At 42.7% G+C, this 112,458-nt stretch overlaps 2 protein-coding genes across 4 annotated transcripts; both read right to left on the bottom strand.

The window, feature by feature from the left end:
* Positions 1-3,330: 3,330 nt before the first annotated feature.
* Positions 3,331-9,271, bottom strand: POP4 (POP4 homolog, ribonuclease P/MRP subunit). 3 transcript variants are annotated; one of them, XM_084644683.1, is made up of 7 exons: positions 9,118-9,271; positions 8,704-8,756; positions 6,061-6,284; positions 5,302-5,379; positions 5,021-5,082; positions 4,426-4,527; positions 3,331-3,973 (listed from the first exon to the last, which is right to left on the bottom strand). In XM_084644683.1, exons 1-7 carry the CDS (start codon positions 9,221-9,223, stop codon positions 3,837-3,839), a joined length of 762 nt encoding a protein of 253 aa, XP_084500809.1. In that variant the 5' UTR covers positions 9,224-9,271; the 3' UTR covers positions 3,331-3,836. The 3 variants fall into 3 exon arrangements, with proteins under 3 accessions (XP_084500809.1, XP_084500811.1, XP_084500810.1); XM_084644685.1 differs by having other exon boundaries at positions 6,061-6,277; positions 9,118-9,194; XM_084644684.1 differs by lacking the exon at positions 9,118-9,271 and having other exon boundaries at positions 8,704-8,784.
* A 35,075-nt stretch (positions 9,272-44,346) lies between these two features.
* Positions 44,347-76,774, bottom strand: VSTM2B (V-set and transmembrane domain containing 2B). The gene is made up of 6 exons (XM_084644190.1): positions 76,513-76,774; positions 75,155-75,913; positions 74,160-74,344; positions 72,487-72,516; positions 69,339-69,735; positions 44,347-44,918 (listed from the first exon to the last, which is right to left on the bottom strand). Exons 2-6 carry the CDS (start codon positions 75,225-75,227, stop codon positions 44,830-44,832), a joined length of 774 nt encoding a protein of 257 aa, XP_084500316.1. The 5' UTR covers positions 75,228-75,913; positions 76,513-76,774; the 3' UTR covers positions 44,347-44,829.
* Between the last annotated feature and the right edge of the window lie 35,684 nt (positions 76,775-112,458).

Below are 112,458 nucleotides of genomic sequence, written 5' to 3'. Positions count from 1 at the left end.
AAGCCTTGGAAACAAGCAGGGAGAACTGGAGGTCCTGGTGATGTCAAGGAACTATGACGTGATTGGAATAACAGAGACTTGGTGGGATAACTCACATGACTGGAGTACTGTAATGGATGGTTATAAACTGTTCAGGAAGGACAGGCAGGGCAGAAAAGGTGGGGGAGTAGCACTGTATGTAAGGCAGCAGTATGACTGCTCAGAGCTCCGGTACGAAACTGTAGAAAAACCTGAGTATCTCTGGATTAAGTTTAGAAGTGTGTGCAACAAGAGTGATGTAGTGGTGGGAGTCTGCTATAGACCACCGGACCAGGGGGATGAGGTAGATGAGGCTTTCTTCTGGCAGCTCACGGAAGCTACTAGATCGCATGCCCTGATTCTCATGGGTGACTTTAATTTTCCTGATATCTGCTGGGAGAGCAATACAGCAGTGCATAGACAATCCAGGAAGTTTTTGGAAAGCGTAGGAGACAATTTCCTGGCGCAAGTGCTAGAGGAGCCAACTGGGGGGGCGCTTTTCTTGACCTGCTGCTCACAAACCGGGTAGAATTAGTGGGGGAAGCAAAAGTGGATGGGAATCTGGGAGGCAGTGACCGTGAGTTGGTTGAGTTCAGGATCCTGACGCAGGGAAGAAAGGTAAGCAGCAGGATACGGACACTGGACTTCAGGAAAGCAGACTTCGACTCCCTCAGGGAACGGATGGCCAGGATCCCCTGGGGGACTCACATGAAGGGGAAAGGAGTCCAGGAGAGCTGGCTGTATTTCAAGGAATCCCTGTTGAGGTTACAGGGACAAACCATCCCGCTGAGTCGAAAGAATAGTAAATATGGCAGGCGACCAGCTTGGCTTAATGGTGAAATCCTAGCGGATCTTAAACATAAAAAAGAAGCTTACAAGAAGTGGAAGGTTGGACATATGACCAGGGAAGAGTATAAAAATATTGCTCAGGCATGTAGGAATGATATCAGGAGGGCCAAATCGCACCTGGAGCTGCAGCTAGCGAGAGATGTCAAGAGTAACAAGAAGGGTTTCTTCAGGTATGTTGGCAACAAGAAGAAAGCCAAGGAAAGTGTGGGCCCCTTACTGAATGAGGGAGGCAACCTAGTGACAGAGGATGTGGAAAAAGCTAATGTACTCAATGCTTTTTTTGCCTCTGTCTTCACTAACGAGGTCAGCTCCCAGACTGCTGCGCTGGGCATCACAAAATGGGGAAGAGATGGCCAGCCCTCTGTGGAGATAGAGGTGGTTAGGGACTATTTAGAAAAGCTGGACATGCACAAGTCCATGGGGCCGGACGAGTTGCATCCGAGAGTGCTGAAGGAATTGGCGGCTGTGATTGCAGAGCCATTGGCCATTATCTTTGAAAACTCGTGGCGAACGGGGGAAGTCCCGGATGACTGGAAAGAGGCTAATGTAGTGCCAATCTTTAAAAAAGGGAAGGAGGAGGATCCTGGGAACTACAGGCCAGTCAGCCTCACCTCAGTCCCTGGAAAAATCATGGAGCAGGTCCTCAAGGACTCAATTCTGAAGCACTTGTATGAGAGGAAAGTGATCAGGAACAGCCAGCATGGATTCACCAAGGGAAGGTCATGCCTGACTAATCTAATCGCCTTTTATGATGAGATTACTGGTTCTGTGGATGAAGGGAAAGCAGTGGATGTATTGTTTCTTGACTTTAGCAAAGCTTTTGACACTGTCTCCCACAGTATTCTTGTCAGCAAGTTAAGGAAGTATGGGCTGGATGAATGCACTATAAGGTGGGTAGAAAGTTGGCTAGATTGTCGGGCTCAACGGGTAGTGATCAATGGCTCCATGTCTAGTTGGGAGCCAGTGTCAAGTGGAGTGCCCCAAGGGTCGGTCCTGGGGCCGGTTTTGTTCAATATCTTCATAAATGATCTGGAGGATGGTGTGGATTGCACTCTCAGCAAATTTGCGGATGATACTAAACTGGGAGGAGTGGTAGATACGCTGGAGGGGAGGGATAGGATACAGAAGGACCTAGACAAATTGGAGGATTGGGCCAAAAGAAATCTGACGAGGTTCAATAAGGATAAGTGCAGGGTCCTGCACTTAGGATGGAAGAATCCAATGCACCGCTACAGACTAGGGACTGAATGGCTAGGCAGCAGTTCTGCGGAAAAGGACCTAGGGGTGACAGTGGATGAGAAGCTGGATATGAGTTAGCAGTGTGCCCTTGTTGCCAAGAAGGCCAATGGCATTTTGGGATGTATAAGTAGGGGCATAGCGAGCAGATCGAGGGACGTGATCGTCCCCCTCTATTCGACATTGGTGAGGCCTCATCTGGAGTACTGTGTCCATTTTTGGGCCCCACACTACAAGGAGGATGTGGATAAATTGGAGAGAGTGCAGCGAAGGGCAACAAAAATGATTAGGGGTCTAGAACACATGACTTATGAGGAGAGGCTGAGGGAGCTGGGATTGTTTAGTCTGCAGAAGAGAAGAATGAGGGGGGATTTGATAGCTGCTTTCAACTACCTGAAAGGGGGTTCCAAAGAGGATGGCTCTAGACTGTTCTCAATGGTAGCAGATGACAGAACGAGGAGTAATGGTCTCAAGTTGCAGTGGGGGAGGTTTAGATTGGATATTAGGAAAAACTTTTTCACTAAGAGGGTGGTGAAACACTGGAATGCGTTACCTAGGGAGGTGGTAGAATCTCCTTCCTTAGAGGTTTTTAAGATCAGGCTTGACAAAGCCCTGGCTGGGATGATTTAACTGGGAATTGGTCTGGCTTCGAGCAGGGGGTTGGACTAGATGACCTTCTGGGGTCCCTTCCAACCCTGATATTCTGTGATTAAACCTCTCCCCTGTGAAAACACTATTTTCTATTCCACAGTGAAATCTACAAGTGTCCTATTATTTTAAAGGGATCATTGCAGAGTTAGCCCTTCCAATGCAAGACAGCCAGAATGGGTGATCTGGCAGAGTAGACAAGAAATTTAATGAAGTGACAAGTCATACCACAGTGAGAAGACACAGGCTATAGTGATATCCTTGGCAGCTAGAAAGACTGCGCTAAACTTATCTATGCATTTATACTTCCCTCATCTGTATATTGTTTGTAAGCACTGGTATGTGTCACAGATAGGTCAAAATAAAACTGAGCAGATGAAACAGTTGCTCCTGCTTCTAGGAGAAAATAGTTTACACAAAGCAAGTGTATAAAATTTAAGTCATAAAAAATTATTTTGTGTTTACACCACCAAGTGGTGATTATACTGTAAAAGCCTTAAGTCTTTTACAGTCTTCTTACAAGCACTGTAATATGTATGGAAGCCAAAACACAGAATTTAAAAACAAGTTGTAAACAAGATTTAATTCATTTTCAGTACGTAAATTCCTCCATATAAGCCTGTCTGTCCACGAAACACATCAGAGAGAGAACTTTTAACATCAGGAATTAGAATTCATACATGTTCCACCGTATGATTTACCTGAAAATATGTAAATTGAGACATCTATTATATACACTAAACCAACACAATTAAAGTTATATTAAGTCAAAAAATAATTGGGAAAAGGATTTTATTTTTAAAAACAAAGTGATGTGAATCACAAATGTTAGTTTACTATTTAAAAAAAAGACCAAAATGTGATACACTATATTTTCAGGAAATGAAATAATGACATTTACTGCAATCTGAGGATTCTGGGAGACCACCTAGTACATAAAAACAGATGTAACTTAAATGTGTCTTGTAACTCATACTTCTGTATAAAGAAACACTTTAGAGGACGTAGAATTCCATATGTTCTTGTTTTTTAACTTGATTTTCAGTTTATGAATGAATCCCCAATATCTTTGAATTTCCTTAAAATCACAGGTCAATAGTTCCTTTTGCTTTGAACTTCTTTGCAGAACGCTCACTTGCTCTAAGCTGGAACTTGCTACCATAGATGTGGGAAATAAAGCCATCAACCTCCAGGCTAAATACATTGTTAAGCTTGGGAATAACTGAAAGAGAAGTTGAAGAGGAAAAAACAAAACAAAACTATTAGTAATGTACTAATGTAATTCTCTGTCCTTCAAGGTTCTGGTACTTTGGCATGACTAAGTCTTAGAAGGCCTGTCTTCTTCAAGAATTCTAATGTTTGAAAGCATCCAATGTTTTGAAACATCCGATTAGTATGTCACAAAGAGCATCAAAACTGACAATCAGATCAACACAATCAATCTGATTCTGGCATATCTTTTGCTATTTTCCATGAAGCCAATCTGTCCATAGGTGTTCTGCTCTGGTGAGAATTCTGTTCAACAAGAACATGGCTGCATGATTTTTATTAATAAGTACTATGCGGCCTGCATTGCCACTTGGGCTTACAAAGAACGTATCAGATGAATAATGTGCAGAAGTAATATTTTGACTACTCAAAATGTGAAAGATAGAGAAAACTTGTAGTACATACCTTTTAATTTATCTTCTTTAGTGATAATTTTGAAAATATGCTTCATTTCCTGTAGAATAATTCCCGTGATCCCAACATAAGAGGGACATTTTGATTTAGTTACTAAAAAAACCAAAAACCAACAACAAACAGATGTATCAGTAGAAGAATTTGCAAATGATCTATATTGTAGCTTCATAATTTTAAAAAGGTAGCTTGTAGTAATTCAGAATAAATATATCTAATTCTACTAAGAAGTCATACTAATACTAGTAGCAATCACATAGCTATTGGTGGCTGTGCATATTAACAATGAATTCTAACAAAGGAGGGTTTCCACAAGTACTTAAATGAAGTACCGGGGTAAGTCTGATCAGGGGGGAGTAGGTCAAATAATAATTAGGTCTCAATATGTGACCCCAAAGTAGGTAACATTTGGAGAGTTTACACAAGTACTAAGACTACAGAAAGAACAGTTAAATGTGTTTGTGGCAGAAGTTAAGGGAAAGGAACATGTGGGTTTAGAAACAGGAAGTGTAGGGTGACTGCCACCCCTTTGGGAGGACTTTGAAAGAAGCCCTCAAAAAAAAAAAAAAAGGAAAGGAAAAAGTAATACCTGTAACAATAGCTCCATGGAGATCAGCTTTTAGCAATTTGGCCTGAATCATCTGTGGTTGTCTTAAAAAAAAACAAAGAAAAACATTAAAAAAAAAAATCTATATTTACAATAAATTTTGTCTGTGGTGTTAAAGTCAGTACACTTTTGTATTTACAAAAATATAGAAATACATGCTTGTTTAAAAACATTATGCAAAATGTTTATACTTATGGTAATAAGATGATAGTCTTTGAAAGATCAATCTAGACCCTACATATTTTTAAATAAACTGAACTTACGCATCTGGTCTGAGTCCATTACACAGATCCCTGATGTATTGTTTCCAGAGTTCATGTAATGGTAGAAACAACTCATATCTTCAATAGTCAGCAAGAGACAAAAAAGATTATACAGTATCTTTTCAGAAGTCTGTATGATACAAAACAACAGCTTAACTACTAACCAACCTATAATTTACATACAAAGTTAGAACTTGTTTCTTTGGAGTATCTCATGAAGTCATTAGCTATACAATACAACATTCCAAGCTGTAAGATTACTTACTCTAAAAAGAGGTTTCTAATGTACATCACATAAGATGTTGCATTTTGTGTGCTTAGAAACTCCTACTCTTGTATTCTCTCTGTCTACTTCATTTTCCAACTATGCAAAGAGGATGCATTTTAATAAAATCATTTAATGCACTGTGAGATACTAAGTCTGGTCACTGTCATTCTAACCTTTTAAACTAGGGACCTGTGGCTCCGTATAGTAATTTGATACTGACTTCTCACCATATTTAGATTTACAAGCACAAAAAGAAGGCAATGTCAGTGATATTCACAATATATACTTCTAAAATAAAAAAATAAAGAACTGTCCTTACATAGCCAAATGTTATGAGCAGCACAGAACTGACCTAACTCAGCAAAAGGTTAAGAGTACTAATTAATAACTGTTAGCACCAATACATACATGCTGCTGCACGTACGCTGCTTTCAACAAGCTTTCAACTTTTACTTGATAACTCACAAAAAGAAAGCCTTTTAAGTTCTTACTTTTGCTGTTCTGGTTTAATTTCAAAGAGACGCACTTCTCTCCTCTGCTTGGCAGAAAACCCTTTTGTTTTCTTCCTTTTGTCCTTTTTCCTTCTTTTAGGACAATGCTCAAGAACTACAGCTTTTCGGGTTAGCTTATCCTGGATGGCTTCATCTTTCAGTCGTGGCATACTACGCTTCAGAAAGGCATTTACAAAAGCTTCAGCCTCTTTTGATCCTTGAAGCTCCAAAATAAAAGTTGTTAAAAGTTAAGAATATCCACTGACTAGTAATCTCATCAGTGTTTGGTACCACTGATATTAAATACATGTTAATATACCATGAAAAACTGATAATATTCTAGATACTTAAGTTATTTATATTTCCATGAAACATTTCCACACTGACCCATCAAAGTGCCTCAAAATCCTTAAGTGAGGGGACTAACTTTAGAGATGTGATGGTAGTTTAGTTTCCATAGCCATTCCATCATCCTTTTATCTGTGAAGGCTGAACGGGTTCTATGATGTGGAAGTCTATTCATTAGACATTAGCTATGAGAAGAAACTGATTGCAGAGAGGCTTGTTTACAACAGATAACTTAAAGAAGTGAAGCCAGACTCATTGCAAATAAGTAGGGACCTACCAAATTCACGGTCATGAAAAACACGTCATGGACCGTGAAACCTAGTCTTTTGTGTGCTTTTTACCCTACACTATACAGATTTCACAGGGGAGACCAGCGTTTCTCAAATTGGGGGTCCTGACCCAGAAGGGAGTTAATGGGGGGGAGGGGGTCACAAGGTTATTTTGAAAGAGTGGGTAATGATATTGCCACCCTTACTACTGCAATGCCTTCAGCGCCCCGCCAGCAACAGCACAGAAGGGTGGCAATACCACATCATGCCACCCTTACTTCTGCACTGCTGCTTTCCGAGCTGGGTAGCCGAAGAGTGGGCAGCTGCTGACTAAAGGCCCAGCTTTGCAGGTAGCAGTGCAAAACTAAGGGTGGCAATACTGTACCAGGCCATCCTTACTTCTGTGCTGCGGCTGGCGATGGCTCTGCCTTCAGACCAGGGCTCCCGGCCAGTAACCACCTCTCTCCAGCTGTCAAGCTCTAAAGGCAGCACCGCCACCAGCAGCGGTGCAGAAGTAATGGCAGCAATACTGCAATACCCCCTACAATAACCTTGTGAACACCCCTACAATAACCTTGTGAACACCCCCCCCCAACCAACAACTCCTTTTTGGGTCAGGGCCCCTTCAGTTACAATACTGTGAAATTTCAGATTCAAATAGCTGAAATCATGAAATTTACAATTTTTAAAATCCTATGATCATGATATTGACCAAAATGGACTGTGAATTTGGTAGGGACCTACAGATAAGCCATCTATCAGTTATCAGACAAATCTGACTTTGTTACTGACTTTAAACAGGTGACAAAGCAAAAGAGTTCATATTCCACTAAGAATTCTGGGCTATCTAGTTCCAAACTCACTCTTAAGAGCCAACATTCCCATTTTCATACAAACATCCTAATAATTATAAAAAGAAAAATACAGATAAGACAGCAATTTGTGCAGGAAGAGTGTTGTCCAAGTTTCTCCACTGAAGTCACCACAGATTTTTAAGAATCTGTTTCAAACAGAAACTGTTATTTTCAGGGTTATGTAAAACAGCTGTTTCAAGCTATATCCCAGGGGTTCTCAAACTGGGGGTTGGGACCCCTCAGGGGGTTGCAAGGTTATTTACATGGGGGGTCACGAGCTGCCAGCCTCCACCCCAAATCCTGCCTTTCCTCCAGCATTTATAATGGTGTAAAATATATTAAAATATGTTTTTAATTTATAAGGGGGGGGGTCGCACTCAGAGGCTTACTGTGACAGGTGTCACCACTACAAAAGTTTGAAAACCACTGCTATATCCACTTGAAAGTTTCCATGTAAAACATAAAACACCAGCTATTGTTATGAAAAAAGGTAAGCCAGTTTAGCCAACATCGCTATGATACATTATTTGCTAAGACTTTATGAAGTTTAAGAGGCTCCAAATTTGAGTCTTAGAAAACAGGTAGGGGAAAAGACAGTAACAGTCAAAACATTCAGGCAAAATTATTCAGGACCCCACTACACACAGTGAGTATATGTATAAAAAAGAAAAACAGTTAGGGCCCTGCACCTGTGTTGAGAACCATTGTCTCTAATTGGGCTCCACATAGGTGCAGGGTCCTGCCTGCATAGATCAAGTTGGAGCACTGAGTCCTTGAGAATGAACAAGTTGCTAGAAAAACTTTATGGAAAAATAGTTAAAAAAATTCTAAATACCATCTTCAGCCACATGTAGTCAGGTTTCTGAACCTGTGTTTTTAAACTGGCTCATAACTCTAAAATGATCAAAATGACCTTTGCTAAGCCAAAGTGGAAACAATATTTAGTGCTTGCTGAATGACTCTGACCAAAATGCCAAGACTAGAATTCAATTCTAACATTATCTTGATTAACCTCCCTGTACCAGATGAAAATGATCATGACCAAGGTTTTAGATAAAATGGACAATCTGAATAAGAAACAAACAGCATTAACTCACGTTACCAGCTACAAAAGAGGTGAGTCCAACTCACACCATTTTCTTTATGAGAACAGCAATTAAAGTCGCTGATACCTGGAGATCCAATAGCTTTGCAGCCTGCGGCGGTAGCGTACTATAAATCACACCTGCAACACACATTAACACAATTCCCTGTGATCAGGGGCATCACCTTTCCCCACACGACTTTAGCGAGTCTGCTTCCCCGCCCGGGGGCCCACCGGGGCCACGCAGCGAGGAGCGCTGGAGAGCACGATGGGACATGCCGCTCGCCCCTCAGCGGGGCCGGGCTGCCGGCAAACGCGGGGGGTGACCCCACCCCAGCAGGGGGAGGCGCTGGTCGCTGGGCGAGCCCGCGGAGCCGCCGCTGTCTGCGACACGTACAACTAGGAGCCGGGGGGGGGGTGGGATGGGACCCCGGCCCACGATATGGGGGGCGAGAACGGGGCGATAGAAGCCTCTCAACGGCCCAGCCCCCCAAGCACTTACTCTCCATCTTGGTAACTAGGCAGCGCTTCCGGCTCCGACCAACGAAGTCAGCACGCTGCGACCTAGCCCGAGGCGCGTCACACCAGGCTCCCAAAGGAACGCGCATGCGTAGCAGCGAGGAGGCGGGGCCGTACCAACTGGCGCGCGCGCGCGCACAAATATCCACAAGGAGTTCGCCCCCTGCAGCGCAACAGCTTCCGGGGGCTTTGTCCCCTCAGCCAACCAAAGCCAAGCGCATGCGCCCGTGTACCTCGACCTATCCCCACCCCTAGGGGACGCACGCTCTGCAACCTGGGAGCGCTTGTTAGCAAACGCAAAAAGAAAAGGAGGACTTGTGGCATCTTAGAGACTAGCCAATTTATTTGAGCATGAGCTTTCGTGAGCTACAGCTCACTTCATCGGATGCATACTGGGGAAACTGCAGAAGACACTATATACACACAGAGACCATGAAACAATACCTCCTCCCACCCCACTGTCCTGCTGGTAATAGCTTATCTAAAGTGATCATCAAGTTGGGCCATTTCCAGCACAAATACAGGTTTTCTCACGCCCCCCCCCCCAACTCACTCTCCTGCTGGTAATAGCCCATCCAAAGTGACCACTCTCTTTAAAACGTGCATGGTAATCAAGGTGGGCCATTTCCAGCACAAATCCAGGTTTTCTCACCCCCACCCCCATACACACACAAACTCACTCTCCTGCTGGCAATAGCTCATCCAAACTGACCACTCTCCCTACAATGTGCATGGTAATCAAGGTGGGCCATTTCCAGCACAAATCCAAGTTTAACCAGAACGTCGGTGGGGGGGAGTTAGAAAAAAACAAGGGGAAATAGGCTACCTTGCATAATGACTTAGCCACTCCCAGTCTCTATTTAAGCCTAAATTAATAGTATCCAATTAGCAAACGATTACTGAAGGAGGACGCATGTGCATTGAGCTGCGCTGAACGGGCTTTCGGAGAAGAGCACATGTGCAACAGCCCCGCCCCGAAAAGGCCGAAGTAAAAGGAGATGAGGCGGGCTCTATAGCCTCGGCCGCCGTCACTCTGCGCCCAGCCGGCCCTGCCGTTGCTGCCCCAGGAGCCGGCCTGGCGGGCGGAACCCGCGAGATGTCCGTTACCAGGGAGGCTGCCCTGGCCGCGCCGAGCCCACTGGCTCGCAGGACTCCAGCCGCAGGAGGCTGGATTAATGCAAGGGCTTTAGGGGCTGCAGCCTCGGGCTGAGGGGCGGCCACAAAAATAAATCCGTAATTATATGCAATTCGGTGGTCACCAACCCATCAATCGTGATTGACTGGTCGCTCCTGGAGCCTCTGCCAGTCGATGGCGATCTCCAGGCTGCTAAAAGTCCAGCCGCGCAGCAAGGCTCAGGCAGGCTGCCTGCCATGGCCCCAGGCCGCTCCCGCTGCCGGCATGTCTCTGTGGCCCCTGGCGGGGGGGGGGGGGGCGGAGGTGGCTCTGCATGCTGCCCCGCCCCCAGCACCGTCCCCGCAGCTCCCATTGGCCAGTTCCCGGCCAATGGGAGCTGCGTGGGCGGTGTTTGTGGGTGTGGGCAGTGCACAGAGACATGCTGTCCCCCTCCCCACGGGGGTGTGCAGAGATGTGCCAGCAGCCAGCCACTTCCAGGAGCAGTGGGGGGCGATCCCTGAACCCTGCTACGCTACTGGCCCGGAGCCACCTGTGGTAAGCGCCTCCTGGCCGGAGCCTACACTGCACCTCAACCCCACCCCCAGGTCAGAATCCCCTCCTGCACCAAACTCCCTCCCTCCCAGAGCCTGCAGCCCTCACCCCCATCCTGCACCCAAATTCCCTCCCAGAAAGAAACTAATATAACAGCTCTTCTAAGGTAAGAAGTAGGCTATTTTGAATTAACTTAACTATAGTCTACATGTTTTGAGACTGAACTGTAACCACAGAATGGCTTTATGTTAATTAAAAGTCAAGTTTAGTATAGCGTTAATAGCCTCGATGCCATAATTGTGACAATTTTGTTTTAAATTAGGAAGAAGACTTATATACAGGGGCTTCACAAAACCTAATAGCCGTGGGCCCACAGGAGAATTAATCTGGCCCTGCTGCAGGGGCTTCGAGAACAACATCCAACAGCAACAGCGTGGCAATAAAGTCAGGACAGGAGGCAACCCCCAATCTCCTCCAAGACACCCAGTCTCACTCCCACCCCACCAACACACCACTGGTACCACCTGTACATCCACTATCACCCAGGCCCTCACCAATACACCCAGCGTCACCCAGCCCTCTGCCAACACGCCCACTTAGCCAGCTCCTCACCAGTACACCCAGTGTCACCAAACCCCACATCCACTCTCACTAACCCCCACCAGTATATCCAGTGTCACCCATCAACACACCTGTTAGGATATAGATATTCAGGCCTGCCTGCAAAGGCCTGTACTTTAAGAATTTAGGTGTATTCTTATCACTTGGCTAGTTAGAGGTATAAAAGAAAGAATCAAAATCACTGTAAGGTCCAATGTAAGGTCCTTCTCTTACTGTGACAGTCTGGGGCCCTGTTCTTAGGCTCAGGCCTTTGGCTAAGCGACAGAGGCAGCCATAAGCTGGGAAGCGACCGGTCACATCCTCACATTCCAAAGTAGTCACATGGAAAGAAGGTGCTATTGGGCTGTTAGGAATACAATCCTGTCCTGATAGTGCCTATCAGCTCCAGAGAAAGGGAAGTGCCTAGAAAATGTAAAAGAAAACTTAGTTTGATAGCATCCTATCTGGCAAGAACTCACTTATCAATACTGGGATGTGAAATCCTCACTTCTGTATTGTCTTGCCATTATAGTTCCCACTTTGCTATTGTTTGTCTGTATAATCTCTGTCTGGTTCTGTGATTGTTCCTGTCTGCTGTATAATTAATTTTGCTGGGTGTAAACTAATTAAGGTGGTGGGATATAATTGGTCACATAATCATGTTACAATATGTTAGGATTGGTTAGTTAAATTTTAGTAGAATGATTGGTTAAGGTATAGCTAAGAATATTACTATATAAATTAGGGGCAAACAGGAAGTAAGTTGGGATTCAGAAATAAGGAAAAGGAACTTGTATTTAAGCTTGCTGGAAGTTCACCCCAATAAACATCGAATTGTTTGCACCTTCGGACTTCGGGTATTGTTGCTCTCTGTTCATGTGAGAAGGACCAGGGAAGTGGGAGAGTGAAGGAATAAGCTCTCTAACAACACCCAGTGTCAGACCCACCACTCACTCATACATCCCGTGCCAGCCTAGCTTCTCACCAATACACCTAGTGCCAGCCCCTGCACTCACCAATACAGACACTGTTCACTCACCAGTACAGCAACTTTTAGCCCACGTACCAGTTCAGCTACTGATAGCCCCCCCCCCAATACCTCCCTCCTATCCCTACTCCAGACCTTAACCTCCCGGTGTTACCCTGTCCCAATAAGTTAACCTTTCTCATACCAACCCTCCCTGATACCACCTTTTACCCCGGTAGTACTCACTCCCTGATACTACCCCCTTGCCATATCCCCAGTACCCTTCCTGCCTGATACTTCTCTGATATCAACCCTTTGTCAATACCGCATACTTATCATTGCCTCCTTGATGCTTCCCAGTTCCAATCTCCTTGATTTCACTCACTCCTGATATTACTCCCTGCTTGATACTATCCCCTTCCCAATACCACCCTGAAAGCACTCCTCTCCGGTACTATCCCTTTGTCACTAGCACATGCTTATCGATACCTCCCTGATACATCCCAATCCCACCCCTTTCCTGATTTCAGTAACTCCCTGATTCTAACCTTCCCAATACTTTCATCCCTTTGTCTCTACAATACCATGATGTCCCTAATACCACCTTGCTGCTGCCATCCTCTCCCCGATATCTTCCCAATACTAACCGCTCACCAAATACTTCCTTGATTTCAGCCATTTGCTCATATGACCCTGATACCATCCTCTCCTCAGTACTTCACCAATACCATCCCTTCATTCATACCACTCACTCCCTAATACCATTCTCTTACTGATACCTCCCTCATACCACCCTCTGATAACCTCTTGATATCAGCCACCTACCAGTGCCACTGCAATAGCATCCATTCTCTATACTACCCGCTCTATGTTATGTTTTTAACACAGTTCTCTCCACCCTATCAACCCATTACCACTTCAGAAGTTATTTTTCCTCCTTTGGTATCCTGCTGTCAATTGAATTGTCTCATTAGACTAACCTCACACTTGGTAAGGCAATTCACATCTTTTCAAGTATTTATACCTGCTCCTGTATTTTCCACTCCCTGCATCTGATGAAGTGGGTTCTAGCCCACAAAAGCTTATGCCCAAATAAATTTTTTAGTCTTTAAGGTGCCACAAGGACTCCTCATTGTTTTTCCAGTGTCATCTGTGACTTGATACCACAGGAGATACTATTCCTATCCTGATATCTCCCTGATACCATTGAATCCCCAGTATCATTCCCTGGTATCACCACCCTGATACCATCCAAACCAGCCAGATACTAATAACTCCCCAGTATCCTCCCAATACCCCATACACCCTGATGCCACAGCTACCATCCTGGTACATATTCCCTAAACCCTAAAATTCTAAATCTACAGAGATTTACAAAAAGAAAAGGAGTACTTGTGGCACCTTAGAGACTAACAAATTTATTTGAGCATAAGCTTTCATGAGCTACAGCTCACTTCATCGGATGCATGCAGTGGACAATACAATTGGGAGATTTATATACACAGAGAACATGAAACAATGGGGGTTACTATACACACTGTAACGAGAGTGATCAGGTAAGGTGAGCTATTACCAGCAGGAGAGCGGGGGGGACGGGACCTTTTGTAGTGATAATCAAGGTGGGCCATTTCCAGCAGTTGACAAGAACATGTGAGGAACAGTAGGGGGGGAAAATAAACATGGGGAAATAGTTTTACTTTGTGTAATGACCCATCCACTCCCAGTCTTTATTCAAGCCTAAGTTAATTGTATCCAGTTTGCAAATTAATTCCAATTCAGCAGTCTCTCGTTGGAGTCTGTTTTTGAAGTTTTTTTGTTGAAGAATTGCCACTTTTAGGTCTGTAATCGAGTGACCAAAGAGATTGAAGTGTTCTTCAACTGGTTTTTGAATGCTATAATTCTTGACGATTTAGGTTCACTAAAGGAAGAGGATTTAGGTTCACTAAAGGAAGAAGAATGCTAAAGTCATGTCACAGGGATAGATATGGAGTTGGTGCATAATGAATTGCTCTTTGGTAGAGGAACAGATAGTTATGAGAGACAGTTACTTACTGAGGCAGTGTATAAAAAAGATGACTACTCTGTTGAGTGCTATTGTGGAGCTGTAAAGCACTGGCTCGGTACCTGATAGCAGTGAATGCAACTGCAAGTTTGAGTGAAAGCAAGAAATGGGCTGGTGGCGAATTCAAATCTCTATGGATGTAAATATGGGTATCCACTGAATCATCCTAAATATCTTCCCAGGATTCAGCACCACCACAACTGCAAGCAGATCTCTCTGTTTTAAAAAGATTTAACTCTTTGAATTGTCACCGCTATTAAGAAAAACTCAGTTTTCCTGAACGGGAATATCAGGATAAGCACTATAGGTCTTTAGAGCCATATGAGTGCTCCTTCACTGGATTTATGCTGCAGTTCCTGAGGCACTTAAGGGATTAATAGTCAAATCAGTGTTGGCTGTGCTGGTGTTGTAAATCCAATGATCCAGGCTAAACTAGTGCCTGGGGAAGCCAGTCTCTTCCAGCAGTTCCATGTCTTCATCCTCCAATTTACCTTTAAGTCTAATGTAGTGAGGGAGGAATGCATATATGAGTGTGCATGTCCCAACAAAAAAATTCTGAGAAGCAGGAGTTGAAAATTTAATCCAATAAATATGAGGAAGAATAAGAAAAGAAACAGAAAGTATAAAGTACAAGTGAGATTATGGAAATGAAAACCAATAAGTGAAATGTAGACAGAAAAAAATCGAAGTGAAACAATGTGGACATAATTACAATACATTTCCATCAATACCTAGAACCATCAAATGGGTTTCACAATGCATTTGAAGGGATGAAGTAATTTAGGGGTTGAGAAACAGATATAGTGATACAACCCCCCCTGTTATATGGTATAAAGGTGCTTATATTGGTTTAATTTATTCCCCTAAATGTAAATATATATTTATTATCCTCCCTAAATTTAGGGGAGTAAACTATACTGATAAAAGCACCTTTATACCAGTATAACTTTATACAGTAGGTGGTTGTATTACTTTAATAGTATCTGTTTCTAAACCAATATTCTTAAAGTAGTACAAAAACTATGTGTAGTCCAAGTTTAGGGAGTCTTTTGGGAAATTGCATATAGATGTGGAAGCAATGAAAGGATGACCTAACTGTGGAGAGTCATAAAAAGGGGAGAGAGTGGCTTCTTCTCTTTCCATTTCAAAGGGCTAAAATTAGAGGAGCAAAGTGAACATTTTGAAAAATAGGGGAAAATTATCAATTGAATTTGGAGATGGATGGGACACAAATTAAGTTGATGGCTATGTGTAAAACAAGCCTAGGTTATATCAAAGTGTACCCTACACTGGTGCTAATAGAAACTGTTACCAGCAATAAATATAAATAATACATAGAGGGAACATATCCAGCTATTTTAATCTCTCATGACTGACATATTTCTGTTCCTCTAGGCCAAATTATATTAGGGGTATTGTGTTTTAGGGTACTTTGGTTTGGTGAAAACAATTTTTTCTGAAATTCTCGTGATCTGATTTCCTCCATCTAAATGCCAGTCCTCCTGGCAAATCCTCCACCCAACCTTGTTCACTACCAAACCACCACCATCAGTAGCACTTCTTGGATAAATCAATGGCGTTCTTCTTACCTAGAAGAAATCATTTGGGGATGGATGTGTGGCCCAATCCCTTTCTTCATATCCCTTCCACTTCTCAACTCTATCAAGTATTTTCCTCCTAGGACCGTCTATCCCTTATTCCTTCTCCTGACATTTCCCCTCAGACTCTCCTCCCTGGAACAGGAAGTCATCTCTGAGTTTAGTGCACATGTTGGTTTTGTGCCTGTATTTCTGGAGCACTTAGGCTGATGATATTGAAATATGAACTCTGACTCTCAGCCTAGCACATGCATGGAGTACATTAATAGGAAGCCTGAAGATGTTCACCTATTTTGTGCAGGAGTCCACCACAATTACTGTAATGTTATTTTTTGTATAATTCACCTGTAGTGTGCCAGGCTCTGCCTTTGACCCTAATATCCTATTAGTATTTCTAACCAATTTGGTTTCAGATTGTCTCATTTTGCCTTTAAAGCACAGAATATTAAACAGGAATACACGTGGTTAAAAAAACAATGTTGTTATCTCCCCCCATTTTATTGTGACACTTACAGTTTGATTGGTTTCTTAAAACCCCAAGTCCTGGAATCCTGTGAATACATCAGAATCTAAACTTTCATTCAAAAGAAAAAGTAAGTTACTGGCCCTCATCGTTTTGGAGAAAAGTTTGTACACATGACTCAGGTGCAACCTAAAAGAAAAAAAGATAAGGCAAATACCCAAAGTGCATTTTTTAAAAAAATTGCTAGATTTTAAAGCCAATATGATTATTTGCAGGGTCTGACTCATGATTTTTGAAAGCTTGTGTTTGGAAATACTGAAAAAATAAAAACTTAGCATGAGCCAAATGCACAGTGTGACGAGTATCTTTTTCACTAGATGGCAGCCTAAGATAAGAATTAAAGTGAAAAAGTCTCAGATACCAGTTACTGTGGTTCTACTGAAGAGAGTCTTTTTATCATGTCTTGCAGGCACTTTGTTCAAGTGTGGCAGCAATACCTACCTGCTATTGAAACATATAGTGCACCTCATTAAAAGGATTTTGCGTATTGCACATTTGCAGCTTCTCTCAACACATAGGGGCCAGATTCTCATTTACACTCAGGCCCCTTTGCACCACTCCAGCTCTGTAAAAGGACAGTAATAAATAATTTACCCAGAACAGTGTAAAGAAGCCTTGGTATAGATGGGAATTGGGCCCATAAAAAGCATTTAATTAGTAACAGCTAAGAACCAATCAAATTCCCATCAAATACCTTAGAGTAGGTTTTAATAAAATATAGACAGCAAAAAAATCTGATGTTTACCACATTTACAGTATTGAAAATTGTTCGTGTGGAGAAGTGTGCTGGACATTCCTATTTGGGAAAAAGGGGTTTTGGAGGGAGATAAATTTGCCTGTTTTTCAAGGAAACCAATCATAAGAGCAGTGTTGCAATTGTGAACCCCGATATCCTGTCCCAATTCCAGTGTGAATAATTGGATTTTGCCATTTGAATTCTTCCTGCAGTTTCATTCAGAAAAGGTCATCTTTATTTTCTGTGCCAAACTGTTGTGTAGCATTTCTGTTTGCTGTTAAACAGTCATTCCTGTAGAAAGGATTAAGTTTTGAGATCCTCTTTACTATATACAGGAACATCACTGCCGCACTAGTTTGGTTTTTCACTCAGCTTTTGATGCTGTCAAATGGCAACTTCTCAGCTGTCTCCTTTGCTATCAGTGGTGATTTGTTCTGTACATGGCCAGTTCCCATCCTATTTGAATTTCCATTCATTCTCTTGATGAATAACCTGATATGCTGTGACTGCTATAGACTGGTAGATTAGGAACCAATAGTTATGGTGGTTGTTACCTGCAGGTACATGAAGAATCAGAATTGTGGTCACATCTGTGTCTTTTGGGGTATTCTCTGTTGATATTTCAGGTACACAGAGACGGTGTACAATCAGTGCTTCTCTGTAGAATCTAATTCTACACAGCCCACTTCCAACCAGGAGTTAATATTATTTGGCCACCTTTTGTTCTAGCATTACAGGTTTCCTATAGATCTTGATAGTGATAATTAACCTAACAGCAGTACAGTACCTTTCACGTGTATAGCAGAAATTGGGACAAGAAAAGGAGAATTAAAAGCAGTACTGTGTTACTAGGATGACCATAATTCCCAAAGTGAGAAATAGGGCCATGTGTTGTAGATGATGGTGGTAGGGGTGAAGTTCATGGAATAGTTTTGGTCAGGGTTGGGATGTGTGCACAGAAGGGCCCGGATAGGTGAGGGAAGAAGGAAAAAGCATGTCCAGGTCTCCCTTTCCCACTCTTCAGTTAAGATAACACCCTTCCCCTTTTGGAATAAAACCCTAGACATGCTATAGTAAAGGGCAGAATAGGGGAAAATAGTATTGACACTTGTGTTCCCTTTCATCTAAGGTCCAGCTCCTTTACTCTATTTTTATCTCGTGTCTGCAGGCACAATCCTTCCCCAATTTCTCCTTCTCTTGTTGTTTCTCTGTCTTCTGCTCCTCCTGGCTTTTTCCCCTCTGTTCATTCCTTTTTTCTTCCTCCCTGTTTTAATCTACTCCTTTATTCTTTCCTCCCTATCTCACTGCTGCACTCCTCCTGTTTCCCTCTCTCTTTTTCTACCAGATTTGGTTTGTCAGTTTTTTGCCTTCTTTCTATTACTCCCTAGAAACAGATACCTTTTTCACTTCATACCTTGCATACCCATACAATCCAGGAAAGGGCTGATGAATAGGAGGGCAGATATCAACCAGGCTCTAACAGTAGCCACTTGCAATTGGTGGTTACATGGCAGAGCTCCCTGGAGCCTTGTTACTTCCAAGGTTGCCCAATCACAGTGAGTCTTACTCTCAAGGACTCATGAAGAGTGAAGACTTACCAAGAGATCTGTTGTGGGGGGTGTCAGGGCAGCAACAAAAAACAAGCCTGGTGGGTACTGTTGGTCCTTGAGCACACATGCTGTCAACGAGCATGCTGTCAGTTTAATCAGCTCAGCTGGCCCCTTGCTTCTCAGGTGGAACCAGGTGCCAGTTTTATAAAACTCATAGATACTAGGAGAGTCCCTGAAAATAGGGACAGTCCCATTTGCCAGGCACACATGATCACCTGTATGTCAGTGCATTTAGATAAGTGAGCATAAATAGTCCCTTTGTAGGAAGTGTTTCTCTCCTCTGTAGGCACCCCTGCACAGTCATTGTAACAAGATTGATTTGTTCCCATACAGAAAGGTTACAGAGGGATTTTATGTTTGGGGTGGATGCATCTTTTTCCTGCTAGACAATGTAAACTGCTTTCAGAGACCAAGGGCCAGAATTTTAAAGGACTTGAGGCATATAAATACCTTTCAAAATCTGGCCCCTAGTCTCTAAGCACTGTGCCTCTAACAAACATAAACCTACTTGCAGCCTTCCAACTTAGCAAGACATAGCATTTGGCACAGATCCTCAAAAGGTATTCAGGTTCCTATCTTCCACTAATTTCAATGAAAGGTAGGGACCTAAATACCTTTGAGGATTTGGGCCTTGGTGCTTGGGTTAAGCAGAGAGTAGGGCTGAGGCACATCCATTTACCTTCTGCTGAGTTTCCCTGAAACTGCCTTCCACTTAGCAGAATCCAATGAGGAAAACCTCCAGCCTAGAGCTGATCACCACAAGCTCCAACACCTTCCTCTTGAGACCAAGTGCAGTGTACGTGGATAGAGGTAGTCTCAGTCATTCTCATACCTCACAGGTCTTCTGGAAAGGGAAATGGGAGAGGTGAGGAGCTATCTCGCTTTTGGAGATGAGAGGAATGGAAGATTTGTGGGTTTTTGTGTTTTTTTTTTTTTTTTTTTTTTAACATGGATGCTCATTACGTACCTCAAAAAAGTCTGCATTGGCTCCATCCATAATGTTCAGAATGACTATGAAATACATTTTTATTTTAATGGATCAATGTGTGTTACCAACATCATTTAAAGGGAATTCATGAGTTTACATATAATGTTGCTAAACAGATTTCATCATGATTATTATTGTTCAGTGATCAAATGATACGTGACAAGGCACATTTTGTACAAAGATTATTACAATAGTGTGTAGTGTGTGAATACAGGGGTGTATTCAGTCACAAACACCTTTACAGTTTTGTTCAACAATAGTATGTACAACATCCCTCGTATTCTCACAGCATTTTTCCAGGGCCCAAAAGAAGAAGAGGTTTCCCATCCCGGAGACCTTTCTGACTCTGGGCTCAGCTAGCCCTGCTCCTCAATCTTGCACGTCCTCTTTCTGTGCCTTTCTTATAATTCTGGAGCGGATGGGCTAATTTGCTCTTTAGCTCACCCAGCCCACACCTAACTCATTACCGCAATCAGCCTTGGCTGGGGAACCAATTGGTGTGAGAGTGATCAGAGTGCAGGCTCATCTGTTAACTTCCTGCACTCTGTCACAGTCACACTTAATTGTTATAGATCTCTAGAGAGTTCAATAGATTGCTTATAACCATCTGCAATACTTTCTACTGATGTGAGTATAACTATGTTACACTTATACTCATATCTGCAACATGTTTGTAGCAGCAATTAATCATGTATTAACCCTTTATCAATGGACCCTTAATAATATGAAGTGTGACATAAAACTTTAAGAGAAGTCCAGGTAGACTCCAGTAATAGAAATAAAAACGAGCCCACTTGTCCATGCACAGAAGGACTCTATTGCACTGAGATTTTACCATGAGACTGTCTTACACAAGGAAAGGAAAACAACTGAGAAGATCTAAGTTTTGATTCCTGCAAGAAGCTGGGCTCTCAATTCCCACTGTAGTCAATGGGAGTTGAGAGTGCTCATCATTTTATCAGAGGTGCTCAGGTAAAGATATGTAACTGATTAAAGGCATTTGATCAGACTATATATAATATAGTTTCTCATGAGCTGCAGATGTCTGGCTGGGGTCAGTGCTATTGTATTGCATTTTAAATAAAAACTCTGGGGTCAACACCATTGTAATACATTAAAAAAACCCTGCCCTGTTCACGACAAGATATTCCTTCAATCTCTGCAACAAAAAGGTGATAAAATATAAAGAGACTAGTGTCTAAAGAGGTCAAAAGTAATAAGTAGAGCTGCAGCTCTGGAGTGAGCTAGCTTGTCAGGTTGTTAATTAAATGAACCCTAATCTCAAGAAATGCTGGAAGCGGATAGATGAATGTGGCAATGCTAGTTCATGTGCCTCATCACTATGTTAATTTTATCATGAGATTAATTTATACATTTTGTAATGGAACAAGGAGAGAAAACCTTTTAGCCTGCCAAGGATTACTCCAGGAGAGAGTGACATTTCAGTTCTTTACACTTGTTAAAATAAGAGTAGCAGATTTTGGGCTCCTGTAATTGTGTACATCTTAAAATATTTAATTTGAACAATCCTGCGAACAGACTTAACCATTCACTGACTTGTGGCTGAAGCCGAACTGTGTTTGTAGACAGCTGCTTAGGGACCATGGTGCTCTTTTGGAGGGGAGTGAGCATAGAGCTCTATTTAACAAACATCTTGGGTCTGATTTGTTGCCTGATTTAGGAGGTTAATATAATTAATTTGGATAGTACGGGTTATAGGCTCGCCAGTTAATCTGATCAGAAGAGAAGGTTCTTGTCCCAGAATCAGGCTACACAGAATGTGCACAGGACCCTGGGGGGTATGCCAGGACTCTCACACTGAGACCAAAATAGTCTTAAAGACTTTTATTGAGATAAAAAGGAATTCTAATCAAATGGTAAAATAATCAGAGTTACAAATGCAATACTATTATTTTAAAGATGCATATATTATATTATGTACTATAAAGCTTTTGATTAATATACTGTACTCACACCCTTCCTTGATGACCTGGTTATAAGAGATCAGGGACCAGCCTTGCCTCGGGTTCCTCAATTCTTGAGTGAGAGGTGCAGAGCTTAGAAGAAGCTAGAGCTAAGAGCTATTGAAGCTGACTTAGAATTTCACGTAACTAACTGACTTAAAACTTAAAATTAAACTAACAGTAACAAACTAAGAAAGACGCTTGGAGCTTATGATCAGATTAGATTTCTTGGCATGGTGGGTCACTCCTCTTATAGGGCATGGGTGCTTGAGCCCTCCTTCTATGTCCAAACCTAGTTCCTCACTCAAAGTGTTGGGGTTCACTTACTCCATAGGCTGGTATGTTTGTACATATTGATGACATATACATACATATTAATGACCTCAGATCATTCACACATTTGTTATTTTTGTTCTTCTGGTTATTTTGGTTCTTTTCTTGTGGTGTACCTGTTTACAGAGGGCATGAACTTTGGAAAGCCTCTATGCCCCCCTGCTTCAATGCATCCTTTATCTATCTAAGTTAAAGGTCACTGCCATATGTGGTCCTTATGCTTTTAACTTATCACTATCTATCTAGGTAAAAGGTCCCAGACATATGTAACTTTGCCTTAGCTTAACATACAGAATATGGCCTGTAGGTCTCTTGCGTTACACCCAAACTATTTTAATATAAAATTATAAATCTTTTATAATAAAACAATCAAAACCATAAAAAAAAATAAGAAACCTATAAGAAAAATATATAGGCAAGCCAGAAGCTAGCCTTATAGGCTACAGATTCACCACTGTTACACTCCAGTGTTATGAGGTTTTATGAGTGTTACATCAGCATACAATTGGGAACACCCCACTGGGGAATCAGGGCCACCATTATTAGAAAGACAGCTATTATAACGGACATAATATCTGTGAGATTAATGATCCTCTGATCAATCTCTATCTGAACCATCTGTTCATAAGAGCTATCACAAAGAATTTACTTGTACTTCAAATGATACTTTTAAGAAATAATCAGGTAAATATACTTTCATGTGTGATACGTTCCCTCATGAGGACTGCTTGATGTTCATATTTTTAGAGCATGTCTGTTTTAGCAATTTGCCATTTATTTTATTGAGCTGTCCTGCTTTTGGTTTGGGAGTGTTCCATTTTGGAAAATAATTTGTTATTGAAAATTTTCAAAGACAAACTGGGGCCAAGATTTTTTTTTAAATGGGTGCCTATTGCTAGGATCCTAAGTCCATAGTTCATCCTCTAAACAGGGAGTCCAGTTTTCAACAGTGCAGAGAACCAAGCAGTTGCAGGGATGCCAAGGGATGCTGCTAGCTGCTCACCTCTCTTGAAAATTAGGCCTCTTATTTAGTTGTCTAAATATGAATATGCAAGCCTAATTATAGGTACTTAAAATAAAAACACTGGCAATTACACTTCAGTATGGCAGGCTCTTTCCAAAAAAAACCACACCACGGGTCTGTGAAAGGAGCGGTGGTCAGGCAGCAGAAGAAAAAGCAGTTGTTTCATCTCCCCCCCCCCCACCTTTGAGGTAGACTGTTCGCTTGTCCTTCAGCTTGATTACATCCATTTGCTAATACTTCTTTTTGAATTTCTGACCTAGATTTGCTACAGCCATGGCAAGAAGTGTTTTTCCTTAGTGCCTGGAGCAGTCAGTTCAAAAATAAAAACTTTATTTAATAAAACAATTAGTTCCAGCTGAATTCACTTTGTAGAATAACGATCCATTTGAAGTAAAATGGAAATGGTGGCAAGTTAAGGTCAAGAAAGAAGATAATGACGTCTGTTTCAAAGTGCATCCAACAAAACATCTTAAAAATTTAATGTTTCCACAAGGGCATTTTCCTCTTCTTAGTATAATTTCTCCCCACCATGTTACACACATGAATAAAGCCAAAACAATGTACAATAATAAAGCTAAGCTTGAGGCTTACTTAGGCATAGTACATATGTATATTCAAAGTAAATATACTACAGTATATATCCTAAAATGTAATTGGTTTCACAATTATTGCTGAATTTAGCTACCCACCGAGCTGAGGTCAAGGTCATGGGCCCCCATCCTTCTTTCAGAATTATTGTGGAATCTATTCTATGGTATGAGGAGGTTTACTTTTGTAACTCCCATTAGTGGTTCTGGCAGTTACCAGCATGAATCCTCATTGCATTGCTGGCCGAAGACTCCCTCCCCCATATGGTCCATCCTTTGCTCCCACACAGTACGCTGCACGATCAGGACTTTAGCCAGTAGAAATTATTTTAAACACATTTTCTGTCAACCTGTAAGTTAGCATAAGATGTAGGCCTTATAGTAAACAATGCTGCTCTTGGTTTCTCATCAATGCACCTTGAATACAATTTGCTATCTCAAATCTGGCTGAAGAGGCTTCTCTTCCCCCACCCCCAACTTCTGTCCCCACCACCTCTATGATTTTATTATCCATGCTACTAGAAGAAGCAAACCCAACTAATGTTCATGCTCATTGTTGCTGCTGCATAGTGTAATCCCAGCTAACAAGAGCTGGGGTATGGTGTAAGTACAGCCATAAGGGGGAAGTTTTCTAGGAACTCCTAAAAACTTTTCTTGGTTTTAACCAGTATTATTACACCAGTACAGCCATGAGTACTAAACAGCGATACTCAACCTTTTACTAAAAATGCCTTTCCCACAAACTAGAGAGCAAATTCTACTCCCAGTTACACCAGTGTCCATCTGGCATAACTCCACTGATGCAAGGTTATATCAGTGCAAATCAGGGCTAATTCCACTGATGCCAAGGGCAAGTGATTCTAGATGCGCACTGGTGCAAGGAGAACAGAATCTGACCTTACGTTTTCACGGAGGCTCTACACATGAATAAGCATTTTGACTATGGCTGCACTGACTTCCATAAACTACCCTCAAAAAAAGGAAATACAGCTCTAGTCCTAGCCCTTGTAGGTGCCAATATGTGAGCATTAAAAAAATATCTGAGCCTTTCACAGTGCAATATGATTTACTGAGACACTGGGCAAACCTTAAAAATCATTTTAATTATTTCACTTAAATAGACTGTGGTAATAGATCAATAGAAATTACAGCATTTAGTCTTATAATACTGTGCATTCACTATGGGGAAGAAATTATATTAACTGATTTAGGAGCTGCTAGTAAATGAAAAACAACAATTTAATGGAATCTTTCCAATTTTGAAGTTTGCTTTGCTAGAAAAGAAAGGATACTGGTATACAAAGCCAATTTTTGACCCTAAAAGAAAGTAACATCTAGGTAAGATACTTATGACTTAAAAACTTTCAGCATTCCATACATTACATTTTAAAAAACCCCAACAATCCATCCTTAAATAAATTATGGGTAAGGTCATCATCAGGGCCCCATTGTAAATCAGCTGATACTACTGAATTGAGCTACCCTGATACAAATTTTAATTTTAGTAAGAAAACACATAATAGCACTGTATGTAATAAATTCAGGTAAGAATAACATCTTCAAAAACAGCCTCTTAATTTGTGACTGCAGTTTTGCAAGTTTAAATGTATCTGTGTGACAGCTGTGTGTGAAAATGGGGCCACTATCTAATGGCCTATTTTGCATGAGCAATTTCCATGAGAAAATTCTGGGGTTTGTGCTGGCAAACTTGGAGGCTGTTCAGAACCCCATCAAAAAATTGGCCCTCTGGTCTCAAATTCATGTAATTAAAAAAAGAATCAATGTAAGTTAAACAGAGAAAATGAAAATCTGATCTCATTTAAACTGTAAGTGTAAACTGAGGGTGAGACCACTGAATGCATGAATTCAATATCGGTGGCCTGTGTCTTTTGCATGTGTTATGTTAATCCATATTATTAAAAGTATTTTCCCCTGAACTAAGCTGTTATGTTTTAAATACTTAATGTACTGATAAAATAATACTGTACATTTGACTACTGTGGGTTTCACAGGTGTAACTGGGCAGGAATTTGCCCGCAATAGCAAACCATCATGTATTACACCAATGCTGTACCTATCCAATGTGCTCTTTTAAGAGCCTGAAATTCTATTGATAGCTAGTATGACAACTGCCTGCTATCTCAGTTAAACCTCTCTTTAGGCCCTCAAGCTCCATGGCATTTGAATTACGCACTTCATTACACCCCAATTAGGTAGAGCTGCACAGTGAAAATGATCATCAGTGGGATTCATTTATGAAAACGCCACATTATTATATATGGTTCAGTGCATATGAAAATATAAATATTTGTAACATTTTTATTATTGAAGAGTCTGTTTCAGAGTAGCTGAGATGTTCAGACTCCTCAAACCTGCCAAGTTTCAGTCCGAATTTTTCAGATATCTCCTTGACCTTTCAGATACTGTACTTTGGAACTATTGTTCAAATTAAAAGAAATGGATTGAACTTAATCGCATAACTAATTTCAAGTGCAGAATTATATATATTATTGGTCTCTTCCAGTTTATAAAAACAACAGCTAGCACATTTCACACTGTATTTAGGTAAACACCATCCTGAAGCTTTCAAACTCCCCTTTCCATAAATTTATTGGACTTTCAGATATAGGCAACAAATCAGACTAATGTTTTCCTCCAATCCTTTGTATACCAGCCGCAATAGAGGAACACTAAATCAAGTGAAATACACAGCGTGAAACACATGGTGTTTTCATGGCAATGAACACGAGTAGTGTTTTTTCTGGCACTGCGCTCCTAGAAAAGACTGCAGTGGCAAGGTTTAAATTACCACTGGGTAATGATCCTAACCTTGGTTGACTTTTTCCATGTACATTTATGACTATGTTGACAGATACTTTCCTGTGACTATGAAAACTCTAGATATTCTCTTCACAGATGCTTTGCTTTAGTGAAATAGAGTAGTCTGGCTATAACACAAGTTGTCCTACCAAAATAGGTCTCATAAAAAAATTGTTAATTTCTTGCATGCATGAAATCACAGATAAATTTTAGTTCCCCACTCTTGTATTTTGTACTTGGAATTTTTTTCATTTATGCAGTCATACATTTTGTTTGTTATTATAATGTGGTAATAAATGCTGACTTTGACACATACTCATCATTCATTTTTATATTACTGTTTGTCTGGGCCTGATTTTGACAGGTGCTGAGCACCCAAAATTCCAGAAGCAAAAAAGATGGCACATTGTTCTCTGATTCCATATATTTCTGAGAAATATGACCAGGCAAAACCAGCGAAACTGAAAAACTCAGTTTTGAGTTATGCCTTATGCACCAAGGTATACCAGATTTTATTTTTCTGTCTTGTTTACCCCTACCCATTATCATGTAGATTGCAGTATTGCGTATTATTAATTATTGCTATAAGCCATTTAAGAGAGTCTACTATATAAGGAGTTTTGGCATTGACTTCAATGGCACTGGAATCTGGCTCTGAATGAAATTGTTTGTTCAACCAGCAACTTAACTGAGAGTCACTATAACCAGAGGTTTCAGAGTATAACCAGAGTTGCAGTTAGCACCTTGTAGTCCATTTAACCAGCTGAAGACTTTCATTCCACTACTATAAGTTTAAATTGTATCCAAGTCAATATAAATGGATTACACTGTATGCAGCATTATTTGTAGTCCCAAATTATTAATTTTTTACTATATTATATTGAACTAACAAATGCATTGCTGATGTGAAATTTGGTAAAGATTATAGAGTATTTGATGTTTCCCTCAATCAAATAAGTTTTCATAGTCTTATTTGATTTTGTTGTCTTTAACTTGCATTGCACATTTTCTTGAAAGCTGCAGTTCCAAGCTAGTGATCAATATCACCAACAGACATAGCTCAGTCTGAATCATCACTCAGTATAGTTATTCCTCTGCCTGACTCAGATTTAGACATGCACACTATGTCACAATCCTTATCCAATGATTTATCATCATTCCCAAGTGAACACAACTCCCATGCACACACACTGTTTGGCTCATCCACAGCATGACACACTACCTATATATTTCTAGCTTTCCAAATCTTGGAGCAATATATGTTGATGTGCAGTAAATGACAATTTGGAATGTTTCAGTTTACAGCCTCTTATGGATCAAGTCCTAATACTTGTCAGAGATACAAGATTAGTTACAATGTAATAGGAAAGCAGTATTTTAAGTTGTTCACAACTTATGGAACTCTTCAAAATCCCTGAAAGATGCAGCTTTTCTTCGAGTTCCCTAGAATCAGTCTGACTGGGCTTGCTCAGACAAAGCTCTTATTGAAGTCATTGACAGTTTTACCTGAATAAAGGTTGCAAGATTGGGTTCTGTATAGGGTATGCTATAGAATACTACTGATTTTCTGATCAATTTCATAAACTCATTTCTGTGGTGATTTCACACTCTCACTACGGAGTCTAATTTACTCTACAGCTGTGCACACACAATTAAGGAAGGTTCCAACTTGTCTGCTTCTGGCCTGTCACCATCAATGCAACTGCATATACTTGTGTGTTTAAGTCCCTTTCATAAGGCTGATCTGTAAGGCTGAGGCTGTGAATCCCTTGCAGTGGTGAGCAGTTACTTACAGAACTAACCTATGAGTAACCGATCACCATTGTGACTAAAGAGTTCATTATCTGGCCCTTCATGTGGCTCTAATTTTAGTGCCAAGGTATCAGAGACAGCAGAGGAGGAGAAAATAAACCCCTACTAGTCCATTCCCTGGAGGCCGTAATAGGATCGCTCCTCACAAAGTTTTTTCCTAATGCTTTAGCCAGTCTATTGTAGCCTTAAATATCTTGGGTGATAGGGCTTCCACCAATTGCTTTGGAAGGCTATTCCACACTCTACTGTGGTATCCACATGCGGATCTGTTCCCTGATAGCCTAAATTTACTTTTTTCATACTTGTATCTACTTCCTCTTTCTTCTACACCCTGAATAAAAAATGATCACTTTTGGGCGTGGTTTGGACTTTCAGCACAGCCCTGAAGAAAAGGTGGTGCAAAAGCTACATCACCCCAGAAGCCAGCCCAGGAGTCTCCATGACACCCGAGTCACAAAGCTCTCCCTTGCTCCCTCTTTGCTTAGGGCAATGGTAATTTGCTGTAGGTTTACAACAGGTATAAATTACAAGCCCAGTGCTGACAAGTGAGTAAGGGGTTAAGCTAGTTCCCCACTGCTCTCCACCCAGGGAAAGAGTAAGTATGCACATAGCTCTGCTTACACCTATACACCTGGAGAGCGGGGAAAGGGATTCATATTCCCCCTTTTACTTCGTTGTGTGGGCACACAATCCAAGTAATAATCTAGCCCAGGGAATTTCCATCATGTTGAGTGCCTCCCCTTAGCCTTTCGCCAAGATATTCACATCTGGTGCATCGTTTACCTGAGGAGGGAGGTCAAAGGGAGTAAATTTCAGAGTAACAAAACAATTACCTTCCAGAGACTACAACCAAATGGAAGTACAAATTACCTTTCTGTACAGCAGATGACACATATTTAAAGATGCAAAAGCTGCTTGGTTAATGACACACTGACAGATATCCATCACTCGGAACAATTCTGACAAGCCAGGAAGTACTGAAATGGAACTATGCAGTGCAAACTAAAAGTGAATGAATACATTACATAAATTAAGAAATTCAAAATGCAATGCTACATCCAGCACTTTATACACATTGTGTAAATATGTTTTTTGTGGCTTATAATATACTGTTTGAATAAGAACAACATTTACAAAAAGATATTGAGTGTATGGAACTCAGAAGTATAGTACTAGGATTTTGCCAAAGCAGTTGTGGATTTAGTTGAGACACCCAACATCAGCAGTCAGCTCCAGACACAATGCATATGGCCCCTGAAGACCCAGAAGTGGAAATTAGTGACCATACTCCCACTGACTGACTGTCAGAACTACTAATAACCCTTATGAAATTTAATAAGAAATAAACTTTGTTTTTTTTTAAAAACCATCATCTATAATTTCATTGGAAATGATATGGCTTCAAAGATTTTAAGGCCAGAAAGGAGCACATTCTGCAGTCATCTAGTCTGACTTCTTGTATAACCCAGGCCTTAAAATTTCACCAGTGATTCCTGCATCAAGCCCATGAACATGAAGTTGAACTAAAGCATCCTCCTTTAGAAAGACCTGGCTATAAAACCGAAGATAATAGTTAACAAAACCCACCCTCTATACATGCATCTATATATTATTATACATTTTGAGTAATTTCCATATAACCATATTAGTTTCACCCCTATTAAATTGTAGAGGACTTTTCCATTAGAGATGTGGGAAAATAATTTAAGGGAGGCACATCTACACAGAGATCCATTAATTAATCTGCTGCACGTTTGTCATAAATATAAAGGGAAGGGTAAACCCCTTTGAAATCCCTCCTGGCCAGGGGAAAGCTCCTCTCACCTGTAAAGGGTTAAGAAGCTAAAGGTAACCTCGCTGGCACCTGACCAAAATGACCAATGAGGAGACAAGATACTTTCAAAAGCTGGGAGGAGGGAGAGAAACAAAGGGTCTGTGTCTGTCTGTAGTCGTCTTGGCCGGGGACAGAACAGGAATGGAGTCTTAGAACTTTTAGTAAGTAATCTAGCTAGGTATGTGTTAGATTATGATTTCTTTAAATGGCTGAGAAAAGAATTGTGCTGAATAGAATAACTATTTCTGTCTGTGTATCTTTTTTGTAACTTAAGGTTTTGCCTAGAGGGGTTCTCTATGTTTTTGAATCTAATTACCCTGTAAGATATATACCATCCTGATTTTACAGGGGGGATTTCTTTATTTCTATTTACTTCTATTTTTTATTAAAAGTCTTCTTGTAAAACACTGAATGCTTTTTCATTGTTCTCAGATCCAAGGGTTTGGGTTTGTGGTCACCTATGCAAATTGGTGAGGCTTTTTATCCAACATTTCCCAGGAAAGGGGGGGTGCAAGTGTTGGGAGGATTGTTCATTGTTCTTAAGATCCAAGGGTCTGGGTCTGTAGTCACCTAGGCAAATTGGTGAGGCTTTTTACCAAACCTTGTCCAGGAAGTGGGGTGCAAGGTTTTGGGAAGTATTTTGGGGGGAAGGACGCGTCCAAACAGCTCTTCCCCAGTAACCAGTATTAGTTTGGTGGTGGTAGCGGCCTGTCCAAGGTGTAATATTTTGTACCTTGGGGAAGTTTTGACCTAAGCTGGTAAAGATAAGCTTAGGAGGTTTTTCATGCAGGTCCCCACATCTGTACCCTAGAGTTCAGAGTGGGGGAGGAACCTTGACATGGTGGCACAGTGGTGGGATTAACCTGAAATCATTTTGAGATCCAGTTGAGATTTTTTGAACTAGAAATACAGATTTTAAAAAGGAATTTTTAGGAAGTCCAGAAGGCAGCTTTGAAACTGAAAGCAGCTTGGTTTCTCTCTGCTTTGTGGCCAAGCAGAGACAAAAGGGGATTATCTTGTGAATTGCAGGTTTTCTTTGCCTGGAGGCAGGGTACTTAACTCCTGCAGGGAAATTCACAGTCTTCCAACCCAGAGGTTTTTTTTTTTTTTTTTCTTTTCTTCCTAAAAGTAAATAGGGGGTGTGTGCTCTACCCATTTGCCTGGAGACAAAAGTGGCAGGGTTTTTTTTAGGATTTTGATTTTTTTTTTTGTTTTACAAGGAGCACAGGTTTGAAAAGAATTTTTTTTTCTTCTTTGGGCTGGGTAAGCAGGTTTCCAAGTAGTTGGAGGTTTTTTGCTTTAATTTGGGCCCAGAGCAGAGACAAGGGAATTGTCTTTTTCTGTAGGCTGACAATCACTATCAGAGAATAGGTATTCTATTCCAGCACAGCAAAATTTTACAGCCAAGTTTTGTTTGTTTATTTCTAAACCTCGGGTGTAAAGTTAGTTAAAAACAGAGAGGTTAGAATGGCCAAATCCTCAGCTCGACTACAGCTGGAATTAGCCAAATTTCAGGCTGAGGAAAAACAAAGGGAACATGAAAGACAGATAGAACTCATGCGGCTGAAGGAGGAGGAGAAGGAAAAAGAGAGGAAGCATGTGGAGGAGATGGAGAGGATAAAGGCCCAGCAGAATATACCAACAAACCCTAGCAATCCTTCTCCAGGTACCACTTCCCATCCCAGAAAGTTCCCCACCTACAAGGCAGGTGATGATACTGAGGCCTTCTTAGAAAACTTCGAAAGGGCCTGCCTTGGGTACAACATCTCTACTGACCAATACATGGTAGAGCTGAGGCCGCAGCTCAGTGGACCCTTAGCTGAGGTGGCAGCTGAAATGCCTAAAGAACACATGAACAAGTATGAACTGTTTAAATCCAAGGCGAGAGTCAGAATGGGGATAACACCCGAGCAGTCTCGTCCGAGGTTCAGAGCCCTAAGGTGGAAACCAGACATGTCATTTACCCGACATGCGGGATTAGGAGAATATGCAGTCGCCTACCTTGACGATGTGGCCATATTTTCGGATTCCTGGGCAGACCACCTGGAACATCTACAAAAAGTCCTTGAGCGCATAAGGGAGGCAGGACTAACTGTTAAGGCTAAGAAGTGTCAAATAGGCCTAAACAGAGTGACTTACCTTGGACACCAGGTGGGTCAAGGAACTATCAGCCCCCTACAGGCCAAAGTGGATGCTATCCAAAAGTGGCCTGTCCCAAAGTGACCACAAGTGACTCACATCGTCAAGGTAGGCGACTGCATATTCTCCTAATCCCGCTAGGAGACCATCTACAAGTCTTTGGAAAGTGGCGGGTGCAGTTCGCAGCCCGAAAGGGAGTACATTAAATTCATACAGCCCGAGATGTGTGATGAAGGCTGACCTTTCCTTGGCAGATTCATCTAGCGGTACCTGCCAGTACCCCTTGGTTAAGTCCAAGGTAGAGATGAACTGGGCCCTTCCCAGTTTCTCTAATAGTTCATCTGTGCGTGGCATGGGATAGTTGTCTGGGCGAGTTACAGCATTTAGCTTACGGTAGTCCACGCAAAAACGTATTTCCCCATCTGGTTTGGGAACTAGAACCACTGGAGATGCCCATGCACTTTCAGAGGGGCGGATTACACCCATCTGTAACATATCCTGGATCTCCCGTTCTATAGCAGTTTTAGCTTGAGGAGACACCCGGTAAGGTTGGACCCTAATTGGGTGAGCATTACCTGTGTCAATGGAGTGGTATGCCCGTTCAGTCAGTCCTGGGGTGGCTGAGAACGTTGGCGCGTAGCTAGTGCACAGCTCCTGGATCTGCTGTCGCTGCATACGCCCAAGGGTCATGGAGAGGTTCACCTCTTCCACACCACCAGCACATTTCCCTTCGTAGTAGACACCTTCAGGCCACTCAGCGTCGTCTCCTCCCTGGGCTGTAAACTGACAAACCTTTAATTCTCTGGATCGATTAGAAGAGCTGAGAGGCGGTGGGTTGCTCCGTGCCGCCGTCCAAGCTCTCTGGAGGCTTTCATCTGCTTCCTGTTCGGTCTGGAACTGTTCCCTTGATGCTGGAGACATCAGTTCCTCATGGGATTGTGGACCTAGGCTTGGTCCCTCTGGAAGCGATATAGGGGATGGAGCTGTTTCTGTTGACTGTGAACCGCTCTCCGCTGGTGCACTATGTTGGGATTCAGGCTCCGGCTGAGCCTCTTGTGTAGGGTTATCGGCTGCTGCCAGTTCAGGTTCGGTGGGGCCCTCTGGTGTTGAGGTTGCAAGTACTGGATTCAGTGCTGACACGGGGTCTGGTGTTGGTTGTTTGGCTGGTTCCGGTTCTGGGACTGGTTCCGTCTGGGTCTCCAGGACTGGATCCACTACTGCTGTTGCAGACATTGGCCTGGGGTCCAGGTCCATCACCTCTGACTGGGTCCTGATAGAAGTTTCCGGAACAGAGCTAGGCCTCACGGCTTGTTTAGCCTGGTTGCGGGTGACCATTCCCACCCTCTTGGCCTGCTTCACATGATTGGCCAAGTCTTCCCCCAACAGCATGGGGATGGGATAATCATCATAGACTGCAAAAGTCCACATTCCTGACCAGCCCTTGTACTGGACAGGCAACTTGGCTGTAGGCAAATTGAAAGAGTTGGACTTGAAGGGTTGAATCGTCACTTGGATCTCTGGGTTGATTAAATTGGGGTCCACTAAGGAAGCATGGATAGCTGACACTTGTGCTCCGGTGTCCCTCCACGCGGTGACCTTCTTCCCACCCACACTCACAGTTTCCCTCCGCTCCAAGGGTATCTGGGAGGTATCTGGGCCTGTGGACCTCTGGTGTGATTCCGGTGCAATGAACTGTAATCTGTTGGGGTTCTTGGGGCAGTTGGCCTTTACATGCCCCAGCTCGTTACACTTAAAACATCGTCCAGCTGACGGGTCACTGGGGCGAGGAGGGTTGCTGGAGAACGGGGTGGTGGGACGATAAGGGGTCTGGAGGGTTCTTTGGGAGGTAGGTGGGGCTTTGGGCGGCCCCCGGTAATAGGGTGTGGTCTGGGGTGGTCCCTTCTGGTCTCCGCTCCAACTGCGACCAGTTTTCTTCTTCTCTGCCACCTCCACCCATCTGGCTCCAATCTCTCCTGCCTCAATTACAGTTTTGGGTTTCCCATCTAGGATGTATCTTTCTATTTCCTCAGGAACACCCTCTAAGAATTGTTCCATTTGCATTAGGAAGGGCAAATTTACTGGAGATTCAACACTTGCTCCTGATATCCAGGCATCCCAATGTTTTACAATGTGGTAGGCATGTCGGGTAAATGACATGTCTGGTTTCCACCTTAGGGCTCTGAACCTCGGACGAGACTGCTCGGGTGTTATCCCCATTCTGACTCTCGCCTTGGATTTAAACAGTTCATACTTGTTCATGTGTTCTTTAGGCATTTCAGCTGCCACCTCAGCTAAGGGTCCACTGAGCTGCGGCCTCAGCTCTACCATGTATTGGTCAGTAGAGATGTTGTACCCAAGGCAGGCCCTTTCGAAGTTTTCTAAGAAGGCCTCAGTATCATCACCTGCCTTGTAGGTGGGGAACTTTCTGGGATGGGAAGTGGTACCTGGAGAAGGATTGCTAGGGTTTGTTGGTATATTCTGCTGGGCCTTTATCCTCTCCATCTCCTCCACATGCTTCCTCTCTTTTTCCTTCTCCTCCTCCTTCAGCCGCATGAGTTCTATCTGTCTTTCATGTTCCCTTTGTTTTTCCTCAGCCTGAAATTTGGCTAATTCCAGCTGTAGTCGAGCTGAGGATTTGGCCATTCTAACCTCTCTGTTTTTAACTAACTTTACACCCGAGGTTTAGAAATAAACAAACAAAACTTGGCTGTAAAATTTTGCTGTGCTGGAATAGAATACCTATTCTCTGATAGTGATTGTCAGCCTACAGAAAAAGACAATTCCCTTGTCTCTGCTCTGGGCCCAAATTAAAGCAAAAAACCTCCAACTACTTGGAAACCTGCTTACCCAGCCCAAAGAAGAAAAAAAAATTCTTTTCAAACCTGTGCTCCTTGTAAAACAAAAAAAAAAATCAAAATCCTAAAAAAAACCCTGCCACTTTTGTCTCCAGGCAAATGGGTAGAGCACACACCCCCTATTTACTTTTAGGAAGAAAAGAAAAAAAAAAAAAAAAACCTCTGGGTTGGAAGACTGTGAATTTCCCTGCAGGAGTTAAGTACCCTGCCTCCAGGCAAAGAAAACCTGCAATTCACAAGATAATCCCCTTTTGTCTCTGCTTGGCCACAAAGCAGAGAGAAACCAAGCTGCTTTCAGTTTCAAAGCTGCCTTCTGGACTTCCTAAAAATTCCTTTTTAAAATCTGTATTTCTAGTTCAAAAAATCTCAACTGGATCTCAAAATGATTTCAGGTTAATCCCACCACTGTGCCACCATGTCAAGGTTCCTCCCCCACTCTGAACTCTAGGGTACAGATGTGGGGACCTGCATGAAAAACCTCCTAAGCTTATCTTTACCAGCTTAGGTCAAAACTTCCCCAAGGTACAAAATATTACACCTTGGACAGGCCGCTACCACCACCAAACTAATACTGGTTACTGGGGAAGAGCTGTTTGGACGCGTCCTTCCCCCCAAAATACTTCCCAAAACCTTGCACCCCACTTCCTGGACAAGGTTTGGTAAAAAGCCTCACCAATTTGCCTAGGTGACTACAGACCCAGACCCTTGGATCTTAAGAACAATGAACAATCCTCCCAACACTTGCACCCCCCCTTTCCTGGGAAATGTTGGATAAAAAGCCTCACCAATTTGCATAGGTGACCACAAACCCAAACCCTTGGATCTGAGAACAATGAAAAAGCATTCAGTGTTTTACAAGAAGACTTTTAATAAAAAATAGAAGTAAATAGAAATAAAGAAATCCCCCCTGTAAAATCAGGATGGTATATATCTTACAGGGTAATTAGATTCAAAAACATAGAGAACCCCTCTAGGCAAAACCTTAAGTTACAAAAAAGATACACAGACAGAAATAGTTATTCTATTCAGCACAATTCTTTTCTCAGCCATTTAAAGAAATCATAATCTAACACATACCTAGCTAGATTACTTACTAAAAGTTCTAAGACTCCATTCCTGTTCTGTCCCCGGCCAAGACGACTACAGACAGACACAGACCCTTTGTTTCTCTCCCTCCTCCCAGCTTTTGAAAGTATCTTGTCTCCTCATTGGTCATTTTGGTCAGGTGCCAGCGAGGTTACCTTTAGCTTCTTAACCCTTTACAGGTGAGAGGAGCTTTCCCCTGGCCAGGAGGGATTTCAAAGGGGTTTACCCTTCCCTTTATATTTATGACACGCCCCCCAAATCTCAGCTAGGGTGAAACACTGGCTGGGATTTCTTCCTGGAGCTCTAGGAAAACAGAGTTAATAAGACACATGCATCTCTAAATATACTACCAAGTACATAAAGACTAACAATATTTTCCACATCTCAAGGACGATTTTAACCAGTTGATTCTGGGAAACTTTCACGGGAGAGTGCATCAGCCACTTTGTTAGAAGCTCCTGAGATGTGTTGGATGTCGAAATCAAAATCTTGGAGAGCTAAACTCCACCGAAGAAGTTTTCTGTTAGTTTCTTTGACGGTGTGAAGCCACTTTAGTGCAGCATGGTCGGTTTGCAGGTGGAAACGCCGTCCCCAAACATATGGGCGTAGCTTTTCCAGAGCGTAGACAATGGCATAACATTCTTTTTCAGTGACTGACCAGTTGCTTTCCCTCTCAGACAGTTTTTTGCTGAGAAACACTACAGGGTGGAATTCTTGATCAGGTCCTTTCTGCATTAAAACTGCTCCCACACCACGCTCGGATGCATCTGTGGTTACTAGGAACGGTTTGTCAAAGTCTGGGGCCCTTAGTACAGGGTCAGACATGAGTGTCGCTTTAAGCTTGTTAAAGGCCTTCTGACACTTTCCGGTCCACTGAACAGCATTTGGCTGTTTCTTTTTGGTTAGGTCTGTCAGTGGGGCAGCGATTTGGCTGTAGTGCGGTACAAATCGTCTGTAATAACCGGCCAAGCCTAAGAAGGATTGAACCTGTTTCTTTGACTTTGGGACAGGCCACTTTTGGATAGCATCCACTTTGGCCTGTAGGGGGCTGATAGTTCCTTGACCCACCTGGTGTCCAAGGTAAGTCACTCTGTTTAGGCCTATTTGACACTTCTTAGCCTTAACAGTTAGTCCTGCCTCCCTTATGCGCTCAAGGACTTTTTGTAGATGTTCCAGGTGGTCTGCCCAGGAATCCGAAAATATGGCCTTTCTTGTGAGTCACAAGTGTTTGACCAGAAGTGTTTGAATATTACTTTGCTCTAGATATAAGTACAATTCTGCTTTTATGATTATTTACAAAGACAATGGTCAACTCTATCTAGGGTGATCAGATAGCAAGTGCGAAAAATCGGGACGGGGGTGGGGGGTATAGGAGCTCATATAAAAAAAATCCCCAAATATTGGGACTGTCCCTATAAAATCGAGACATCTGGTCACCCTAACTCTATCTAAATAATTAACAATTTTGGGGGGATTGGTTTCTTTTTGCTCGTGATTACGTGCACTTTTTTTGTTTCCAAAACTTCTACTTCTTCAGATACAAAAGAATACTAATTGAAAAAGGATGCTCTTATACTGTCCCGTATATCAAGTGTTGAAAACACTGCAATCTGTCTTTGCTAAAAGCATTAAGACTAACATTTTTGATCCCATCAATTTTCTGTCTTTTTTTAGTAAATAGAAGTACTGAGGGAGTTTGAATAATAACTGCCCAAAGATTCAGGATGATGAAAATGAACTTAGCCTGCCTCTGGCTAAGCACAAAATTTATTGTTTAGTGAAAGATGCTATGGAAGCAGCACTTATGTTACCAACTTGTTTTTGACATACAAGTTCTCCACAATGAAGCAGTTTATTTACTAACTTTCAACTAAAATAAATCTCACAACCTGATTTCATGTTAGAAATGAAAATGTTCTCAAATGTCTTTTTACATTCTGAACAGAAGGCCTAAACTTGCTATGCTTCTTTATTGACTGGAATCCTGGGTCTCCTGAAGTCCATGAGGTTTTTGCCATTGATTTCAATAGAGGGAGGATTTCATCCACTGCCTTCTTTGATAGTTTTGCCTGATGTAGGCTTGGAAGACATTAAAAAAAAGTAAGCACATCAGGTGGATACTCTGTAACACTATACTAACAGCTTGTAGGCTATATTTCTTTGATCTTTAAAGATTACATATGTAGGGGTCTACCAAACTCATGGCTGTGAAAATTGCATCATGGACTGTGAAATCTGGTCTCCCCATAAAATATGGTCTCCCTGTGAAATCTGGTCTCCAGCTTCCCAGCTCTGAAGGCAAAGTGAACAGGAGTGGCTGCTGGCTGGACACCCAGCCCTGAAGGCAGCACCACCACCAGCAGAAGAGGAGAAGTAAGGGTGTAAATACCACAACCCCTTAATAAGCTTGCGACCCCCTTTTGGGTTGGGGCTCCCATTTTGAGAAATGCTGCAGAGAAACCTCACATTTTTTGTGGGTTTGTCATGGCATAAAAAGCAAATTTTGCAGACGTGTAACATGATTTAAAAAGATCCCTACACACATGTATTGCAAAAGCTAATTTGTCCTGTGCATTTTGAGTACACACAGGGCCAGATTTGATCTGTAACACTGGTGTAAATCTGGAGTTAACTCCGTTTATGTCAGTGGATTGACACTAGTGTAAGTGCAACCAGACTGACGGTGCAGCCTGGAGCCATTAGGATGAAAAGTGCAAAGTTCCATTAATTTTTCAGTGAAACTGTGTACTGGTTATTAGCCTTGGTACATAAAAATCATTGCTTACTCTTAGCTTGCATTGGCACTGCAGTAGCCCAGGAATTATGTGTACTGTCCCATGATAATAGAAGTAATGCACAAAAAACCCCCACAGCACTTGGATTTGATGTAACATGTCAAAAATTCAATTAACCTAGTGTTAGGTTCTGAAGGTCTTCTGACTTATTATGGTAGGCAATTGGAAGAAACAAAACTCCCTGAAAGCTGTATAGTACATAGTACCTATTCCTAATGGACACTGAATCTTATGAAAGAGCAAAAGTTGCTGCAAGGCTTTGGCCATTAAAACTAAAGCAGAAACTGTAGAGGTATGTTGCCCTTTGTGAATATGATCAGGAGAAGCGAAGCCATTTCCCTTTTCAGGGAAGTAGTGCTCTCAAAGGAAAGATGTTTTAGTAAAAATCCCCAACACACTCAGAAGCAATAAAGCTGTAAAACCTCCTCCCAACATACATTCATTTTAAGTTTGTCAGTTATTAGGGCCATTTTCCTTCTGAATATTTCTTATGGTTACATTTAGTTTAAAGACTACAAATGTATTATGAGCAGTGCTGCCTCCATGTTTTTCAGCCAATGCTCCCCTGTACTACTCTCAAAATATTGTGCCAACTCCAGGTTGCTTCTTCTATGTATGTGTATTTGGGAAAAGAGTTGGCCAAGTGAGATAGAACCGCTGCACTTTTCTCTAGGAGTAGCGTGACTATACGTCCTGTTTTGGCCAAGGTAGTCCCCCGTCCCAACTTTTTTTTGCCAAAACTGCGCATTTGTCCCGTTTGCTCTTGCCAACTGAGGAACGTGAAGGGAGGGGGCTGGGTGATCAGCAATGCAAGCCCTGCATGGGAGGGAGGGCTCGAGCTAGTCATGTCAGAATACAAGTACTGAAGATGCTGTGGTAGAGTACAGTCATGTCTCATAGAATGGAAAAAGTCCTGAATTTGACCCAATAGATTTAATTGTATTTAAAATTCATACTTTTCTAATAAAACTTTTTCACCAAATCCTCTGGTGACTGTTTCACTTTTCAAATTGAGGTCTGAAACTCTTCTTATTTTCTACATTAGTCTAATTTAATTCTCATCTCAGTAATGATAAAGAAGTTATTAAAGTCTGAAACATTAAAAGTCTTGGTAATTTCATTTTTTCCCAGTGGACTCATAGATACCAAGGTCAGAAGGGACCATTATGATCATCTAGTCTGATCTCCTGCACAATGCAGGCCACAGAATCTCACCCACCCACTCCTGCGATAAACCTCTTACCTATGTCTGAGCTACTGAAGTCCTCAAATCATGGTTTAAAGACTTCAAGTACACAAAGCTTTTAATGGATGTCAAAGTCCTCTGCAGGTACACGTTCTGTGACCAAAATATAAAGTCAAGGGCAATTGTTATGAGATGTATGGCATTCCTAGCTCCTGAAAATCATGTTATATGATCAGTTCCTATGCTGATGAGTGTAGTCTAAGAACTGGACTAGAACATTCCACCACTTTATGCTTCAACTATTTACCCTTTTCTTGCCCCCTTCTACTTTTTCCTCCTCTGAGAAGTTTTTTGCCATCCCCACCAGCATATTGTTGAACTCATCTAAGGAACTCAGTTAAAACCCATTCAGGTTTCACTTACATGACCAGAACTTTATCCAGAGGTGGGCAAACTATGGCCTGCGGGACTGCCCTGCCCGGCCCTTGAGCTCCTGGCGGGAGGCTAGTCCCCGGCTCCTCCCCTGCAGCTTCAGCTCACCGTGCTGCCAGCGCTCTGGGCAGCGGGGCTGCGAGCTCCTCCTGGGCAGCGCGGCTGTGAGAGCCGCCAGGTGTAGTGTATTAAATTGCTCCCCGTAGGAATATGCTACTTATGGAGCACCAGGGCTGGCAGCCATGAGTAGTACACCGTAAATAGCACATTCCTGTGGGGAGCAATTGAATACACTACACCAGCCCTCCATATAGTTTCGGAACCCCGATGTGGCCCTCAGGCCAAAAGGTTTGCCCACCCCTGAATTAATCAGTAGATTACCAAAGCTCTTGTTAACATTAGCAAACCCACAAAGTACTTCAGCTAGAATAACTGTCCGTGAACAATTTTCTGGTCATCAATTAAATGCTAGTATTAATTTAGGCAGCATCTAGCATTCACCTCTTTTCTTTTCACCCCTGCTTTTCTTCCCCACTGTAAAGGAGAATTCCACTCACCTTCACTTTCTGAAAGCAGGAATATCCCTTTTCCACCATCTTAGAACAGTGATTACGTATAGGATATTCCAGGCTCCAGAACCTCAGAGTAACTGTTTCCACCACATGTTCTTCCAAAGTTCTGCTTTTTGTGTAGATGCATCTACTACATACCCATGAAAGACTGAATGGATTTAAGGGAATTAGTACTGTGATATGGACTCACCAGCCTGAGTTTAGCACAATGTGGTAGCGACTCAGAGTTACCACCACATGGTGGTATATATGAAATGAGCTGGTGTTTCAATCCAATGGCTAGTTGAGAAGTTTTCATCACAAATCCATCACTATGATTGGCAGTCTCATCAGAGAAGCCAGATTCCTCATATGTAGGGAGACTGAACAACCCTCTCATTCTCTTGTAGTCCCTCCAGAAGAGGATTCAGGTCGATAGTCCGAGGAAGCTTGCAAAAATGACTGCCTTTGCTGTACCTGTTCTGTTGACAGAAGCTTGTTGTCTCCATCGTGGTAAATAGAGCACCTGTCATGAGCACTAAATTCATTTATTTTTCAATATGTAAACAAAAGCAAGCAATCATACCATAGCCAGTCCCCATGAACTCTCAGAAGCACTCTGCCAGATAAGAGAGTGTGTTTATTTACCAGTTTAACACATTAGGAAGAGTCCATTAAAAATTTGCATCTTAGCATACAACAAATATTTGAAGTAGTGTATTTGGTGTTGACCAGGGCAGAGTGGAGCACAGACCTGTTCCAAAGGAAGAGATTCTGGAAGAAGATTCACATCTAAGTGTTTAGGTATAGTAAATACTCCAATTTCCACTATAATGTTAAAACACTAAAGCTGACTGAGCTAGAGAGTTATACAGAATCCTTCATTGTTTGAGTCAAACATCAAGAGCTGCATCTCCAGTACTCCACGTACATGGTTGGCAGAGGACTGCACGGTGGCTAAAGAACTTTAAAAGCCTCATTTGTTTCCTGCTAATCAAAACACATAAAAAGGCAATCTCAAGGAACGGAACATCCTCAACACCTGCTGAAGTCATTGAACCTACCACCATTTTTGCCCACCGCCATCTGGTTATTTCTTTTTTAGGATTCAGTCTTGTAGATACAGCCATCTTCTCTTTGTAAGAGATATTCGGAAATGGTGCAGCAGGGCCTTAATGAAGTACTTTAAGTGAATATTGTACATCTGCTTCCTCAGGCAAATCTTTCTGGAAATAAAACATCTGTAGGAAATGTAGCTCTTGAAATATCAAATAAGGGTGTTTCTTTTGAAAGCAATATCCCTTTCTCAGAAAAATGAAACAGACACAGATTTGCTGTTTCACTGTCCAGCCCTTCTGGTCCCCTAGATAACAATAATAGCTAACTCTTTAAACTGACATTAGCACGGTGCAGTATTGAACAAACTATTTAAAAAATCATATATCCTTCAGGTCAGATTCCCTTTATCTCCAAAAAACAAGATTACATTTACAATCAGATTACTGATCAATATGAATGAAATCTGAAACAGCTTAATGTATTGACAAAATATGAGCCATGTGTACTGGCATTTAGCAGGCAACTCCTTATTTATGTTATGGGTTGGTTTTCTTCATATCGGTAAGAATATTTTCCTCTTTAAAAATCAAACTCAATTTGATCATTAGTGAAGCCTATTGACATTCATCACACTAGGGGTTTAAGATAAATGAATACACTGTTAAAATGTAAAAAGATTAACCTACTATTTTGTTTCTAAATATTTGCCCCCAAAATTCCATAACTGTAAGCATATTAAATATAAATTCCCTACTCTTCGACAGGAATTCAAACATATAAATGGAAATATTACATAATGATGTAAACATAAACTGAATCAGTTACAGACACCAGACAATTAAGCAGTAACAGTTTAAAAAAAATGGAGGACCTACAATACATATTTAGGGGTGTTGTCTAAACCCCCAGTATAGATGCAGTGCTCCAATGTAAAGCAAGGCTTGCACAGGCAAACCTTATCCCAGTTTCAAACCAATCTCAGTGTTTGAAGTTGACCTCTCCCCCACATAACCATTTTTCAGTAAAGATGAAGTTTCAATAACCATTCTGTTTTTTTAAGAGATGACATTTTTGTTAATGAAAATGTTCTCAAACCATTTTTTTGTGAAAAAATTGTTTGTTGCAAAAAGTCCATCTTTGGAGGAGAGGGGGGAACCCTTTTCATTCAAAAAAAAAAAAAAAAAGTCAACCAGCTCTACTTGGTATTTGTCAACAGAAATTTAAGAGCCTTATCCAGAACCCATTGCAGTCAATGGATGTTGGCTCAGGCCCTACTTATATCACAGAATCATAGGACTGGAAGGGACCTCGAGAGGCCATCTAGTCCAGTCCCCTGCACTCCTGGCAGGACTAAGTACGATCTACGTCACACAATACATTATTCGCTTTTAGTTTATTAATATTGCACATTTGAGAATGTAATTAATTTTTTTCATTCCATTGTTTTTGCAAGGATATTGTAAAAACGGATACATCCAAAATTTAACCTACCTTCAACATTCCATATTGTTTATTGGTTCTTCTGACTTTGCATAATGTAGCAGCTTCCCCAGACTGAGGTTATCAGCATAGTGAAATAAATCTCTGTTTTGTGACCAGATACTAACACACCTGGCACCAGATTCCTTTTTGATATAGATTTAATATACAGTTACATGTTGCACCACCGTTCCTTTGCCCTGCTTGTTGTGAACAGGCAGGTGATAGCAAGATTCTTGGATGTTCTGAGTGCTTCAGAAAGTAGGCAAACAGCCATGAATTGTGACTGAAGGAGGAACACACAATACATGTAGCAATTCAGTGCTGTCTAGGTATAAAGGCATTAAAACTCATACACAGCTGCAGAAACATTATTTCAAAATCTTTTTATTCAACTGTTATTCAGCAATATACAATACAGTTTATAAACAAATGTCTTACCTTGCTTCCAATCTTTATTTAAAAATAAATATTATTGACAGTGAATATTAATTATGGTAAGATGTGCCTTTTTTAATCAAAATGTCTCAAAAAGAAATAATTTACTTTAATTAAAAATCAGAAAAAGGAAATCCAAAAACCTAAACACAATAATCTACTAAAAATATTTCCCTTCTTTAGAAGGGCTTTAACTCAACATCTTTACATATTATCATAAAGATAACTGCTCAACAGTTCGTGCAAAATGAATAGTCAGAGGGAAGGTTTAGAAAAGAAAAAAAAATTACATTAAAATAGAGAAATCATAGGTGCCATGCACAGAGCGTGGCTTTACACCATATCATCTGGAAACTAGATTCATTATTTTAGGTGGTTTATTTTGTGTAACATCCCCAAAAATATGTTCCCCCCTCCCCATGTACAGTTTGTCATGCTTCTTTCAGTCTCTCTCTGTCCATCTTTAAAACTACAGTTCTTATCAAGGGTTTGTTTTGTTTTTAAACAGGTTCCTTTTTGTTTGGCTTAGGAATATTGGATAAAATAGTCCATCAGTGGTTTACTAATAAGTGTACAAGCTTATGCAGTATTAACAGGAACATATATAGAAGTGGGTCTGTAGCATAAATAGGTCCTGTACCTAGAAAAGAAAAAGACAAGGAGAGAGGGATAGATTAATACCCTGTCTTTAAAAAAGTGTTACAACATAGCTTCTTAATATAGAAGAATATAGGAGGATTTATTTTCATCATTTCAGTCAGAGGCCAGAAGCTTAATTTTAATAGTAAGATCACATACTAGAGCTATCCAGCTCAAATGCCTTTATTCCCCAAAGCCTGCCTCTCACTTAGGTCATTTCATTATGCATTACTAATGGTATGGCCTAAACTTGGCTTCTGTTATAGCAGCTATTGAGACTTCTATCAATATACCTTAACCCATTACACCACTTCCTGACAGATGACAGGGATCAACCACCCAGCACTTTAAAAGAAAATGACAAATGCTGTGGCTGTACTCTGCAACATTCCTTGATCAACAAGACATGTACCAGTTTTGTTTGGAATTGAGGCAGCAAGGCCGAAGCATTTTGTTTACCTTCTACACATAAAGAGCAATATCTAGAAAAGTCAGATGTGGAAGAGACCGATTAAAGTCATCTAGTCCAAACCCCAGGAAGGGCAGGATTGTCTCAAAGGCTTTATCCAGATTAGTTTTAAATGCCACAAGTGATGGGACCTTCATCCTACCTCTTGGGACTTCTCCACAGTGTAGATGATCTCATAGTTAAGAAGAATTTTCTCACATACAGATAAAATTTCTTATATCTATTACCTTGTGCTACCTTAAATAATTCTTCTCCCTGTGATGTTTACAAGTACTCAAAAGGTGTAAACAGTTATGTTCCCGGGTTTTTGTCCCTTAGCCAAGTATATTTAATTCTTTTAAATCATTCCTTGCAAGTCAGGTTTTAATCTTTGACTCTTTTTTATGGCTCTTCTCTAAATCCCCTTCCCCCCTCCCCCCCATTTGTCTAAATCATTCCAGTAACAAAGTGCCCAGAGCTCAAAATGGCAAGGATTCTCAGACTGGAGCCTGTGAACCACTTGCTGGTGACCTGTGGAAAGCTGGCTGGTTGCATGGTGCTGCCTCCCCTCCTGGTTTCCATCTGCTCAGTCACATTAAGATAGTGATAAAAATGCATTACCTACTTTCCTATATTACTTTTCCATGTAAGAAATTGCTTTAGATGCCACAAGGATGTTATACACACTGCAAGTGATCTGTGATAGTGTATGGGAGGGGAGGTGTTTCTGCAATTCGCACCAACGTTCTTACACTAGAGAGAACCCACACAGAGGCAGATTCTGCTGCCCTTATGTGAAGTAGTGCCTCTTTCCACGAGTGTTCTCATTGATGTGAACAAGACTGAACCAGGGGCTATCACTGTAGGGGTATCAGAATCTGGTCCATAGAGAGGATAAAACCCTGGAATTAGTGCATAAGGTATTTTCTCACCAGAGTCACAGAAAGAGTACTGGAGTACTGTTGTCAGCTGGGGTTGCCAACTTTCTGATTGCAGAAAACCGAACACCCTTGCCCCACCCCCTGTCCCCACCCATCGCTCACTCACTCCTTTTCACTGGGCTGGGACAGGGGGTTGGGGTGTAGGAGGAGGTGAAGGCTCTGGCTGGGGGTGCAGGCTCTGGGGTGGGGCCAGGGATGAGGGGTGGAGGAGGGGGCTTCAGGCTGGGGGCAGGAGTGTGGGAGGGGGTATGGAATCTGGGCTGGGGGTGTGGACTCTGGGATGGGGCCAGGGATGAGGGGTTCAGGGTGCTGGAGGGGGCTCCGGGCTGGGGCCGAGGAGTTTGGAGTGCAGGAGGGAGCTCAGGGATGGGGCAGGGGGTTGGGGTGTGGGAGGGGGTGCAGTTTCTGGGAGGGAGTTTGGATACAGGAGAGGGCTCAGGGCTAGGGCAGGGGGTTGGCATGTGGGAAGAGGTTCGGGGTGTGGGCTCCACTTACCTCAGGCGGCTCCCAGAAGCGGACGGCATGTCTCTCTAGCTCCTAGGCAGAGGGGTGGCCAGGGGGCTCCATGCACTGCCCTCATCTGCAGACGCTGCCCCTGCAGCTCCCATTGGCCACAGGTCCCGGTCAATGAGAGCTGCAGAGCCAGTGCTCAGGGTTGCACCGGCGCTGTGGACAGGGTAGTGCGTGGAACCCCCCGGCCACCTCTGTGCCTAGGAGCTGAAGGGACATGCCAGCTGCTTCTGGGAGCTATGTGGAGCCAGCTGCTGCTGCCAACTGGACTTTTAGTGGCCCCATCAGCTGTGCTGACTGGAGCCGCCAGGGTCCCTTTTCGACCAGGCATTCTGGTCGAAAACTGGACACCTGGCAACTCTATTGTCAGCAGAGGCACCAAGGAGTATAACTGCCCTGCTACAGGTTGTTATGTTGTAGATCAAAACTGAGTCTTCCCTACTATTTTATCATATTCCCAACTCATATCTAGTTTGCTGTCCACTATCAGCTTTAGGCATTACTGCTTCTTAAGTGTGTTCCTCTGCTTTAATAGCTGCTGGATGCACTATTAAGTGCTGGAGCTTCTAATATAGGGAGTCTACAAGTTAAATGTTTAACTTTATAACAATGTAGAGAGGTTGGAAATGATTCTTCCCATAGCCAACTCCTTTCCATGCATCATAACAGTCAAAGAGTTTGCACAGAAATATTTCTAAAAAGGTGATAAAATACAAGTTTTGTTTTCTATTCATTAGCTACCGGCATTAAAAAGAAAGAAGTTTACACTGTGCCACAAGGTTGAGTTTGCGGGGCTGGCGGAAGAAACAGCTTTACACTTGTAAACCACCAAGTGTATTAGTTATGGAGTCATTGAGAGACAAACAGGGAACCATCCAGTGCTGTATTTACAGTCACTTTTCAGAGAGGAAACCTTCAAATGGGACATGAAGGCACTCAGTATCTCTGAAAAAAATCAGTCCACTTTTAATTTAGGAGTCAAGCTTTATATAACCTATTATGAAAACGTTCGTCTGGGTTTATTCCACAGGTTTGCATGCATTGTGAGTCTCTCCATGTGCGTTCTGTGGCTCAATTAAAGGGAATACTTGGAAATGTTCTTCTGTAAACAAGGCACCACTGCTCAGATTAACTCATGGCCTACATTTGCCTCACCAGCAAAGATATATTACTATTCAATAGCAAAATAGTCAATCACAAATCTGCCAGCATGTTATTAAGAATTAATTTTCACACCATCTAGCTTCCAGACTCCAATGACTTTATGAGAAGCCACCTTGCATGAATGTTGCTTGCCTTCAGTTACTGGCATTTTATTTTAAGTCTTTCCATGTACATTTGTATATGGGACCATCAATTAAGTAACAGCTGAGCATTAAAAGGAATTTTTACAGAAAATCATTAACAAATGCAATTAACTAAGGCAGAAAAAGAAGCAATTCATAAAGTTGTTATTAAAGGGCATTAGAGATGTGTGTGAAAGGAGGGAAGCATGGCATAGCTGTATAAACTCAAGATCTAAAAAGGTATTTCCTGGTCATCTTTTGTCCTATAATTGTGTATTGCTGCGAGGGAGGCGGAAGGTACAAGTGGGAAAAAACAGCTCACAAAGAGAAAGGGTCACACTTGGCGCATCTAAACCAACTAAACTTCATGAGGCAGAGAATGAGCCTAATACAGGAAACACGTAACTCAGTTCTCCAAGGGTCAGCATATGTGGAAACGCAAAGGGCTAGGTGACGGTCAGGTGCAAGGAATCTGTGCCTTTCTGTCTCTTTGGAGGGGCTGGGTACATTCCCAGTCCTTGCACTCAGACAGCACAAGTGTTGTCTATGCAAATCTTTCCAGACTCCCCTAAAATGGGCAAAGAGGAGGTGGGATGATACCCACCCCCAAATCCTTGCACGTGCCAATGGAGCTACCTCCATGCAGGGGAGAGTGCATAGTTAACACTTTTGAAGTATGTATCAGCAGACATACTCTCTTTGTACTGCCTCAAGGAGCTTCTGTTGAGGCAATGGGCCTCCTCATCACCCCCTCCCTCCCAGTCATAATCCTGCCCCAACTGTCTGCTCAATGGAGGCTCGTGACAAGCCAGCCAGAGTAACAGTACCTGGGACAAATGGAACCTGTATACAGGAATGGCTCTGGACACCAGATATGTCCCTATGACAGACTCCAAAGGCTGCTCTGACAGTTGGGACTGGGGTTACCTGGTGTAAGAGCCCCTCTTCTTCCCTCCCCCCTTTAGAGTGACCTTTCTCATGCTTGTTTTTTGCCCTAAGAAAAATAATTTTGGGGAAGGTGGAAAAGTTATTTAAAATTCTATTTGGCCTTTTAGTCATTCAAGAAGAGGGGCAAACGAAGGAAGTTTTTATATCAATATGTTTTCCAGATTTGTGTCTATGTTTATATAACTCACAAATGTTCTGTTTAGAGAAGCCCGGGGCAGGTCTAGGGACAAGGGTCTTTGGCATGTAGAAAGAAATATAGTTCAGAAATAACTACAGGGAAGAGTTCCCACTCCAGACATTCTTTTCACATCGGTATGTCTGGAGATCTGTGCATTACACATAAATAGGGCTCTGTTTACATCTACATATGAGCCCGTAGACATACAGGCACACTGAAGTCAACAGAGGGACCAAGTACAGTTAAAACTCAGTCAAAAAATGCAGACTATCATACTGCAGTTGCTGGCATTAATACATTGTGCACATTGAAATAAAGGCACAGTGACCCCAGTCCTCTGAGGTGCTGAAGGGCTCCTATAACTTCCAAGTGTCTTTGAAACACACTGATCCAAATGGGAACCGAGGGTGTTCAGTACTTGGCAGGTCTGGATCCTAAGGGCCCAAGCCTGCATATTACACACATTCTAAATTGTCATTTATAGCAACAGGAGATTTGAATGCCAGTGGTTATAGGATCAGCCCCATGTATGATGTATTTACTGATATACATGATCAATAGCCGTTCTCCTAATTTTTCCTTAAAAAAAGATACTGTGCACAAATATGTATATGCTAATACATAGTGATGTCTGAAAACATAAATGCATCAAGGTCAGAAAAAGCAAAGTTAAAATTGACCAGAGAAGCTGTTAAGTTGACCACATCCTTTACTGCCACTCTATTTGCTATTTTTTTGTTCTTATTGCTATCATACCAACAGATGTAACTAAATAGTTAAATGTTTGAGGTTTTAAACAATCTGTTTAATTTTTTGTGGTTTAAAGAGCAAGTATAATATAGCAAATGTACATGTAAAAACATGACCACTTCAACATCTCTATACTTATTATATGCATCTAAATCACTGGTACCATGAGTTCCAGCTGACAGCCCCATTTCCAAACTGTCAGCCTCATCTCATGCCTGGACCACTCTAACAGCTTTGGAGGGGCCAGCCCTTGAACTAGGGCATACAGGATTCATCATCTCCCACAGAAGCTCCACAGTTACCGTATATGGCCATCTGCAGCAAAGCCTAAGACTCTGCCTCTGAAGCAGGTGGCTGCTCTTGATGGCTATGCAAAGCTTGCCAGGGCACAGGTGCTCAGCCAGCTCCACACCTGCAGAGCACGAAGGTGAGGATTTGGCCTAGTATATTTTGTATGTTATTAAAACCTAAGATTGGGTAAAGGAGCACTGCTGCCAGTGAATAAACAGGACTTTGATTTCTAGGGTTCCTACAGTTCATTTAAGGAAAAAGAAAAAGGAGAATTTTAATAAATGGAAAAATTCCCTTGAAACAGCAGCTAAGAATTGATCATCTATAAATTTGGTCTTTTCACAGGTATTCTGAAGTGGGGCCAATAGCACCTGGTTAGGATTTCTCTTATTATGCCATGCAACCATCATCTGTAACTATATATAATAAGTGTAAATTTACAAGATCCGCTATAGCAAATTGTTCAGCTTGGCCAACACTCCTTACTGCTTTTAACAATTATTACAGGCTACTTGAATTCAGTGAGCCATACTTTGCTTTCAGTTGCATCAGTGTAAGTCTAAGTATCTCCCTTGAAGTCAGTGGGATGACCCTTAAATTTACTTCCACAAGTTACTTGACAAGCCTAGGTGTAACTGAGCAGTACTTGGACCCAGATTTTCAGGATTTTGTCGTGAGAAAGAACTGTGGGATTGATCCAGATTTGAAAGTAGCAAACTACTGTACCGAGGATCCTGACCGTGGTATCGGTCTTTATGCAGTTACTTCTGTAGTGCAGACACTTGGAAGATGAAATTTCATTTTATTTTTAGATATATATTTGCTATTTTGATGTTATTGCTATCATACAAACATATGTAACTAAATATTTAAAAGTTTGATGTTTTAAAAATCTATTTAATTACTTGTGGTTTAAAGAGAAAGCATAATATAGCAAATGTACATGAAAAACATGACATACTATATACTACAACTATTGATGTGTCATGAAATAATGGAAAAATAAAAAATATCAAATATTATTTTATTTAAATGAAATAGTTTAAAAAAATTTAAATTTTGTTTTGAAACAAGCTTAAAACATTTCTTCTTCTTCTGCTTCAGAATTTCTGTTTTGCTGGAAATTTTGAAAATATTCCAATTTGGAATGAAAACAAATTTCAAAATGTCAAAGTTTCCTGCAAAACAGAAATGTGAAATTTCAAAGAGCAGTACTAAGCAATAATCCCAGCAAAATTAAGTGCGGATATTGTGAGACGAAGACACACTTCGCACTTGGGTACGGAGGTATACCTGAGACGAGCCAAGCAACAGGATTCAAATGATTCAGCACAAGATGTCTTCCCCTGGGTACCCACAAAGCAGTGGGAAGGCAGAGTGGGCAGTAAAGGCAGCAAAGAGGTCAATGGTAAAAGCAAAACAGATCAGAAAGGGTCGTTACCTGGCAATATTGGACCATCAGAATGCATTGTTCCAGGGACTAGATAGTTGCCCAGCACAGGGACTGGTGGATCAGAAGACCAAGACAGGGCTTCCTATGAGGGGCAGCCCAGCAGAGGAACAACTGCCAGGACAAGAAGCTCTTAAGAGAATGCCAAGCTAAGCAGCAGCCTGCTACAACAATAGAACCAAGGATCTGAGGCCATTACACACAGACAAGCAGGGCTGGGTCCAACCATCAAAGAGCCACACAAGGCAATGGCAAAAGATAATAGTGGGATATGCATCGTATGAGGTAGCTACAGATTCAGTACAGCAGTGGAGATGAAACCCAAGACAACTACAGAGTAGCAGCAGACAGCTGGCACACCCAGACAGGGCCAAGACCAGGAGGATTTATAACGAGCCACAGCCATGTGCTGGCATGACAGAAATACAGAGGACCAACAGAATAAAAGCAGCAAGAGGGTAGAAACAAGTCCCCCACCAACAACAACAACAAAAACAAGATGACTGGTTCAAAGACCACTATATTGGAAGAACTATGAGGCCTAACAGGCCACAGTGGGCCGCCAGTAAAGGCTGTTTCCCATGGGTGGGCTACATACTGGAAACCTCTGGTCCCAGCAAGTCAGCAAATGCTTGCACAGAAGAGGCAACAAACATTACTGAATGGAAAGATGCAGCAAACTGCATGGAATTTGTAGGAAGGGGCACAGATTGCAGGAGGCACCAGGAAGTTAGTCTATGTGCACGTATTGAACGCTAGCTGCAGTTGCAGCATCTCTGTAAAAAGTTCTCTCTAATTTCACAAGCGTGGAGCCCTCTCGTGTTATTTCCCTGCACACAGTACATGTCAACAGCACTCACTGTTGAAGAGGTTAAGGACTGAATGGATTGTGGAGACTGAATTATTCTTTCACCCCAGAAGCAGCCACTGCAGGCCATGCTTGAGACACATTAGTGGGGAACTTGCACCTCAGTCACTTATGTACCTATGCTGTAGACTCAGAGAAACAGAGGCCTTCATTTTCCAGGGTGTCAATCCAACACCACTACAAGCACTCTCACAAACAAAACAGAGTCAAAAAATTCAGAACCAAATATTCTTCCTCTCATCCTTCCTCTTCTCTTTTTTGGGCTGGGTCTGTCTTATTATAGGATTGTCATTACCAGAACAGTGAGGTCCTGACCCTGGCTGGAACCTGTAGGTGCTATTGTAATTAATACAGATATAAATGATTATAAGTTGTTAACTATCAATGTTAATTATTTTTAAACGGCAGCATGGAGGGTTTTATTTAGGAGTCTGAATATTCCATTGAAATGTTGGAAACCGAGACATAACAGCATAGTGCATTAGAATCCAAAATTAAATTGTTCAGTCTAGTTTCAGTGTCCAAGTTGAGTGAAATGCAAAAGTTAGATGAACAGCATCAATGAGGAAAGTGAACTAGTTATGAACAATTATTTCATTCTGATGGATTTAAAATGTTATTAGTAATAAAAACAAATACAATGGCTCTGATTTTGTTTTCTTACTCTAATATAAATCTGGAGTAAGTCTACTGAAATGACTGGAAGTACTCCAGTTTCACACCAGTGTAAATGAAAAGAAAAATGAAGCCCATACATTTTAACTTGACATGATCCCTTTAATTAAATTATTACGCCACACAGTAATGGGCTACACTACATTTGAATGACTTTGCAGTTTGAGAAGTAATTCTGTAAGCTGAATACACTCTAATTCCATCTTTATATATGTACACTGACATTAGCACAGTATTGCTTTACTATCACTGAGTCTTTGAAAGTTCCAGCCCCACAGCTGGTATCCCAGCTTTACTACTGCTTGGCAAGCACAACATTTTCAGTGTGGTGCCGAGGGATTTTTCTACATCACTCATTAACTTAATGCAATCTTCCAGCCAAATCCTCGTACACCACTAGTTAGAAGTAGGTGCTCCATTGTCACAAAATTATTCCCAGCCTTTGGTAACATGAAGCTTCATGCAAGGCTACTAAACTCTCTGCACTCCACTAGTTTAAAGTCCTGACTTCCAACTGGCTCTGCACAGTTGGACCCTGCACATCCTAGATAAGCGCCACCGTGCAGCTAGAAGCAGAATCAGGGCCTAGATTTGGCTGATAGGATGCTGTCCTCCCACACGTTCTTAAACCACTGAATGGGATGCATTCACATTGAGCCACATGGGATGAAGCATGAAGTAGTGATGGTAATGAGTTTTTCACCCATTGCACACTTCTGCTTATGACTTAGAATTTTAACTCTCCTTCCATGATTATGGTGTCTTGAGAAAGCTACTTCACATCAGACTGGATTTACAATACTATGCAGCTGCGAAAGAGGATGCGAGCGGTGGTCCTTCTCTCTCCCGTCTTCTGCCTATTGCTGTGGTTTACCAGGTCACCGCAGACCCTCATATATGTTTGGGTGAAGGATATTCTTATTTCCTGTTTTTGTGGATTCCTGAAAGAGTAAAAAGTCCATCCCCCATGCCCCTCCCACCTGCCCACACATTTATACCTCAAACTCCTTGCAGAAATGGAAGTTAGTTTTATTTGCCAACAGTCCTGGGAGATCTTACAAAATTCCATCATCATCTTAAGTCTCCTCAATCACACCCAGATCCCCCTCAACTTACTCCAGATCTATTTGAGCATGTGAGCATAGCCTCACTGTACTTATTAATCATGTCAATCCTCTAGTTGTAATGGAAAAATACAAGAAAAATTATTCTAATGATATTTCCAGCCCAATTGCACAGACCCAAAGATTCTGACACGTCAGATAAGGTTTGAAATAGCATCTGGACTATTCAGTATTTATCTAAAAAAGCATTTTGAGGTTCACCCGTCACAGTACTATGGTGCTGGGTTAGGGAAAAATATGGGGGGTGAGGTTGATTAGAGAGGATACAGAAGGTTTTGCAGAGATTGTGTATAGGGCTGAACAAGGTATATGTTCAACACTGGTGAGAAATCATATTTTTGTAAAAAAAAATTAGATCTGTGAAGCAGTTGACTTTTTATTTTGTTTGCTCCTTCAGCAGGTGGAAGATGTTGGTGTCTTGATGAATGCTTTGCTTTTATATGAAATATGGATAAGGCTACATTTTAGTCACAGCTATTTTTAGTAGGCCTATTGATTAATTGCAGTTAACTCATGCGATTAACTCAAAAAAATTAATCGCAATTAATCACACTGTTAAACAATAGAATACCAACTGAAATTTATTAAATATTTTGGATGTTTTTCTACATTTTCAAATATATTTCAATTACAACGCACAATACAAAGTGTAAAGTGCTCACTTTATATTATTTTTATTACAAATATTTGCACTGTAAAAATGATAAACAAAAGAAATAATATTTTTCAATTCACCTCAGACAAGTACTATAGTGCAATCTCTATCATGAAAGTGCAAGTTACAAATGCAGGGGTTTTTGTTACATAACCACTCAAAAACAAAACAATGTAAAACTTTAGCGCCTACAAGTCCACTCAGTCCTACTTCTTGTTCAGCCAATCGCTAAGAGAAATATGTTTGTTTACATTTATGGGAGATAAGGCTGCCCACTTCTTAATTACAATGTCACCTGAAAGTGAGAAGAGACATTCACATGACACTGTTGTAGCTGGCATCGCAAGATATTTATGTGCCAGATGCACTAAAGATTCATATGCCTCACATGCTTCGGCCCGTCATTCCAGAGAACATGCTTTCGTGCTGATGACGCTTGTTAAAAAAAAAATGCATTGATTAAATTTGTGACTGAACTCCTTGGGGAAGAATTGTATGTCTCCTGCTCTGTTTTACCCACATTCTGCCATATATTTCATGTTATAGCAGTCTCTGATAATGACCCAGCACATGTTCATTTTAAGACACTTTCACTGCAAATTTGACAAAATGAAAAGAAGATACCAATGTGAAATTTCTAAAGATAGCTCCAACACTCGACCCAAGATTTAAGAATCTGAAGTGCCTTCCAAAATCTGAGAGGGACGAGGTGTGGAGCATGCTTTCAGAAGTCTTAAGAGAGCAACACTCTGATGTGGAAACTACAGAACCCGAACCATCAAAAAAGAAAATCAACCTTCTGCTGGTGGCATCTGACTCAGGATGATGAAAATGAACAAGCGTCGGTCTACACTGCTTTGGATGGTTATCAAGCAGAATCCGTCATCAGCATGAACGTGTGTCCCCTGGAATGGTGGCTGAAGTATTAAGGAACATATGAATCTTTAGTACATCTGGCATGTAAATATCTTGCTACACTAGCTACAAGAGTGCCAGGCAAACACCTGTTTTCACTTTCAAGTGGCATTGTAAACAAGAAGTGGGCAGCATTATCTTCTGCAAATGTAAACAAACTCGTTTGTCTGAGCAATTGGCTGAACAAGAAGTAGGACTGAGTGGATTTGTAGGCTCTAAAGTTTTACATTGTTTTATTTTTGAATGCAGGGTTTTTTTTGTACATAGTTCTACATTTGTAAGTTCATCTTTCATGATAAAAGACTGGTGCTGTGGGAGGGAGGGTTGGCGGGATTCCCTATCTGGCTTTGCATCCCTACAGCTCCTAGGTGGAGAAGGCAGGGGCTCCTCTGCTGCTCCTGCCAGAAGCGCTGGCTGCCATAGCTCCCATGGGCCTGGAACCGCAGCCAATGGGAGCTGCGGGGTCGGGGCCAGCAGGTGCCAGCAGCACACGGCACAGAGACCCCCCCCCAGCCCGTCCGCCACCTAAGAGCTGCAGGGAGGCCCCCCCAACCCCAGGTAAGCACCCCCTCCTCCAATCCCCTGCCCCTAGCCCTGAGCCCCTTCCCACCAGCTGCTGCAGAAGTCACGGAAGTCAGGGAAAATCATGGAATCCATGACCTCTGTGACAGATTCACAGCCTTAAATATGGGGCATCACTATGAGCTAAATACTACCATTATGGATGCATTAGAAGTATATAAACAGATTAGGTGGGGAGGAGAGGAGAGAGGCAATGGGGGAAATCTGTGAGCTTGTGCCATGAAGCAATGTTGGGCTGCTCCTTCAATGTTTATTTTCTAAAGCATTACAACGTTTTGCTGGCAGAGAATTTGTTTGCACAGCCAGAATACTATTATACCAGTCTGAATTTAAATAAACTAATACAGTTCCGCTTCTGGGGTCTGCAGTCAGGTTCTTCGTCATGGTAAATTAATAGAATAGATTGCTGCTCTGGTGTCCGTGAGCAAGTCTCCATGATGTGGAACCAAGACACCAAAAATCAGATAAGAATATATTGCTGTGAATGTGCGCCAGTTATAGAATTTCCTATAGCAGTATGCCTAGGATGCTAACAGAACAATAATGTCATTAATTTTCCCCCTGGAGCTTTGATAATGTGGGATAAAATACACTATTCTTTTTAAAAGGAAAGACTAGTGAGATTAGTGAAAGATTGATCTTCAGCTAATAAGCTTTAAAAGATATAAGAGAATAAATTACCACATTAGTAGTTGTTAAAATGTTAAGAAATTAGGACCCAGTCTGCAAACACTTTACTACTAGGCTTAGTGCTTCCTTCTGTGAATAGTCACGTTGCTATAGCGCCAACTCCAAACATCCAAAAATAATGAGCCAGCACCCCAAAATTAAGAGATTGATTTAAAAATGGTAGGTTTCAGAGTAACAGCCGTGTTAGTCTGTATTCGCAAAAAGAAAAGGAGGACTTGTGGCACCTTAGAGACTAACCAATTTATTTGAGCATAAGCTTTCATGAGCTACGGCTCACTTCATCGGATGCATACTGTGGGAAGTGTAGAAGATCTTTTTATACACACAAAGCATGAAAAAATACCTCCTCCCACCCCACTCTCCTATGGGTAATAGCTTATCTAAAGTGATCACTCTCCTTACAATGTGTATGATAATCAAGTTGGGCCATTTCCAGCACAAATCCAGGTTTTCTCACCCCCTTCCCCCCCCCGTCCCCTAACGCCCCTACTCTACTTGCGCTATATTGATGACATCTTCATCATCTGGACCCATGGAAAAGAAGCCCTTGAGGAATTCCACCATGATTTCAACAATTTCCATCCCACCATCAACCTCAGCCTGGTCCAGTCCACACAAGAGATCCACTTCCTGGACACTACAGTGCTAATAAACGATAGTCACATAAACACCACCCTATACTGGAAACCTACTGACCGCTATTCCTACCTACATGCCTCCAGCTTTCACCCTGACCACACCACACGATCCATCGTCTACAGCCAAGCTCTGCGATACAACCGCATTTGCTCCAACCCCTCAGACAGAGACAAACACCTACAAGATCTCTATCAAGCATTCTTACACTACAATACCCACCTGCGGAAGTGAAGAAACAGATTGATAGAGCCAGAAGAGTTCCCAGAAGTCACCTACTACAGGACAGGCCTAACAAGGAAAATAACAGAACGCCACTAGCCGTCACCTTCAGCCCCCAACTAAAACCCCTCCAACGCATTATTAAGGATCTACAACCTATCCTGAAGGATGACCCAACACTCTCACAAATCTTGGGAGACAGGCCAGTCCTTGCCTACAGACAGCCCCACAACCTGAAGCAAATACTCACCAGCAACAACATACCACACAACAGAACCACTAACCCAGGAACCTATCCTTGCAACAAAGCCCATTGCCAACTGTGCCCACATATCTATTCAGGGGACACCATCACAGGGCCTAATAACATCAGCCACACTATCAGAGGCTCGTTCACCTGCACATCCACCAATGTGATATATGCCATCATGTGCCAGCAATGCCCCTCTGCCATGTACATTGGTCAAACTGGACAATCTCTACGTAAAAGAATAAATGGACACAAATCAGATGTCAAGAATTATAACATTCATAAACCAGTTGGAGAACACTTCAATCTCTCTGGTCACGCGATTACAGACATGATGGTTGCAATTCTTCAGCACAAAAACTTCAAATCCAGACTCCAGGGAGAAACTGTTGAATTGGAATTCATTTGCAAATTGGTTACAATTAACTTAGGCTTGAATAGAGACTGGGAGTGGCTAAGTCATTATGCAAGGTAACCTATTTCCCCTTGTTTTTTCCTCCCCTCCCCCCCGTTCTTGTTAAACCCTGGATTTGTGCTGGAAATGGCCCACCTTGATTATCATACACATTGTAAGGAGAGTGGTCACTTTAAGATAAGCTATTACCAGCAGGAGAATGGGGTGGGAGGAGGTATTTTGTCATGCTTTGTGTGTATATAAAAAGATCTTCGACATTTTCCACTGAATGCATCCGATGAAGTGAGCTGTAGCTCACGAAAGCTTATGCTCAAACAAATTGGTTAGTCTCTAAGGTGCCACAAGTACTCCTTTTCTTTTTGATTTAAAAATGAGATTTTGTATAAACAGTACATTTGGGGGGTTTTACTTGCTTTCTGGTTTTTAGAGTGCACTCGGGCCACATTTTCAAACTTTCCTCTGCAACCATGACAGCTAGAAACTATTTTTAAAGTGAAAGCTGGGATATTTATGTGTTCAGATGACTCTAGGAGCTGGACTTCAAGAGAAACACCAACTATTGTAAGGCTTACAACAAAACTGCAAAAGATGACAATTTAACTTCACTTTAGTAAGCTAGTAGTAAACACTATGCCCTGTATTAAGTGTTCACAGGAGTGGGGCCTTAGGTAGCAAACAAGGTTTTACCATTCATAGGTCCAACACTTGTCAGTGAAGTAGCTTTGACTTCACAGGAGAAATCCCTATATGTTGTTAATCGGCATTTAAATCTGGAAGTTTCTGAATGACTGAAGTCAATGTACTTTTACTTTGGGATTTTCCAGACAATAACTATCTCCCTTCCATAGGTCAAAGAATAAGTATTAGGTGTGTTAGCAGAGTACTTTACATGAATAAGACAGAGTGAGGTTCAGGAGCAGTCTTGAAATCTCAGGCCCCAGTCTACATGGGAAAAGTAAATATTTTAAGAGCTGCGAACCTCAGTCTCTAGGAAGAAGAGATCACCCTCCCTCTGTCTATACATACATACATTCATAAAAGTTTATGTGTGCACCTGTGCGTATGCACACACTTTCCATTGGTGAATCTGACAAAAAGGACAGCCACCATCCTCTTCTGGATTAAAAGAAAGTAGCTGTACCGCTTTCCATTGAGAGCTATGAAATACAATTTTTACAAAAACAGCCAACAAGACACTTGCTAGGGAAAAAGTGTAGGCAGAGGGATAACAGTGAATGCCATCTTTTTATGTGAAATGGAAAGAAGTAAAAACAAAAACAAAAAACCAATAGGATTCAGATTAGAAGCACTTGGAAGCACACAGCTTTTTTATATCTACAAGGCAAGTAAAATGTGTTTTAGTTAAACTAAGCTAGCGTATGTCTGAAAATTGACTAATATGATAGATATAAGATGGCATCAAATTAATTGTTAATCCTGTCACAATTAGTCTTGACGTTAACACCTGTCATTAGCACATTCAAAAAGAACATTCTGCTTCATACCACTAATCTATGCAAATATATGGGCAGGCCTCAGCAAGTTATTGTAACCACTTGACATCATAACTAAATTTCTTTTCTCCGACTGGGTCACAATAAGCTCTGTATTGCAAACACACCAGCTTCTCCACAGAACACAGTTGCTGTTCTGTCAAACTGCTCTACTTTCCTGTTAACACAATTGCCTCCCAACTGATGACAGCCTAGCAACACAAAATACTTGGTTGTTAACTGCTGTTGTGACAAATAATACTATTTTGCTGACACCCCCATTTTATTACTGACACATAGAATTGCTTTGCCATTATCTAATTTTAACAACACATAGTAAATAGCAGTTGTGAACCTGTCACAATACTCACTGCTTTAAAAGAGCTAAATTAAAACCTATAATGAAGCCATCTTATTACTAACACAGTCCTCTCAGACTGGTAAGTAAAGACAAACTACTGTCTTTATAGGACTATTATCAGACTCATTTTCTAGCAAATGCTGTCATACTTTTGCTTTTTAACTACAAACCCCACTATAATAATCCTCTTTATAACTAGGTTTGGTTATTGCATTCTTGGCTCCCAGTGCTGGTGTTATAAAAGTATTTTAAGTGTACCACTTTAAAGATTAGGGGAATACAATACTAAATATTACAATACAATCCACCCCGTAAAAATGAATACATTAACGCTATACCAGTATACTGGAGTCCTCAACTATCTATTACCAGCTTCTCTTGCAAGAAGTACTGATTGTGAACAACTTCTACACATTAGAGACTGATTTTGCAAAACAACCACCGGACATGTACCTTCAAAATTTGCAAAGTGTTCTTGTTTGCATGCACAGAAACCATGCAACTCATATGCTGGGGTACACAGACAGACATTTAGGCACATAGTTTTCGACCTCCAAATGACCATTTTTCACTCATAAATGGATACATGGGCAAGCAGTATTGATGCAAATGCAATTTAGAAAGCTCTTTGAAAATGTAGTCCACAATAGATAAGGCTCTCCAAACATTTAAAAAGAAACTGGAGCCCAGTTTCCATTGCTTTTCTAATACTTTTTCTTTATTACAATTTACACATACTTTAAAATATATAAATAAACATCTAGCTTTCTTTGTTCTAGTCTGGCATAGGCTAGTATACTTTTGCATTGCAGGTGAGAGCTAATTAAATAAATAATATTTTTCACAATAATTAGCCTGGCCTAACTCGTTTGTGCTGAAGACATTGCAACAGAGTTCTTACTTTTGTCCAGTCTATGAACTAATCAATATCACATTACAAAAAAGCACTTGACCTCACTTGTCCCTACTGGAAACCAAGAGAATCCTTAATATGCCTAGCTTTTAAAACATTAGCGATGTGTATTTAATGAGAAATTCCTTTTGCACTTTTATCACTCAGTGACATTTAGGAGCTTATTCTGATTTCATTTATGCCCAGTGTATCTTGATATCGTACTTCAGGTATAGGAAAAAGGCTATATGACCAAGATTTCATTTACATTGTGCAATGGCAATAGTCAGCCTCTTGGAATGTGGAGTGTGATCTCACTGAAAGAACCAGGTGCAGACATTGGGGAGATGGGAGAGTGGGGAAACTGAGCCATATAAAAAGTTACAAGGTTTGCCTTTCCAAGTTACTGTATGACAAACTGATGCATAAAGGTAAATTAGCTCCACTGGAAACTCTTTGGACTAACATGCATCAGACCAGCCCGAGCCTGACTAAACTCTAAAGCAGAGCTTTAGACCCAAGCTGTAGTTTTTGTCCCCAGTTCCAGTCTCAAACTGAGCCCAAATCCAATCTGAACAAAGGGCTTCCAACAAACCACAACAAAGGGCTATCACAACAAATCTAAGTGCTTATAGCACTCTAACTTCCCTGCTCTGACAACACGCCTTCTGCAGTCCCCATAGCAGGCGCTAATGTCCTCTCACGTCGTCTTCTCACCTCAGTGGATTCTCTGATCCAAACTTTGTGGCTCCACGGCCCATCCCAGCTCAAGGCCTGTCTACATATATGCACTCCCCTCCTATGGGGCTGGGAGTTCTGCATGCACAACGAGTACAGAATTAGGCGCTTTCATTGGCTATGTTATCTCAGAACATATGCTCCAACAGAGAAGGCACAAACAGGGATTTCTTTAGCATCAGCCAGAAAAGGCTTTTTTTTTTTTTTTTTGCACTCATTTGCTTCCCTACTATGAACAATCCATCTCTGCATTCAGGCTCGAGTTTTGCAGTGTACTTCCGAGCATTTCAAGCATAATGAAGAATAGCTTTTTGTTCCACATTCTTATCTTTGTTTATTTTATTTAAAGGCTTCTGCTTCAGAACTTTGTGACTAAAGATCAAGCAAATAAAAGGGAATTCTGAAGCTCCTATTTGTAATCTATGTTCAAAGCACAGGTTCATCTAAAATCTGCCCCAAAGCCAGTACATAGGCACATATTTGGGGCAATCCATAAATTATGGGACACATTTTTGGTGATTACCCCCTTGTAACACTGAAACATGCAAAACGAAGGACCCACCTACCCCATAATGTGTTACATAGCTTATGGGCAGCCCCTTTTAGACATTCTTTACAAGACTGTTGTGCAGACAATGCAACCGACTTGTCTTTCAGGAGATAAATATGTAGATTATATGTGTCTGTCACTTAATCAGAGTGTAAGGTTTGTCTTGTTAAGGCAGTGGACTGAAATTCAGGAAGCATGGGTTCAATTTCTAGCTATGCCACAGCTTGGGCAAATCACTTGATCTTTACTCCCTTCCACCTTTTGTCGGCCTTGTCTATTTAGACTGTACACTCTTTGGGGCAGGGACTTTCTTGTACTGTACAGTTTTATAGACAAATGTAGAATCCCTAGATAATGGAGCCGTGATACACATAGGACCACTAAATGCTACTTCAGTACAATAAAGTCAAACACAGATGCACGTCTGAAAACTTTAATGCTCTGCATGTTGTTATACTTGTTCAGCCTGATTTTATTTGACAGTTCTAGTTTAACTTTTATTTTTTAAATTGAGTTTAATTTTGGTCTTCTTTGTATTTTGGGGCTCATACAGATGACCCCCAAGTATTACAACATGGCTATTACCAAAGGTAATCTTAGTAGTAGGGCTTGCCTTACTTACAGCCTAAGTAACAATTTCCATATTGATTTAAATACTTTAGATAATCCACCTTTATGGCAGGCAAGCAATAATCTCTCTAAATCTCATTAGATCACAGCTCTGTTGTTTTATATATTAGTTTAAATATTACAGATAATCTTCTATTTGACACGCTAATATTTGACATATTATGCAACAATTTTACAACAACGTTGGATTTGTTCTCTTCTATCTTTACAAAGCTGATCAGAAGTTTGCACTACATGCTATTTCGAACTACAGGCCAGTGATGCTGGAAGTAGGGAAGCTTGGGGTGCTACCACACCCCTCTTGCTTGAAGTAGTAATACCAAATACATGGTTTCCACCATTAGCACCCCCACTCTAAACATTGTTCCAGCACCCCTGCTACAGCCCCCATAGTATGGATTTCCCATTTAGATCTGGGTCTGTCAAATGGAACTACGTATCCTTTAGAAAATGTCTATAATAGCCACATCTAATCCACTTTAAAATCAATTAGAAGATAAAAAGGACCACGTTTTTGTCCTTGAATGCCTGCATGGGACTCCCACTGAAGAGCCCTGCAAGCACATTTGAGGGCAGCAATTGACCCTATAATTAAAACTGCTGGAGTATCGTACACAGGAAGCCCTATACCACTACACTGAAACTACTGGGAAAACTCTTTTTGCACTGGGAACAGGAGGAGTCCCAAATTATCCAGCAAACAGTAGTCCATATCATGTCGTCAACTTTTACACTGAACAGCCCACTGAAATAAACAGGAGCTCGTCTTAAAAACTGATTGCAAATATATACCCTGTGTTTGGGACCATTTCCGCTTTTATTTAATGACAAAACCCCACATAATATATGAGGAGTAGGATTAGGTCTTTTATAACTAGAAATGTTTTGGGGCTTATGGCATTACAAACATTCTACTAATGATGTTGTGCACATTTTTAAAGTGCAAATAACTGGGCATACATTATTTATATAGTGCCATCAGTGTGATTTACAAAACCCAGAACAACATAAGACGGTGTGTAATTTTGCTAAACGGAATAGATATGTGGGACAGATAGTTAATGCTACAATGGAAGGATTGACTTCTGCCACTCAACTGTCACACTTTGCATTTCCTTTAATAAAGGGCAATATTCCCAGAGAGCCAACCGTGACCACGCATGTTTTTCTTGTTGTAAAATATTTTCTACAATAGGTACTGTATTATTTATGGTAAATGGACTACTTTCCATCAAAATCCATTCAGTATGTTTGGTCAATAACATTTTATTTAAGAAGCATATATTGATAATTAATTATTGCTTTACAGGTTATTAATATGGGCCCAGTAATGGGAACCCTTACTTAGATGAGTAGTTGCATGAAAGCCCATGGATCCACTCAGGCAATAGGGTTTGCAAGACAGTGACCTATATTACCACTTTTAACAGATGTCTTATTGAGTTCATATTTAGTGGGATTTGCTCCCTTCCCTGTGCAGTTTCCTTTTATTCAGTTCACACCTTTCTTGATGGTCTGTACACTTCCTCTACTGCCTCTTGATGCTTCTACCATGTTATGCCATATCCTCACCTGCTGTCTTACCCATTAAGGGTCCCAATCTCGCATTCTCCAATAAATTGGGATTACTACTGTGCTAACAAGATATCCCACAGCACACTGAATGCTGAACAGACTGGAGAGCCAGAAAGGCAAGTGTGTAGTTGGACAAGAAGGTAGTAGGGGCACAGTGAGAAGGCTTCCCAAACAAAAAGATATGCACAGCCCTTCTGGATGCATTGCCTATTGCATCACTCACCAGCTTCAGATCTAGAGCTGTGTAGAAATGAGGTGGCAAGGTCATAGTGTAAAACTTTACATACCCTCTCGCTAACTTTGGGTTTAGCTATTCATTTTGGAATTTAGCTCAGGCAGGAATGCAGGCAAATAGATCTCCAGTTACTGCTGCTCAGCTCCTACACCAACAATCAATGGTACCTAGAGCATTTGTACTTCTGCATATGGAACAGCCCTTCTTTGTGGGATGCATACTCACTTTCCTCTTCTAGTTTCCCTTGTGAAAAGCTACCACATACCCTCAGACAAATCTGCAGTGTGCATGGGGAGTTAGAGCCTAGCAACGTGAGTTGTCAGATGCTTTTCCCACTGGTGCTACAGATACCCTGTATTTCCACAGCTATTGACTCATACTGAGCCTCTGTAAGCCAGCACAGGATTTAGTGTCTTAGGGGCTCATTCACCTCTGATCGTAGAGGTTTGACTTGGACTGTCAGCCCTATTCAGTGAAGAGCTAAACAAGAAACTGCCATGAGTGGGTCAACTCAAAATAAGGCTTCTTTTCTGAGAGCAAGACAAAGAAAGAGAAGCCATTATTTATGAAAAAAGCCTAACTACCTCAGTCAAAATATCTCCTAAACCCCAGCCATTAAAATATTAATTATTAGACGCCTTGCAGGGTGATGCTGACTGTTTCTTTCAACACATTTAAAGAGATGTTAGTGTTTGTGCAAGCGCATGTCCAAGTAAGAGCCCTAGAGTGAAGACTTTTCTATTTTTCCACAAAAATGGGCAAAACACTAGTACTGGTAATGTCACCTTCCCCTAAAGCACCTTGCCCCTGTGCCTTAGTTCTGAGAAGGAGGGACCGCTCCATTCAAATCTGTGTCTCTCTACAGCAAAAATGGCATCAGCTGCAACTGTAGTTTTTAGGATGCGGACACCAGTTCCCTAGAATCTGGACAGCAACCACCAGTTTGTTTCACAAAGGCCACCAAATAGCCATCAGATGGCAATAACTTTCAGTCACTATCAATCTGGAATGCATTAGAAAGAGCAACTTGGTGGTCCAAGTCTTCATGTTACTAATCCCTTGAGCGGTATAGTGGATCTCCTTCCCATACCGACATTTTATTATCAGAATAATTCTACGCTGATCCTACCTGTGCAAAACTATGGAAACGGTAACAGACCAAAGTAAAAATGACTCTTGAGTCAAGTGGAGGAAAAGCCCATTATCGTCACAAGACACAAGCACAGAATATAAAACACAATGTATTATCTGCAGGTAGACACAAGCAATGGCTCCTGCACACCGTATTAAATAAGCACTATGACAACTAGCAACTACCCAAGCTCTACAGAACCACCTCAACTTTCTTCCTGAAAGGTAACCAACTTGTATGCCGTTGTGTGGCAGTGTTCATTGATGCTAGCCTGTGCAAAGAGGATGTCACAACAGCAAATCTTGGTTTAGCCTATTTTGTAAGGGTGTCCAAATGGAGACTCTCCCTGACAGGACTACAAGATGCTTTTCTGCATTCCACCATCTTTCACTTGATTTAAATGAGCCCAGTGTCTCCATATCTGGCTGAAGCAGTTGTGTTTTATTTTTGGAAATTAATCCAGTCTAGGAATGATGTAGCAGTGACACATCCCCTAACAACAGGCATGTAAAACTCAGGCTAGACAGCAATTTAGATAATCTAGGCAGCAGATCTTGCCCTAACAGACACTGCTAACGTGCTCTCTTGGCTGCACGCACTCATGCACATCTGTTAAGGCGGCACTGTGCCAATTACAGTTTGAGCAGACTGTTTTATCAGGGCTTATGAACTATGCAAGTGTTGACTTAGATGGGCAGGTTGCATAACAGTACATATCCTAAATGAGACCTCTTTTATATAGCAAGACCCTTCCTTGTGTCAGTAATGAAACACTGGCATCACAAGACTTTTTAATCCTCCACATATCTGTTAAACTTAGATCAACAGGGGGAAGGGGAAGACGTGAAAACAACATGCAAAGCCAATTCTGGCTGCTAAAATGACAATCTACATGTTTAATGGAAAAGAATGGCTCACAGGTATTCTATTGTTCTAGTGTAATTCCCTGGTGTCACTGTCAGCCATGGGAGTATCTACAACCAATAGTGCACACAAAAAGGTTTAAGACAGAACTTTTTCATTTGTCTTGAAAAGTCACTATTAGACAGATGGCATGCCATCCTCACTAGCCCAAGTGACTAGTCAACAAAACAGTACACAATACTCTTTCAGAGGGTACAAAACAAAACCCAGATTTCACAGGATGATGTTTGACTGTGCAAAGAACAGAGATAGGTAAAAATCACAGAAGACAGTTTATCTGTGAGCTACATACAGTTCCTGGATAGTAACAGCTGACATGCCTGGTTTCAATTATCTGATCCAAAGCCTGTAAATATTTGATGCAAGAGTGTAAATGGGAATAAAGAAAGGTGTATATTTCCATTTAAAGATGAGTCTCGCTCCAAAAGCCCTCTCCTGTGAGGTAACCTCAATTCTTTTTCTGAGCATGCTCAACTATCCATATGTCATCTTCCATATATAGAGGCATGATTACTTGCTCTACATTATGTAAAAGATAGTGGCCAACACATGAACCAAACACAGCCAGAATAATGCTGAATATCTTGACAGTCTTCACAATGCAGAACAAAAAGGGCCAGATCCTGCTACCATTAAAGTAAATGGAATTTTACAACTGACCTCAATGGGAGCAGGATTGAGCCATTATACAGTAATAATTACTGTGATGAAAGAAATTAACTTAGCTTAGAAAGGCTTCTCAGTGTTTGTATTTACAAGTTTTGTTAAAAGAAATGGTAATATAATCACTTTGAATGCTAAAAGCTAAAATATAGAATCATTGTACAGCAGCTGACATTTAGCTTTCTTCTGTCCTAATTCTGCATACCGTTCTATGTGGGATCAAGGGCTTGCCCATAGAGGTCAACATGTAGCATTGAGGCTTTAAGACCTCTATAGAAAAATTGTAACAGTTTACTTTATGAATGTTGTTACCACTCAAAACCAAAACAAAAGAAAAAGCACAGATGTAGAAAATTACTTTGAAAATGTAACATTGTATAGTTTATACCTCCATAAAAAGCTCTGGTTTCTATCCTACTACCAGTGGAGTTCCCCACAAAACACTCACTGACTTTAAAATAGTGCAGGATTGAGCCTTAAAACTTGATCCTTTCAACACTTAAATATATAAATAAATTTACTCACATACTTAACTATTTGCAGAATTGGAACCTTAGTTTTTACTCCCTTAATTACCTTTCTTTCTACTGCTGGTCTGCACTAATATATTTTAATAAAAGCAACAATTTTTAACTATTTATAATGTTGCCATGACAGAGAATCTGAAGTGCTTTATTGCCACTTGGTCCATTCTACCACTCCCACATGTAAAGGTTGTATTAGGATATTAAATGGTCTGTCCTTCAATTCAGACACAATTGCCACCCCCATTTTAATCCATTACTTTCAATACAATTTATGTCTACTTTTATCTATGGAAAGATAGATCCATGATAAGCCTTTAAAGACAACTGAAACATCCATTGAAGTAAAAGGTAAATGTTTATTACATGTTGAATCGAAAAACAAAAACAAAAACCATCCATAGTGGAGGCCAGGAAACTCTCTGGTAGCTACAATGACTAGGCCGAAAGAATGTGCAATACCGGGGCCAGTAATGGACTTTTTTCCCTTTACTAGCAGATACAATTTGCTGATACCAGTTGGAAAGGAAACCTATGTACTCCACAAACAAACAAACCCTAATCCTCAAAATCCCCCATTTGCAACCCATTCCTCTAGGGCTCCCCACTAGAGGCCTGTTCTCTTAGCTCCCAAATCCCTTTTGCTTAGAGGATTTTGGCCGGGGGCCACGCTGACTCAGAAGGGGGGGAAGGGGCTGAGCCCGAAGAGCCTCCCAATACTACTAACACCCCTGGGCTCACTGTATGGCAGGGGCCCGTTGTTCCTCCCTGCAGAACACGGAGCCTCGCTCGGCGCCTTGCACCTCCGCCCGCGCCCCGCTGGGTGTCGCTGCGCTCCCACCGCGCTCCCCGAGCCCGCAGGGCACCTACCTGATCCGTGCTGCTGGCGGAGGATGGCGGCCTTGCCGGGAGGCGGCGAGGCCGAGGAGGACGCCGCGGTGGTGGAAGCGGCGGGCGAGGAGGCGGCCCCGGCCCCGGCCCCCTGGGGCGGCAGCAGGCGCTTCTCCAGGCCGGGCTCGGCGGTGGCCCTGCCGGCCGGGCTGTACTTGCGCGGCCCGCTGCTCTGGATGTGCGACACCGCCTCGGCCGCCTGCATGTCGGGCGGGGCGAAGCGCGACAGGACCCGCAGCAGCGCCTGGGCTTTGTGCTCCTGGGTCTCGTCGTCGCTGTAGTCCGACACCCGGCACTCGTACACGCCCTCGTCCTGCCGCCGCACGCCGGACAGCCGCAGCCGGTGCGAGATGTCATTGCCCTGGACCCGCACCGTCTGCAAGAGACCACAGCCCGCGGCCGGTCACTGCCCCGCGCAGCCCCGCCGGCGGTCAGCAGCCTGCCCCGGTGCCAGGGCCCTCCCCCGAGCCTGCCCCAGGGCGTCTCCCCTCCGATCTCCTCCCCCGCCTGTCCCAGTGCACGCCCCACCCCCCAGCCTACCTCAATGCATCTCCCGTCTGATCTCCTCCCCGAGCCTGCCCCAATGCACGCCCCACCCCCCAGCCTACCTCAATGCATCTCCCGTCTGATCTCCTCCCCTTGCCTGCCCCAGTGCACGCCCCACCCCTCAGCCTACCTCAATGCATCTCCCGTCTGATCTCCTCCCCGAGCCTGCCCCAATGCACGCCCCACCCCCCAGCCTACCTCAATGCACCTCCCCCAATCTCCTCCCCGAGCCTGCCCCAATGCACCTGCCTCCGGCCCCAGTGCACTTCCCTTCGATCTCTTCCCCGAGCCTGCCCCAATGCACCTGCCTCCGGCCCCAGTGCACTTCCCCTCTGATCTCCTCCCCGAGCCTGCCCCAATGCCTTCCCTTCGATTTCTTCCCCGAGCCTGCCCCAATGCACCTGCCCCCGGCCCCAGTGCACCTCCCCTCTGATCTCCTCCCCGAGCCTGCCCCAATGCACGCCCCACCCCCCAGCCTACCTCAATGCACCTTCCCCAATCTCCTCCCCGAGCCTGCCCCAATGCACCTCCCCCCTTATCGCCCCCCTGAGACTGCCCCAGTGCTCCTCCCTCTGCCCCCAAACCTGCCCCAATGCACCTCCTCCCAATCTCCTCCCCGAGCCTGCCCCAATGCACCTTTCCCTGCCCCCGAGCCTGCCCCAATGCACCTCCCCCAGGCAACCAGCTTGCCCCAATGCACCTCCCCCAATCTCCTTCCCGAGCCTGCCCCAATGCACCTCCCATCTGATCTCCTCCTGGAGCCTGCCCCAGTGTACCTCCCTCTGCCCCGGAGTCTACCCCAATGCACCTCCCCGATCTCCTCCCCCAGTCTGCTCCAATGCACCTCCCCCTGCCCCAATGCACCTTTCCCTCTTGCCCCAGCCCCAAGCCTGCTCCTCCCAGAAATTAATGCACCTCCTCTCCAGCCTGCTTCACCACCTCTAAGAATTTAGAGGATCTCCCCTCCAATAAGCAAACACATAGCATCTGAGACCACCCCAGCTGCTCTCCAAAATCAAATCTCTCTCCTTCTGTAATCCAACCTTCCAGCTCCTCCTTAAAATAAATGACTCCCTCCCCCAAATTACCAAGTCACTGAACCTATCCCAGCCCTTCCAAAATTAAATGCAGTAAGTGATGCATAACTCTAGTCAAGCACCAAACTACCGAATTCACCACTTCCCAACAACGACTCAACAGTGCACCCACCCATGGCACTCATACACCCTCAGCTCCGAAAGTAAATGCATCTCTTTCCTTCCCTCCCAGAAATCAAACACAACCATTGCTCCTACCCCATTATCTTCCATAAATACTGTAAGCACTGCATTTCCCCCATCAAAGTCCAAAACCCAGCCACCAATTCCAGTTCTTCTTTTCCAAACTGAATGCACCTCTTCACAGCACTCAAATCACCAGCCACTAATCCTGTCCCTCCCTCTTCCCAAGGTTCATACATTAAACATGTCATCTTCTTTCTACATTTATTATTAAAAAGCCACTAATCCTGCCCTCATCCCCTTCCAAAACTGAAGGCATCTCCCATCTAAAACCAACAGTCAGCCACTAATCCTCCAATTGCCTTTCTAAAAATAAATCTGAGTAGTAATCTTCCCCCAAAATGAAACACAGCCACTTAATCCTCCCAACTCCAACACCTCACTTGCTAAAAACAATGCATTTCCTCTGTCTTACCCCCCACAAAGTGGAACATAAACCACCCAGCCACTAACCTTCCCCTCCCTTCTAAAAATACAGACCTTAACTAACGCATCTCTCCCTACCCCCAATCCAACACAAAATACCCAAATACCTTCATATGTAATGGCCAGACTGCCCACACCATCCCGAAGTCTGACACTCTAGCCATTACCTAGTGCCTTCTACCCTGAGATATCCCCATTATACACACAGGATGAAGGATCAAATTCTGCTGGCTTTACTGATTGCCTTTAATTTCAGTGGGACTATTAGCCTGAGTGAATTAAAGATCTCATCCTATCTCTACTCCTAACTGCAGGGTTTAATCTCTGCAAGATTCTCTCTACCTTCCCTAGCAGGCTTTTCTTACTTCCACTAGCCTGCACAGATGGACATAGAAAAGTGACAGTGATGGGATTAAAACCAAACAAATAAATGGGCCTGCCCATGCTCCCAGTGAAATCAGTGACTGGATCGGGCCCCAAATCAACAACACTTGGATATAATGTGCTATAAAGAAATTTGACCTTGCTGGGGGGAGTGGGTTTTCAGTAGTGGAGGCAGCAGCCACATGAAAAGTAGAATTATCACTTGACCGGACCTCCAGTACTTTCCAGGTGAGATCAAAGAAGAGGAGAAAAAACAAATACCTCTTGCCTGGATTTGCAAGTAAAAAACTCCACAGTTAAAATAGCAACAGATGGTAACATTTTGATGGCGATATGGCACACCAAGGAGAGGAAGATATGCACATGCCCACCGTGCTCCGCCTTTTCTGTTGCTCTAGAGGGTTAAACTGGCTGAAATCATGTGTTGGGGTGTTACAAAACCAGCATGGACATACAGAAATTGTGCATCACTCTGTTTGATCTGCACTTACGCTGATTTTAGTTGCATCCTTATTTGTTACCTAAAAAAGCAGAGAAGGAAACATGTTAGACTAGACTCCTAAAGCATATTAACATTATTATAAGCACCTAAGTCCCCAGCTAAACAGAGGTAGGGCAGACAGATCTTCAGTGCAACTTTCATAACTTGAACTGATTGTGTGTGACTATGGGGAGAATTTGGATTTGATTTAATCAATTGGTGCTCAAGGAACAGGATTGCTTTGGAAAAATGTAAGTGGGCTTACTGGATGCCTGTAGTAAAAGTTGCTAAGGGATATATGTCTGCAGAAGAATATTTGCTCCTTGTATAAACGGAGCAATGGTAATTGTAAAAAGACCAATTACATTTGAAATAGCTATTTTAGACAGGAGTGCTTGTTTTCTATGGTAGTGCAGAGCTGCGCATGGAAATGGCTCAGGGAAGCCAGATTCTGAATTGCTTTAGTGCAGGGATGAAGTCCCTAAACAGCACAAGATCAGATGCAGCTCATCAGTTTTTGGATCGAATTATTTCCTTGTTACAATCAACTTCACTGTAAAAGGAAATGATGCTTCTGATCTCTCTAATGCGCCTCCCAAGGAGATAGTCATTTTCTGGGCATGCCCTGTCACCATTTATTGTAAAAGCAGCTCGCAGTTTTATATAAGGTTAAAGAAGACATTTAAATCCAAGCGATTTATTTCCCTCTCTGACAACAGACTTTACATTACAGCCAGACGGCATCACATTAGTTCGGAGTCTTTATGCTTTGCACCTATATTGGAGCCTTGCAGGAAAACAAGCCTGCCATATAGATAGGACCTGGTGTAGGCATGAGGGGCTCCTCAGGGAGGATCATCAGGCTTAATGGCTCTGTGGTAGGAAAAGGTCAGATGTTGTGTACTTTAGAAAGACACACCTTGGAACGCTTGCTCAAGACTTCTCCTCTGCTGTTTAACCTGGTTTATATACTGGGCAGCATTTCGCTGCCAATACAGGGTGTTGCGCCAAGATCTGGGCTGCAGAATAAACTGGGTGATAGGGAAACGTAGCCTAGACATTAAGACTAGAGCCTATATTGAAGCCAAGAGGCCGACTGTGGGTTGAGACAGAATACACAAGATTTACCCTGCTTTCCTTAACGCCTGTTAATCACTTCATTTGAGTATGTAAATAGATCCGCAGAATTGTCCTGCAGGATCTCCAGCTAGTAGCCTCTCCCTCTCTCCTCCATCTGCTCTCGTTAATCATCTACAGAGAGGAGCTCATCTTGTTTCATCAACCGCTCCCGCGTTTGTTCGTAGTGATTTCCAGCTCGGTTCAGACTGGCTCAGTTTCGCAGTTGCCTCCTGTTTATCCCCGCTTTGTAATGTAATACAGTAAACCCGGTTAAAGCTTAACGATGGGGCTTGCCGTGAGACAGATATTTATCATTCTTGAACAACATGTTTACAATCCCCAACGTGCTGTCGGATTTTTGGGGGCGCATGATCACCAATTTCTAGTCTCTCCTCCACTCCCCCATTCCAGGGGAGAGTTTAGGATACCAGGGGATAACTACCTACTTCACGGGATGTAACAGGGGACGCTCCTGTCACCGGCAGTGTCCGCTAGCTTTATTTTAAGCACTCTCTGAGCAAGTTGCACTTAATGAATATGTATGTTTCCGTGGCACTTTGTTACCTTGCTTCTGCTGCCGGGGGCACTGATGGCTAATTCATGGGCAAGTTCTCTGGCTGGTTCTTTAAGGTACCACCACTGGATTTCCAAGGAGTAAGAGGTGGATCCGCTGGCCCGAAAAGCACAAGGCATCTCAATATCATCTCCCTCCCTAACAGTCACATCTTTGGGAACTTCAGTAAATGCAGCTGGGAGGAGAAGATAGAATTACAAGGGCTGGTTAACAGGAGAGATTAAGAGACAAAATCAGTCCGGTTCGTCGTAATCTGATCTGCTTTCACTCGAGGGCTAAACGCTGTCGGGTAAAAGAGCGTCCCGCCTTTCAGGGCTGAAGACCGAGCTCGGTTCTCCTCCCCACGCAGCCTGGGCACCTACCGGTGCATCCACGCCAGCGCCCACGGAGACAAGCCTAGGGAGTGTTTGACAGAAAAGCGCCTCTCGGAAAAGGAGGAAACCGATGTTCAGATTCCCTGGGCCGAAAATCTGCCACACAAATCGACAGCCAACACCTCTGCACGTTTCAGATCGCTCTCCTCCAAACAGCCCGCTAGCGCTTGCAGCCCGGCGCAGGCAGGCTGCAGACCCTGCCGCTTGCCCTGTGCCTCCCGGCTTCAGAGAACTACCCCCAGTGACCACCCGAATTGCCCTCGCCTCACCTCCTTTTCCTCTTCTGTATAACAACCCCCCCAACCACGTACGCTGCACAAACAGTAAAGTTCTTACAACACAAAGGTGCAAGCCCGTTACGTCTATTGCGCTCAACAGTGATCGGTGACAGGAACAAGGATTTGATTGATCGGATCTGATAATATAACACAGGTTGTTCTCTGCTGGGAACAGAAGTAGAATAACGTTTTACCGAGTCAAACACACGGTCCCCCGAGCTCTTCCCGGCCACCTTAGACTTCGCCCAGCGCTCTTCTACCGGCTCCCTTTCTAACAAGCTGTGTTTGGGGTGGCGATTCGCTATGGGAAGATTGCGAAAGTTTGCGACTTACCGTTCACTATGAACAGCAGGGGTGCATTGAACATCAGGTAACAAAGGGCGCCGAACAGCCCTCGATTTCCCATTTCATATATGGAAACTTGAGGGTGGAGGGCAAGTCGAGAACTTAGCGCGACCACAACACAGCTAAGAAATCTGCAATCCCATTGCAAAGGGAAGCCGCGTCTCCGACACTAGTCCAGGGGTACGACTCTTTCCAAGAAAAAAGAAAGAAAAAAAGAAAAAAAAAAAAGCAAACAGCCACCAAGCTAACTTTTAAAAAATAAGTAAATCTGGAAGCAAGTATAATATCCACAGCCGGCTGATCAAAGGTGCTGCCGGGAGGAAGGGTAGTTCCTGAGGATGAAACGATCAGTCTTGTCCCGGGTATCTCCCCCCGCTGGATTCTACCCAACGCTAAGCGCGATTCAACTTCCTTGCGTTGAACAGGATTTTTTGCCGTCCAGAAGCAGGGGAAGGACCCTGAGCTCCGCTCCAAGACCCATCACAATGGCAAGTCTGGTCTCGGATTCTCAAGGAAGGTCTAAGGAGGCGGCAGGGGATTATTCGCTTCACTCGAAATCGGGGGAGCAATCGATACTTTCCTGTTTGCGGCCCCGGGTGGCTCTGCCGGCGATGGTGATGGCTCCAGTCGGGAGGCGCTTTGGCCGGTCCGGATCCGCCGTTTGCTTCTGGCGCGACGTGCGCTCCGGCCCGGGAACCAAACCACAGGCTTCCCCCCCGCCACTCTCACACCAACGCGCGGTTCGACCTATGAGAGGGAATTTCAGGATCTGACGTCCCCGCCTAATGCAGCCCCGAACACACAAAGCGCATTAGACCGCTGGGGTTGTGCTCCCATCCCTGCAATCAAGCGGCGCAGCGAAAAGCGCCCTCAGTTTGTGCTGACAGTTTCCCCAAGAAGGCAGGACAAAACCCGGATCCCTTTGCCCGACCCCCCACCCCTCCTCCCCAGAGCCTTCGGGTCCGGTTCCGCGCTTGGAGCGCGGGCGCCGGGCTCGGGCTGGGGGCTGCAGGATTCAATCCACCTCCCCCCGTCACTCCCACAGCGGCGCGTTCCCGATCGGCGCCGGGAGCCCCCCAGTGCGGAGCGACCCGAGCCGGGCAGCTCGCCTGTGACGAGCCGGCACGGCCGGGCCCCCAGAACAGCTGGACTTGACGTTAACAGCATCTGCATGGCTGTTCACCAGGCCGGCCAAGCTCCCTGCCCGGCCAGGATTAACACCCAGCCCGCCGCGAACGGCCGTGGGCAGGAATCACCCTCCGCCCCGGCGTGCAGCCGGTCTCTCTCCCCGGGCACCGCTGCTGGGCAGCCCGCAGCCTCCGCAACCCCCGGTCTCCCCCGCTTACCGGGGGCTCCCGCCGCCTCGCCCACTGCCGGCCCGGCGCGGCTGCTGCCCCATGGCGGGGAAAGCTCGGCGGGGCGAACAAGCAGCCGAAGCGCCCGGCGGAGCCAGCGGCTGTGACCCAGGCGGGTCCGGGGCTCACGGGCCGAGCGAGCGGCGCCCGACAGCGCTGCGGGGTCCCGGCGTCCGCACGGGTGCCGCGAGCAGGTGCCGGGGCCGGGGAGACACAGGCTCGTTGATTCAGAGCAAGGCAGGTTTCCGGTTGGGCCCCCGGGCGGGAGGGGGTGTTTCCTGCCCTCATCTAGGGAGACAGACCCTCCCCGCGTCCGCCCCCTCCGGCGGCTGGCCTGGGCAGAGCTGTCGCCGGGCGCGGGGGGACCGCGGGTCCCGGGCGGCGCGGAGCCGCCCCTCGCCCCCTGCAGCAGCTGGGCCAAGCTGCCAACAGACTCGGCGGAGCGAGCCTCGCCGCGCCTCGCCTCCTCGGCCAGCTGCCCGGGACAGGGGCAGAGAAACGCCCCTGCCGCAAACCCAGCTAGGGGGTTACCCCCTGGGAAGTGAAATAACGATGGAGGGGCAAGGGACTGACCCGGAGACCCAGATCGGCGCGGGCGCTTCATTAACTCCGGGGCTGGCCGGGCAGCTCGCAGGGAACTAGTCCCAGCTGCTCTTCCCACAGCGCCGACCCACCGGCGTGTCACGAGTGTGCAAGTCTACAGAGCCCAGCCCGTGGTGTGGCCCCTGCGCATTTCACCTGCCTCGGCGGAGGAGAATGACAGGATCAGAGTCTCGGGCTCTAGCCGACGCCGGATACTCATAATAAAGTGCAGGGCCAGAGTTCCTCTGGAATTAGTCGTGTTCTGGTTCATGCGATTCCCCGAGGAACTAGGAGGAGCGGGGGATGTGTTTGGAAGAGGGGTGAGTGATGGAAGTCAAGGAATTCCACCCTCTACCTCTTCCCAGGCAGAGACTCTATTTGTCCCCTCCTCCTCTTCTCTGTAGTGCTGTGGGTTGTATAATTATTTTGCTAAAGAAATTATAACACACACCACTTACCTCAATCTGCAGCATTTTCCAGTGCTAGTCAACCTTATATGGTCATCCATACAAGTGCTATCATGCACAATCTTCATTAGAAAGCCCACTTCCAGGGAGCTTTTCAATTGGCACTGAAAATTTGCTACAAACTGAAATAGAAGGTGTTGGCAAAGCAATTACAGGAAAGCTTATTTCTTAGAGACATTAAACTTAAATTATTTAATCCTTCCTTGTTTATTAACTGAATAGATGACTATCCATCTATTGAGTTAATAAAAGTTACCTTAAATATTTTTATTTTGCATTTGCAGCCTCAAATTTTCAGCATTGGTACTAATCAATAAACTTCCATTTCCATGAAATGGTGGGAGACTGTGGCAAATAGCCTCAGCGTGCTCTCTCAACTCAACCACAGCCATATCTTTGGATAATAAACACTTGGGGCCTGGAGTTTTTTACTTGAGGAGCCAGTTATAATTACTGAGTTAATGGGAGCATCCCCATGTTAATATTATACTGATATTTCTGATTAAATATTTGTCAGCCAGAAGTTTTCCCTCTGCTACCTGGATGACAAGAGAAGGCGAGGTGGCTACGGTTGCTGTATGTGTGTGAGTTGTGAGGACAGTAGTCAACCAGTGCAAGGAATGATATAGAGGACACACTACTAACTCATAACTAACCAGTAGGGTTTTCTTAAAGCATGAAGCACCTTTGTATCTCTGGGATTGGCAGAGGCCATGGTGGTTTGAATACAGTTTAGTACCTCTCTAATCTTTCATGGTGGGTTTGGTCAGAATGGGAAACTCCCAAGGAATATCTAGTTTCAGGGTAGCAGCCGTGCTAGTCTGTGTCCGTAAAAAGAACAGGAGTACTTGTGGCACCTTAGAGACTAACCAATTTATTAAAGCATAAGCTTCCGTGAGCTACAGCTCACTTCATCGGATGCATAATATCTAGGTGCTGCAGAAAGCTGCAATGGGAATTCAGCAGATGGCACTCTTCCTTTTGTGTTAGTGATTAATCAATACTCAATAGTGACTTGGTGCACTGTGCTGCTTTCATATGAGAGGTGGAACTGATTATCTGGGCACCTGTACTCATTACAGTTGCCATGACTTTTTTTTTTGAAAGAGCAAGGATCCACTCAAACTGTACCTCAGAAATTGCATTCTGTGTCCTCAAATTTGCCCTGCATTTCCAGCTGGAAAGAATAATTTAAAAGCTGTGTGAAGTGACCACAAAAGGAACTGAAAAAAACCCTGGTCATCACTTTTAATAAAGGTGGAACAAGTTCAATATAGTCAATCTATAAAAACAACAAGGAGTCCTTGTGGCACCTTTGAGACTAACACATTTATTTGGTCTCTAAGGTACCACAAGGACTCTTCGTTGTTTTTGCTGATACAGACTAACACGGCTACCACTCTGAAATCTTTCAATATACAGGCTCTGTTAAGACAGAAGTTTGTCTGAAAAAGGTGATGCACACAAGGCTTCTTTTGCCAAAATTCCCACTGGTGCTACAGCTAGTTAATCTTCAGCCTTGGTAGCATGAGTGGGAGAGCTGCTATAGACAGGACTCCGTGGCTGGCAGGGTTTCAACCATGGTGCCATCTAACCCTGCTCAGAGCAGATCTTGAAGATACAGTAGCTGACACCCGGCAGTGGCAGCCATCAGAGCTTTCTGTACCCTAGCTTCTACATTGTTGGTATCACTGATTCAATCATAGCAACTCTGAGAAAGTTGTTAGTACAAAAGCTTAGTGTATAGGAAGCTTCCTGCAGGCTTCACTGTATTCAGTTTCACTTCCTATTTCGTATCCTGTGTTCCACCTCAGCAGTGACTGCATTTCTGTGAGAGGGAATGTGACCTTTCAATAGCCTTTGGTCACCTCAGCGTGGATAGTGAGAAGCTTATTAGATGTTAAGTGTTGTGATGCTTGTAAGTTAACATAAAGCATCCTGAGATCCTTCGATATCAGATAATATATATTATTTTTATTTTATTATGCTTCATATATGCATATCGGCATGAGAGAAACACCAAATCATTAATTTAACTGACCCTTCCCAGTGAATCCGAAGTGTGACTCTATACGTTCATACATTTACAGCCCTGCAAACTGAATTTGTTTGGCTGGAGAATATCGATTATACAGGTAACATCAACATTTTTCATGCAATGTAGTTTCCTTGGCACTCTAACTATTACCACAGCTTTTTAAAGATTTTAGTCACTGACTAAAAGTAACTTTAAAATTACTTCATTGGAACAGCAATAAATTAATTTTGCACTGTTAGCACATTGTTCAACGTCCAAGCGTTTTCTTGGAGTGCTTGCTCCATGAGCGGAGTTGATTTCCTAGTTACCACCAGCTTTTCCATATTCAACAGATTTGTCCCTTCTTTAATAACACTGTTTTTAGTCATAGAATCATAGGGTTGGAAGGTCATCTAGTCCAACCCCCTGCTCAAAGCAGGACCAATCCCAACTAAATCATCCCAGCCAGGGCTTTGTCAAGCCTCACCTTAAAAACCTCTAAGGAATGTAGAGGTAGGTCCCTAGGTAACCCATTTCAGTGCTTCACCACCCTCCTAGTGAAAAAGTTTTTCGTAATATCCAACCTAAACCTCTCCCACTGCAACTTGAGACCACTACTCCTTGTTCTGTCATCAGGTACGACTGAGAACAGTCTAGATTCATCAAGTCAATGCATTTTCATTTAAAATACAGATCATTTGTAGCATAGAGAGAAAAAGGTTCACAGGACTGGAACCTCTCTCTGGCAGACTTCAAAATAAAAACAAAAAGTTTCCGTGAGTAAAGGCTGCAGGGTTCGGTGTACACTGTGTTATAATCACATGATAGTTTGGTATTTGTCTAAGCTATGTGGAGAGAGACATGGTTAAATAAGTGTGAGATGCACTTCCAAAATCTAATCTAATCTTGTTCTGAATTTCATTGAGTGACATCACTGTCCATCCATGTCTTCATTTAATCACTAGAGCAGTGCAGAAATTGGAATTTCTGTCCTGTGGGCTATTTCAGATTTCTGAAACTTCTTCCTTTCTGAATTGGTACAAAAAGTCAGATATACAAAATTTTCTGTGGAACAAACAATTTTGAAAAAATTCATTTTGGAAAAACTGAAACGGAATTTTTGGAAAATTTCTGAGCTGGCAAGTCAGTTTCCTGGCTGGTGTCAGCAAATTGGCTGGGTGGCTGGTGAACAGGTAGCCTGCCTGGTCACTGGATGGACAGTCCTGGAAACTGGACTGCCCATCAGTCTGCCTTTCCTTCAGCTGGCTGGCTGGTGGGCAGAATGGCAGGAAATCAAACCTGCCTGTCTGGTTTGTGCTGAAAGATTTGATGGACTCAACATGATCCCACATGTCTAACGTTATTAGTAGCAGACACAATTTGAAATGTCTTTTTGTATTGGTAGTGTCCCTTGGATTAAAAACAGCCCTCCAGGGATATCCTGTTTGTATCCCACCTGGCCAATCTGATTTTATATGTAACAACTGAGTGCTCTAGTTATGTTATCAATCCATACAATTAGAACAGGAAACGTGGACTCAAGTATCATTTTTCACAATTATTAATCTAGGGTAAGGATAAATCTCTTTATGCTTTGGTCTAATACTAAACAATAACAATACTATTATATACTTATCTGAGGCGCAAACATTTTATGCACATCACTGTGCTTCTATGGTGTTAACAAGTTTTGGCGTTAGCTATTGATTGGGCCCTGCCACTAAATAGGCTTGCCAGAACCTGGAATCCATCATTTACCTGTGTATGTCTACAACACGCAGGCGATGAAAGCCTAGAATGCCATTCCTTGGAGCAAGAAGCCACAAACATATACTGCACATTTAGTCACAGATTCTTCAGTGGGATCCACTCAAAAAAATCCCAGTGAAACCCTCTTACATGCTTAAAGTGAAGCATGTGTTTAGGTACTTTGCTCGATCAGGGCCCCATAGTACTTTCCATGTAAGGAATCACTTCGCAATTATTAGTTGAACCTCACAGTGCTCTTGAGTGGTAGGTGAATATTAATATAAAGGTGACTATAATATAACTATTTTACCGGTAAATGGAAATGACTTGCTTTTATAGAAACGTCCTATAGCATTTCCATAGAATTTTATTTTTTTTGAATCAACCATTAGATTTCAATAGAAAATTACATCACTGCTGTATAATTCTACAAGTGGTTCAAAAACATATAGAAAACAGTTTTTAGAATAATTTCTATAGGACCATATGAGACTTCAATTGGACCCTAGCGCTTTCATCCTTATTCTATGCTGATTAACACAAGCTGAGTATCTGGCCTTTTAAAAAGACATTTAGAATTATGAGGACGATTAATGTGAATTATTTGCCTTTACTGATGCTAGACCATGTTTTATAGAAACCTAAGAAATCCCATAAAAGACACCAGTAATCTGTAGCTGATGACATTTAAGGTCATTTCTCCTCCTCCCACCCCAATTTTTAATAGCCAGCAACTCCATTATCTAAATATTCAAAATACTTTCAAATGACTGGCTCAGGAGGCTTGTGGTTTAACAGATCATTCTGCTGTTTGGTGTTAACTCACTAAAGAAAAAAAACATTGTAGGCCACCCTTTAAAAAAGGATAAATCTGTAAAGTTTTCCCCAGTTATTGCCCATGCCCAGAGCTTATATGGTGGTCACTTTTTTTGTCTTAATGTGAAATCCCGGGTCCATCTGTCTCTGGGTTTGCCCATCCCTGTAATATCTCTTCTAATCTAATCCATCCTCACCCATCACTCTCCCAAAAGTCAGAAAGAGGTCCTGTTCCTTGGAGCCCCTTTCCTTTCTTAGATTTGTATTATGAGCTTTTTCTCATTAGAGACTCAAGTCCCCCCCCCCCACAATCAAGGGGACCTATTTTGCTGTTGCCAGAGAGATTAGTTTTCCAGGTGATTCCAAATAATGGTAATAGCAGCCCTGTTCATATATATCTCCCACCCCCTGATGTGAGAAAGACACTTGCAGACTACTCAGTCTCACTGTAGCTTAGACACAGGTTTCATAGGAAACTTTAGTGCTTGATGTTTGTCCTCAGGAATATAAATACTCTGATAGTGTATTTTAACAAGTTTCTGCAGGCTGTTATCTTTAGAAAATAGGTGAGGAGCAAAAAATAAGTATTGAATACAAACACCACCACCAAAAAAGTGATGCTAAAATGTTCACATCTTTGCTTCCAGCACTGTGACCTTCACTGTGGAGTTTATGCTTCACTGTAGCTCATAACAATAGACTGGCAACTGCCAGCATGGTTCTTTTTAAAATGTCAGTGGTTTAACATCAATCCAGGAGACTTTATTGCATTTTTCCTTCCCTCTCCCCACCAATGAGATTTCAATTCCAATCAAGCCAAAACCAAAGTGACAGGATATTTGTATTCCCATAAGAAGTTTGTAAAAGGTCATAAATGCAGCAAGTTCAAAGGGTCCACATGGTTTTCAATATACATGATTACTTTCTTATTTCCCATTAGCAAACAGTAGGCCACATTGTCTTGAAGCAATTTCAGGATTTAGAAAATAGGTGGAAATTTAACAAATTCTCCTAGCTACAATTGATTAGTCCTGTTTTGGCACAATGGGGTTAAAACAATGAGAAAACTATGATCTTACTGGGTTTATTTATGAACCATCTTCTCACTTTAGACAAATAAAATGTTCAGTGATAGGTTTTGTTTTACTTTACAAGGTGCTTAAGACAGAGCTTTCCTGCAGTTTGGTGAGATACATTTTTGCTTTATACAGTAAATGTATTTTTTATTGGCTTTCATTTCCATCTCTTTCTTGCCTGCTTTTTGCTAATAAATGTAAGATCTAAAGCTATAAGAGAAGATGTATACTTTAAGAGCTTGTGGAAGAAGAAGGCAACATATGCTTATCATGAGGCAATAGTAATGTGTCTTATAGTGCATCATGCTTTGCAAAAATATGCTAAATGCATAGAGGCAGCCAGATTTTAATGCTACTGCAGGACACATTGCCTGCAAGAGGTACTGGAACCCATATAACTAATAGGGACATATCTCTTTAAGAGATCTATTGGGGGGGGGGAGTGATAGGCATGAGTTGTGCCTGGGTCACTGTTGCTAGGCAGATGCACAATTAGCACTCACAGCCAGACGTTTCTGCAACTGGGTGTGGTAGTTTTGGGTAAACTGCACACGTTCCGTGATGCTGGACCCGGAAACCATGAGGGCAAGTAGTCAGTGCAGCTGCTTTACTCATGGCCACGTGCCCTCGGTGGGCTGGGAGCAGATGAGAAAAAGCAGGCTGTTTCCCCTAACTCGGAAGCATTTTGCTGCAGTTTTTTAAATCTGTACACTTAAACTGAGTGGTTGGTTAATTCGTTAGCGGACTAGCTAACTGAGCGATTTCAGCAGAGGAGGAGGAGGAAGAGTCTGCATGGATTCCAGATGAAGGTTTCTGCAAGCAAGAGGAGAGAAGCATAGCTGCAGTGCTTTTGACTCAGCAGACTGTATAGATTTTGGGGATCAAAGACGGTAACGGAGACGCAGATGAACTCAACCTAAGCCTCTAGGAACTCTGACTCACTTCTCACTCTGTTCCTGTGGGGACTGACCTGTTTAGATTTAATTTGTCTTCTTTGTTTATGTATGTGTAACTGTGAATATAATGTATGTGGATTATAACGTAGCCATGTTATGCTGAAGAAAGTAAGTTATTGTTAATGTTTCTTTATCATTAGAAGATCTTATAAAATTGGTACTTAAGGATTAAGTTAATTCCTTTTGTTCTTTTGGACTTGATTGTGAGGAGGTTGACCATGGGCAATCGACGCTGAAAATCCGTAATGACTGAATTCTTGATCTCCATGTGTAGTCCCACTGAACACTAAGCTAGAGAAAAATACTGCTAAAATTGCACAGCTTGAGAACGTCTCTACAAGAATTTAAAAGTCACCTGTAATTGAAAATAAATTTATTTTGTGCCCCTTTGGTTTGTTTTCTCTGATGTGTGAAGATGCACAAAAGTATGTTTTGTTTTGTTTTTCAAAAATGAATGTTTGGCTTGTTTTATTACTATTGTTGGGACCCCTTTGTGCTAGGTGCTGTACCAAGAGAACAGAAAGATGGTTCCTGCTCCAAAAGCATTAGAAATTCAAGTCCTGCCTTCTCTTTTTGCCAGGAAGATGCTATGGATGATGGGAGAACTAGTGTAATTACCGGAACATCGCACATACCATCCAAATGTACCTTCCCCTCCCCTTGGAGTTTGCCAGCTCCTGTATTATGGACTAAGCCTCTAGGGCAGAGGTGGGCAAACTATGGCCTGCAGGCCACATCCGGCCCACGGGACCCTCCTGCCCTGCCCTGCCCTGCCCTGCCCCGAGCTCCTGGCCGGGGAGGCTAATCCCCGGCCCCTCCCCCGCTGTCCCTCCCCCACAGCCTCAGCGTGCTGCTGTTGCAGAGCTGCGGCCTGACCCGCTGCTCTGGGCAGTGCAGCTGTAGTGGCGGCAGCCACCGGTGCTCCAGGCAGCGTGGTAAGGGGGCAGGGGGGTTGGATAGAGGGCAGGGGAGTTTGGGGGTGTGATCAGGGGGGTAGGGGGGGTATGGATAGGGGTCAGGGCGATCAGAGGGGTGGGAACAGGGGGGTTGGATGGGGCAGGGGTCCCGGGGGCCTCCAGGAATGAGGAGGGGTTGGATGGTATGGCAGGGGGCAGTCAAGGGTGGGAGGTCCAGGGGTGGTCAGGAGACAGGGAGTGGGGGGTGGTGGATGGGGCAGGAGTCCCGGGGGAGCCATCAGGGGGCGAAAAGTGGGGGGGTTGCATAGGAGGGGGGGAGCCGGGCCACCCCTGGCTGTTTGGGGAGACACAACCTCTCCTAACTGGCCCTCCATACAATTTTGGAAACCTGATGTGGCCCTCAGGCCAAAAAGTTTGCCTGCCCCTGCTCTAGGGCATCCTACCCTATGGACAACAGCAATGGTGGCTACAAGAGTGCTCTGACACCATTTCCCAGCATGCTCGGAGTCAGGTGCTGGCAGAATGGACTAGAGACTCCTGCTGAGGCCAATTGGGAGGCTTCTCAATTGGATGATGTGGTCAGGCAGTTTACTGGGCCAGCGATGAGCCTGGGCTGCTCAGCCCCTCAATGGAGGGGAGAGCTTGACTCAGAGACAAAGAAACTAGTTTTACTTCCAGGTTTGAGTAGCTTTGAATGTCCGAGCAGAGGGAGAAGCAGAACAACTCAGGGAATCTGATTACCTTTCCCTCCCACAAAAGGAGGCTTTGGACTGCTGTGGGATCTAGTGCAACGGTCAGACGGTTCCTTCCAGCCCTGCAGATCCAACCTGGCACCAACCATCTAACCTGGCACCAGCTACCAAGGGTCAGCTGAGACCCCCACAGGACTCCAGAGCAGGGACCCATCCTGGGGTGAAGACATAAAGAGGATCCCTTTGTTTGTTCAGTGGGCCAGCATTCACAGCTCCACAGAACTTGCTTCCAGCCTCATGCTCTGTGTACCATCTAGCTGGGAAGGTGCCAGGGAGGGCACTGGGGGCTGGGAAGAGTTGTGAGTGTTGGGAGATAGTAATTACCCCTAACCTGTTCCCAGAGCCTCGTTTTCTGCTCCCAGTAAAGTCCCTGTTTGCTCTATTGTTATTTTTGGGTGTGCCATTTCTGTGCTGGGGTTTATGTTGATGGACTATATTGTTCCCTGTGTACTGGGTTTTATAGTCCTTGCCAGCAGTGGTAGCATTATTCATTTTCCCAAGGGACTACACCCCTTGTGGGCTAGGTCCAGTGAGGAGTCACTTTGTGGGGAGGCACCAGGCATCACAAACAACTCAGGACCCAACTCGTGAGGAGAGAAGCCACTAAGTAGAAAAAACCAGGGAGGAGGCTTAAGCCACACTGCGGTGAGGAGCTGTATAAAAACCCTCCAATTAACTGGGGGGTGGAGAGGTGATTTTTATTCATTACTTAAAATTCAGTGTTTGTTTTTGTTAACTCAGAATGCCCTATAAACTATTAGAAGACAATATGTCACTATTAAATACTCACCGTCTTAATTCAAGGGCTGAGGCAGCTTCCAATCTATATCTCTGAGTCCTCCAAGAACACCTGCAGCAAAACCAGGGAGAACAGACTGGATATTTTTAAGGTTTAAAAAAAATAAGCAACCTCTTTTTAAAACACACTCTCCTACCAACCTCCTCCCCCTGGCCTTCTTTATACATTGCTAAAAACAGAAAATGGTCACAAACCCAGACACCCCACCACATACACTCTGCTTCATGTTAAGGGCTATAACATCAGAGAGTTACAGGGAGTCCAGAATAGATAACAATACCTTGATTATAAAACTGGAAACCTGGAAGATAGGTCTCCATGTTCAAACTTGAGAATAACAAGTATCCAAAGGGCAAAGACATGCTTGTGGTGGGTATGCAGAAAATGTCCAGACCTGGGGCACGAGGACTGATCTGTCCCTCAGATACAATATTCACGATGACTACAAAGGATGCTGTTTGAGGGGATAAAACGGAAGCAGTTTGCCGAAAATCCTGTTTAGTGCCCATGTTGCTATCTAGCCAATGCAAACTGGCCCAGTAGCAGTGAGAACATTGCTCCTGCAGAAAGGAATGGTAAATAACGAGCTGAGTCAGCATGATGTCTTGTCCTGTGACAGCAGCATTTCTTGTATACTGGTTATCCAAGCACATACCGCTACCCCTGCTACTATGACTTGTGGTCACGTTGCCAGGGTCTGTCAGATTTGTGATACTGCAGCCCATATTCTTCACAGTGATATTATTATATGATTAGAGCATAATTATGATGCATTTTATGCAAGATGGGTCATGTAAGGTGTCATCAGAAAAGTTATGATTTGCTGAATATGATTATCCTATTTGTATGCATGTATCATTTTTGTATCTCAAGTTATGAATATTGACTATGTATCTGTATTTCAAATGTATATCTGTGTGATGCCCACTAGGCAAGATATTGTCAGGCTAGATAGTGGGTGGGGAAGGGCCTATTCAGGGTAATGAGCCATTAGGGAAAACAATAGGTCTTAGGAGAAGCTTATCCATCACCTGGTGAGCCTTCTTGTAAAGGTTCCAGACAGCCTGTAAGTAATGACTGCTACGACTCAGCCAGGTATGCCAGGGCCTGTGACCAGGCCACATGACGCTGGACTCCATCTTGGGATATCAGTGTTTTCCTACAAACTGGGTTTGGGACCAAAGGATTCCCGCCATATGCTAAAGCTATATAAGGCAGGGAATGACATCATCTGCTGTTCTTCACCCCTCACACAAGAAAACTCCTGGAAACACCTGAGGAACAAAGACTGAACTGGGGGAAGTGCTGGACCCAGGCTAAAGGGATTTCTAGTCTGTGGATGAAAGACCTGGGGATTCCAAGCTGGAAAGCCAGAGCAGCTTGTCCCTTAAGAATCTGCAGCCTGCTTGCACCATCTCTCAAGGTGAGAAACTGCTAATTCAAATCCTATCTTTCTAGTATGTTAAGCTTAGTTTGCATTTTTATTTACCAGGAAATCTGCTTTGATCTGTCTGCTATCACTTATAATTACTTAAAATCTATCTTTTTGTAATTAATAAACTTATTTTTTGTTTTAATCTAAACCAGTAAGTTTGGAGTGAAGTTCTTGGGAGCCTCACCTTGGGGGGCTGTTGCATTTCCTCTCCACACTGAAGGAAAGGTGAACTCTATGAGCTTATGCTGTACAGTTCCCTGGGCAGTGGAAGATGGTATAATTTTGGGTTTATACTCCATGGGAAGGGTCCTAGGCTGGGAAGCTAGTGTTATTTTGTCTGTAGCCTCTCTATTGTTGGTTCATGCAGCAGCTGATCAGAGAGCCTGCATGTAACTGCAGCTGGTGTGTCCCTACCTGTGTGTATGCTGAGGAAGTGTAAGACTGGGAATGGATCTGCAGCTTGTCACAGCAGCACAGTGTGAGAGGGATCCCAGGCTGGTGGGTCAGAGGGCTCAGTGGTACCCCAGTTTCAGGTGGGACCCCGGGGGGAAACCTGTCACATGTTTGTCTTTGTTTTCCAAACCACAGTTGAAGTATTTTGTTATAAATTTTTCAGTGTTAAAGCAGAGTAGCTCTCTACAATGTTTATTGTTGCATTGTTTATTGTTCTTTAAATGTTTGGTTAGATTCTATGTTGTAAATACCTTCATAAATGCAATTTGAGTGGTGCAGAGGAGGGGGAGTTAATAATGTGAATGAGTGCAGCTTATTGTAACCGCTAGCTACATTGGGATTTGAATATGCAACAAACCTCACAGCTGAGTATTTGGTTCATGATGTGTTAATTAGAGATGTTGTTCTTGTAATATCTCAAGGGGGTGAGTGAGATGGCAAGAGAAGAAGCTACTGTTAAGGCTGGAGGGAGTTTGATTAACTGATATAGCTCCAGTCATAGCTGGTGGCTTCCTTGGAGCAGTGCAGTAAGAAAACATGCAGTAGTCCCACTTCTCAGTATGAATGTTAATTGGTAAAGGAAAGGAGAAAGACTAAGGAAAAAGAAGTTTCAGGCACAACCAGAAAGTTTTGCAGATTTTACATATACCATAAATGACATTAGGCGCAAAAGGACGGTTAGGCAAACCACATATGGGCTGGCCCATATCTGAGAATACTTAATTTTATTTTAAGTTTCCAGTTCATATTTTGTGTTATCTTTTGCTAGGAACTGACTTCACCAATTCTCTATATTAAACCACATAATAAAAGAGCTCTTAGTAAAAGAGGGGTTTCTCGGTCTCTGGACTAGAACTCTGGCAGGAGACACAAGGACCCCAGACACAAGGCAGGAGAGGTCAGCAGGACCTGCTCTTTGAAGAGGTAATGTTCTCTCTTTCTTTCTGTAACTAAACTGAGAATGCCTTATCTTAAATCTAGTCATGAAAAGCAAACTTTCTTTAATTTTAAATCGGGTTTTTATGTTTTTAATAAACCTCATTTGAAGGAATTCTTTGGTTGTCTAGTTGCTCCTTCCAAAGGAGAAAAGACCCCTGCAACCTTGAAGGAGAGATGCTGAAGGATAAAGCTTTTATGGGACTTAAACAACTCAGTCAGTCTTGGTCAAAGGGCATAAGTAGAGATGTCCTCTCCTAGTGAGGTATTTTGCCATCAGACTAGGCCAGGTGAACAGCTGGCAAGACACTAACAGGAACAAAGAAGAGACATAAGTTGAAGGGGGGGTCACAGTCATGTGCCCCTATTTGGGGAAATGGCAGCTTTCCCCCATCAGCATTAATATGAAAACAAGATGGGAAAAAAATCAGTTGGTTAGCTTCTGACAGATGTTTTCTGGCCTGACTTTCTTGATGCTTTCAGCATACAAAAATTGGAATCGCCAAAACTTCAACTATAACCAATATGTTTCGACTAGGAGATTTGTGCTTCAACAATTGACTAGATATTACAGTATCGAGGGGAGCTTTCAGATTAGACAGATAGAAAATGTATCATCTGGTTTTCAATTAATTCTTCTTTCCATATGTTCGAGAAGTTTCTTGCACTTAACTGGACTGTCCAGGTTTGTCTGTGATCAGTATTTTCTACCCTGTCTCTAAGGTGCCACAAGGACTCCTTGTTATTTTTGCTGATACAGACTAACACAGCTACCACTCTGAAACCTGAACCCAGTCAATGTTATTCAGCAGGTGAACTCTACAAGAAGAAATCAAAATAGAACATTGATCAGAGATTTCTGACTAAAATGAATATTTGTGTTACAGCTGCGGATGCATTCAAGTTCTGTACTCAGCACATTGACCTTCTACCAGTTTCTGTGGAAGCTCAGTATATTATGCCTTAGAATATTTCTATTCGTGAAAGATTATGTGTAAGACTGAGAGTCTATCACGGAGGTCACGTAAGTCACGAATTCCATGACTCTTCATGACCTCTGTGACTTCTGTAGCCTGCTGGGGTGCCTGACCCCAGGGCTGCCTGGCAGCTTGGGTGGCCCTGGGGCCAGCTGCACTGGCCCCCCCAGCAGCAGTAGTGGTCCCAGGCTGCCCTGCACCCGCAGCAACGGTGGCAGCGGACCCATGCTGTTCTGGGCTCCCCTCCCCGAGCCCCAGCAGGTGCCCTGGAGCGGTGCCCCTCTCCCCAGAGCACTAATGGGTGCCCCGGAGCGGTGTCCCTGCAGAACACCCAAGATTTAGCCAGGGTATACAGTACAAGTCAGGGACAGGTCACAGGGCTGTGAATTTTTGTTTATTGCCCGTGACCTGTCCATGAATTTTACTAAAAATACCCATGACTAAATCTAAGCCTTAACTATGTGGCACTTTTCTGATTAACTATCTGTATTGCATAGTAGTGACAAGGCCCCTTTTAACTGGGCTTTAGGCCTTGGACTAGCCAGATGTGGCTATTGCAAATGGGGTGAGGCATCACATGGGTCTTTGCTTGCCTGCACAGGGAGCAGCAATAGAATCATTCCTTGTACTTCAAAGGATGGGCACAGTTGGGGCCATCAATAGCTCACAGGGCCAAGGTGTTGCATGGTCTTTTCTTTTTCAGCACTGGGTCGTGGACAGCACAGGGGTGCTACATCGCCAGCAAGAAGGTGGAATAACTGGAGAGCACTTCATCCTGCCCCACGAGAGGCAGTCTGCTAGACTGTGCCTCTAGGAACTGCCCTCTAAATTCCCCTTCCACCCCAACCTGTGCTCTGGACAAAGCATGATAGGACCTGTCACAGGGTGGTCCCCTGAGAGTCCTTTCAGGTCTTAACCACAGACCACCACCAGGCTTTATTATATACGATAGTCAAGAGCCAGCTACTCCCCTTACTGCTAGGGAAGGGTACAATCACAACAGCTAGTCCAGCTTTTGCCTCGCTTCAGGCTCCCAACTCTCCTCCCAGCACTTCCTTCCTGGCTATAGTGCAGGAAATTGGAGTACTAGGGGTGCTGCTGCTCCCCCTGGCTTGAAGTCATAACAACAAACCCCAAATACAGGATTTCCATCATCAGCACCCCCCCTATAACATTGTTCCAGCATCACTGCTTCCTGTTTGCTTCTATAGCTCCAGCTGCTGGCAACACTTCCACCCGATCAGCCCCTCAGCTGTATCTCCACTCAGTTAATTGGCCTCCTCTGCCAACTGCCTGTCTTTCAGTCAGTGCCCAATTGATATAAATTGATGGGGATTTGAGTGACAGGGCGCTGAGTTAGCTCCTGAGTCTGTACACCCTGTTACAGGGCCCTAGAATATTTTCTTGCTGAACTGCACACTGTACTATTGATGTCAACTCTGTGGTAGAGATTTTCAAATCAACTAGGGGATTTAGCCACACAACTCCCATTCATTTCAGAGTGACTAAATCCCCTAGCTGGCTTTGAAATCTCAGCCTTGCCATGCATAACCCTCCCTATCTTACCTACAGTGGTTTTTGTTTGCTTGTTTAAGTCTAATAAAGGGAGAGCAGCAGTGGGGAGAAAAAGGGATATGTTGGAGTCATCTGTGTTTTTGCATATGAGCAGAGAACAGAGCTGGGAACACACCTATAAGCACTCAGAGTTACCCAGAAGAGAGAATGGTGGTAAAGCATGTTGTTAATAACAGTAATAATAATAAAACCATAATTTTGAACTTGTTTTCATTTTGCAGGATTTCATGGGGGGTTTTTCTGGTGGTGGTGGGGAGGCAAATGTTGCCCCATTCTTTTCCAGATTGAACCTGTTTGACTTTTTTTTGTTTATCACAATGCGGGTTTCTTAGCAAACAAAAAATGGTGATTAAAAACTTTTCAGTAAAAAATTAGTATAATTTTGATTTAAAAAACACTGCAAGAAACAATGAAAAATGATGAGAAAAGTCAACCGTTTTATGTGAAATGTGTTCATTTTAGAAAAAAGGGCAATTTCTCAAGAAGAAAAATTGTCTGGAAAATTTAAACCAGCTGTAGTTATTGCTGGTTACCAAGCAGGCTCAGCAACTGCCTGGAACCAGTGTAGCCTCAGCTGCCCCACTGGTGTTCATGGGGGAAAAACAATATCGTATTAAGTGGGAGCCCAACAGCAGTTCACTTTTGGGCAAATTCTGGCGCTGCTAGGGGTAGTTTAAAACATCCTGGGCAACAATCAGAAGACAGCAATCCAAAGAAGGCAGTGCATGTAATGGTGCAGTGTGAAAGACCCAAAGTAGTAGCCTGTGGTTTACTTCAGCTAGTTTTCCTCTTGTGAGTATTGTGGAATTGTGACTCTAGTACTGCGTAGTATCCCTGGAGGGTCTGATCCACCTCTAAATTTTAATGAAAGCAGAATGCAGTCCATAGAGTATTACCAAAGTGGATAGATTTCCCCCACACCCCTAAATATCTCTACCTTAAAAAAATAATTCTTATTTCTTTTTTTCCCCAAAGCTTTTTTTGTTTTTGGCTGCACTTGGATTGACCTTCACATTCAGCAACAATGAATTCAGGCTTTTCGGCACTTTTATTCTTGACCTTTTCTTATGTAACAGTTGATGATTTTCCAAACTGTTGTCTCATGGCTGAAGTTAAGATGAGACCAAAACGTTCACCTGACTGCACTTAGCTGGCGGTTTCAGTGTGTAAAAAGAGCTGCACTTTTGACACTGATCCACTTATAAACACATTGAACAAATGCTGGGATTATAATTTCATATGTTATTAAATTGTACTGTGAACAAAGTTTTTCCTCAGTGCTCCACACAGACAGAAAATTGCCTTTGGTATTATATTTCATCAGTCACGTATCATGAATTTATGTAAATGCATAATTAGAAATGATAGCCTGGGAAAAATTCACTCATTTATAAAATTAGACTTGTTAAATTAAAATTGCAGCTAATGACTTGTATTTTACTCTTTAAATATGTCAGATCTCTGTGTTTTTACAAATACAGCAATGTAATTGATGGGTTTTAGTATATTACTGATAATATGCAAAAGCACACTACATGAGTGAATGTTTTTTGATGTAATGAGTCCAACTGTTAATTATAGAAAGGCCTTCTTACAAATTTAGGATACCATCTGTCCTAAAGCTACCTTTTAGATAGCATTATGCTTGCGTTCTGTGCATTTGTACTTTGCCATTATGCTAAAAAATAAGTAAAGAGAATGTTACAGTATAAGTTAATGAATAAATGACGAATTGCTAAAACTGTCTAACCAGATTATTCACAACTGCTTCACTGTGAGTTAGAAATTCAACTTATTTTTCTTCATCATCACTCAAACCATGCATTTTTGTTATTGTTATTACACATTTTAATGATTAGTTAGATTCATCAGACTTCTGTAAATTCAGTTAAATACCAGACAGTGAAAATAAACCAAAAGCAGGCTGGTTGTAGTCATGAATTATCATCATTTCAGTATCTGACTTGTGCCAGTGTTGAGAAACGGGGAAAGAATGTTTTTGCCCTGTGATTGCAGTACATTACGATACAGAACACTTGACAGTTGAATGGAGGTGTGTATGATTTTTTTTCCTGAAATGAGAGAGCCATTTTGAAGGGGCTTGTGTTTTTCAAAACAACAGTATGTGATTTGTCTCACTCTCTTACTAGGTGACAATATTGTTATTAATATTAACCAACTGTTTACTACAATATTTATTGATACAACACTTTTGATATAAATAGATGGAGCTGTTTAGATAAATTCCCAGTTAAATCAAAACCACAAATTCTAGCTGATAACTGAATTGCACAATATTTTCATAAATTCAGATCCACATTTTATCATCCCCACTATAGAAAGCATAATCCAAACAGTCCCTGGTGACTCCACGTGAGTCTATGATTATGGGTTTTTTTATAATTCCATTATTGCATAACACACACCCTCTTCCTATTACTGTTAAAATTTGATGGGGATTGAATTTGGTAGTGTGATGATACCTGATTGTTTCTATGTACATTATTAAATTTTACACAGATTTTTGTTCTGAAGTCTATCCGACATTTGCTTATATTGGCTGTGAAACAGCCTCCCAGCCAACACTGTGTAAAATGGTGTGCAGCATAATACAATAGGACAGTGGTTTTCAAACTTGAGCAACCCAAGGAACCCCACTTTGATTTAAAAATTTTCAGGGACCCCCAAGGCCCCCTGCTTAGCTCTTGCTCCGCCTGTTCCCTGAGGGGACGCCCCTGCCCCTTCTCGAAAGCCCCGGCTCCCCTCCCCCACTTCCATCAGGCTGGGGCAGGGGGTTGGGGTGCTTGAGGGAGTGCATGCTCTGGGAGGGGGTTTGGGTGCAGGAAGGGGTGCAGGGTGTGTGCTCTGGGAGGGGGTTTGGGTGCAGGAAGGGGGTGCGGGCTCTGTGGGGGAGTTTGAGTGCAGGAGGGGTTGAGGGGTGCGGGCTCTGGGAGGGAGTTTGGGTGCGGACTCTCAGAGGGAGTTTGGGTGTGGGCTTTGGGCTGGAGCAGGAGTTTAGGGTGCAGAAAGGGGTGAGGGAGATGGCGCTTACCTCGGGTGGCTCCCAAAGCGACCGGCACATCCCTCTGGCAGTGGCTCCTAGGCAGGAGGCGTGGGGGGTGGAGGGGTGGAACAGGATGTCTCTGCATGGTGCCCCTGTCTGCAGGCACCACCCCTGCAGCTCCCATTGGGTGCAGTTCCTGGCCAATGAGAGCTGCGAAGTCACTGCTCAGGGCAGAGGCAGGGCGTGGAGACCCCCTGCCCCCACTCCCCGGGGCTGTAAGGACTTGCCGGCTGTTTCTGGGAGTGGTGCGGAGCCAGGGCAGGTAGGAAGCCTGTTCCCCAGTGTGCTGGGAGCAGGAGGAGTTTCTCACAGGGCCTGCAGACCCCCTGGAGTATGCTTCGGGACCTCCAGGGGTCTGCAGACCCCCGTTTGAGAAGCGCTGCAACAGGATGTATCAGAAATATTCAGGCTTGTGGCATCACAAGAACTGGGAACAACCAACTCTAGGAGTTCTTCCAATGATCAGTCTACACTAGCTCTCTTGTGCTCATCACCTTACGAAGTTGCATACAGTGCACTGGTGATCTATGTACAGACCCAGAAATACTTCCTCTTTCCCAGGAACAGGAAGATGTTTTTCTCCCTTCCTCTATCTTGTAGATCTAGCTGCCTCTTTTGGGTGTCTAGCTGTCATAACAAACTCATTACCTCTGAAACTGAACTCCTTGTCTTTCCTCCTAAATCCTCTCCACTAGTTTCTTCTCTATCCCCATTGACAACTCCACTTCTCTTAATAAACCTGAGTGCATCTTTCTCTTTAAACCCCAAACCCACCCTTCCTAACTATCTACTCAGCTAAAGCCCCGTACATGCTATGGCCATTTCTTGTTTTGACTATTGTAACCTTTTCCTCTATGTCCTTCTTGCTTCTTCCCTTCTCCTTTATATGAAAAAACACTACTGCTAAAACCTTTCAGGCCTTCCAACCACGCAACCTCTCCTCGGATCCCCTCTGCTACTGTGTAAAATTCAAGCTCTTTGTCCCCACTTTTATGGCTATACAAAATCTCATCTCCTTCTGGTCCATTTCATGTTCTCTACCCATCCCCGCTCCTTACTGTTCCCTTCACCTCCCTTCTTGGCTTCACACCTTCATTCATGCCACCCTCAGTGGATGACACAGTCTCCCACTTTCTTTCCATATCCATCTCCTCTGAATGCAACCTTAAGATCCACTTCTTCCATGTCACTTTATCCTCAGCAACAATTTCTCTGTTCCTTCCTTTGAACTGATGTCTCATTTCTGATCTTTGTGTCTCCTTAGCTGTAAATTCTTTGGAGCAGGGACAGTGTCTTAGTGTACATGGGCAAAGTACCATGTAAATCTCTGGCACTGTACAAACTATTAAACATAATGGTTGGAAATTTAAACCAAGTCAGATTGGGTACTTAAGACTTTACAGAGAGGAAAGAAAATCATAACTGTGAGAGCAGCATGAAGAGCAATGAGTCTGTTGTTTACCCAGCTGGACATCACTGTGATTCATCCCTTATGTACCAGTTGGTTATGGTTTGGCACATCTTAAAGGGATACTAGCATGTCGGCTTAAAAATTATTGTGTCTTGCTTTTTATTCTTTGATAAGACTCTCTAGAACATAGAGAACAATTTTTCGCACAGTCTATTTCCTCCTTATCCATGTAGCTAACACTGACTTTTTAAACCCATGTTTAATGATTAGGTCAATGATTAAGGCCCCGAGTCCTGCGAAGGAAGCTGCACTTCATTCCCTTTGCAGGAAGAGGCCTTAGAGCCGAAGCCTGCTCCTGTTCAAGTCCACAGGAATTTTGTTATTGATTTTCAGTGGAATCAAGTTGGGGCCTTGAATCACAGAGACATTTAGGAATGCTGAAGCCATGGGCTGCAGCAAGGCTGTGAGGCAAACCAATGTGGCATGTCCAGCTGGAACTCCTGATGTCTGGATGCTGGGGCAGAGGAGGTGGGATTGCTCAGGTCACGTAACTGAAAAGGTTGGGTGATTATTTCTGAATTTCCCTATAGAAGAAGAATGGATTATTTATTTATTTTAAATATACATTTAGACTCTATCAGATGATCTGCAACACTAACATTACAGGCAGGTCAAGTTTTGGGCCCAAACTACTCAGCGGTGTCTTTAATGAATTGACATCTATCTTAGGTACTTATGTAGTCCTCATTGCTGTAGTTTCTGAGCATGTCACAATTTTAATGTATTTAATCTCACAGCCTGTTGGACAGTGCTCATCCCCAAAGAGCTGGGGAACAAAGGACCCGAGAGACTAGTTGACTTGCCCAAGGTCACACATGAAGTCTGTGGCAGAACAGGGAACTGAACCCAGATCGTTAGCATCCCAAGCTCAACTGTCTCACTTCCCTTCACCTCATATCCAACCCATGTTCCACCTGAAGAACTCGTATCACTGCATATGTGGATCAAGGGCTCTATGTGCCCCTTGACTGTTGCTCACCTGTCACTAAGTCTGCACTCAGGATCATCATATTCTATATTCGTTGACCCTTCGTAGATCAATAAGGCAGCGACAATTAGCTGGAGGACGACTGAAATGCACTGGAATGTTATAGTAATATTGTTACAAACACGCAGCAAACATTCATTGAACTATAATCATATGCTTGTTTTCTATTTCTATGGCCATCAGCTGAGTGCATTTTTAGTCTTGATTGAAATGCATAAAAATATACTGTCTAATTTCACAGAACTTCTAAGTAATTATAAAGGACTTTTTTCAATTTCCCACGTAATAGCCTTTCAAAGTTATCCTGTTTTCTCTCCCTCTGAATGCATATTCAGAGCATGCAGATTTGTAGGCACACAATAAGGAGCTGATTTTGAAAAGAGGTAAATAAATTGCACTGGCTGGAAAAGGGCTTCTTGCTGCCCTTTTATTATGATGTGCACATAACTCACTACAAATCTGTGACTTTGCATTTCTATCACAAAGACAAATGATATGGTCAATCCTGTTCACATTTCCTTTTGGTGGTTATATAAAAGGAATAGTCAGGGTGCTCCAAAAGCAGCTTTAATTAATTCTTTTATTTATTAAGGTGAAAGGAGGACTTTTTTTGTGTGTGCAAAAAGGGATAAATAGACTGAGGAAAATGAGTGCTCTTGTCCATAAGAATGTATCTTATGCTGCTTTCTGACTTTAGGGTGCCTACCAGCAAGCTCCTCAGAGAGATGTGTAAATGTACAGGATCTTATTATTAGACCTCTCAAAAACTGAAAAGGACAAGTGAGGCCAGTGTGCAGTAATGCTGGAGCACAAACCATGGAGCCTGCACGACTCGAAAGGTGAGAGAGAAAAAACACATGATATATGATGGACTCATTGGTGATGTGTGGCGCATAAACCTGTCAACTTTGCTTATGTGTATCAGGCTAGATACGGGAGTCATTTCCCTGGCACTGCAAAGCTGACTGGGGCAGAGAAGCTCCTTCTGCATATCTGGGAGTAGTTTGGAGCTGGACTGGCCCTGGGCATAGTCAAGTGCCGAACACAGAATCTGTTGAGGCCTGTTCTTCCTCAGCTCTCCATGGCACCAAAATGAAATGAGTTACAGCTGAGAGAAGGACACAGCACATCTCATGCTGCTAGTAAGACTGGGAAGGAGAATGGTAGGCGGGTGTCTGCCATCATAACTACATCATAACTATGCGGGAAAGGTGAAGAGATTATTCTGGACAGAAAAACATTCCTGCCCTAGAGCACAGTAATGGGTAGAGGAGTACCAAGGAATTTCACAATTCTCTGAATTTGTGTTCTTTGTCCGTGCACTCACTGCCTTATTTAGCAATACTCCTGCTTTAGGCTTTTCAGAGGGGAGGTAGCTACCAGCAGTAGCTTCAACTCAGCTCTCCTCAGGAGGAAGGAGAGTGAACCCCATACTGAGGAGGAAGAGGATGAGAACAAAGAGGATGGGTCAAAGGGAAAGAGGCAAAGGATGGAGAAATCCTACAATGAGGGTGGGACCAAGGAAGACCCATCAAAAGTAGTAGAAGGGGAAGTGGGTGATCACAGGGAGGAAGTGGAAGGGAGGAAGCTTAGAACTAGAGTAGAGAAGAGGGGCAAAGTGCAACATGAAGGAATGAGCAGGCCACAGTCTGTAGTGGATGGAGTAGCAAGCCACTAAGCTTATCCCCTAGGTAGGAGGAGAGTCAGGGCCCTCTAGGGATAGGTAGTTTTAAGCAGGAGGAGTCAGAGTGTGGCTTTATGTGGGAGAGTTCTGGAGCCTCTCCAGGTTTGAATAAGGACTGACATTTTAGGATGTTTATCCAGATGTCATACCTTTTGGGTTTTCCCCCTCACCGGTTTTTACATGTCGTTTTACTGCATTGATGGAAGGCTTTGTTGCCCTTGTATACCTTTACAATATTGTATCATTGTGATGAAACATCAGGTAGGGATACAAAGGTGAAGGCAATACATGAGGCAGAGGATAAAGATTTAGTGGATTTGGGGCCTGACAGGAAAGCAGACCTGAGCTGAGTGTCAGTCTGGGGACTCTGATAATTGAGATAGAAATATTTTTAAATCCCCTAAAATTCACCAGAATGGTAGGTGGTTGTGGTGGTCCCCAGGCTCCTGGCTCATTTGGAAAATTGTCCCTGCCAGCAGTTCTCAAGTGTTGGTAATTATGTGCATGCTGAAAAAGCCTAACCTTTTGAAGGAGAGGTGGGCGTATCCCAGACCATTGTGGGCGTGATCCTGTACCCAGAGAAATGAGCGGACAATTTGCCATTGAACTCTATGAGTGTGGGATTGAGTTTAAGGTACCAGATTGAGATCCTCCTAATTTGTTATCCTCCAGGGATGCAGGAACTCTTAGAACAGTTAGTTCTGTGCCTATCATGGCTTCATTGTGGAGTTTAAAACCCTTAGACTTTCATCCAATCTACTTAGTTATGCGCTCATTGTTCAGGTGGCAATTAAAAATGAGAGGCAGTGCTTTGTGTTTGGCAGAATAGTAATACAGTACTTTATTTTATTTTCCTAGCTAAGTTGGGCCAACACTGCTCTGATTTTCCTTTCTTCTTGCATTTGTATCTAAAAATACCTCCTCCTTTTTCATATCTTCAGAGTCATTTTTACAGCAGCTCTTATTAGCATGGAATAAATAAGACATTCTCAAAAGGTCTGAGCTTTCAGAGTACAAATTTTCTTTGCCAGTTTAGATTTGGTTCACACTCATTTAAACATGTCCACAAGGCATTCGTACTTAGCCCCACGTTGGTCCACAAGTCAGATTGCTGCATCTACCAGTGGTGTGGTGTATTATTCACAGCCAAAGTCCCAAAATGTTTTTCTACTCTAAGGGAAAAATTCTCTTTTTCAGTGAAGAATGACACCCACTTGTCTGCAACAACTGCTGGAAAAATCCCCCATCAACTGCAATACAAACATCAGTGATGGGAGACAAATAATGCAGTGTCTGCTGATGCAATTAATTAATAGCCCATTTTAAAATCTCTGGATGTGAGCATAATTTGGTAGAAAAATAAAAGCTTAAATCTACAAATCCATGAAAAACACCAATCCGCTACTGGTAAAAAATGCGTACCCTTCTCAACCAGCAAAGGATTTAGCAATTATGAGTGCGAGACGTTTTTAAAACAATTTTTTAGTCTATCTATAAATTATTTCTGATTCCGTATGAAATCCAGATCCAATTCCAGACAAAGACTTTGAGGAAAGCATGCCAGGAAGGAAAGCTTGAGTTTTTGTTTGAAAAGGAAAGACATTTTAAAGTGTCGATTTCCTTAATAATGCCACACTTCAAATACCAACTTTATCTGGAGCAGAGAAATGCAAGTAAAAAAAACAAAAACAAAACCCAAACAACCCCAAACTCCCCTCCCCTCCCCCACAAAACCCTGCTGGGCTGTGTCAGGGAAGCTGTCTGTAAGATTAAAGTTACTCTCTCTGGTACTTTTCACTGTGGGTCTAATGCAGACACTAGGCCAAATTAGTGCTCTGTGGAAACCGAGATTCCCGGAGTCCCCACTAGTGACAATCAACAGAGTTATCAGATGTGAAAAAATACATTGGCCAGCAGAGGGTTAATTAAACTGTAAACTCTCTGAGCAGAGACCATCTTCTACGGGATTGTTTATTCCTTAAAGCAATAAGAACATCACCCTGACAGGGGTCTTTAGGAGTTAGCACAATACAAATAAAGAATAGATAGATAGAAAAGGATAGGTTCTTCTGCCCTCCAAGACCAGCCACCATACTGTGGAGCGCTCACTGCTACTGAGCCATCCATGCAACAGTATTGGTGGGCCTGTGGATGCCTCTGCCATGCCTACAATAGGAGCCCACCACCAGAAGACCACTACATGATGCCTTAATGTGCCTGCATTTTGGCAAAAGGTTCCCCTGGTGAAAATGCCTGAAAGTGAGAAATCAGCCTTTCTCCCCTACGCCCTGCCTTTTCTGGCAATTTCAGATGCTTCCTCTTGTCCCCAAGTTTAAAAAAAGAGGCTGCACATAAAAGAGTGATTCATACAGCTAGACCAGATTCTCCCCACCTTTTTGTAATATTATGAAACAACTGAGATGTCTGCATTTAAAAACGGTTACAGATGATGCTCACCAGCTACTTTCTGAATGCTCTTTGCTGTGCAAAGTCTGTGTAATATTTTTAGTAGTTCAATATAATGTCAGCTTTCAGGCTGTGATAAGGTATCTCAGCTATTTCATATTGCATCGAGGGGAAATCCAGCATACAAATTACTGGCTTAGATAGGAATATTTTACACAGAATTATTTAAATTGGTTAAGCTGTTTCCAATGTTACAGGGGAAGGTGAAAAATGGTTTCACAGACATTTTGGAGGAAGATTTTATTTTTCTGGTGAAAGGAGGCCACCACATTCTGGGGTGTAATCCAGACCAGTGAGGGGTTGAGTCATCTCTTTAAACAAGGAAATTTTACATTTAAGAGCGATTTTACTTTTGCTGAAAACTACATTCCTTCCCCAAGAGGAGATTAGATTACATACCTGCCAATATACACTAGATACGTTCAGTACTATGGCACTATCCAGATCATATAATTGTCATCATGGCACAGAAACTGTCCTTTGTCCATAGAGTGGTCCCAGATCAGATATGCAATCGTTACATTAATTAATGGACATTAAGGAACGGATCTATCTATAGTTTCTTGTATATAAATACAATGAGTATCTTTGCAAATTGCATAAGTGCATAGAAAGTCAGTTAAAAGCATAACTGGAAATTTGCAGATCTAAATACCTCATTTGCATATATGAATTAGCATACAGTTGTGCACATGCATTTACACAAGTCAAGCTCTAGAGGTCTAACACACACACACACACGAAAGGAAATTCAGAGTTACTGATGACTGGAACTGTATTAAAAGGGTATTAAAACAGCGAGAGGATGATCATATGTAGAATATCGCATGAGCTGCAGTATGTTGGCACAAAGGATAAATTAAGGATGGAGTAAGATTTGCCACAAACATTTTGTGACCACTCCCCACAAAAGTAATGCTAACCCTGTCAGACCTCCCAGACTTCACTAGGAATTTTGCCTAAATATTCAGGATCAAGCTCATTTGGTAACTGTGTGTTCCTTGCATTTGTGGGCTTTGGTTATACGCTATTAAAGGGGCATGCTCAAGGTGCTAACTTTAGCTATTGCTAGAGGATAAGCTAAGGTGTTCTGACATAGTGAAGCAACGTACGCATTGTTAAAATCAGCCTTGTTCATATCATGCCCTTTCAAAAAGGGAAGAAGGCAGGGGCTATGCTGACACATGGCACAATAGGACTCCCCCATCCAGAATAGGGCACCTTCAGGTGCTATCATAATATAAATGATTAGTAACAGTGCAATAAACAAAACATTGTTTACCAGGTGAAAAAAGAAAGTTGTTTTCCGAAGGTGGGGAAGGTACACTACTACCATTCCTGAAAATTCCTGCTGTCCATACTCAAGCAAACATTCAGGCTTTATCTAATCTGGGGAACTGCCCTGTTTACAGCAGGGGTAAGCAGCACTGGTGCCCATGGTTGTTTATAGCAGCTCGTCCTGTCTGCTTTAGGGGGTTGCACTGATGTAGCAAACAATTGTAGTAAACAATTTTTAAATTGTTCACTAACGGCTGAAATCCCCAGTGTAGAGAAGGCCTACGCATAAGAAGAGCAGGATTTGACGCTCAGGACATCAGCTCCAACCCTGTACATTTTACTCATCAATAGCATTTTCATGTTATTTAGTTTATATTTAGTAATATTTATTTTCACATTAAAACACTTGGCTGATGCATTTTTGCCTAAGAGGACAGAAATACAGCTAATTGCTTCTTAGTCAGCTAGTAGTTTTCTTTGTAACTAATAACTGTGTGTAAGATCTTCTAGCAGATACACAGGGATATTATTGACAAAAGGTCACTGTCTCCAGTTGTTCCATCTCCCATCGGGTCAATTTCTGCACTTGGTGAGCTCAGCAGGGATGCACTTGGGTGGATCAGCACAGAACTTAGCCTATTGATAAGAATTCTGCATGCAGATCCAGGGAGAGAGCATCAGCTAGAGAGATCGGCCCCTAAAACTCAGGTTGATTTATCTCCTTTTGCAGGTCTGATAGTCTGAGAGAAAGGAATTTTTAAATGGTTCACATAAATTTTCTTTATTTTTATGGTTTGATAAAAACATCTACTTTTGTCTGCTTTTAGGCCAATTAATACTAATGGCCATGGAGGCTTATTAAACAGCATTAACAACAGTAGATATGGTCTAAAATTAAAATTGGTCATTTCTGTACTCTTGCCCATTAATTGGAATTTTAAATCCAACACCATTCAGCTCATTAAATATAATAGTGGGAAGGGAAAGCTCTGTTATTTTTTAAATATTCTTTTTCTTAATATGTTCCTTTTAAGAAGCTAAGATAATTGTTATTATACAGACAAGAGGATTATTTGACTTAATTTAATATGATGGATTAAGTTCTTAGGGAAAAAAGGCACCAGAGTATACACAATTGGAAAGAAGAGTTCTACTTTCTTGGTATAACATCAGAGCAAGCTCCATCTGCCTTTGGCACAAAGACCTTCTTAAAGTGGAGCTGGTTTGGGGCATTACCCTTAAAGTATGTGGGCAGGAGACTCTTCCTCCATCTTGTTATTGGAAGAATATGTCAGGGAGGATAGCTTCTGGCAGCTGCTGGGTGACACACGTTTGATCAATTGATCACCCTGGGACTGGCTGTCCGTATCCCACACAACCATCAGAGGAAGAATTGGGGTGGGAAGAGATTGTACATGGGAGGGAAGCAATGGCATAAACTGCAAACAGCAGAGGTCTCTTTGGTTGGTATTAAGAGAGAAGAGGCAGGTCAATTGTTCTTCCCAGCTTGCTGCAGGCTTATGATGTTGGGGAAGCAGAGTTTGGTCATAACTTTTGTCTTGTGACATCTAGAGGATTGTCAAGCCCTTGCGGCCGCACACAGGAATGGACCAAATGGCAAACAATTGTTAGGGCCGACGGTTAGGCTAAGCGCTTAAGAAGAGGAGAAGACTACTGTTTGGGAGACATGTCACTGCTTGTTTGGGCATGAAGACACTGCTAGAGGTGGCACAAAAAACCCCAATGGCCTGGTTTAACACATTTTAGACAACTCTTTTTTTCTGTGTGTAGGGAAGCAGATAGATTTCAGGGATAGAATAAATTGGGGATCCCAAGACGGGTAGTATCACCTTTCAGAGGCACTTCTTTGCTTACATTGGGAGTGGGGCCAATACATTTATGGGCCCTGGCCCTCACTTTCAGCCAGGAAGTGCACAGCCTTAAGGTGGATCCTTGATTTGTTGCTTATCCTACTGGTGCACAACTATCCTTGATGTTTCTCTAGTTCCCTTCACCTGAAAATCACAACACACTTTAAAAATGTTGAGTCTCAAAGCACCCTTATGAGGTATATCAATATTAATGCACATTTTACAGACAGGTATATTTAGGCACAAACTGCTCCAAAGTAGCTAGTAAAGAGTAGCAAAAACCGGAGTCCTGACTCTCAGTCCCATGGTAGAACCACTGGTCCGCAGCCCTACAAAACAAATTAGGGTATTTCTTTCATTCTAGTAAAAGGACGGACCTCTGAATTTTGAGTGGGTGGGGTTTAGCCCCGATCAGCGATGGACCTGTTTTATAAATATATTCCAAATGGGATGTATAGTCCAAACATGACCCATTTACAGGGATTTCATCAATAAAAAAAAAACAAGTAACAAAGCTTACCCTGACTTTCTTCCCAGGCTGGTTGCTCCTAGAATTCTTCCCTCAGGAATGCTCAGCCCACATCTTATGTCTTCAGAAACACATTCCACTTCCCTTATATCTAGCTTGGACAATAAGTCACATCACCTTCCTCAGCAAATGATCAGAATCCAATTATCCCTTTCCAGGCAGCATCAAGAACTGCTAAGGTGGTAGTGTGTTTCAGTGATGCATGGATGTATAACAGACAAAAAGCATACACTGGCTTCATAAACAGTCAGGAGCAGGGCTAAGTCCATTGACACTCCAAGTGTACAAAAATACACACTGCATATATATGTAATTGAGCTCAAATACAGACAAATTTCAGCACTGGAATTTAAAAAAAAAATCCCAGGTCACTTAGGTCAATATTACATTGAGCAATAAACGAAATAAATAGTTTTCCATTTTAGAACAGTAATTTTACTTCTTTAAAAATTCAGCTAGAATTCAATAGAGAGATATGAGCCATGCTACATTGTTGGCCTTAGGAATCCATCCCTAAATCTGACAGTCATTCTGACCATATACATGGGAGTAGCTGTCATGCATTGCTATTGTAAATATTTGTCATTTTCTGATTCTTGAGAACAGCAGTGTGTTATTATACCTTCAAAATTCCCAGAGAGATCACTGGTTTATTAGGAGAAAGAAGTCTACCCTATTTTGGGTTCATGTTGATGAGAGAAGGATACTTATTGGATTCATATCTCATGTAAAAATGCCTCTGCAAACGGGATAAACCCAACTATTCCTTTGGTGATTATTCTGCACTAAAATTAATACCAAATAATGTTCAAAAAAACAGACAGGGCTTTTTGACTATGATTACAACATTTACTGCTCTTCAGGAACTGCTGGAGCTGTCTACATAAATAATACCATCCTATTATCATTAAAGCAGTAGATTCATTTTATAACGAACTCTTGCAGAGAGAAATTCCATTTAGATACTACTAAAGTTTTCTATGTGCCTTAATCATCTATCACAGACTTTAAGGAAAGATCTGATAGAATTTAGCTTTTATTTTTTCTTCCAACCCCTTTTATTAAAGTTATAATGGTTATCAGGCGCACTGGAATTCCTCGCATCTACCTAGAAAAGAATGAGCACCTCTTTAGTCTATCAACCCGACCCCCTATTTCGTAGTACAAAGCTCCAAACTTTTAAGTTGCTCCGATTTGAAATACATACAAGTACAGTATGCTGCAGGCCATTGTGAAATGTCTCAGATTCAGACAGCTGTTCCTAATTCTGTTTTTTTTTTAAATCTTTCACTGCTCTATTTCTACGCAGCAGCCTTCTCTTAATTAAGTGGAACCTTTCTCTGCGGGTACTGGCACTTCTGTAGTGATGTGCTGAATGCAGAGGGCAGCACGAGAAGTGCAGTTTGTTTCCAGGACTCTGTATGATTTTTAACAGGCAATATGGAAGCGGTTAAATCCAGGAAGTACTGCCCTGGGTCCATGACAAATAAAAATACAGTACTATTGTTTTCAATTAATTCTAAGTCAGTGACTTGTTTTCTGCTACAGCTAACTGGATAAACCCTAAGACCTGGAGAGGAACAGCAACACCATGGGAGGAAGGGGCCTAACCAGTGAAGCGACCATAGCCTTAGAATTATTGAGCTGTTCATACCAGAGCTTGGCAGTAGAAAGCCAAAAATAAAGAAGTAGGGGTGTCATAAATATAAAGGGAAGGGTAAACACCTTTAAAGTCCCTCCTGGCCAGAGGAAAAACCCTTTCACCTGTAAAGGGTTAAGAAGCTAGGATAACCTCGCTGGCACCTGACCAAAATGACCAATGAGGAGACAAGATACTTTCAAAGCTGGAGGGGCGGGGGCAGGGGGGAGAGAAACAAAGGCTCTCTCTGTCTGTGTGATGCTTTTGCCAGGAACAGAAAAGGCATGGAGTCTTAGAACTTAGTAAGCAATCTAGCTAGATATGCGTTAGATTCTGTTTTGTTGAAATGGCTGATAAAATAAGCTGTGCTGAATGGAATATATATTCCTGTTTTTGTGTCTTTTTGTAACTTAAGGTTTTGCCTAGAGGGATTCTCTATGTTTTGAATCTGATTACCCTGTAAGGTATTTACCATCCTGATTTTACAGAGGTGATTCTTTTACTTTCTTTCTTCAATTAAAATTCTTCTTTTAAGAACCTGATTGCTTTTTCATTGTTCTTAAGATCCAAGGGTTTGGGTCTGTGTTTACCTATACAAATTGGTGAGGATTTTTATCAAGCCTTCCCCAGAAAAGGGGGTGTAGGGTTTGGGAGGATTTTTGGGGGAAAGATGTTTCTAAGCGGGCTCTTTCCCTGTTATATATTTGTTAGACGCTTGGTGGTGGCAGCAATAAAGTCCAAGGGCAAAAAGGTAAAATAGTTTGTACCTTGGGGAAGTTTTAACCTAGTAAAAGTTTTAACCTGGTAAAAGTAAGCTTAGGAGGTTTTCATGCAGGTCCCCACATCTATACCCTAGAGTTCAGAGTGGGGAAGGAACCTTGACATGGTGGCAGAGCAGCGAGATTAACTTGAAATCATTTTGAGATCAATTTGAGATTTTTTTGAACTAGAAGCACAGATTTTAAATCAGATTCAAAATGTAGAGAATCCCTCTAGGTAAAACCTTAAGTTACAAAAACAGGAATATACATTCCATTCAGCACAGCTTATTTTATCAGCCATTTCAACAAAACAGAATCTAACGCATATCTAGCTAGATTACTTACTAAGTTCTAAGACTCCATTCCTTTTCTGTTCCTGGCAAAAGCATCACACAGACAGAGAGAGCCTTTGTTTCTCCCCCCCTCCAGTTTGCAAGTATCTTGTCTCCTTACTGGTCATTTTGGTCAGGTGTCAGTGAGGTTATCCTAGCTTCTTAACCCTTTACAGGTGAAAGGGTTTTTCCTCTGGCCAGGAGGGATTTTAAAGGTGTTTACCCTTCCCTTTATATTTATGACAAGGGGGGAGGGAGGATGACAGTTTTGTTGAAGGCTGAAACTGAGTAGTAATTATACTGTTAACAAGAACCCTTAAAAAGATATAAAGGTAACAATACAGGGGCCTTTTACTGTCAATTGAAATTACACTAGACCTTTTCTTATTCACTTAACGGCAGTGCTGCTAAATTGAGCTCTCATGGAGTGGAATCACAAGTGCTGCCTTCCATTACAGTCTAACTACAGCACTTCCAGCCATACCTGGATGTACAATTCACACCAAGCAAAAGGCCAGGTGATAAATTATGAAACAAGGAATCCAGGAACCAGGTTACATACTGAATGGAATTATGTCTCCTGTCCCTTTCTCCCAGGCAAGGTTAAGTCAACATTTTCAGACAGTCTTTCATACTTACTTATTCTGTTTTCTCTACTATACCTTTGTTGGAAAAGAGGCTCCTCATCACCTGACATATTGCTATCTTCATCTGGTATATTACTGGGCATATTTCTTTCAAACACTGAGCCAGTTTCTGACTGGCAAAGGAAAACTAAGATTCAGAAAGTAGCAGATCTGCAAGTTTGTCAAAAGAAGATTTTAGAAAATCAAACCCACCATTGACATGAAAACATTAATTACATTGTCTAGGCAGAGTAATTTGGTTAGGACTAAACAAAAATATAGAATAGTTTCCAGTTTCTCTCATATGAGCTCAAGCTCCATGCCTGTAACAGTCACTGGAAGTGACTTGGCATGTCATTGCTTCCAGTGGATTGCTTTGACTCTGTGGATATTTAGCTTCCAGCATTATCTATCTATATTTTAGAGGGCACTCTATTCATAGCACTATGGGCTGGAGTGGTGACTCATAATAGCTCTTGCACTGTTTTCAGCTGTGTGGGACTATTTTTGTTTTCATAGCTTTACCGTGAAGTTTGTCTCAACGACCACAGCAGGCCCATAACGGAGACCCCCTCTACCTTAACCTGCATGATTGAGAGAGTTTTTAAAACTAATCATAAAACCAAACCAAACCAACCCATCTAGTCAAGCTTTTTATTTAATTGACTTGACCCAACCTCCTTGATCTAGTCTCCAACCTTTGTGGCTGCTCCTTGGCACTCTTGGAGGCTAAATGAACCCAGCACATGTGAACATCTCTGAACTGTAAGGAAGTTCAGATTTGGATCAGAACTTTGTGGCCTGGGTACATTTTTAAAATATATCTCCTGTCCCCTGAATGGTCAGTATCCACTTAGTCTATAATCTCATTAATTCCACATCTTCCAGATATATAGTCAGTTAAAGTACAAGGGTATCACTGGTGACCATGATCAACGGGGAACATTCTGTTCTCATTTACACCAATGCATACCCAGTGTGACTGCATGGATGCAGATGAGAACAGCACCTGCTCTCATATTTCTGCAATAATGTAGTTAATTCTATCCACCCCCACTTCTCCCATCCACAATTTGAACCATTTTTGATTGATTTTTGCCTGGAAACTGAAGACTTGAGTTCTCTTTTTCTTACACCCAATGTAAAAATTAGGGCTGATTGTCATAGGTGGAGAATTTTCAAATTGGGCTTTTGCCTAAATAAATGTTGTTATATACCTTTCACACTGACACCAATGACAAGCATGTTATTAGTTTTCAAAACTTCTATTGCAAGACACCTTTTAAATAAATATCATGACCACAATGTGTGAGGCATATTGAGCTGGTCAGGCCAACAGAAATTTACCGTGACATAACAGGGAACCCTTTGCCACGTGGCACTGGGATGCTCTTAGGGTCACATCCTGAACACTGTGGCATAGTGGTTTCAGATTTTTACAGGGCAGTGCAGAAGGGCGGGCAGACACAGGTGAGAATAGAGCTGAATGGAAAAACCCCACCAGCCTGGGTAACAGGATGCTCTTGTCCACCTAGTGATATTTTTAAAAACATCAGAGTCGTGTTCCTTTTTTTCCTCATCTTTCACTTCAATTATCATCTCTATTTATCTCTAATAACTTTGCTTTTTTTAAAGATAAGTCACCAATTCCAGTTTGGGTTATGTTGGAGATAATCACTGCTGGGCATTCCCGTTGAAAAGCAACCAGCTCTTGACTTCAAGGAAGGAAGGAAGGAAGAGAAAAGTAGAAGTGGCAATATGAGCATTCCCAAGAGGTATGGGAACTGCTGAAACCATCTGCCAGGCTGCTGGCTGTGGTCAGATTGAACCTGAACCAGATTGAATCCAAAGACCTGGATCAGGGTAGAGCACGCTTATAGCCAAAGCAATGGGACAAGGCCTTGGAAGAGAACTACAAAAAACACTCAAAGCAGACAGTGCTCCTAGGAAACATCTCTGATGACAATGCTGCCCATGAGAAATAAGGACAGTCTCTGGGCAATGAGGAAGAAAAACAGGAACTCAGTAAAAAGAACCAGCATCTTGTTACCAAAACTACAGACTCCAAAACCAGGCTACTCTGTGGAGCCTGAAGGAAATGGACAATGACTGTACAGACTCAATCCAATTAGGAAAAAAGATTTAATTTAATTACTTTTCACAACTCTCAGCCTGCGAGAACCAGTCAAATGCAGAGATAAAGAAGATAAAGGGGTGCTTTAGGCATGAACATGTTCAGCAAAAGCCAGCTAAAGAAACAATACGATTGAACAATGTAAGAAAATCTATGCAGAGGCAGATATATTTCTTGTCCAAGTTTACTTACTCTTATGTAGAGTGTTCTGCCAACTTTGTTCAATTAGTTTTCTCAGCTGAAAGAAGCCTGAATATGCAAAGCCTTACAAAGACACATGAATAAACTGACCAAGACAGGTGAGGTTTAGAGCTAGGCAAAAAGGCAGACAATTTAAACTGACAGGGATCACAAAAGACATTGTGACTAGTCTAATATCACCCCCATTTCCCATGAGAAGAACCATGGACCTGCAGGGGACTGATCATCATGGAGGTTGTTAAGGAAATCCATTTAACAAAATAAAACCAAACATTTCTGGTTGTTCTGTGTATAGGACAACAGAGCCCATGTCCAGCTGTCACCTGGAGCTGTTTGTGTGCTGGAGCACGGGGCAATCCTTTCTGCCCTGCTTTTCTTTAACCTACTTTAGTCTAGCTAAAATACAGTAAATACCCCCCTCCCCCATTTTTGTTCTCCTCTAAAATTGACTATTTTCAAACAGATGATCATCATTCCAATGGGGATGCAGAAAGAGGAACCGCGTGGAGATAAAATTCAAGAGGGCTCTCGAAACATTTTAAAGAAATCTGGACCCAATTCTTCCAGCTTCACATTGACTAATAGCGCCATACTACTCAGAACCTTAAATATTGCCACTGATTAGGTAATGTTCCACTCAGTGTGGGTAAGGGTTGAAAAAACTGGGCTCTTGGAATTTTCATAAAGAGATTGCAAATTGGACACTCCAAACATGATATAAAATCGATGGAGGTGCTCCCTCCTCTGTCCTCTATCAGGAGGGATGGAGGAGAGGAAGTAATGGCTGGGTTTCAAATGTGGCTGAATGACTTCTGGCGTCTTTAGGGGGGAAAATACAAAGCTCCCTCTGGCAGCAAATGGAACCAAGAAGAGAGAGGGGGAACTCTACTGGCATTGGATATTCTGAGCTCTGGCATTGGGTTTCATGGGGGATCAGGGTGAACTGGTGACTCTCAACAAGATGAGCTTGACTTCCCTGCAGATCTGCATTCCAGTGGCAAGAAATCAGGCCACCAACCCTAGATCAGGTGTCTGGCCCAATCATATATGGCTGAGGCCATCATAGGCCATTCCAGTTCCAGATTTGGTTCCAAAGCTGACCCAGAAAACTGGGGAAAAAGTGTTTGGTAAGGCATGATGCTCTCACTTTCACCCCACTCAGACTAGAGAAGAAATTATCAGTTAAAATTATTGATGAAGGAGCGGGCTAGATGACTTAGTAGTTCTTTCCATCTCTAACATCCTGATTTTAGGCTGCAGAGTCCCAGAATACACAAGACGACATCAACCAAGCGATTTCCATGGAGAGATTCACTATTTAAGGAGAGAACGGACATCTCAAAATGTGGCCCCTGCATCCACTGCAGTTTTCATGAGACACTTATT

Source organism: Lepidochelys olivacea (assembly GCF_965140295.1).
Source record: "Lepidochelys olivacea isolate rLepOli2 genome assembly, chromosome: 12".
Classification (NCBI taxonomy): domain Eukaryota; kingdom Metazoa; phylum Chordata; order Testudines; family Cheloniidae; genus Lepidochelys; species Lepidochelys olivacea.
This window is presented reverse-complemented; position numbering and strand designations above follow the sequence as displayed.

What these genes read in the sequence shown, in the direction of transcription:
- POP4 (XM_084644683.1), bottom strand. Translation starts at nt 9,223, where the DNA reads ATGCGCGTTCCTTTGGGAGCCTGGTGTGACGCGCCTCGGGCTAGGTCG. An exon ending in AATGGACTCAGACCAGATGC is followed by an intron (nt 5,083 to 5,301) that starts GTAAGTTCAGTT and finishes TTTTTTTTTAAG; the next exon opens with ACAACCACAGATGATTCAGG. An exon ending in CCATGGAGCTATTGTTACAG is followed by an intron (nt 4,528 to 5,020) that starts GTATTACTTTTT and finishes TGGTTTTTTTAG; the next exon opens with TAACTAAATCAAAATGTCCC.
- VSTM2B (XM_084644190.1), bottom strand. Translation starts at nt 75,227, where the DNA reads ATGGGAAATCGAGGGCTGTTCGGCGCCCTTTGTTACCTGATGTTCAAT. An exon ending in CCTGCTGTTCATAGTGAACG is followed by an intron (nt 74,345 to 75,154) that starts GTAAGTCGCAAA and finishes TTCTCCTCCCAG; the next exon opens with CTGCATTTACTGAAGTTCCC. An exon ending in CCGCCAGCAGCACGGATCAG is followed by an intron (nt 44,919 to 69,338) that starts GTAGGTGCCCTG and finishes TTTCTTTTCTAG; the next exon opens with GTACAGGACCTATTTATGCT.